The sequence below is a fragment of the Microtus oregoni genome, unplaced genomic scaffold (assembly GCF_018167655.1).
Source record: "Microtus oregoni isolate MIOR12 unplaced genomic scaffold, Mior012 000040F_ref0000088, whole genome shotgun sequence".
In the NCBI taxonomy this organism is placed as follows: Eukaryota; Metazoa; Chordata; class Mammalia; order Rodentia; family Cricetidae; genus Microtus; species Microtus oregoni.
This window is the reverse complement of record NW_024543207.1, coordinates 18,407,926-18,552,104: the sequence shown is the minus strand read 5'-3', so window position 1 is coordinate 18,552,104 and position 144,179 is coordinate 18,407,926.

Here is a 144,179-nt window from a genome sequence, read left to right as displayed (position 1 = left end):
GTGGTATTCTTCCATCCCTGGGGAGTAAAGATGGAGTCTTCTGGGAACAACTGAAGGACAAGCAGAAAACAAATCAAAACAAAAACCCTTGGATAGGAAGAGAAATTAACACTAGGAGTAATATTTAAAACAAACATGGCAGGAACGCTCAGAGATGAGACAGAGGTTGGCGACTCAAGCACAAGGTGCTCACAAGGAAGATGAAATGGGAATATTTTAAAAATGCAAGTAATGCAATCAAAATAAGACACACAGTGAGCTGGTTCCGTGGTCATGGTCAAAGGAAGTGGGGAGATTGGGCCGGGCGACGGGGAGTCAACTCGAGGGCCATGAGAGAGACACGAGTGGCCTGAGCAGAATAATTAATAATCATGGAAGGAAAGGAAAGGGAGGAGTGGAGTGGAAATGATAATATCCCAGTGATTCCAAGAAGCTGTGGGACAGCAACCAATACCCTCATGGAGAACCAAGGGTGAAGAAGGGACAGTAAGCCCAGCTCCTACACCCTTATACACAGTTCCGTGGAAACAGAGCATCCGGATGGGGAGATAACCGCAGAGCTGTTCAGAGTGGAAAAATCACATCTTCCGGTAAATTCAAAAAGCCAGGTTGTTCTCAAAGTGTCAGTAGTATAGATGGGTACATAAAGAAAATGGAATGAAGCGTTCACATGTTGAATGGAAAGAGCGAAGTCATCAGTTAAATTACTGTTATAATACAGTCCTAAATATTTTAGGCATATAAAAACTCACACAGTATCTCTCCATGAGTCATTTGTGAAAATTTTTTTAGAAGGTGCATCGTAGCAAGAATAAAAATAAATCAAGAAGGAAACAAGCAATGAAATGGAACTATAGACAAGAAGATACTCAGAAAATGGTACGATTGCCTAAGTAAGCACTGCCTTCCAGAACACAGGAATGCCCTTAACAGGTTTCAGCTACTTAGATATCAAAATAAAAAGAAGAAATACATTTTTAAAATGAGTAGAAGAGGGTTTTCTATGTCAAAAGGAAGATAAGAATAGAAAATAAGGGGGAAATTACAAGGGACCTCAACCCACCCCTAGCCAAAGAACTTGAGGAAGCTAAGAAATACCGAGAGTGGGAGACCACCCCCAATTGGTTAGCAAGTGGTCGCACCAAAAATCCTATGCACATAAGCATTGCTAAATGGGCAAAGCAGGTTATATATATATATATATATACATATATATATATATACATATATATATATGTATATATATATATATATAAACAAGCATGCACCCATGCACATGCATGCACATGTGCATACACGGGGCACGCACACACACACCAGTAGCAGATAAAAAGGCAATAATTTAGAGGGGGAACAAAAGAAAGAGATGGGAGGGGTTGAAGGGAGGAGAGATAATGGGAAAGATGTATATTTAATTATAAAAATATAATTAAAAATATAGAATAAACATGGGAAGTTGAAAACAAACTTTTTAAAATAAATCACAGTATGGGAAGATGGGTCACTGGGTAGAAGTGCTTGCCAGCAGGCCTGATAACCTCGCTTCAAATCGCCAGACCCTCAGAATCCATGTAAAAGCTGAGTACATAGTACACATCTGTAATGCCAGCTGCTCCTCTGGTGAGATGGGGTGGATACAGGAGGCTCTGGAGCTCATGACAGCTCACACTCTTATCCCCTACAGTGTGATCAGGAGGCAGTCTCACACCAGGTGCAGAGACAAGGGGAGGACTTAAACTTGAAGGCTGTTCTCTGACCTCTGCACATCCACTGAGATATGCACATACCTGTGCCCCATACATGGATAAGCATGCGTGCATACACCTGTACTCCACACACATACATGCAGAATAAGCCATTGAAAAATCATAATTATCGCAACTGTCTGTGAATTAAATACCAAACTCAGGAGATATACAGATTGAAGTTCGCAAAAGAGATATTGGAAACAATGAATTATTTTCATCTCTAGACAGAAGAGACTGAACGAAAAGCATAGAAAAGTTGAAGAAAAGGATGCAAAAGATGGGTGAGAAGCAGAAGAAAGGCAGCAAAGCAGTTCTTGCATCTGACAAAGGTGGGATCTAAAGAGAAAGACAGCACGGAGGGAAGATAAAGGCTAGACGGAGCTAGGAGAGTCTTCACAGCTGGTCTTCAGTTACGCTGCTGCAGAGAATCTCGAGAACAAAATCATAAGCCTGTCAAAGTCAGGTCTTAGGGCCTTAGATGCAGAAGAACTGGGAAGAATGGGTAAATAGCTGAACTAACCTCTATCTTAAAATGGTAGATCAATGTGATAGAACCAGAGCAGAATTGTCCCACTGCCAAAGTAAACAAAGTAGGTTTGAAAAATTGAACTGAGTAAAAATGCCCAAAACTGGTTCTTTACAAAGATTTAACATAGACTTCTGGCAAAATTGATGAAGTAATAAGACAAAATACATAAAAAAGAAGCAAAACCTGCGGACTGGAATGGAATATATAGGCATTGCATGCCATGTGACTCTCCTTTTCCAACCTTCAAGAAATCTGATCAGATTAGCAAGAACTTGTTCTCTGCAATAAAGAAGTGGGGGGGGGGGGGTCCAGGAACCCTGATAAAAGGGAATAGGTGTGTCTAGGGTAACGTGCAAGCCAGACATTTATTATACATATTTTTAAAAACATATATTTATTCTTTGAGAGCTATATACAGTGTATTTTGGTCCTATTTTCCCCCTCCTAACTCTTCCTAGATCCTTGCCCACTCAGCTTCATGTTTCTCTCTCTCCATTTTTAAACCCAGGGAGCCCAGCGACGTTGCCCATGTTTATAAAGTAAAATACACAGCCAACTATATGATGAGTGTATGGCTGGTTTGGAAGGATTTAGCAATGAGAATCACTCCCATGGATAGATGGTTATACAATGATATTGCAGATTCGTTTAAACAGGACAATAATGTGCTAAAATTAAAAATTAAGCCAGTGCTTGCCCATTTATCTTTTTTTTTGTTCTTGCCCATTTGTCTTAACTCAAGGATTGGGAGCAACTAAATTCTGTGCTCCTTGGGGGTCAACCTTAAAGAAGAGAAAAAAAATCCTAGATGTGTAATTGTTCTGCTTCATTGACACGCTTAGATTCAACCCCAACCATACACAATATTTGCCACTTATGTCTGAGATATCCTTTTTGAGTATTTGGTGATAACTCTCCCAGTAGGAATAGAAGTGAGCATTCATATATGATCTTTTTAGAATCCCCAGAATATGTTGACATTTGGTGTTTGAAATGACTGCAAAATGGCCAGGTAGAGCCATTGCTAAACTAACTTGTTAGTGACCCTGATGAGGAGGAACTGTGCTTTTCCAACCATGACTTGAAGCACCCCCTTTTCTTCCAGGGAGTGTGGTGAAACCAACAAACCCATCTTTTGTCCTCTGAACTTACCCAAGAGTCAAGAATTTCGCTTTTTGGTGTAGTTGTTTGAATTGCATGTGGGTTCAATATTCCTCAACCTCCACTTGTCTGCCTATACATTTGCACAAATAATGTTTGCGCTAAGTTTTATTTGAATAAGGTTTATCCAACAGCTACCTCCCTGTGTGACTTCTGCAAATGAGTGAGGTCCCCCTCCTGTGTTTTTCTCATTTGCAAAGCAAAGGTCTGGACCCAGATTCATTCTGTGAACCTAAGAAACATAGTCTTGGAAATACTAAAGTCAGACAATTCTTTTTTATTCTATCCTGTGGATTTTTTATAGCAGTTCAGTTCCCTGTTGGTTCTACAATTGTCATTTAATGTAGAAGCCGCATGCTTCTGTGAGGGCAAGAGGTCTGGCATGGTGGAAAGAGCCCTAGACTGTACTGCAGTGTTCTCTGACTTCATTGTGCTCCCTGACATACAGTTCCTTAAGTGGTTGAAGGGCTTTGGAAGTGTGTGCCTGGTCTCCTGGCCCTGGCCCTGGCCCTTCTTTAACAATGATGGCCTGTTCTCACTGACCTTCTAGACTCTTGCACGTGGAGACATGCCCCACTTGAGGCAACACTGCTGGCTGGAACTTGCCAGTGTGAGGCCTGTAACCAGTGAGAATGAAGTCAACTGTAGGAATTCTCTCACAACACCCAAGTCAAAACACTGATTGGTTGAGTGGATTTTGGACACAATGGCATATTTGTATGGAAGTGTGTGTGGAAGACTCTGATAGAAAACTAGCGTGTTTGAAACAAACAACTTTTACCCCCTCTCACTTTATCCTCTCTCTTTTCTTTCTTCCTCATTTCTTCCCCCTCCTTTGTTCATTCGTTCCTTACTTCTTTCTTCCCTTCTCCTTGTCCCCATTTTCTTACTCCTTTAACCATGTGTAAGGAACAAACTTGAATTCATGCGAACCAAGAGGCCACTCCAGTCCCATTAGCCTATGTTTTCTGGAGAATGTTTGTCTACCAAGAAAAGATTTAAAAATTAGGAGCAGGGTTGATTCCAGTGGAGTTCTGTTGCAACCGAGGGACACTTTTCAGAATAAAGGAAGCCTGGTCTATAAGCAGCTCCCAGCAGACTAGGGGCAGAGCTGGTGGCACTCACATCCACTTCTATATAATCTGCTTACTGGCCGTGTGATCTTGTCCAAGTCAATCGCTTTTCTAAATGGAAATTTTCTCATCTATTTAGGGCTCCCTTCCCAGAGGAGTCAGGAGGCTTGAAAGGCATTTAGGACAAGGCTTAGCATTCACCAAGCACTGAATTAACAAGAGCCTTCTTCGTTTCTCGTTATTGTGACTATGCTTTCTCAAGGGGTGTGTTCCCTGCTGTGACAGGGACAGGGAACCAGCATACAATGATGTAAGACCATACACCATCCCCAGTGACAGGCCTCGCTTCTGATTTATTGCTCTATTTCTGAGCAATATTTCATAGTATGAGTGTTCTGTGGCTTGTCTCTTCAGCAGCTGAAGGATATTCAAATTAAATTTTCTGACTTAAAAAAATTGTTTCTCTGAGACAAGATCTCATTCTTCAGCCCCTACTGGCTTAGAACTTAGTATGTAACCCAGTTGGCTCTGGTTTCATGGCAATTATTCTGCTTCAACTTCCCAAGTGTTGGGATTCCAGGCATGAGCTCCTGTGATAGGCTTCTACTTCTTATTTTAAATACAAGCACTCAGAAGTTACCGTGTGCGAAGGTGCAGACCTTCCCCCCTTTCCTCTAAGAATGGTGTCTTTGATTGTTCCTGCACAGTGTCAGGACCAATCATCTTCCATTGCGCTCTGCCATGGATAGCGCTTCTTCATTTCCTTACATGGAAAGGTTTGCGTGACTGCCACCCCAGAGAAGACTCTTCCATCACCCAAAGGTTCCGGGATTCATTGTCTCTCCACTCTGACACAATGCCTGACAGAAAGCAGTGTTGATATTAACTAACTCTTACATGTTAAATTAATCCATTTCTATTATTTTATGTTTTACCATGAGGCTTGTGGTTTGTTACCTCTTGCTTCTTGGGCAGTTACATGGTGTCTGCCTCCTTTGGAAGCTACATACTGGATGGTGGAGTTGGCAGCATCCACATCCTTGAGATGTTCCAAGAGGCGTGAAGAGGGCTATAGAAGCCTCCAGACATAGCTGGGTCTGTTTCTCTTCAGTTCTACAGCCCCATTTCCATCCTGAGCTTTGCTGTGTGAAGCAGGCACATTCCGAATTGTCCCACTGTCCATCCCACTGCTCCATGATGCTTGTCCCTTCCCTGGGAATTCTCTCTTCCTTGTCTCTGTTGTATAGTACAAGGTTCAGTAGTTCATTTGGCTTCCTCTGGTGGCATCCTGGTGAGGCTATCAGTGAAGGTTCCTCATGGACCAGCCCAGATTCCTGGGTAGTGTAGGGAGCAGCGATACCAACACTTAGGGACATAGTCCAGTTTCCCTTCAGAATATATTTCTAAAGGGCCTGGCATCTCAATTTGTTGAAATGTCAGACCATTAGTTATGGCAAATTCATGTGCCAAATCCTACCATCCTGACATTTCTTCATCAGGAAAAAGGGCCCTTCTGAAGTCCATTGGTCTGGTCTTGTTCTGCTATGCATGTATGGACTCCCATGGAGAACAGTGTGCCCATTTAATGTGGGACACTTTCCATTCAACCAGCTTTCCCACGAGTGTGGCTTCCAGGTCCAGAAAAGAACTGTTTGGTGGAGCTGCAGCACATAGCTATTCATCATGTACAGTATCCACAGCATCCTGTGCACCCTCCACAGTAGGGTACCATAGCTTCGGAGGAGCATGAACAGGGTTGCCTGCACAGCAAACCAGAATGTCCATGGTATATCCCTGCCCAGGGCATGGTGAAGGCCACAGCTACTTCCAGTACTTGCTGAGTCACAGGTTTGGTGCCCATTTTTTTCTCATTGTGTTTAAATCCATTTAATTAACATACTGACTAATGCTGACCATGGATAATAAAATTTCTCTGAAAAACACACACACACACACACACACACACGCAAACACACACACACACACACACACACACACACACACACACACACACCCCAGAGGCTGGATTTGGACTTGACCTTGACATGGTTCCATCCCATGTTCTCCACTCTGGTATAATTTGCTATCAGTAATATCACCCTTGTTCCCCATGACCTTCAGCTGTGCCCTGATATTCAGATAAGGCAGTAAGTATCTTATGGGTAATTTAAGATGTGACTGAGTTAGATAGTCCTTCACAGTTTCTTCATGACCTGCTAAGTAGAAATAAGGACACAGCAGAATGAATAAGACCATATTCTTATAAAGTTGCAAGTTTCCAGTTAATTATTAATACTGTGAGCATTTCTGCCCCGTCTCATGTCTTCCTTTGCAAAAACAAATAGGTACAATGTAGGATATGAAATGACTTTCATATTTTCCTTTATATAGTGGATTTAAATTTTTTGAAACATTTGGCTTTTGTAAAGAACAGTCTTGTGAGCTTTATAGTAGGAAGTTCCTTTCAACTTCACATGGGAATGCTTTATGCTCTCATTAGCATTAACAGACGTTTAGTGGCAAGGGCCGTCTATCAAATGCAGCATTGTTAGTTTCCGTGGATGGATTGAGAGTTTAGTTCACCATGAAATGTTAAAGGCTTTTCACTGTTCATTTATAATCGTATCATATCAGTCTTTCTGTTTCCAAGGTTCAGTGCTCAGATCTTCAGTACAGCTCTAGAGGGAGCATGTGCTTGCTTGGGGATGCATTTTTGAATACAAATTATTTTTAGCACTGGTTTATCCTCATAGTAAAGTGGAAAAAAGTGTACAGAGATCATTCACGAGCTCTCTGCCCACTCCATGAACATATCCCACCTAATATCAACATCACCTTATCAGTGTACGGATCCCATCCATTACCGACATCACCTTATCCATGTACATCCCATCCACTACCAACATCACCTCATCCATGTACATCCCATCCACTACCAACATCACCTCATCCATGTACATCCCATCCACTACCAACATCACCTTATCCATGTACATCCCATCCACTACCGATATCACCTTATCCATGTACATCCCATCCACTACCAACATCACCTTATCCATGTACATCCCATCCACTACTGACATCACCTCATCCATGTACATCCCAACCACTACTGACATCACCTTATCCATGTACAACCCATCCACTACCAACATCACCTTATCCATGTACATCCCATCCACTACTGACATCACCTCATCCATGTACATCCCAACCACTACTGACATCACCTTATCCATGTACATCCCATCCACTACCAACATCACCTTATCCATGTACATCCCATCCACTACCAACATCACCTTATCCATGTACATCCCATCCACAACTGACATCACCTCATCCATGTACATCCCAACCACTACTGACATCACCTCATCCATGTACATCCCATCCACTACCAACATCACCTTATCCATGTACATCCCATCCACTACCGATATCACCTTATCCATGTACATCCAATCCACTACCAACATCACCTCATCCATGTACATCCCATCCACTACTGACATCACCTCATTCATGTACATCCCATCCACTACCAACGTCACCTCATCCATGTACATCCCATCCACTACCGACATCACCTCATCCATGTACATCCCATCCACTACTGACATCACCTCATCCATGTACATCCCATCCACTACTGACATCACCTCATCCATGTACATCCCATCCACTACCAACATCACCATATCCATGTACATCCCATCCACTACCGACATCAACTCATCCATGTACATCCCATCCACTACCAACATCACCTCATCCATGTACATCCCATCCACTACCAACATCACCTTATCCATGTACATCCCATCCAGTACCGACATCACCTCATCCATGTACATCCCATCCACTACTGACATCACCTCATCCATGTACATCCCATCCACTACTGACATCACCTCATCCATGTACATCCCATCCACTACCAACATCACCTCATCCATGTACATCCCACCCACTACCAACATCACCTCATCCATGTACATCCCATCCACTACCAACATCACCTTATCTATGTACATCCCATCCACTACCAACATCACCTCATTCATGTACATCCCATCCAGTACGACATCACCTTATCCATGTACATCCCATCCACTACGGACATCACCTCATCCATGTACATCCCATCCACTACCAACATCACCTTATCCATGTACATCCCATCCAGTACCGACATCACCTCATCCATGTACATCCCATCCACTACTGACATCACCTCATCCATGTACATCCCATCCACTACCAACATCACCTCATTCATGTACATCCCATCCAGTACCGACATCACCTTATCCATGTACATCCCATCCACTACGGACATCACCTCATCCATGTACATCCCATCCACTACCAACATCACCATATCCATGTACATCCCATCCAGTACCGACATCACCTCATCCATGTACATCCCATCCACTACTGACATCACCTTATCCATGTACATCCCATCCACTACCAACATCACCTCATCCATGTACATCCCATCCACTACCAACATCACCTCATTCATGTACATCCCATCCACTACTGACATCACCTCAACCATGTACATCCCATCCACTACTGACATCACCTCATCCATGTACATCCCATCCACTACCGACATCACCTCATTCATGTATATCCCATCCACTACTGACATCACCTCATCCATGTACATCCCATCCACTACTGACATCACCTCATCCATGTACATCCCATCCACTACCAACATCACCTCATCCATGTACATCCTATCCACTACCAACATCACCTCATTCATGTACATCCCATCCACTACTGACATCACCTCATCCATGTACATCCCATCCACTACCAACATCACCTCATCCATGTACATCCCATCCACTACCAACATCACCTCATTCATGTACATCCCATCCACTACCAACATCACCTTATCCATGTACATCCCATCCACTGCCAACATCACCTTATCCATGTACATCCCATCACCTCATCTATGTACATCCCATCCACTACCAACATCACCTCATCCATGTACATCCCATCCACTACCAACATCACCTTTTCCATGTACATCCCATCCACTACCGACATCACCTCATCCATGTACATCCCATCCACTACCAACATCCCCTCTTCCATGTACATCCCATCCACTACCAACATCACCTCATCCATGTACATCCCATCCACTACCGACATCACCTCATCCATGTACATCCCATCCACTACCAACATCACCTCATCCATGTACATCCCATCCACTACCGACATCACCTCATCCATGTACATCCCATCCACTACCGACATCACCTCATCCATGTACATCCCATCCACTACCGACATCACCTTATCCATTTACATCCCATCCACTACCAACATCACCTCATTCATGTACATCCCATCCACTACCAACATCACCTTATCCATGTACATCCCATCCACTACCGACATCACCTCATCCATGTACATCCCATCCACTACCAACATCACCTTATCCATGTACATCCCATCCACTACCAACATCACCTCATTCATGTACATCCCATCCACTACCAACGACAACTGACTGATATACTCTGGAGCAGTGACAAAGCCACATACATTGGGATGTCATTCTCAGGCAGAATCCACAAAGGACATTGGGGTTTTATTATTTGGACATTCTATGGTTTTGGACACATGCATTAAAGCAACAACATTACTATGTCACATAGGATCATTCCACTCCAAAATCTCCTCTGTATCTGTTCATCCCTCTGACCCGTCTTCTCATGCCTGGCACCACAGATGTCTTGATGATGTCACATGATTAGAATAGTTATTTTCATTTTCTTCTGGTCAATTTTTCACTCAGTATTATGCATTAAGTTTTCCCTTCACATTTGTATCTTTTTTATTCTTGTCTTATTGCTATGGCTAGGATTTTAAGCACCATATTGAATAACAGTGGAGAGAGTAAATATTCTTGTGCCCAAGTTTCCAGGAAATGTTCTTTACTTTTCTGTGTGATTCTTTGAGACAGAGTTTCTTTGTGTCACAGCTCTGAGTATCCATGCAGTCATTATGTAGACCAGGCTGGTCTTGTACTCACAGAGATCCACCTGCCTCTGACTCATGAGTACTGGGATTAAAGGCATGTGCCACCACCATCCAGCTGAGTTTTTGCTTTTTATCTGTGTAATGTATACTGAAATTCTTCATATGATTTTTGTATTCACAAGACATTTTCTAGGAGCTGGTGACTCAGCGAGAAAGAGTGCTTGCTTTGCAAGTCTAAGGAACTGAGTTTAGATTCCAGCAGCCACATAAAATGCTGAGCATGGCTGTACACACCTGTAGCCCCAGCATTGTAAGAGGGAGATGAGTGTATCCTGAGAGTTTGATGACTGTTTAGCCTGTGTACCCAAAAGCATGACCACTGCCAACAAAAACAGAGAAACTCCATGTTCAGTGAGAGACCCTGTGTCTAAACAGTAAGGTAAGGACAGCGGGTCCTGCTCTGGCTTCTGGGTATATTGACTCATGTACCTACATACTCGTGTGCCTGTCTCATACATGTGCGCACGCGCACACACACACACACACACACACACACACACACACACTTCTGCTAATCAACAAACTCAAACAATATCTAACTTTTTAAGCTACTAGGGATGGAGCCTAAGGCTTTATGCATTCACTGTGTTTCCGAATGATTAATTTTTATAAATGTGAATATTTATTGAATAAATGAGCAACATAAAGTGCTCCATTTGAAAAGCACTTTCCTTGTTTTTAAATTATATCTCTTTACCTGAATCCACCTTCTTCCTGCTGGCTGTGACATGAGGCGTCAGTCTGAGCATCTGCGATCCTTGCTCTTACTTGTGGGCGGTGTGGTCATTTCTTACAAGCCCCCTCCCTTCTGAGCCAGCCCATCTGGGCACATCCTGCTCTCTGCCATCAGATTGCCACAACACGCAATCAAGACCTTGGAGGTTTCTCTAGCGTACCCTGAATTTTCCTGTGCTGCCGTGAAGCAGCATTGGTCACCAGGCCCAGATTCCACCTGCAGGAGATTGCTCCCTTTGGCCTTCTTGCATCACATCTGAGAAGTGAGGGCTGAGCCGGGTGAGCTTTGACTGAAGACTTTGGTTTCAGTCTCTAAAATCCCTCCTTGCACAACTCTGCCCACAGCCAAGCTCAGCCAGTAACCAGCACAGGGTCAGCCCTTCTCCTTGGATTTCTTTTCTGTTCCACAAAGATGTTTTCCCTCATTTGTGCCCCTAATCTCCTCAGTAACTTATTCCTGGTCATCCTTTCCTGCCTGGTGGTGATGGGGACTTGAAGTCTGAACGCAGCACACCGTGGCCTGTGCCGCAGGTCCACGTGTCTCTCACAGAGCTGCACAGCAAACTGTTCCCCATGGCAGTGCATTACAAGGGAGGGGACTCAGAACGAATGAGAAAATTCAGGGTCCCACTGCCACACTAACGCCTGATTTTAGAAGATGTTTTGAAGACAGAAGATCCTTCATGATCCATCACAGGAGGAGGGAAGTCTGTGGGGATTACTACGGGAGGAACATTAGAAATTCATGGGTCTGGCTTGCTTAAGGAGACATCACAGCCTCAGGGAAAGCCACGCTCTGATTAGTCTATGGCTGTAGAGGGGCACTCAGCAATGTCTGCCGAGGAGTGGCAGAGTTCACGCTGGACATCCAGCACAGTTTTATTTATCCTCTTTGTTCCAACTGCAGCCACTGGCATCGGTGCCCGGAAAGGATGAAGATGAAGTAGCTACAAGGACGTTGGAAGGACTTCTGAGAGTCGTCTGCCTCTCTCTTTGAGAGAATTTATTTAAGGTCACGCCACTGTAGAGTGTTCACTCACGTAACAGACACTGACGTGTCTAATGAGTGCAAAGTTGGAGACAAGAGGGAGGCTCAGCACTTTCTCCAGGGCCTGGAGTTCTTGTCCAGGCACCATCTTGTTTTTTCTAAATCTGACCACTGTCTTTACATGTCCAAGACTAAATAGAAGCCTTGCCCTGGAGTCACCTAAGGCTTTCTTTTTCATTCTTCCCTTTCCTATTCCTCCTTTTCTTCATTTCTCTTTATCTTTTTTGTCTTCTCATTTCCCTTTCCTTTTTCCCTTTCTCTTCCTTCTTTTCTCTCTTTCCCTATTTTTCCTTCCCTTCACCTTTTCTTCCTCCCTCCCTTGCTCCCTCACTCCTTCCCTCCCTCCCTCCCTCCCTCCCTCCCTCCCTCCCTCCTTCCTTCCTTCTCTTGATTTTCTATTTTCTTTCGCTTACTTTCCATCCACACCTTCCCGATACTACCCCATCTCCATTCCTTTTTCTGATATAGGATTCCTTCCTATTTATGGTGGATTCTTTGATGAAAAAGTCTACGGAATGGCTGCCTGTCTAAATACAGGCTCCTTGGGTCTAGAGGACCAGAAGAAACAGCTCAGCTTTTCCCATCCACCCCATGCTCTTAGTTAATGAGGCTGGTGAGACTCTCACTCTGTTTGAAGAGATCCCCTAGATGCAGAGATGAGGAGGCAGAGACAGAAGGAGCCACACCTGGCACTCTTCCCCTAACAACCCTTTCCTTAATTGGTTCCTTGAGACCCAATGCCTGGCTTCACATCCTCTTTCGCAGTCTGTTCCACGTTAGCTTCAGTTGCATGGACGAAGAGTGATTGGCTGGAGAAAGAGCAGGATGAAGCAGTGAGATGCTCTGAGGCTGTCACAGTGTGTGGAAAGCTACCAGCAGCCCTACCAAGCAGCCTGCAGATGTGGAGCTGGGGTGCTGCCATTCCGAGCATTTGAATCCCCCCAGCCCCATCAGTGTCTTGAGCTGTTGGCATGTGCCAGCTTCTTTGTCAGCACAGTGATAGAGGGCTGCCAGCTCAGCCCCTTGTTCACATGGAGACATCAAGTACCCAGAGTGAAGCCAGCGTGGCCATAGGGTCAGAACTGCGGTGGGGTGTCAGTTACATGGGACGGTTCCATTCATTCCCACTCAGTGATGCTTTGTTCTGTAGAAAGTAAGTGGTTTTGGCATTTTTCTTGTAAGAAGCTTGGGATGGCTGATATTGATTGCCAACTTCACAGGCTCTACTGTCACCATGGAAACAAAGCTCTGGCCATGCCTGTGATGGAATCCCTAGGCTGAGTCCATCGAAGCAGGAAGATCCACCCTGTGTGCAGATGGCACTCTTTCTTGCTCAGGAGTCCGGGGCTGAGTATATGGAGAAAATGAGATGGGAACCATCATCCATTTTCCCCCAGTTTCCTGACTGTGGTACACAGCTCTGGTCTATGTGTCCACGACCCAGGCATACTCCCTGCCCGTGTGTGCTGATGGCTCAGCTGCCTGTGCCTGTCACCCACAGTGGTGCCCTTATAAGTTAGGTGGATCACCCACTTTTCCTGTGAGCATGGACACACGAGGGAAGACCTCCTGGCTTTTATTTTTTGATAACTCCGTATTTATGTATGCTCTGCACTGCCTGGTTGCATTTCCTGAGTTGACACAGCCGCTGGCCTCAGCTAACCCCCTTCCCGATGGCAATATAGCACATTTGTTTTCTCTGTGAATAAATGAGATCTAAAATTACCCAGCATCTGCAATGCTTGAGTTAACACCGCATTGCTTCCCTTCCCTTGTCTTTCCCAGAACAAAATTACTTTGCCATTTATGCTATTGATTCTGCCTTTTGAAATATCTATAGACATGCTTTCTCCTAGAGAGTAAATCCCCTGCTTTGTGGCATTATATCCAGAAAGTATTTTATGGTTTTGATACGTGTGACCGCACTCAATCCAGTTTTGCTGGGTCCTGTGGAGTGATTGGCTTCAAGGCTGGGGCATCAACAGGATGTATAGTCATGGGCTATGTTTGAGCTTCTAAGACCCCGATTTAGCCACCTTCCTTCACAAACCCGATCTGCCATCTCTAGCCATAGCATAGATAAATTCCCAAGTCTCTTGGGCTCCCAGGAAGTCACAAGGTAAATGCTGTTGAGGAACTCTCACTATCAGGGTCTCGCTTAAAAATTTCTGTTGGATTTCTAGGAAACCGATAAAAATTTTCCCACCCCTAAAATTGATTGACTCGATGGTGCTATCTATATGTATATATATCGAATAGCTGTTTAAATGACATTAAGAAAAGCTGCTGGACAGTGGTGGCGCAGACCTTTAATCCCAGCACTTGAAAGGCAGAGGCAGGCAGATCTCTCTGAGTTCAAGGCCAGCCTGGTCTACAAGAGTTAGTTCTAGGACAGGCTCCAAAACTACAGGGAACTCCTCTCTCAAAAAATTAAAAAAAAAAAAGATAAAAAGAAAAGCTGACATTTTGTTAAAATGTCATCTGATAAAATTGGCCAAGGGCACAGTGGTGGCTTCTGCACTGAGGCCTAGGAATGTTCCTTCCTGGATGTTTTGGCTGTCAAGGCAGATATACACATGGCGTATTTCTGTATGTATGCAAATGTGTGTGCGTAAATAATTTCAGCCAGCTTTCCTCATCCTTCAGATTTTTATGTTTTGATTAGTATTTATGGTGCGTACACACTTAGTGGTTTTCAGAGCTGTATTTCGGCTTCCTCTCTCCCTTTCCTCTTCTACAATTTGGAGCCTGAGAGCTCCTCTGAGCTCTCTCTCTCAGGTCTCCACTAGACTGTGACAGGCCATTGCGATAGAGTCCATGGAATGCCAGAACTTGTTATTCTAAAGCTGTTCCTTCCACCTATTCTAGGCTCTAATAAATCTTTCCTAATCATCCCTTTGAGAGGTGGAACAATTTTTTATTTCCCTCCTTTATAAATTGGATGTGTTTATTGTTCTTGACTGACAGAATGCAATGTCTTGGGCCATTGATCACAGCAGGATGAGGATTTGTTTTCCATTCTCCCAAGATGTGCGTTCTTGGGACCTTTTCTTTGAGACTGTCTCTTCCGTGTTCTGAGGAAGCCCAGAAACTTGTATGGAGAGGCTCACGTAGAGAAACATTGAGGTTTCTGGTTCATTGAGGTGGTCACCTGATGAGCCCTTATCACCCAGGCAGGGCACTTCAGTCATCCCGTGGGTACAAGCTAAGAGATCATTCGAACTGTTTTGACTCCGAGTGTGGGCAGCCTGGTAGAAGACTTTCTAAATCCATTGACCCCAAGACTGAGGTCTCGCAGAGAGTGAATAGCTAGGATCCCAAGCAGAGAACTCTGATTTGAAACTGAGGTCTACCCACCAAACTGCACAGCTCATCAGCTTGAGGAGAGGGAAGGTTGGTTTTCGGTTAAACAGGCCTTGAGTTGCTGTGTAGAGCTGTGGGAGATTACACCATGGTGCTAGGAACGAAACACGATCCAGAGGAAGATATACAGAGTAGGATTTGGGCCTGCAGTAGTCAGAGTTCCAGAGGTGAACCTGAGGACAGAACCACGTGCTGGCTCTCGGAGGGTTGTCCCTGTGAGCCCTCAGCTCTGGCCCTCAGCTGCTTTTCTGGGTGACTCATACCTTTTGACACCAAAAGGAGTTCAAAAACAGTAAGGGACTTTTGGTACAGCTTAAGGACAGGAACACATCGAGTCCTTGGGCTCAGGTTTACTGTGATTGATTGGGGATGATGGTTGATGGGTTGCAGACTGTGGTTCAGATGGTCACTGTGATGTCTGGTTTGTGTTAGTTATGGAAACCATTAGGATTCTGGGCTTTATTTATCTCATGGTCCTCTTCTTCCAGCTAACAAGTATAGAAAGAGGTAGGAGTCAGGTATCCACTGTTCTTCACCTTGGGCAGAAAGTGGTACCCTTTTTGGTACTTTGAATTGGTAAATGTCATTGACTTGGCTGTCTTGATGTCTTCTAGTCCATTATCCTCTAGTGCTGGGATTAAAGGTGTGTGACTCTCTAATGCTGGAATTAAAGGTGTGTGACTCCCTAGCACTGGGATTAAAGGTGCAGGCTACAACTACTTGGATTTGTTGCTGCATTGATTTTGTGTATCCCAGGGTGGCCTTGAACTCACAGAGATCCATCTGCCTCTGTCTTCCAGATCATGGGATTAAAGGTGATTGCCTGACCTCTAGTGACTTTAGCTTTGCCTCTGGTCTTCAGGCAAGATTCATTTATCGAAATGCAATATATCACTACAGTTTCTACATTTTTACTAGTTGTAGATTTCAGAGATGCTATCTATGTTCTATAGAAAAAATACGAGAGGCTAGAGATGCAGAATGGACTTGGGAATTGTACTGGTTTAGGAAGAGGCAGTGGGAGAGTCTTCTCTGGGTCCCATGGTCTCACCAGCCATGGTCTCACCAGTTGGCTAGGTTTGCAGTGCCCAATGTGAATTTCCTACTCTTAAGTGGGCCTTGAGTCCAGTATTGTGGTTCTTGAGCTTCCCGGAGATATAATTGTCACTGTTTTATTCTTGGGTACACACTGCTGTGCTGGTCATTGTTGTGGTTTATAGGATTTACGACTGAGATGGCTATTGGCTACTTTTCTCCTTTGACAACTGGTACAGCATCCCTGTTGTATGTGGAGCAGCGAGCTGCGTCCTGCTACCCGGCTAGCTTAACCCCTGAAATAACCACACAGACATTGTATTAATTAAACACTGCCTGGCCCATTAGTTCTAGCCTCTTACTGGCTAACTCTCACATCTTGTTCCAACCCATTTCTAATAATCTGTATATCACCACATGACTGTGGCTTACCAGGAGGGATTTAGCATGTCTGACCTGGCAGCTTGCTCCATGGTGGCTCTCCCTTTCTGCTGCTTTCTTCCTCCCAGAATTCAGTTCTGTCTTCCCACCTATCTAAGTACTAAGTAGCCTTATCAAAGGCCAAGGCAGTTTTCTTTATTCAACCAATCAAAGCAACATATAGTCAGAAGGACCTCCTACACCACATCCCCAAATGCTAGGAGAGTGTAGGGAGGAGGCTTCCAGGTCAGTTCCAGATTGATCCCATGCCATGCTGATTTTTAATTGTGGCTCTTGGAGCTTCCTTAATGGCTGCTTTAAAAGTTTATTTAAGTTTATTAAGTGCATTGCATGTGTGTCTGTGCACCTCATGCATGCAGTGCCTACAGAGGCCACAAGAGGGCATCAGGTCCTCTGGGTTAGAGTTACAGATGGTTGTGGACCACCATGTGGGTGCAGGGAGTAGAAATCCAGTCCCTTGGAAGAGCCATGTGTTCTTAACCACTGAGCCATCTTTCCAGCAAGACTCAGGAAGACTTTGTTCTGAGTTCCAGTCATGTGAGTGACTTTGGGGAGGCAGATTCTCTTCTGTATGGGTTACTAAAGAGGTTGCCTTCTGAATAAAAGTGGAGAAAGGAGACAACTGAGTGCCAGTATTCTCCGTTTGTGTGTTTCCTGGTTCTTCATAATAAGAACTGCTTTTATTCTACCACACACTCTGCACCATGGTAACTTGACACCTCTGAAACCATGAGCCTATGTAAACCTTTTTTTTTTTTTCTGAAGTTGCCTATGTGAGGGCTTTGCCACAGCAACGGAAATGTCATTCATCAGTTTCTGATGCAGCAGTCTGTGGAACAAAGGTTAAAAGTCTTGAGAACAAGTTGTCTTCATGTTGATTATATTTCAAAATCTCACCTCCAGCTCTCTCCATCTCCAATCCTTTCTAATTGTTTTCAGTCAAGGGGTTTGCAATCTGGTGTTAAAATCAAGATAATCTCACTGTGTTTTCAGTCACAATAGAACACCTCAAGATGTACAGCTTGTTCAAGGTTGATTCCAGAAGTCACCAAGTGAAGGGATCTGGTTATAGATCCTCTAGGAGCCACTTTTGGGTTAGTGTAAAAGCCCCTCCAACCTTTAGTATAAACTCATTATCTCAGGGCATCAATTAGATGACTTTATCTTCAGGATGGAGGCCATAACAACTACCATAGGTCCCCAGAGCTTAGCTGATTGTCATACCTGGAATACAGACTCAGCAACCTCTGGTTGTTGAACTTTAGGGATGGTACTCAGTACTGTTATTTCTTTGTTTCAAAATGTATTTGTGAGCAATGTATCTGAGTCCCCCAGGAATGTCTGAAGAACCTTATGATTTTAAAATAAAGAGACATTTGAACCTGGAGAAAATCAAAGCGAAACCTCCAGTTTTTGAAACATAGGGAGACAAATCACTCTAAGTCCCCACAGTATTGAGCAAGCAACCTTGGTATTACCAGCCTTCTGCACAGAGGAGATTAAAGTTCATAACCCTCTGAGTTCTATGAAATAAAATTTCAATGTTTAGAGACTGAACTTCTGTAACCGAGAGAGCAATATTTTCCTCCCTGCTGTGATGGAATGAAGGTCAACAGAACTCTCCAGATAACTAATGTCTTAGCAGAACTGATCCCTGGAGCATGGTTCAGAGCTAGAGCCATTGTCCCTGAAAAGATATTTCAGCATGAAAACTGGTAATTGACAGAGAAATGCTATTATTTCCCATGTCTAGTGTTACCTTTCCAAGCTAGTTAGTTCGTTTGGATGCTCAAGGGACACCAGTCCATATAGATGGATTTTAGTGAGGCTGTCATGACAACGCTGGCTCTCAGGACCCATACAGACCACAATGTCCCCACTGTGCCCAGGCCACCAGTGTTCTCGAGATAGGATACTCAGTTGTCCTTTGGCATCCACGGGGGACAAGTCCAAATTCAGTTGCTAAATTAAGTTGCCTTTTTATAAAATAATTCATATTTATCTAAACAACACAGTTTTAGTTATCTAAAAGCCCACACATGAGGTGAGTCACACTGCCTCCCAGAATGTGATAAATGGGTCCTTTGAGGTACAAGAAACAAAACAACATTAAAAAAACAAACCCTTTCACTTCAGGCTTCAAAATCGAGTACAGTTAGGTTTTTAAAATTGTATGAACATAAAAGCAATGAATTAAGAGATATGGAATATTAGTGCTCTGCTTGAGCTAACAGGAGATAAAGACATCAATTAATTATACATTTTTTTTAAACTGTGAGAATGGCCTTCACTTGATTTTGAACCTAGCAGGAAATGATGCCTATTTTGCACCATAAACAATGGTGGTCCTGTGGTCTGGTTGCTGTCATGGTCTTCAGAGAAGAGGGCTGGAGAAATTTGGGTTCCAACACAGCACCCATTTCTTCTGCTCTGATCTAGTTCAGCAATTGATAGATCCACTGGGTGATAGCACTTTGACAATCATTAAACCACAGATGCCCAGTTGTATGCCTACACCTCTGCTTGACACCATGGAAGTCATGGTGACCCTTTGTCAACAATAGAAGTTTCCAGAGAAAGAGACCAGAGATGGGAAGAACACAAGACTCACTCTTCATAGTGATCCTTTGTCAACAATAGAAGGTTCCATGGAAAGATAAAGAGACCAGAGATGTGAAGAACACAAGACTCATTCTTCATGGTGATCCTTTGTCAACAATAGAAGGTTCTAGAGAAAGAGACCAGAGATGGGAAGAAGACAAGACTCACTCTTCTCTGTCACCTTCAGCCCTGTCATGTTCAAGCCAGCATAGCATGTTAGGACTGGAGTCTTCCCACAGAAAGAGCACGTCATATCACAGCGTTATGTTTCCTTACAATGGTTGGGTGTAGCATGCCCTTTGCAGAGACCCCAGCATCGTGGAGGTCTAGACTCTGGTTCACTAATGGCCCCTCTGTGTGCCTAGACCCCATCATCTGGAGCCACAGCTGTACTCTTGTGAGGCATTTTCCCCAAGCTTCCTGGTATGTGAACACAATGTACTGTATTATTCAGACATAAGGAAGAAAAAATTCCTATTTTCAGGAAAATAGATGAAAATTGAGATTATTACCTTAAGTGAAATAAAGCCACAGACTAAAAGTAAAATAACCACATACCTCCCTCATGTGATCTTAATATAAAAGACACAAAGATAAAAGTGTAGGGCTGTGGAAAGAAGATGCAGAAGGGGGTAGAGGAGGTGAAGTGAGTTCTCAGGGTGTAGGATACGCGTGGAGGACAATGCCCTAATGGAACATCACTTTGTAGAGCCAACACACAGTACAACCAATGCACAGTGCTTTATGAACACAGTGGGCTGTCATGCAGCCTATGGGCAGAAGGAGCTCTGTTAACTGCAGTGAGACGGGGATGGGACAGTGCCATGCCAGGCTCCCATGCTGTAATAGTTCCAGCCTGTATCTGTGTTCCCCTCAATTCTGGGGGTAGATGGCTGCTTTCTTTTAGGAAACCTTGGTGCTCTCTTTTTATTTCTCTATATACCTAGATAATTCTGTATTTTGATCTTCTATGATATTATCTCATATAGTTCTTGCCCTTGAGTGATATGGGAACCATAATACTGATTCTGAGTCAAATTCAGTTATCATTATTTTTTTATTTTTATTTTATTTTATTTTTTGAGACAGGGTTTCTCTGTAGCTTTGGAGCCTGTCCTGGAACTAACTCTTGTAGACCAGGCTGGCCTCAGACTCACAGAGATCCGCCTACTTCTGCCTCCAGTATGCTAGAATTAAAGGCATGCACCACCACCCAGCCAGTTATCATAAATTTTAAGGATAATGAAAATGTAACTTAAAAAAACTGCCCCAAGCTCTATTGTGTATTCACTGCAAAAGAACCCAAGTGTGGCTCAAAGCTGTTGGAGAAAGTCTATCACAGAAAATTCAGGTCATTGAGTGACAGAAACTCTAACTTCAACAGAAAAGGAATGTGCTGGATCATTAAGCAAGTGGCCGAGCAAACGCTGGGCCCTTGAGCTGTAGGGGATGAGCTGGGGCCGGAGCCCATGGTCAGGGCACGAAGAATAGTCAGTGGCAGAAAAGCTGTTGCTTCAAAGAATCTGACCCTGTTTTTATTTCCACCAATCTAAGGCACATGAACCCACTGGGAGCAGGGATAAAAGGTGCCTTTAAGACGGCTGGACCAAGGGGTTCTGCATCTATTACTGTATCTTCATCTTGTCTTCTCCATGACATTTCTGCTCTATCCCCAGGCAGCTCTTCCTGGTGACATCCAGCTTGCTACCAGCACTCTCAGCTTATTCCTTTATTTTCAGCAACCCAGCTGGGAGATACTGCGTGTGATGCCAACATCCCAACCCTGACCCTGGGAAACCTACACCAAACCTTCTGCTAATCCCGTGTGGTGGGACGGATTATATTCTGATGGTCTAGGGTCATGCCAACACATCTGTGTGGAGTGAGGGGCACAGAATCATTTCCACCAAAAATAAATTGTCCAGTTGTGGTGTGGGTTTCCCAGGCATAGCCTGGGTTCTGTGAAGGGATGAGAGGGAAACCAATGTTGACCTTTAAAGCCAACAGATGCCCCTTATAGCACAGGTTATACATAAGGAAGGCCATGGAGCCTGTCCTATCTCCCTCAGGACCTGAGTTAGAGATGTGGGAATTCAGTGTCTAGCTGATGTGTCTTTGGACACACCTCATGCACCCATTCATGACAGATGGTGAATAACTAGAACCAGCCATTTCAGCTTGCTTGATGGCCCTGGGAGGCCTATTCTCTTCTGAGAGGAGGTGGATCTGGGGGAAGAGGGAGGTGGGGGAGGGGAGGGAAGAAAAATTGTAGTAGGGATGTAATATATGTGGGAAGAATAAAAAATACATAAAAATGAAAGAATAAATCTTTAAAAATCAAAGCTAAAAGATTTTGGGCAGTAAACTGGACTCTGATAATTAAAACTGACCCAAATGAAAAGATGAAATAGACCTGAAGGTGCCAATGAGGTCACCGCTCCCATCTTTTTACTGATGGATGCTTTCCTAACTCCATCTAATAAGTCTCAGTAGGGAAGTCAGTGGAAAGAGCTGGAAACGCCCCCCCCCCACATTTCCTCAGGCTTGGCAACACCCACAAGTGTGCCTCATAGGGAGTCTCAGAACCCTTTGAGTTCCCTGTGGGGATTCACGATTGGTTTCCAGAGAAAAGAAGGGGAAAAAAGGAACAAGCAACTGGGAATGCAGATTTGCAGCCCTTAAACCTAGCTCTGGATACATAATAAAACCACCTGAATAGTCTTTGGCAGAATGTGGAGTCTGTGCCCTGACTCTAGCTATTGTGGAGAACAATTGTCATTGTCTTCCAAGGTCAGAGATTGTACTTTATGTAGTGTATTTGTTACTTTTCTCACTACTGTGACAAAGTCCTCCATCAAGAGTAACTACCTGTCATCCATCTATCTATCTATCTATCTATCTATCTATCTATCTATCTGTCTATCTATCTGTCTTTTTCATACAAATTACATTTTTTCTCCCTCATCTCCTCCCGCTTCTCCCACCTTGCCCCCACCCTCCACACCCGCTCCTCAGAGAGGTTAAGGCTTCCCCTGGGAAGTCAACTAAGTCTGTCCCATCACCTCTTGAGGCAGGACCAAGCCCCCACCCCCACTCCTGTGTCTAGGTTGAGCTAGAAATGTACATTTTTAACATTAAGAAGGAAAAATCCACTTTTTAGGCTGAAAAGACCCAGAATATTTCTCTGCTATGGCCGTGAGTTTCTGTAGCCTGATGCTACCTAGAAATTTGTTAGTGAAAAGTCGATGGTCAGTTCAGTGAGACTTCCAACTGCCACGCCCCACGTCTGCCATGCCCCATGTCTGCCACGCCAACGTTTCCACTTTGCTCCCTGCTGCCAGGATGCCTAGAGATTATTCAGTCCGACATCCTGCTGTCACCAGCGGAGGGTGAATGAAGGTGTTCTGTAGTTAGTCTGTAATATTACGTGCCATGTGTCATTTGTCTTTATGAACGAGTTGTCAAACTTCAATGGAGTGTGGCAGTTATACTGGGTGCATTTGTTTAAGTCCAGTTAAAGGGAAAGTGTTTGCCTGTCTTTTTCTCTTGTTTCATTAAAAAATCTTTACGTTAAAAAACATTTTATGTAATGTATATGGATGTTTTACCTGCATGGACACCTGGCATCACAAGTGTATAGTGCCCATGGAGGCCAGAAGTGGGTGTCTGGTGCCCTGGAACTTGGGTTACAGATAGCTACAAGCTGCTATGTGGATGCTGGGAATCAAAGCTGGTTCCTCTAGAAGAGCAGTCGGGGCTTTTAATCTTATTTTTTTTAAATAAAAATATTGCATTTATTTAGTTTGTGGGGATGCATGTGCACCTGTGTATGGTGAAGGAGTTTGTGTTCTTGCCAGTGAGTCCCAGGGATATGGCTAGATCATCAGATTTGGTCGCAAGTACCTTTATCACTGAGCCATCTTGCCAGCCCCAGACTTTGTATTTGAAACTAAGGTGGGTCCAATGTTAGTGCTGCAACTTTTATCTCTTCCAATGCACAGGATCTTTATAAGTAATGGCATTGTTGTGTGTGTGTGTGTGTGTGTGTGTGTGTGTGTGTGTGTGTGCGCACGCGCATGTACGTGTGCGGTATTTCTCCTCATTTTTTTCTTTTTAGTTCTTTGAGAATTTGCTACAGTATATTTTGGTCAGATTCACTCCGTCCTTCCAGCTCCTCCTGAATTCACATCGCTTGTCTACCAGCACTAACTACTTCGTGTACTTTTTTAACCACCAAGTTCAGTTTCTACTGCTCATGTATTCTTGAGTGTATGGCCATTTGCTAGACTTGATTGATCTTCCAGGGGCTATATTCTTAAAACTGTCCCTCCCCAGTAGACATCAATGGCCAATAGCTCCTCACTTAGGGGTGGGACTTCGTGCCTACATTCCCTCTCTATACTTTGAGTTTCTACAGCTTTTGTGAATGCTATCATTCCTATTGCAAGCTTTTATGTGCAATTGTCATCCTGGGTAAAGTAGGAGTCCGTTTAATATTTAATATTCTGTCTGTTTCATAGAGTGATAGCAGTGGGTTTTCCCGTAGGGCCTAACATGTCTAGCCTCAGATTCTTGGTTTGGCTATGGTGCCAGGTGTAAGTTTCACCTGTGGAGTGGGACTTAGATCTAACCAGAAAGTGATGTGTTACTCCCGTGACCCTCACTGCTATACTGGTGGACGTGTTTTTCCAGTCTGGTCATTGTTGTAGCTTGCAGTGCTCACAGCTGGTTAAGATGGACGCTTGCCCCATCCCCGTGTGGTAGAGCATGTTTCAGCACTGTGAAAGCTGGCCATTAGGGTTGAAGCTTCTGGGTGGATACATCAACACAATGATAAACATTTTTTTTATGGCTATGAGCTGGAACTCCTTCAACACACATAGGTACAATGTAGGGCAAAGACACTGCTTTTGTCTTTTGCTTGTCTTATTGAACTCTGGGCACAGGCTTTGAACTGCTCAGTGACATCATTCATAATGGTGATTTGTTCATTGAGTTGATATATCTTAAAAAATGTATGATGTTTAATAGTTGATTCCTTACCGACAGCAAGACCAGGTTGGGCACTTGTCTACCACCAGGCGTCAGGTGCCTCACAGCTCTGCTGTAAGTGAGTTGAGTACTGTTGGCACACACAGGTGGGTTTCTGTGATGGCTCACACAGCTGAGAAAGGGGTCCTTTGGGTCACATGGATTACGAGCCAGAATATTTCTCACCAAATGTCTCCACGGTTCTCATCATAACATACAGAGCTCACGAGCTTTTCGACAACTCTTTAACGATTCATCAGTTGGTATTTAACATGGTTTTATTGCCATATTGCTGCTGTAAGAAGAGCTAGTCCAGGCTGTCCTTGTCATGCATTTTATTCTTAAGACATGTGCCTGTTAAAGAAGTTTCTGAATACTTTAAAGAAGCATTTCAGCTGGGTGGTGGTGGTGCACGCCTTTAATCCCAGCACTCAGGAGGCAGAGGCAGGCGGATCTCTGTGAGTTCGAGACCAGCCTGGTCTACAAGAGCTAGTTCCAGGACAGGAACCAAAAAGCTATGGAGAAACCCTGTCTCAAAAATCAAAAAAAATTAAGCATTTCAATAAGCTAACATATGGTTCAATCAGCAGTTATATGACATGTGAATTACATAACACATTTCTATCGGTGGAAATGGTGTGGGCTCATTACTGTAGGCTTGGCTCTCCTCAGATCAGAGGGTAGATGAGAGGAAGGGGAACGGGGTGGAAGGCTTTTCAGTTTCATTTTTTGTCAGCTGTTACTAGGCTTACTTACAGAGAACTAGTAACCTGGATGTTCACTTAACTCCAAACAATCTTCAGTGATAATTTGGACAATATGTCATTTTTTCCTGTGTGTACTTTTAATTTTGCATTATTTATATAATTCTTATCCCATCCATGTACTTTAATTATATATATTGCAAAAGTGAAGTTGTTGATACTTTGCTCTGAATTTTATAGGCAGGCTTAGAATCATTCCTTTATTCGTTATTATGAATTCTTATTCCCCAGAAGACATTCCTTAGCTGGTCATGACTGCAGGAAGTTGCTTATGTAGGAGTAAAGAAGCTGGTCTCCCCTTTCCTCTGTACTCATTGTTTTCTAGGGTAACATAAACATAGATTTTTTGTTTGAGTTTGTGTTTGCATGTGCAAAGAGTCTTCCAATCTCTCTTGGAGCTCATACTTCATAGAATGCTCTTCTCCCCAAAGATGCAGAATCTCTGTTCTTAGCTAGAACATCAAGACACAATGAACACAAAGTGAGGCGTGTGTTGAATTGTAACCTGTAACATAGTGAAATGCAGTGCCTGGTCCAAAGACTGCAAAGGGAACCAGATGGCAGCAATGATCCCTTGTACCCAGCAAGCGTCCTTCAAGACAGAGATCAAAGGAATGCTGTTGACAAATGAATTATGAATTCTGTATGATGAGCTCAGTAGAGCCAACAAAATTAAATAGTTCTATGGGGTGCGTAGTATCCCTTCCATCCCAGATCTCTAGTATTTTATTGTAATTTATGTAGTGTGTACGTGTCTGTCTGTAAGTATGTCTGTCTGTCTGTTTCTCTGTGTGTCTGTCTCTCTGTCTTCCTGTCTCTGTGTGTGAATGTATCTCTGTCTCTCACAATGTATATGTGTGTGTCTCTCTCTGAGTGTGTCTGTCTGTCTCTCTTTCTCTGTTTCTTAATCACTTTCCACCTTCTTCTTTTTTTTTTTTTTTTTTTTTTTTTTTTTTGGTTTTTCGAGACAGGGTTTCTCTGTAGCTTTGGAGCCTGTCCTGGAACTCCCTTTGTAGACCAGGCTGGCCCCGAACTCACAGAGATCCGCTTGCCTCTGCCTCCCGAGTGCTGGGATTACAGGCGTGCGCCACCACCGTCCGGCTCCACCTCTCTTGTTTGAGACAAGTTCTCCCTCCCTGATCCCAGAGCTTGCTGATTCTGCTATGCTGAGTGTCCAGAGAACTGACAGGACCATCCCGTCTCTGCTGCTTCCGTGCTGGGATTGCAGGCCACACCTCTGAACTCAGATTTTTACAGGGGTGCTGGGAATTAAAACTCAGACCCTCGTGCATGCCATGGCAAGCCCGTTGCTGGCTGAACCATCTTACCAGCCCCTAGAACAGATGTTTTAGCTGGAGTGCGTAATCTTCCTGACATCTTAGACCTTGGTAGTGTGCCATGGAGCACTTACTCAGTAAACACGTGATTTGTTTTAATGTGGTCTTCTATCTACTGTATTGATCAGTGTCATCTGTATACTGTCTTCCCATCACCTGAATGCCACCGTAAGACCCATGCCAGATGTATAATACACAGAATACTGATTTGCTGTGATATCTTAATCATCATAAAGATGGCCACATATGATTGACTTGTCGTCTGTTCTAGAACTCACTGGATCAAGGAAAGGCTGCCCAAAGAAGGGAAACTTGTGTAATGAGATACAGAGTCCATGGAAGAGTAAAGTAAGGGTCTGTGGAAAGGTGAATGGGTCAGCTGTAGGAAGTTCTGTCGAGAGAGGTGTGACAGGTGGCCCGTGTGACATGAGGGTCATTGCGACCTTTCCTGTTGCATGTCAGTGCAGTATAGCCAAGTCATGGCAGAGAAGAGCCACAGAACTGGGGGCAGAAATGACAGGGAGGTGAAGAGGATCAGATGCTCTAAGTGCACAGTGAGAGAGAGAGAGAAGGCTCGGGGTGGGGCAGGCTCAGAAAAATGTATATTTGATATAGACGGATGCACACAGACAAACAGAAAACAAGAGAGGAAAGGAATTGATGCTATGAAAATTGAGTGGTGAAGCAGGCATTAAACAATGAAATGAGCATGAGTGAGGGGAGGGATGCTTCTTAACATGTCAGATGTCTGGAACAGACACGCATGGCTGTTACAGAAATCACAGAAGAAAAAAACAGAAAATAATAAATCCCGATAGCAGGAATTAATCACTCATGAAATTTTTATTTTAATGATTTACTGATTCCATTCTGCTTTCTATTTATTTATTTATTTATTTATTTAAGATTTCTGTCTCTTCCCTGCCACCGCCTCCCATCTCCCTCCCCCTCCCCCGGTCAAGTCCCCCTCCCTCATCAGCTTGAAGAGCAATCAGGATTCCCTGCCCTGTGGGAAGTCCAAGGATCACCCACCTCCATCCAGGTCTAGTAAGGTGAGCATCCAAACTGCCTAGGCTCCCACAAAGCCAGTACGTGCAGTAGGATCAAAAACCCATTGCCATTGTTCTTTAGAACAGTTCCACATTCGGTTTTAATATGGAGTAGGGAGAATATTCTTCATTAATCTTGTATTGTCTTCTTAATTATTTACGTTGATGTATTTCTCAGAAAAATTCGAAGCCCATTCTACAGTGTCATAAAACATACCGTTGAGATTTTGAATGGGTCTGAAGACATCTATCAATAACTTCACAGCCATCCTTTGTCTACCACCAGCCCTCATACTTCGCTATTTTTAGTTTTCCTTTCCCCTACAGAGATTTTCCACATCACTTGCTAAGTTAGTTTTGGAGACTTTTGTTATTGAGGAATGTTCTCACTTCGCTCTCAGGATGGAGCTGTTTACCACTAACAGTGGCTCAGGAGATGTCAGGGGAGTTCCCCCGATGATCACTCCCTCTTAAAAGCGGCTTGAACTAAGCATCTGTTTATGTAATTCCCCGAATATTTGCCTAAGATGAATGTTGCCTTGCTGATGTTTGACGCCATGCGCCATGCTTTGGTCTGCATCTGCACTTCATATAACCTGGGCAACTGCATTTGCATAGCTTCAGTGTTCTCTCCTCACTTGCATTTCATGGAGACCCATGGTCCACAGCTTCCTTGGCTCCTCAAATTAATTTCTTGGCATTTTTGTTGAATTTACTACTCAGTGTATTACAATCGCCCTTACTTCCTTTGTTGCCGAGAGCATGCATGCTTTTGGCATGTAGTCATTTCAACAGCTTGTTTCTGAAGAGCGTATCCTGACATGGACAAAAGCGAATGATGCTGGCTGTGGTTTTCCAGTGTGAGAGTAGATAGTTTAACACTGGAAAGGATAAGCCATAACAAATGCAGCGCACCTCTGGGAGGGGTTTGTTATAAACATATCTTTAGCTCTTTTCAACTCCTATCCAGGTCCTTGCTTTTCTGCCACTGTGCTGGCACCAACCTTGCTGTTGCTGCCTTCGTGGGTGTGTGGTTTATGCAGGTGAGCATGGTGCGGAGGTAGTCAGCCTTGTCAGTGTCTTCCCACAGCCACTTTCAAAGAATGAAATCCCTGACAGAGATTCCCTCAAAACTAACAAAACAAATCACAAGGATTTTGCAAAAGCATTGACTTTCTTATTTCCTAGTGAATAATTCAAGACCTCTCACGTCCCAAAGCACCACCAGACATTAAACTGTAAAGCCAGAGAATTGGGGAATCAACTGTGGTGGCGTTGCTGTGTGTGTTCCAGAATGTTGAGGTCTGATCTGAGGCCAATACTTGAGAAACATTTCTGGCCACAGAGCTAGATGGAGCAGTGGGGCCTGGGACCTGGGGCTGGACTAGGGATTAGACTCAACCATGGTGTAACCTTGGATAGCTGCAAACCTCCACCCTCACTTATGGGGCAGTAGTGAGAGATGGGCTTTGCAGGAAGCTTGACACCTATGCTGACATTGCCTTCTCCCTCAGGAATCAGAGAGAGATGCATGCTGGGACGCTGACTGCTCTTCCTTTTGCTTCAGTCCAGGACCCAGCCCATGAAATGGTTCAGTCTGTATTTAGCGTGGATCTTCCCATCTCAATTAGCATAGTGTAGGAACTCCCTCCCCGACGGTTCCAGTTCCCAGAGGTTTGTGCCCTGGCGCCCTCTAGATCCTATGCTGACAGTTAGCCATCACAGACAGAATTGTGTCAGGGTTTGTGTTAGCCAGGTGGCCATGGTGGAATTCCACAGTGACCATCCTCAGTGCTTGGGTAATGCGTGCTCTTTCGGCCCTGGCTGTTCTGTGAGACCCTCACGCTCCATTACCAGGTTAACGTTCCTCTTTGTTTGACCTAACTGTCGCAGTTTTAAACGATGAAAGCAGGAGATAATTTTACAGATGGTTGGATGGCAAATAGTTCCATTTTGGTGTTTTCTTAACATTCATCCTTGTTCTCTTTTGTGTAAAATATTTCATAAGGCAGAGACCTGGCTGGGAGCCCGAGGCAAGCCTGAGGGTGGGAGGGGAGGAGTGGGAGGACAGTGCAGATGGGCAGAGCTGGCCTGGAGGCTGAGCCATGGCCCTTGGCATAGAACTCCTTGTGACTTTAGATGTCCACCCTCTCCTGTGAGTCAGCGTTGCTTATACTTACAGAAAGAGGCTGACACTCACAAGGAAAATCGTATTATATTGTTAGTTTGTCGGTTCATCCACAAACCTGCTGATACCAAGATGAAATCGCTCATCAGAACCAGAGTAATTGTGCCGAGGAAGCTAGAGGAATTTCTGCTCTGCTTGTCCGAGACACAGCCTCTCAAGGACTTCACAGGTCCCCACCACACCTCATTGTTTTCCTTGCCTCATAGCGGGCACACTCCTGGGAGGACATCAAGACTGTGGCAAGTTGGAGGAGATTCTCCTGAGGGAACAGTTGCTCTACCTCTACCAACAAACTGAGGCCAACTCCTGCTAACACGCACGCACACATGCTTTCGTTTCTACGCAGTTTGCTTGAACTTCTTTTCTGAGGTGAAAATCTTCCGCACTCCACCCTCCGTGTCCCTCTCTGTGCTCACCACAGCTGGGTGTGACCGTGATTCCTGTTTACTGAGTAGACTTCCTGTATTGGAAGAGCTGATCACCCCTTCTCTTTAAACTGATACTATCTATTCATCCATCCTTCAGCAAGCTCGTACCACCTGGAAATTACCATAAGTTAAGTCAGCATCCATTTTTCTATTTTCCTTTACTGAGACTTTTACCCAGGACTCTTAATAACAGCACCATTCTTGGGCTTTGGCTACTTGTGGTAAATACCATCTCTGCTACGTCAGTTTGAGACCATCAGAGGACTGGTTGGAAATGAAGGTCCTGGGTTCTCTCAAACCATGACTTTTCAGAGCAGTGCTAACTGTGCTGTGGCAAATGTGGAATTAATGGATTAAACAGGAAACTCACATGGATTTATCTTCAGGCTGTTCATTCTTGATTAATAGTTACAGACACGCTCTGTCAAAAGACGCAATTTTCCGAGTGTCAGCCTTATCTTAACAACCAGTGACTTTATGGTTATGATCTTCATTTTGTTTAGAGCACAATATTTATACAGTTGATGAAGCCAAAGCTCACACAGGGTGGGTGGCTCACCCAAGATGGCGGAGCTCACATCTGTTAGGCCTGACATCTGAGTGAAATCTTCAGCGACTCCTCTGAATTTTGGCTCTGCTGATAGACCAGGGAATTCTGGAATGCAGGTGATGTCATGTTTTGAAAGTTTTAAAATGTGTTTTACTCAACTTGAGACACATTTTACAAAAAGTAAACCCTGGGGGAAAAATCAATGAAAAGCATTCCATTGATTTTCGGGGTGGATGAAAGGGCTGTGGTTACTGAGCCAGCATGTACATGCAGAGTCTGGTGAGCGTCCCTCCTCCCTCAACATTTTCCCATGAATGCTCCAATAGACGTCTGAACCAAGCTATGAAGTCCTTCTGTTCTGCTCAAATGAACCCCTGAGAATTTTCAAAAGTGGGTTCACAGACATGAAATGATATCGCTCCTGTTTGACATAGGCTAATGAACATCCATCCCAGAAATGACAATAATCGCTCTTGTGTTTGTTCTAAATCAATATTTGTTCAGGGCTGCTCTGAATTAAGCAGTTTTCCTAGTCAGACGTCTGCTTCCTGAAGCAGTGTGTATAACACATCCCTGGAGTCCTCTGTGCTGTCTTCTGTCATCCTGAGGACTGCCTCCGTGGCCACTGCAGTGACCAGCTCCTAAACTAACCTGCTGCACATCCTAGTGAGACTCCTGAGTCATCCACAGGTCTTACCCTAGAGTCAGCCTTGACTCTTCTGATCTGCCTGCCATACCAAACAGTTACGCAGTACCTAGCAGGCCTGGCTGTCCATGAGATTCTTGGGAACTTCCAGGAAACCTAACGGGTTGTGGTTTTCCTGATCTCATGGATTGACTTCCTTCTACAAAGCAAGGCCTTAATATTGAAAGCGCAACGCCATATGGGTGGTTTACCTATCCTCCGTGCCTTCCTTCTGCCCACAGTTTGTAGTTTCTCCCAACCTTTGTGATTCCTAACCCTTGTCTTCTAGAGGCAGTGTGCTCCTTTCTCTGGGCGAGCATCTCTGCAGTTTTAGGTTACCTGTTCCTTTTGTTTAGTTAGCTTCTGAGTTCCTGTTGTTCATATTTTTCTCTCTTTCTCCACCACCCCCCCCATTTGATATTGTTATAAAGTGCTGGAGGCTTTTCCCCAAAGTCTTGTGAAGGTTGCTGCACATTCCGTGTGGAAGGCTGTGCTGTTGTGCTTTAAGGGACTGCACTGTTTGCTCCGAGAATCCACACCTGTGTCTCTCACTCTTGCAGCCTTCCTAGGATGCATTTGCTTGTCTGACCCTAAGGTGGTGGTGTTGCTCTGGCATCTGGGTGTGGTCAAGGCCCAGGATACAGGTTTGCAGTTTGTGGACCTGTGTGTTCCAGCACTGGAGCCCCCAGCCACAGGCAGTGATGTGCAGCTCAAGTGATTAAAATGGACCGAGATGCAAACCGGTTTCTCAGCTGCATCAGCAGCATCTCAAGCATCCGCAGGTCGCAGTAGTCTCTAGGATAGTCTGCCAAGTTACAGCCGCCCGTCCATCGCCTCAGAAGCTCCATTAGAAAGCACTGGTCTAGGCTCTTGTGTCATTTTCAGGAAGGCAGCGTGGCATTGGCTGAGACTAGAGCCTTGTGAGTCAAATATGCCTTGTCCATGCTCTCCAGAAAGACAACGGCAGCCATGCTGAGGGGAGGGTGCAAGTGAGTCTCTGCTCCTCCACGGGACTCCTGGTATCCCCAGTTTGTGTATTACTTTCCCCAGGGGGTGAAGGGGGCTCCTTGGTAGTGCCTTAACGTCACCATATCTTGCTTAGATTGCCCATTCAGTGCCGTTAGAACTCAGGTGCTCTAGAGGCCCACCACCCTGATTAGCTGGGCCTCCTACCTTCGCTCTGCTTTGCCTTTCTTTCAGCTGTTGCCACCTAAGTTTGGGGAGTGTACCCTAAGGACTGGTCTGTCCTGTTCTGGACATTTATCGAGCTGCCTGCTCAGCCAATGAGCATTTATTTAGCAACTGTATGTTTCAGGCCCATATGTCGTAAAATAACCAAAGTAGCGCTGAAAGCACATGAAATTGTCTTAGTCCAGGAGCAGAAAGTTTCCTTACAACAATCTATTTACTTACACGTTTGCACAATTCTCTGCACTCCCTTTAGACACCAAGTAAACATCGCTAAAGCAGGGCGTGAACAAGGAGTGTGGATGAGCCTCTCTGAAATGACTCAGACCTCACAGAGGCGTTTGTTTCCTGTAGGACTCCCACGTCTGCCCTCAGTCACTTCCTTCTTGGATCTTACTTCTGCACTCAGCACCGTCTAGTGGGGAGTTCTCCAAGGCATCCATATTCTTTCCCTCCCTTTCCCTCTACCTTTCCTTCCATCCTCTTCTTGCTCCCTCTCGGCCTGGCTTCTGGAAGGTGGGAACTTACACAGTCTTGTGTTTGGCATCTACAGAGGAATATTGGCTGCAGGGAATTTACTCTGTATTTGGCCTCTACAGGGGAATATTGGCTGCAGGGAATTTACTCTGCCACTGTCCACCGCTCTCACCTGCATCTCCAGATGGAAACACTGAAAGTCAGAGGGAAGCAGGGAATCTTGTCCTGGGGCTTCCTGCTCTGGGACCCCACCCAACGACCCTCCAGTCTCTTTATTGCCCACACTTCCCTCTGTCTGTTTCCTTGAGAAGGATGCTGTGCCTTGCATCCCTTTCAGCTTCATTCGCTAGCCTGCAAGCTCACCCCTGCCTCCCTCCATCCACTGAGACTCAACCCTCCCCTGTGATTACCATAGCGTTCTTACCATGGTTCTAGATCCTAGATTTCCCTGTAACTCATTTCTTCTCTTCCTTCCACCTCTGCTTCTGTCTCTAACACTATCTCCTTCCCGTGATCCTTCGCCAGGAGCAGCTGATGCTGCATAAGTGACCTTTGTGTGTCCTTCCAACTGACCTCCATCCTTAGCTCTAGTCCACCCAGGGGACTTGCAGCAATTCTGCTGACTTCAGCCTTACATGACACTGCTCTCTGCGTGCAGGTCATTTTCAAAGGCCCCTCTGCTGCTGACACCTTGCTGATCTTTTCCAGGTTAAAAGTTTGTTACCTTCGACTCTCCTGCCTCCTTGTTTCCTGCCATCAAGTCTTGTTACTGCCTTCTGCCTTTCTCTGCCTTTTCTTCCTTTTCAGCACAGGTCACAGTGACTCCACCTCCTACAGCATATGTCAATAATCCTCTTACATTGATGCTTTATGAAGATGCTTTATGATGCTTTATCTAAGCCTAAAATGTTTAGCAATTCCCTCTTGTCCATATAAGGAGCAATGCCCTGTAATGTGGTGCTTCAGGCTCCCCACAGATCACCCTAGCCTCACCCTGAGCCCTCCATCCTTCCATGACTGTAATATCCCATGTACCACCCTCTAACGATGCCCCAGGTTTTCCTAAGCCTCTGAACTGTTGATTCTCTTTTCCCAGTCTAATATGATTTTCCTCTCACAAAAAATTTCCTATTTTCACTGACTCCTATGCCGAGGATCCTGCCCAGCTTCTGAAGCCCTCCATGGTCCTTCTTCCCTCATCTCAGGACCCAGATTCCCTTCCTTCCCATGTCATGGGATAGTTTTTCATTTCTTCTCTATATTCCTTTTCAGCATGAACTATTTGGTTCTAAAATTCTTTCTGCCAAGGAAACTGGGACTAGATTTTTAAATCCTTAGACTCAGAGTGAAGATTTATGTTTCTGTGCTTGTCCTCGGGCAAATCAAATATATGAGCCAGCGAGAATTTACTGACAGTTTTGAGTGGAACCAAACAAATCAAATGTACCAGACAGTAAAACAACCAATAAATTTTCACTTTATCTAAAATATAGCTCTGAAATCACTAATAGGATCAGGTGGAGAAGGTTTAATACTGCTAGTTCTAAATTTGATTTATTCCTTAAGACACACATCTCTTTGGAATGTGAACAAACGTATGAATAACAGATGAACAAAGTGAGCAAGACTCTTGTAGGTTGGCTTCGTTCCATAAACTTATTTCCACATAATTTTGTTTTCCTCAAGAAACTAACAATTGAATTAAAAAAATTCTGGCATGGGAGGTCCTTCTGCCTATGTGTTATTTTTATTGGTTAATGAATAAAGGAACTGCTTTGGTCCTATAGCAGAGCTGTAGGGGAACAGAGTTAGGTGGGGAAATCTAAGTTGAATGCTGGGAGAAAGGAGGTAGAGTCAGGGAGAAGTCATGTAGCCCTGCTGGAGCCAAATAGAACTTTACCCGGTAAGCCACTGACTGCCACGTGGCGATACACAGATTAGTAGAATCTTTACTTTAAATTAAGATGTAAGAGTTATCCAATTAGAAGCCAGAGCTAACGGGCCAAGCAGTATTTTACATAATACAGTTTCTGTGTGATTATTTCAGGAGTCTGAGCAGCCGGGAAACAAAGAAGCAGCCTGCTGCTACAAAATTCCTTTACTAGTTCTGAACAAATGTAGTTAAGTGACCAAGGTCCTATTTCCTTTATTCTGCACAAAGCTCTTTCCTCTTCATGATGCCAACGGAAGAGGTGACTGGACTCTGTCACCAAGTTCTGTTTCTTCCTTGCAGTTCTCACTTGATTGGGCTTGAAGTGGTGTTCACGTGACCATTGTAAGAATTTCCATTGTATCATGGGTAGGAATACTGGCTTCTCTCTGGGTAAGCCATCACCTTGAGCTGCCTGACTTCCTTGGCAAAAGTTTCACATTTCTCTAAATTGATGCTGTCAATAAACCAGCAATTCCTATGTGTTAGATAGTGCAGGACACTCTACTCAACATCACAAGAGACTTCTCTCTGGAAACTTAAGTATGAAAGAGGGAAAAAATCCAACCAGAATAGTGCAGAAGTATTTTTATTTTTAAAAACCCATTCTTTCCTTGCCTACAACCAGCTGACTTGCATTGTGGCCAGATTTTAGTTTGGCTCAGGTGCTGTTCCCATTACAGAAATCTAGAGGTGGGAAGGTACAGAAGACCCAGCCTAACACAGGGACTTTCATCTGAAAGCCAGAGACACTGCCAGCAGGGAGAAGACACATTTTATCTTCTCTTGTTGGATATCTTATGATGTTATGATGCCAGGGGTCACATTACCATGGCCCCAGTTGAGAACCACTTTTAGCACAATGAAGCCCACCAAGCTTAGCCTTGTTCTAAATTTTTGTTTATCTGCTTCAGATATGTCTATCTGACTGGCTCGTCAACATGATGATGTGTTTCATGAAGATGTTTTCTTTTGTACAGGATCATGTACTTTGCCCATATTTACCCTCTCCTTTCTGCCCCTTTCCCCTTCCTCCTTTCCTTTGCCTTTCCCTCCTGCCCCCTACTCTTTTCCTAGCTCTCCCCTCTCCCTCCTCCGCTAATCCTCCTCATTACTCAAGTCTTGGTTCTACTTTCTTTTTGCATATGTAAGGGATTTTATCTATGTACATACTTACTTTCCCGAGTTTCTGCAAAGCTGTGCATACTTACTCTGATGGAATTCATTAGGCCTTTTTCTTAAGAAATGATTCCTCTAAAATTTAGCTTTTATTCAGGAGGTGTAATCCATGATAATAATCAAACCCATACTGTGCAAACCTGTTCCTGTTACCCAACTCTGAACTTTTCCATGCTGTGATTAATATCTCTAGCATGGTCTAAGAGTGCTGTTCAAAAATGAATATTTACATTTTGTGTTTCTATTCCTAGACATGTTTTTACTTTCATGACTCAGTGTGTTTGTGAAGAGCCTTAAAAGAATCCCACCAAAAGGGTTCTACAGATTCAATGCAATCCACACCAACATTCCAACTGAAATCTTCACAGAAACTGAAAAGAAAACCTTAAACTTCATATGGAAACACACACACACACACAAAACAGGGTAGTTAAGTTGTTCTGAACTTGGGGTATCACCATCCCATATTTCAAGTTGTACTATAGTAATAAAACACTTCATGATGCTGGCATAAAAAAAGGACACATTGATCAAGGAAATTGAATTGGAGACCAAGACATAAGCTCACAAATCCAGGAACACCCAAGTGTTTCCAAAGAAGTCATAAACTGAACAATGGATTAAAGACAACATCTTCAACAAATGATTCTGGTCAAACTGGATGGCTGTCTGTAGAAGAATAAAAATAGATATATCTACCACCCTGCCTACCTCTCAACTCCAGATGCCCAAAATCTGATAAAAAAGAAGGTATGAAGCAAACTTGAACTCGTTGGCACAGGAAAGACTTTCTGAAAAGAATCCTGATGGTGCAGGCTCTAAGGGCAAAAATTAATAAATGGGACTTTAAGAAGCTAAAGAGCTTTTATTCAATAAAGGACACCATTATTTGAGCAAACAGGCAGCCTATGTAATTAGAAAAACTCTTTACCAATATGAATGACAAGTTAATATCAGCAATATACAAAGGGCTCAAAAAGCCCAACTTTAAGAAAACAAACAACCCGATTAAACACAAAGGATAGAACTAGATCGAGTTCCCAGAAGACAAAAAAAAAAAAAAAAAAAAAAAACAAATGTTCAAGGAACACGAAAAGAAATCCTTAGCCATCAGGAAAATGTAAATTAAAGCTACTTTGAGATTTTTCCCCAGTCAGAGTGGCCAAGATCAATAAAATGAACGAGTTTCCTCAGGAACCTGGGAACTGATTTACCCCAAGATCCAGCTATGCCATGCTTGGGCATATACCTGAAGAACTCTACATCTGTGGAGACATTTGTTTATCTGTGTTCATTTCTGTTCTGTTCATAGTTATCAGAAACTAGAATCAGCTAGGATGCTCATCAACCAATGAATGGATAATGAGAACATGGTACATTTATTTAATGGGATACCATTCAACTGCCAGATAAATGGATGGGGTTAGAAACAATCATCCTGAGTTAGATAACCCAGACTGAGAAAGATAAATGCTACTCTCTTATACATGGATGCTAGCATTTAAGATTGAGATGTGCGTTCCATTTAGAATAGCTACAGGGCAGAGGCAGTATGATGGCCAGTTTTATGTCAACTTGACACAAGCTGGAGTCATTAGAGAGGAGGAAGTCTTAGTTGAGTGTTGCAAGGAGGCTACTAGTTTGTTCCCAGCTGCTTGGCAGCTCAGACCTGAAATAACCACACAGAAACTATATTATTTATATTACTACTTGGCCCATTAGCTCTAGCTTCTGATTGGCTAACTCTTACATCTTAATTTAACCCATCTCCATTCATCTGTGTATCTCCACATGGCAGTGACTTATTGGCAAAGTTTCTGCATGTCTGTCTCTGGCGGCTGTTCCATGGCTTCTCCCTGACGCTACCTTCTTCCTCTCAGCATTCAGTTTAGTTTTCCCTGCCTACCTAAGTTCTGCCCAACTCTGCTATAGACTCAAGGCAGTTTCTTTATTCACCAATGGTATTCACAGCATACAGAGGGTGATCACACATCAGTTGAGAAAACCTTTCGTAAGAGCTGACTGTAGGCAAGCATGTAGGGCATTTTCTTAATTAGTGATTGATTGGGAGGGTCCTACTCATTCCTGGGCTGATGGTCCTGGGTTATATACCAAAGCAGATGGGTAAGCCAATAAGCAGCACCCCTCCATGGCCTCTGGGTTAGTCCTGCCTCCAGGTTCCTGCCCTGCCTGAGTTCCTCTTCTGACTTCATTTGATGATGCACAGTGATGTGGAAGTGTAAGCTGAACGAACCCTTTCCTCTCCAAGTTGCTTTGGTTATGGTGTTTCATCATAGCAATAGTAATCCTAACCAAGCTAGAAGGGACCAAAGGGGAGGAGGGAATCTCTCAAGGAGGAGAATGTGGTGTTATAAAGGGAGACAGAGGTTAAAGGGGGTTGTGAGAGGTTGACCGAATTCTCTTTCCTGACAAATGCTGGAAAACAAAGTGGGAAATCAGGAGACCCGAGGCAGCTGAACACTTGAGTGCAATTTACACAAGGCTCGTTTTGATTATTACAGCTCTTTTGATAACAGAGTTATGAGTTTATGGTTCAATAGAGAAGCCTGACTCACAGAAAAGTATGTTCAAAATTATATAAAGCACAAAAATGTTATTTTTCTCCAGAAAAATGTCTGAGGTATGGGAACACTATCAACCTCAACTATTCTCCAGAAATTGAAGAAGTCACAGGCATTCCTGTGTTCCTTCTCACATTTGTTGGGATTCCAAACTCTCTTAAGAAATACCAACATCCGATATTCCCATGCCAAGTTGAAAATTCATTGCATCCTCACATAACCTGATTTCAAGCCCACAGGGGTGGAGAATAGAGAGGTAGATTAGAGAAGGAAGATGGGGAGAGGTGGCTAGTGCCGATGGACTTTGGAAAGACATATAAGAACTCAATACTGTAGATACTCCCTAAATATATATAGATAGCTGAGTGGCGCCACCATATAATGGAGGAGACAATAACTCAGCCATACATCTTATGCTACCAAATAAAACCTCCAGTAGTAGCCATCAAATGGGTTCTATAGATGCCTCCCCCCCCCCCCCCCCGAACACTATAGACTATTGCGAACCCTCCCAACCTGATGGTAAGATCCTGTTGCTGAAGACAACACATCTTATGGGCATAGAACATGTGGAAGTATAACTAGTAACCTAGACAGGGTCCTCTATGTAGCTCTGGCTGGCCTGGAACTTATTATGTAGACCAGGCTGCCCTCAAACTTGCAAAGACCCATTTGCCTCTGCCTCTTGACTGTTGGAATTAAAGGTGTATGCCACCATTCTTAGCCTGATATTGTTTATGAGTCCAACAATCTGAGATGACAAAGCTCATGGGACTGGTAAAAACTCACTACTACTTTTCTATAAGTGCACATAGAAATGAAACAACTCCTAATGACATAATACTATACCCGGAGACCAGTATATCACTCAATAGTCAACAGAGAAGTTCCATTTTCCAGTAGATGGCAATTATCAGCTAGATCCACAGCCGGGACATGTGGAGTGAGTGGGTAAGGGGATTTGCAGTGATCAGTCCTAAATGGGGTGTCTTTATCCTACCCCTTTCTTCAAGGCTCAAGGACCTATATGGGGAAGGGATAGGAAGACTGTGAAGGTCAAAGGTGGTGAACAGTTTTAAGGAAACAGCGTGTTCCAGACACATGAGGGCAGATCCACTCATGAACTCACAGATTCCAATGGTGTGCATTGGATCAGATCAACACCATGAACTCACAGATTCCAATGGTGTGCATTGGATCAGACCAACACCATGAACTCACAGATTCCAATGGTGTGCATTGGATCAGACCAACACCATGAACTCACAGATTCCAATGGTGTGCATTGGATCAGACCAACACCATGAACTCACAGATTCCAATGGTGTGCATTGGATCAGATCAATGCCATGAACTCACAGATTCCAATGGTGTGCATTGGATCAGATCAATGCCATGAACTCACAGATTCCAATGGTGTGCATTGGATCAGATCAACACCATGAACTCACAGATTCCAATGGTGTGCATTGGATCAGACCAACACCATGAACTCACAGATTCCAATGGTGTGCATTGGATCAGATCAACACCATGAGGGAAGGGGAGAGAGTGCAGAGTCTGACCCCTAACCGAGAATGTATTTGCACATGATCACTCTGGGACTCATGAAAAATATCAAGCTAAGTCAGTTTCCTTCAGTGGGGTGGCACCAGGTACACCAGCCACACTTCAGGGCAGGCCCTGCTCTCAGGAGTAGACGGATGATACAAATCAGACACCATGTGCTTTATTAAATGACATTTTTATTTTTATTTTTAAAGAGAACATGAATATGGGTAAGTCTGGATGGGGAGGATCTTGGAGGATTTGGGGGATGGGAAAGAATATGATAAAAACATGCTGTGTGAAATTCTCAGAGAGTCCATGTATGTGGTATACGGTCCATGACCTAATAAGGAAGGAGGACAGGGCTTTGGGCATTCTATACCCCTCGCAAGTGCCATCCATTGTCATAGTGAAGGTTTCATGAAGTCCTCTCCCAAGGCTTTGCTACCACACAGAGCTCATTTCCATTTACCATACTGAGCCACGTGGTCAGCTCCAGCTCGGTAGCCAGAGGCGAAACTTCTAGAGGAATAGTTGTGATCATGGTGTTTAGCTCTCCAGCCCAAGGAAAGCTTGGTTTCCAGATTCCCAGGGCCCATGAAGTGGGTATCTAGAAGAAGCACATGGATGACATACTGGGTTGTGTTTCCTTACACAGAGAGAATTCAGGTGGGACAACACATCTCACAGTGTTTCACAGAGCAGTTGAGGTTAAATCCATTCCCTTAGAACACTGAGCAAGATTGGGTTGCTTTTGAAAATGGTTTTGAGAACCCAGAAAGGAGGAATAGTACAGGGTCAGACCACAGTGGAACAAGAGCTAGAAGGAACCAGATCTGAGACGGGTTGGCCCAGAAGAGATGACCACAGGTTCCTCCAGTTCCATAATAAAGAAAGATTGGAAGCCAGTGTGGTGTTTGATGCGTTTCAGGATACTGAGGGCCAACTGTAGGTCATGGCTCACCGTGAAGCCTCTCAAGGTCGCCTGCTAAAGGACTTAGGTATACAGCTACCTATATGTGCAGGTTTTCTTTAGGACAGCCTTGCTTCTGATTTCAGAGAACTTGGTCTCCCGTTCCACACTCCTCCTCCTTCCAGTTCACTTGCTCTGAACCCAGAAACTCCATCATCTTTCTGGTGACAGGAATTGAATTCTTGTCCTAGCAAAGTCTGGACCCTAAATACCCGTATGTGTACTGGATGGCCCTTTTTCTACCCATGCATGCACTGGATGGCCCTCTTTATACTCTCTTCTGGAACTTCTCTGCTGAACTTACTCCTCTGAGGACTTACATAAGCAAATGTTAAATTTCTCTAGGTCCATTTGCATCAGTGTATGAGTGCTGTATCTGCTCTCACTTAAACATCCCTCCGAAACGGAACCACTCCCCAGCTGCTACCCATTCCACAGCTCCCTTTAAAGTCCATTTCCTGAAAAGGAGGTCTATTTCTGCCTCCACATTCTCACCTCTATTTCTCTCCTGGGTACAAATCAAGCACCACTTTGACCAGCAATCTCATTGGCACCGGCTCTAGCGAGGCTACCCATAACTTTCATTCCCCAGGTCCCATGGTCCAATCTGTTTCTCAGCAGCATTTGAGAGACTGCTGATTTCTCCCTGTCTGTGCTGGCTAATTTTTGTGAACTCCAGCTGAGGAATTTCCTCCTCCAGACTGGCCTATGAGTATGTCTGTGGGCATTTTCTTGGTCGATGATTAATGTGGAAGACCCCAGCCTACTGTGGGTGGTGCCACTCCTGGACAAATAGTCCCGGGTGCTGTGTGGAAGCAAGCTGAGCAAGCCGTGAGGAGCAAGGCAGTAAACAGCATTCCCCTATGGTCTCTGCTGCAGTTCCTGCCTCAGGGTTCTTGGTTTCCTCTCTTGATGAACTAGATAGCCTCTAGGCCAAAAAAGCCCTTTCTTCTCCAAGTTTCTATCCAACATGGTCCTTACCACAGTAACAGAAGCCAATGAAGACACTCGCCAATGCCCTTTTCCTGTGTTTTTTGCTGGATTCTCGCCATCCCTGCAGGCCTTTCGTTCTAGTGCTTTTTCAGCGGATTCTCTAAAGGTCTGCATGGATCGAGAGTTGGTCAACCCTGACCTTCTACCTGCAGCTTCACTCAGATGCAGGACCACACATTCCAGTCCCACAGGAAGCTCTTTCAACGTCCGCCTACCACTGATGCGTCGATGTCTTCCTGCGGTTGTACTTCTGTTCTTCGCTTGTTTATCTTCTCACACTAAAACAGAACCCTACAAATACAAGACGCCCATTCTGTTCACTGTTGTGTTTTCAGAGCTGAAACAATGACTTGTTCACAAGACGAGTTCAATAAATATGTATTGAGTAACAGAACGAAGGCATAAATAAATGAGTAAACCTTGAGCAAGTTGGCTCCTCCTAATCTCTTAGTTCAGAGTCATATAACTGGAGTGGACACAGGAAGCAAGTAGAAATAATTAAAGTTTGCTTATGTGTCTAGTTGCTGTTGTTGAAACACCACGATACAAATATAAATATAAAATAATTGCAGACAAACTTGATATGGACTCACAAGGCACATTTTAAGATATCAGTGAATACCTTCGTTCCAGTAATTCCTGCTATGACATGAACCGCACCTCCTCCTTTATTTCTCAAGCCCCCTACCATTGTGACTGGATTTGGAGGTAGGGGCTTTTCAGATGTTGTTGAGGTGAAGTGAGATCATAAAGCCAGGGCCCTGAGCCGACGAGTCTCAGAGAACTGTCCCTCTGATCACTCTGTGTGGACCTAATGACAAAGTGACCATCCACAGGTCAGACGGAGCCCTCTCACCAGAGCCTCACCTTGCTGGCTTCCCAGTCTCCTGCTTCCAGCCTGCACACTGTGAGGTGTTAACCTGTGATAGTCCCTTAGGGCAGCTGGAGCAGGCAGTTACAGTTCCCAGCGCTTCCCTCTTTCTTCCCGACTTACCGGTTTCCCAGAGTGAACCCCAGAAATGCAAGCCCATCTCCATCACTCTTGTTAATCATCTGCCTCAACTGATCTTTTGTTAGTGTTAACATTAATGTGGCAGACATGAATCTTTTCTGCTAAAGTTCTCCCAGTGAGTTCTAACGATTTGAGTTGCCTGCGTGCCAGCTCCACGCTGATGGTCCTTGCCTCCTCCAAAGCTGAGGAGAGTCTGCAGAAGACCTGCCTTTCCTCGACTGATCACCACGCGTCTTACGTTCAGTAAACACCACATTTAATGGACTCGTCAAAGCCGGTTGAGTATTTGTAAAGCAAACTATTTGAGTCTCAGTTACGGCCATGCACCTCACAGCTCTGTGTAAGCTGGTCCTTCACGATTGCCTCCATAGCGGCATTCGCTGAGGACGAGAGCAGGGGCTAAAGGAATGTGTTAGTGTGTCAAACTGTAGGCCTGCTTTTGTCTTCTTGGTTGATGCTTAGGTCTGTTATGTGTCACAGGTGACTAGCTAATAAAAGGCTGATAAAGGGCACATATGCCACTTAACATACTAAATAGTATCCAGGTCCCAACTCGCTCTCTCTCTCTTTTAAACAGACATAATAAAGAAATAGACATCTAAGATTAAAAAAGATTTTTTTTCTGGCCCATGTCACAATCTCCATAGGTTAAGGGCCTGTGTATAGGCCACTTCTAGACAGGATGGTGCATGGCTAGAAATATTCTGGGCCTTGAAGCTCTCCGTCACCCCTGGATCCTGAGTGAGAATGGCCCTGCAGGCAAAGCTTTGGAGCCGAGCTTGTAAGTGCTCCTGCAGCAAGTCTATATGCAGCCAGATCTGAACATTTGCACTTGTGCTGGTTTGTTTTCTCAACTCTACCCAAGCTCGAGCCATCTGAGATGAGAGAACGTCAGCTGAGAAAAACGCCTCCATCTGATTGGCCAGCGGGCAAGTCTGTGTGGCATTTGATTGATGAAAGATTGTTGCAGGAAGGCCCGGCCTTCTGTGGGGAGTACCAGCCTCAGCAGGTGCTCCTGGGTGGCATAAGAAAGCAGGCTGAGCAAGCTGTAGAGACCAGACGCGTACCCAGCGTTCCTCCGTGACGTCTGCTCCAGTTTCCTGCCTTAAGTTACTTCCTCGACTTCCTTGCATAAAGGACTGTCTGCTTTAAGAGGAAATAAAACCTTTCTTCCACGAGTTGCTTGTGCTTGTGATGTTTATCACAGCAACAGAAGGCAACCAGGATGGCATTTTTACTAAACTTTACCGTTTGCTGGTTGTTTCTTGCCCCTTCCCTTCCTTCCTCCCACTCTCTTTCCTCCTCTTTCCCTCCTCTCCAGTCCTTGACTTCCTCATCTCCTCCCCTCCGTCTCCCTTCGGTCACACTGTCCTGTGATGGTTGAATGTCAGTGTCAGCTTGGCTGTGCTATCACACCTGTTTTCAGTCAAATATTAATTTGCACATAGGCAGGAAGATTTTTATAAATGTAGGTAACACAATTATTGGAGATTCGAGTGCCAGCTTCAGCGTCCCCCTCAGGGTTCAGAAGAAGACCTACAGCAAACACAGGACTTAGATCTGAGGGTGGAATGAACTCTGCACTCTGTACTTTTCTGTATCAATTTCTTTATTCTTCTCCTCCTGCTCCTCTCTTATTCTGTAAAGTTTCCAGTTTATATACACACACAAAACAAAGACTGTTCTCCGAGCTGGGACGTCCCTTACCTTTGGAGGTCCCAAGTGTGATCTATATGAGAGACTCCTTTCCTGACTGTAAGTCCTGCCAAGTAGAAGATAGTTGCAGGGAGGTGGCTTCTAATGTATCTCAGGGAACGGAGCAGAGATTAGACTGATATTAAAGGTGCATATTACTATAATCTGGTCTGCGCGGCTGACCGGTGGGACTGTTTCTCTCTCAGATCTTCAGGCGGTCTTTATTTATTGACATACAGTTGAAATGACACTACAGACTAGTTTATTACACAGTTTGGCTGTTCATTGGAAGTTGCTTTGGTTAAAGATTAGACCAATGGAAATGTAAAGCAATTTTCTTTAAATGAGTCAAAGGACTCAGTTATACACGGAAAGCATGGCTAAGTAGGCTTCTCATTGGTTAAAGGGGAATTAAGTAGACCAGAGAGGCCAAGGTGTGTCAACAGAGGTTAGAGGAAGAGCTGCCAGTTCTCTCACTGCCTGAGTGGCAATGAACAGGTGAGGTTTAATCATTGGGCATAAACACTACATTGTGAATGTTCACTTTGATTTCTGCTGGGCACTAAACTCAAGTTAATTCCATAACATCCAAACAATGAGCCAAGCGCATTTAAAACACAAGGTCCAATTTCATCATTTGTAAAATACCTTTTCATAGCAAAATCCCTTATATTTTAGTGACTCACAGATCTATCCAGGAAATTAATGCGTGCATTCGCTTTTATTTTATTTGTCACTTTTGAAAGATCAGTTTATAAAGTGCATTCTCCTTTAGGAGAAAGAGACCTTTCCTAGTGTCTAGTCACTTTGTATTGTGATGTCTGACAGTTTGTTGGACTTTGATTTGGTGATACTGCAGGATGCAGTTGAAGTTGGGTACCCATCTGACTGAAGAGCTCACCACAGTGGGGAATGAGCAGTGGAAAGAGGAATAATTCATGCTCATTTATCACATTTACACCAGTATCGATCAAACATGGATGAATCTAGAAAGCTTATTTCAGTAGACAGTTTTGTTTTTGGTGCAGTTTGAATCCTGTGGGGGCCCCTGTGCTGGAGTAACCTACAAGTAGGCATTTCATCTGGCAATGATGGTCCTTCCCTGCTGGCCCATGGGAGCGTCCTGAGGTTTTGTCTCTTCAAATGGTGTGCGAGGGAGGAAAAGAGCAGCAGATGCTTCCCCGGATTTAGACTGCAGAGAAAGCTGGCATTCAAGCAGCGTTAAATGGTGGTCTGCAGCCAGGTGTGTGAGTCTCCTCCCGCTTCAGCCGCTGCCGAGATGCTCTCTGCAGCAAAACTGCACGTGGTGCTGGGATTGTATCCCACATGGCCAGGGGGCAAGGAGATCACCTGACTTCTTCTGCAGTTTCTCCTGAGTGTATGTATGTGTATCTGTGCAGTGTGTGTGTTGTGTGCGTGTTTATGGGTGTGTGCATGTGTTAGTGTGTACATATGTGTGTGTATTAATTTGTAGTATGCTTGTGCATGCATTTGTGGCATATATGTATATATGTGCATATGTGTTCATGTATGGGTCTGTGGTGTGTTTGTGTCTGTGTATATATGTGTGTGGTGTGTACGTGTGTATGTTTGTACTTGTGGTATGTTTGTGTGTAGATTTGTGCAGTGTGTATATGTCTATGTATATGTATGTGAGTGTGTGGATGTTTCCGTGTCTCTATGTGCCTATGTAGTATAATGTATGCATGTGTATTTGTGTGAGTGCATGCATGTGTGTGTGGTGCGTGTGACTCAGATAATCTTGTGCAGGTGTTTGTTCATTCCTTTAAGATGCCAAGTGAAGAAAAGTGCTTTTTTTTTATCGTTTTAGTGACTAATCATCCTGGCAGCATTTATATTAAAAAGGCAGAAGTGTTCATGGCATTAGCTGATTACATATATGAGAGCAACCATGAATCCCAAGTCATGAAAATAAGCATTCTACAGAACAGACCTCTGTCACCTGTCCCCGGAGACAGAAATGAACACACAGCCGAAGCCATGACCACACTGACATGAGTCTACACATGGAGGGTGTGTCACACAGCCGAAGCCATGACCACACTGACATGAGTCTACACATGGAGGGTGTGTCCGTTGATTCCAGTGTTGGGACTCAGGAGACTTTAAAGTCAGTCGTTCTCACTACTGTGTCAGAGGTTGTAGTTATTTAGTAGTAATTAGATAGATAGAATTATGGATTTTATGTATGACTATATATGTTCTTGCATATATAGTATCTGTAAACATAGGGTTGTATAGAAATATGTGTACCTCTTTATAATTAATGTCCAAACATATATAGAGCTATGTGGATGTCTCTCTATCATAGCCATACTTAGAGATTTAGTCTTCATGTCCCATTAATATTGCCTTATGTTCCCAGTCTGTGAATAACAGTTCTTGAGTGAAATCTACCCTGATGTCTGAATTGTAAATGAGAATTTGCAAGACCTCAACCTGGCCTAATATTTTATATGGTCTGTCTCCTTTTGCACCACTGTGGGAACAGAACATCTGTGGCAGAGGCCACGCTACCTGGAAGCCTAGAGTATTTACTGTCTGGTCCTTTGCAGAGAAGTTTCCCAACCTTTGTTTTATTTTAACCTGGATTTACCTCTACATGACTGTGTGCTGTTTCGTCTCGCTGTCCTTTCGGTGTACATGTCTAGACGACTCCCTCTTGACAAAACTCTCCTCTCTTTCTTTCGGTGTGGAAGAAGGATCAGAGTTGGATCCCCAGCCACCATGTGAGGAAGTAAGATATGGTGGGGCATGTTTATAATCCCAGCTCTGGGGAGGCAGAGGCAGCAACTCCCTGGAACTATTTGGTCAGCTGGTCAGCCTAACCTGCTTGGAGATCTCCAGACCAGTAAGACACCATGCTTTAGTACAAAAATGGGTAGCTCCAGAAGGCTGTCATAAACACATATACACACATTCTCTCTCTCTCTCTCTCTCTCTCTCTCTCTCTCTCTCTCTCTCCACCTCCTTCCCCTTCTTTTCTCTCTCTTGGATGTGATTTTAAGTTCACTGGGCTTAGAGTCTGAGTCCAGCATCTGTCCTTTAAAGTGCCCCTCAATGTCTTCTGTCTTCTACTTAACTCACTTAAAAGCCAGTATCCGACTTCTTGTTGCTCATTTGAAAGTGATGAGGGGAGGGGTGTCACTCCACCCCCAGGCCAGCTGCTCCAAGATCTCTGATTTCTTCCTTTTCAAATGGCTGTTTGGCTATGGTCTGTCGGGGTGTAGTTTTCTCTGTATTTCCTCTGCTTGGTGTGGGCAAGAGAGCACATGACGTCGTCCTCAGCTTGTAAGCAGACAAGATCATGCCCTAGGGAGTGCTTCCTCAAAAGTCATTGGCTAAATGGGTCAAAATCCCACCACACTTCTTCCCCCTTTTTTCTAAATAAGAAGGTTCTAGTCCTAACATAAAACTGTCTACAATAAGAACAACTATCAAGTATTGTGTAGAAGAAGGAAAAGGTGATAGTACAAACAAAAATGAAACTATAACCAATAGGAATAGTTTTAAGTCATACTAAAATAAAACTAAAATAAAACTAAAATAGTTTTAACACATACTAAATGTTCAGGCCGTGGGTAACTGGCAAATAACAGATATTATTCCAATAGCTGTCCTGTCCTGGAAAGGCAAAGTCTTGTACCTGATATGCTCTGGCTAAGATAATGAGAAGATTGTAACTGTAATCTAATCTTAATCCTATCAAAGACCTGCGAAAGAAAATAATATCACCTGAGTAAGCAGGAAGTGCAAGCAAACGACTTGCAAAAAAATGCAAGCAGTGACAGAAACTGGCTGCCTGGACAGTCGCGCAATGTTTCTCTGTAACGTTGGGGTTAGCAACTTTGGCTGTAGGCCTAGACTATCTGACAGACCATTTTCAGAAGCAGGAACATTTGCAAGTCTGTCCTACACAGCAGTCATATTTCCTTGTATCCCACTTGTCTGGATCGGACAGCGTACTTACTGTCAGTAATCAAGGCAAGGGCAGTTCTTTGCTCAATAAGCCAGTTTTGCCAAGAAGAAAATAAGCTTCACGTGGATTACTTTCATTTTTAAAAAAATAAGCCAATAGAACTTCATGTATGAGCTGTCTCTGTGTCGCTCCCACTTCCTCTTCCTGTCAAACTCTTCCTGTGTGCCCCTTCCCAAATCTACGATCTCTTTTTTGTTATTGTTAGATACAAGCACACACATATGCACACATGTATATACAGCCTACTGAATCTATTTAATGTTTCTCTTATGCATATGTGTCTTGGTCTTGCCTCTTGACAACTTACTCGAGAGCTTGTCCTGGGGAAAGCGACCCCTCTCTCTCAACAGTCATGAACCCCTTATAGCTCCCATCTGGAGCACTGCCACGTAAAGTTTCCTCTCTTTGTGCTGATATGTCAACTGATGCTTTACCCAGGCTTTTAGTGATGCTTTCTGGCACATTGATCGATGCATTCCTTTTTAATATCTTTGAATAGGAGTCCAATTGCTCCTTGAAATTTATATTACTTAGTACTTGAAATATATTGATTGAAAAGCTTTCTCCCTTGATTAGTGCTAAGCATGACTTAACAGTTTTAATTGATTTGAAGAAATTTCCCCTGGATGAGGCATCTGATTGGTTGCAGTAGAATGACTGCTAAGGGTTGCTTTATTTTTACTTTTTAATTTAACCGTGTGCCAAAACATGAAAAAAATTGCCTTGTCCTTAAATTCTACAAATGGGATGATTTTAATCTAGAAAATATATATTGTAGAGTATAGAATTCATGTGTAAAGAAGGTAAATATTTAGATCAATTAAAATATTCCAGTCAATTTGATGAGTTACATTTTATACTCATTATCAAGACAGACACACAGAAATTGACATCAGGGTTAGCACTTAAGATGTCTCAAATTCGGAAACTACTCTCAGTGAGTGGGGGGCTTTCCTAACTAGAGTGAGCTGATGCAGTTGAACTACTCAGGTGAGCAGCCTTCCTTCCTGCAAGGTGAAGGGCGCTAAGGAGAAAAGGTCAGGAGAAAAGGTCAGGCGGCACGAAGGGGTGATTGGCAGCTCAGAGACAGCACTAGTTAAATTGCCAGTCTACTGTCCAGCCTGACATAGCCCTGTGACAGCAAGTCATCACATAGCAATTGTTCTATGTGTCGTTCTGTGCTCGTAAGCAAGCCTCTGATTTAAAATGTCACACCTGCAGACCTTCATCCCTCTAGAAGCAAAGAGAACAGGTACATGACTCTTGGTTTTTAAAACTCATTTGACCTCCTCGTATCTTGTTTTTGATAAGCCAGTGTCAGAAGTGAGTTCATACACTAAATTCTTACCATAGGAATGAGTTTAAATTTGAATTCTGAGAGCTCACAGGAAGTGTTTGCGTTGGCACTTGCCCTAGTAGGATGGAAAGATGCAGGAGTGGCCAGTATCAGAGGAGTTTAACCTTAGGTTAGGGACCTAGAAAACAAAGTAGTAATACACAGAAACGACAGAAAGAGGTTACCTTAATCACTTAGTAACAGTAGGCAGATGCGGTGAGCTCCTAGTCCCAGTGATGTGCCCCTCCAGTGGAGGAGGGAGCCAAGGAGAAAGAACTAGTAGCTGTCTCTGTCTCCGATGGATGCCATTAGAAAGACAGGAAGCAGTTACAAGAATAATTAGAAGCTGACAAAAGAGCATCTGGTAGCAGCATTTTATGACTCCCTCCCACTAAGAATGCTACTTGCAAACCATAGACATTGTAAGAAAGCTCTGTTTGTGCTAATCCCCCAGTGTTTACCTCCAGCTCCTGATCTGCAGTGCAGCCCTGAATAGCGGGGCCCAGTAAATGGCATTTCTGTTTCCAAGGACACAATCATCTTTCTTGTCGAGCATGCCAGCAAAGTCTCATTTCCATCCCACTTCCTGTCTTAGTCTTGAGCAACTGAGCTCCACCACCGCATTTAATTACTTAGCCAGGTCAGATGAAAACAGAAAAGGATGGCAGGTAACTCCCCGGAGGAGGTGTGCACAGTGGCGTGGGATGGGTGTGCTAGAAAGGAATGTGTTTATAGAAAATCACAGAGGAAGAACAACACCGTGGGAAGAAAAGGCTTAAACAAGAACAAAGGCTTGCTGGCTGCCTCACAGCTAAAGAAGCAACAAACTAAAAGGGGAGCCTGGGGAAGAAGGGGCTGCCTGGGCAGATAGTCTTCCAAATGTCCTCTCTGCGAGTACACCAGGCTTACATCCAGTGTTTGTGCTTCTGTCCTCATTACGTCCTGGGGGACTTTGGCTAAGGAATGTATGGACAGGTGGCTTCAGGTTTGAAATGTACATATTTTGGGCTTTTCTAAAACAGTTTCATGAGAGAAGAGAGCAAAGACCTGAACAGCACAGGTCATTGTGAAGACCAACAGGGCTCCGGTTCTGTGTTCTCACATGCAGGGCTGTCCCTCTGGTGAGGCACGGTGATAGCAACGGGTATGGCCGGTAGTCTGCAGGACTGACCTGTGGAGAGATGTCAGCGTATAAAGTGTGAGGTAGTTCTGGGAGTGTGAGGTTCCAGGGTTTTAGTCCGACGGCTGTTCGAAGGCCCTGGGTTAGTTCTGACGGTCACATTCATCCATAGGAAGTGACAATCACCAGACAAGAGGGATCTGAGGTTTAATGTTGGCACAGCACAGGCCTGAGAGGAACAGAAACATGAGCTATAGATGCCTGAAGAGCGGACCCCAGATGCCAGGTGCTGTGGCTCAGATGTAAAATGTCACCCACATCCTCATGTATCCTAACACGTGTTTCCCAGATGGTGGTTCTGTTTTGGGAGATGTGGAAGCTTTGGGAAGCAAAGCCTAGCTGGAAGAAGTCCATCTCTGGGGGTGTGAGCCTGACCCCGTTTCCTATCTGTCTTTGCTTCCTGATCTGTGTAATGTAACAAGCCGTGCAATCTGCTTCCTCCAGAACAGCCAGAGTCCCAGCTGCTGCACCTTCCCCACCATGAATCTCAGAGCTAGAACAACGTTCCTCCTGCCCCAATTGCTTCCTGTCAGGGTATCCTGAAAGCGATAATGTTCAGCACAGTGGTTATGTGTCAAATGCAGCTCCAGGTGTCTGCCCAAAATAGAGGTGCTTCTTAAGAAGAGCAGAGACTGGTCCTAGGGAGGATGAGACCCTGTCTGATCCAGCATACTAAAATAAAAATAGAGAAGCTTCCTATATGGGAGCTTGGCACAGCCAGAGACACGAAGAACAGAGAAGAGGACTGAGTTAAAAGTGTATACAAGGATCCTGGGTTAGCCTGCTAAAGCTGCTGGGACAAAATGCTGTCGTCTGTTGGACTAACCAGAGTGGACTTTACTCTCTCAGCTCTGAGGCTGCAGGGTGAGAGCCAGGAGGAGCAGCGGTGTTTCTTCCCAGGCCTTGCTTCGTGTGTGGCTGACAGCCTTTGGCTCTGTCTTCTACAGGCCCTTCTCTGCCTTTTGTGTCCTGCTCTAATTTCTTAAGAGTTCACCAACCACACTGGATTCATGCTCAGACTAAAGGTCAGCTTTTGACAGGATTACTTTTGCAAAGACCTTCTCCATTACAGTCGTATTCTGAGATTCCAAAGCTGCAGGGGTTCAGGCCACAACTCAACACATAACTGGCCTAGTGACCCTCATGGAAGGAATCAAGAAGGGGAGCTGGGTTCGAATCTGCATGTAAGTTCCAGGGGTTGACTCCTCCACCGCTCTTGGGGATCCTCATGAGAAGTGTTTTGTCTCTGAATGTTCGTCGATTCCTTAAACATTTGATAACCACAGAGTGTTGAAGCAGAGGAGTTTCAATCTGGGCTCTTCTTGATATGGTAGTGTTGAGAGTGAGAATTGATGCTGCGAAGGCTCCTGGCCCAGCCTGCCAGCATGAGGCTGCATTTTGCTGGTCAGACTGTCTCGTGTAGGCTCAGCTTACAGGATGGAGAGTGACATTTGCCCCTTAAACAACACTCACGTACACAGGACAGTCTTGGGAAAGAAGTGGAGAGAGAATTTGTGGTCAGCCCTGAAACTAAAAGATGTACACCATAGGATTTGAACCTATTGGCTGGAAAATGCAATAGGAAAGAATTTGGAGTATATTAATTTTTTCTTTTGAATTTACTCTACTAAGAACATGAATTAATCCTAGGTCTCACCATGAACATCACAGTTGTGACTGGTCCTCATAATTATAAGTAAGTAAGAAATACTGAGCAAAGTTAGAAAATACAGAATTTAAAACCAGTTTGAAAGGAAGAGTGAATCTCTTTCCTCTTCCAAGAGCCTCTTCTCTTTCTTCCTTATTTTATTTTAGATTGACATGTGAATATATAAATGTACGGGACACAACATGGTGTGTTTGTGTGTGTATGTGTGTGTGTGTGTTTGTACATACCTACATGTGTGTGTGTGCAGGTATCCGTGTACATGTGGTGTGAATACCTGCAGCTACATAAGCGTGTAGAAGGCAGAGGACAAACTCAGTTGTCTTTCAGGTACTTCACTCTTTGTTCTCAAAACAAGGTCTCTCACTGGCCTAGAACCTTCGAACAGACGAGGCTGGCAGCCAGCAAGCCCCAGAGATTGGCATGTTTCCAATCGTACACCATCCATATCTGTCATTTTTAAAATAATACCTGGATTCTAGAGATCAAAGTCAGGTCCTCATTGATTGAGTCTACTCCTCAGCTTCACAGAAAGATGTCTTGCTACATGCGTGACTGCATCATGATCAGATACACAAGCATTTGTTCCAGCAGCTTCAGCGAGCTGATCCAGAGTCCTTGATACAATCAGGGCATGGCAATACTATGTCCTAATTTAATTGAACAAAGCTGTTCTTAGCTTCTTAAAATTTGCCCAGATGTCCCCAAAGTAGAAAACCTGCTCCTGGTGCTTGCTCAGGTCTCTTCATGGTCTCAGTGCTTGTCTACCATCAGAACATACAAAGGCCCTCTTGCTCACGCTCTTCAGTACTAACATCTGCAGTGCCACCATAATAAGTGGCCTTGTCTGCAGTCCCTGCATTCTCAAGTGTTGGTTTTTCATGACTGCAGATAGTGTGATAAGGGATACACTTGGGCCAAATACCTTTGCCAGACTTTGGTTGATAGATCATTGTGTTACAGATCCAACCCAGGGCTGACAACACAGGCCAACTCTCTATCAGTGAGCTGCATCTCCAGCCTTTTTGTAACATAAAAACCCCATATGTATGAGTATTGGATCTGCAGGAGGTCAGAACTGGGAGCAGTCATGTTGGTGCTGGGAGTTAAACCTGGGTCCTCTGCAAAAGCAGCCAGTACTCTTAACTGCTGAGCCATTTCTCAAGCCCATCTTTGCAATGTTTTTAAAAGCAAAAACCATAATATTACCTTGACAGTAGATTGTCAAAACAGAGTTTAATTGGGCTTAATAATTTTGATTTGCCATTTCAAATTCAACCTTAGACATGTATACGTATAAATTCTCAAGAGCACACTGTGAAGGTGCTGCTTCCCTCAGCCCACACCAGTGCTCTTAGACAATCTGTTCAATAGATTAGAAAGTAGTACCATTGTTACTTTAAAAAATGCTTTCTATATTTTCATGTTCATGAGTCTAAATGCACACATGTCACAGTATGCATGGGACACATAGGTGCATGCATGCTACAGTATGCATGGGAAGTTTAGGTGCATGCATGCCACAGTATGCATGGGAAATTCTGTGTATGCATGTTACAGTATGCATGGGACACTTAGGTGCATGCATGCCATGGTATGCATGGGAGGTCCGGGAAGACTTCAGATGTTGGACCTCACCTCCTCCCTTGTTTGAGAATGGTCTCTTACTGTCCATCAGTGTGTATCCTGTGCTACCTGGATCATGGGACTTGGGGCTCTCCTATCTCTGCATAGAATACTGGTACTTGAGATGTGTGCTGCGGTGCCGAGCTCTACATGCGTGCTGGGAATTCAAACTCAAATCCTTACGCATGCACAGAAAGCACTTTACCCATTGAACCATCTCCCCAGCCACAGCCCTGTGTTTCATTTGCATTTCTTTAATTTTGAACGACTAAAAGTTCTATATCATATTTTATCAACCCTTAGAGAACTTCATACAATGTATCTTGATCATATTGTCTCCCCACTCCTCCCCAGATCCACCAGACTCCCCGTGTTTTTTTTTAATAAGAGATTATCTTGAAGTAGATGACCTGATTTTATGACTTTCACCCTTTTCCCTGCATTCCTTGAACCATGGGCATAGAGGTTGTAAGTTTGTTTATTTGTGGGTGGGCACCCCAGTTTCTGTGTTTTTTAAAATGATCTCTATCTGCTTCCAAAGCTTCTTTGATGAGAACTGAGAGCAATGCTTATCTCTGGGTAAAAGATTAGCCTTTAGAATGCAGTTGGAGATTGTCCTGATTTAGGATGGTGGAAGCAGCAGGCTCTCATATAGGTTTAGTGACCCCATTATACATAGGTAGTTGGCTAAGTTTACTGTGTCAGGCATGGGCATGGTCTAGTCAAGCGTCCCTTACATCCAAGTAGGTGACGATTGGTTACCCCAGAACGAAAGTACTACTATTGCACCTTTTGAAATAGATTTCCATACTGGCCACTGCTGTACTTTGTAGGCATTACAACCAGATAGGACTATAGATTACTATCTCCCCGGGCAGCTTATGTAACTCCTGAACCTAGGAGAGTCAGTCCTTGGGGAGGAGGAGGCTCCCATTGCAGAACCAGATCAATTCCTTCGAACACTGTGTCTGAAGTGTGTGGAGTCTTCAACGATAGGATTTCACCACCTTTTCCTGGGATGTCCTAAGGGCCATGGTAATAGCCTATATTGCTTTGGGGGTTTCACTGGGGTCCCCTGGGTTTAGAGTTTTTGCTGGCCATGTGCATTAGTCTTTGTGTTGCTGTGACAGATGCTGGAGAGGCTAAGAGAGGGTGTGAAGGGCACCCCCCTCGTGATCTCAGCTCATGTTTTCATTTCATGGTTGACTCACTGCACTGCTGTGGGCCCTGCATGGACCTGCATCATGTGGACCCTTGCATCATGGCTGCAAGTGGCTGTGGTAGGGCAACACTGCCCATATCATGGCATGCAGGAAGCAGAGACAGGCAAACGGGAAGGGGCTACAGCAAGCTACCACCCTCAGGGATACACCCCGAGTGATCTGTCCCTGGATACTGACACATGGGTTACCTATACTTCAGCTCTTTCTTGACCTACCAGTCAATTGTGTCTGCTGTCTTCTCTGGCCTATATTTATTTACCTACCCTTCCGTATCTGAGAATTCACTTCTGTTTCCCCTTTATTTATTGTTTGTAAAATTTTAGGCTGTGAAATGTTAAATCATGAAAGAAGATGGTGATTTATTGACTAGAAATTTTGTATATAGTTTCAATATAGACATTTAAATTATTTTTATTTATTTTTTTAAATTCTTTTTTAAACATCGAATTTGTGTTTGCTTAGTGTGTGTGTGTGTACACGTGTGTACCTGTGTACGTGCACACACATGCCATGGCATGCGCATGAAGGTCAGATGACATACATGACTCAGTCCCATTCTTCTACTGTATGGGTCTGGGGAGTAAACTTAAATCATTAGGATTTGTGGCAAATGACTATACCTGCTGAGCCATCTTGCTGGTCCTAAAAATTTTGCAATATCAAATTTATTAGTGGGACTTATGGATTGTGTGTGCTAATTTTAAAAGCATTTTTGAAATTACTATTATAAATAATTTATCTATGAATTTCCTTCTAGAACTTTTGTGATGTGAGTTTAATCTCAAATGATCTTTGGTGGGATGAGGACAGGTTATATTTTCCTTCTAGTCAAACAGAAACCTAGCCATACTAATACTACCTTCTGAATAATCCATCAGCTCATATTGATTTAAAGACTTCTTTATCCTAAGCCAAATTCTTATATATCCAGGGTCAGTTTTGTACTCAGTTTAGCTTTAATGATTCAATTTATTTTCCAGCAGTATCAAATTAATTTTAGTTAGTTTATCTCAAAAGTAGGGCTTCCTACTTAAAGAGGGCACATATATGGGGGTGGTGTGAGAAAAAGTTGGTGAGGTGAAGGGAATGTTGTCAAAATTAGATAAAAGTGTAAAAATATGAAGTGCAAACATTGCAGTTTTAGACTCTGGGCACTCCCAACAAAGATGCATTGTAAACATTCTGATAAAATATTCCCTTAAGGAAGGTTTGTTCTCTCTGACTCTGTCTCTCTGTCTCTTGCTCTCTCTCTCTCTCTGATACACACACATGCACACACACACACACATTCTCACACACACATGCACACATGCATGCACACATGCATACACAACGCACACAAGCACACACGCACACATGCACACACATGCACACACTTGCATACATGTGCATGCACACACGTGCCACACACTGATTTTCCTTCAGCAAATGATCACATATTTAGAGACAAGGAAAGCAGTGTTTCAGCCCACATGTTTGAGAATTATCTTTGACTTTTCTTTCTATCACATCAAGTTGGAAATATGAGGTTAAGAGTGTCCCCCGTGTGCCACTTGACAATGTTTCAGAGAGAACTACATGGGGACACAGGACGACAGCTTTCCCAGCTTCCCCTGGGCCTGCACATACAGCTGCTGAACTTCCTTTACATTTTTGTCAACTTTGATGCCAACCCAGAGGGACGTAAGACGGAGCCATCCCGAGCTGGCACATGCATTCCTGGAGAGCAAGCCTTTAAAACTCTATTGGCTAGTGAAGTGGGAGGGAAATTGACAAATGATGTCAACACCCAAGACCTGGAGGACATTTGTGCTAATTAAAGCATCAGGCATCTTAGGGAGCGAAGTCTTTGGAAAATCTGTGTGTATGGCCAAGTTTATGTGAAGAATTTTGGGGAGGAACCAGAAGTTGTGTAAGAACTGGACTGATTGGGGGAGACTCAGCGGTAGTGAGTTCACAGAGTGTCCCGTGGTAAGTATGAGGGAATACTTTATCGTTAAAAGAGAGGTTGGCTGCCTACTGTAGCCTCCTGGGATCTTCCTGTGCTGCCCCGAGAGTCTTTGGGCAGAAGGAGCAAAGGAAATGATAAACACCAGTCAGAACAAGGTTTCTGGAATCAAAAGGCAAACAACTCTATGTGTGGCCTTTTCTCTACTCTCTCTCATCAGTCTTGGAGGCTACCTTTGTTGTTCATCAGTTGCAACAATGAACCTGTGCCCATTGTGTAAATGCGTACCTTAGGATGCTCATATTCTTATTAGACGACCTAGAGTATGCTACCCTTAACAGAAGATCCTGGGGCACATAGTGATAGAAATCTATAATTACACAGAGACAGAAAGATAGAGAGCAAGAAAAAGAGATACACAGAGAGGAAGAGAGAGAGGGGGGAAGAGAGGGAGACAGAGAGACCTTCGTTTGCAGAGGAACCACACTGATTTATATTTGCAGAACTGCAGACCCTTTGGGGTCATTCCAGCCCAAGAAATAGAAATAAATACAGATTTAACTAGATGTGTGGCCCGCATAAATGATACAATGGGGTCATATCACATTGTCAGAAAATAAGGAGTTGTTTGGGGAGAATATTATTTGATGTTGTGTTTTAGCATTTGTAGCGCAAAGAACAGTGAAAGTGGTTATTTTTAGCAAGTTCTCACCAGAAAGTCAGGGATGTTACAATGAGAAAGGGCACTCGGGGCTGGGGAAGAGACTCATGGGTAAAGCACTTGCCATGCAAGTTTACTGGACCCAAGTTCAGACTGTCACAACACACGATAGGCATCTGTGGTCCCAGCACTCTGGAGGCAGAGACCTTGGTGCCCCGTGGGAAGTTGACTAGCTAGACACGGTAGAATTGTCAGGCTCTGAGTCTAGCTAGAGCTCCTGCTTCAGTAAACGAAGAGTGAAGGAAGTGAAGGAAGACACCTGATGTCAACTGTGGGGCTCTAATGCTTGCACACACCTTGCATGTCCACTTGTCTCCCCTTCCAGGGCTTTGGGGGTGTCTGCTCTGCAGCTGCTCAAACAGAGGGGCCTTTGGGCTAGGTGCTGTGAAAAGCACCAGGCTTACCCCACAGAGGAAAGTCCTAGGACAAGCAGGAAGTGATTTCTCCATGAACCCCGAATGACAAAATGAGACCCAGGACTTTTTACGGAAGACTGCGGGATTCTGAGCACACAGGCCCCTTTTGCGTCAGTAGGATGAGAGCCTGTGTTGGCGAGCCTACCCATTCTGATGTGTTTCCTTCTTCTGTGACACACAACGCTCACATCAAGGTTATCTGTGCAGCCTGGTGTCCTGTCCCTAGCCTTTCTTCTTGTTTTGACTTTGACTTCTTCACAATGCTCTAATGCTACCTTCCGGCACTGCGGTCCCATCCTAATGAAAATGGCCGCCCTTTTCTCTGCCCCTGGGTGATTCCTCTAGCTGTTGAGGCTTACCATCCAAGCCTCACTTGCAAACCCTTCTTTTTCTAACGTCTCCTTCCAGCTGAGTTTCCAAGAAGAGCAATCTACGCAGGATCTGTCATTCCAGCTCCTGTTCAGTTGCTTTCTGTCCACCCCTTGTGACTATATCCGCATTGCTCTGAGCTCAGATGTTGGCACGATTAGCCTTAAGGTCCCCACAGATTGCTTACAGCTGAATTCACTGTCACACTGGGCCCTGTTTTTCTTCAGTCTTATAATGTTAGGCGTGCATGCTCGGTCACTTACCTCTGAGTCCCTTCCAAACGGTCTTGACTGGACTTTCTCCTGCCTCTTTGATTTATTTTTTTCTGCTTTATTCTTTGCATTCTAAAGTTATTTGTTTTTCTTGCTGATCTCAAGTGTTCCTCTGAATTCAATTTCCTTTTCCATATAGCTTTATAATTATGGTTGTTTTAAGTAGGTGTGCTTTTGACAGTAATTCCTTCCTCCTGGATGTCCTCATGACCTTGTCTCACCCAAGTAAACACCTAACCCATAGCCTCAAGCCCAGAGATGTCTGCTTCTCCTCTGAGGTTTTCAGACCACAGAGCTGGGATTCTTCGTACACAGCCAAAACACAGACAGAATCTACTGACCCTAGCTCCTGTGTGTTTCTCTGAGGAGTCAGACATCTATGGTGATGATGGACGGAACCTTTTTTAATTTTCCTTTTATTTCTCTGCAGTACTGTGCACTGTGGGTTTGCTCTGTCTTGATTATATCTGACTCCTTATTGCCCTAGTATTTGGCCTGCCCTGAGAGTGAAGGAAATGTCTTTTAAAAATACGTATTGTGCTTCTGTGGTTTCCTATATACCCTGATACCAACTCTCTCCAAAGAAAACAGGCAAAAGAAAGCAGAGAGGTGGACTCTTCAAGGGCATGGCTGGCTCTGAAATCGCCTATCATTCTACCACCTAGGAAAGCGATTTAGCTTCCGCTCATGCTGAGTTATGAATTGGGGCTTGTTGCAGTTGGCTGCTCATTAGAGGTGTTACTTTCTTTATCCACTCCCTCCCCCAGGGTGGTGCTGAGCCAAGCTAGCGGGATCCTGAGGGAAGGCAGACTGGACCCCTGGACATCACAAGTCTGAGGCTAGATGGTTAATTAGGACACATGTTCTTGACAAAGCCATGGATTTCTGTCAATAACACCTTCAGTGTAGTTGTCTTTACACTGAAGTCACTGTGACAGTGGACAGGTAATGTCCACCAGTCCTGTAGCAGCAGCCTGTTGTAGGGAAGGCGTGGCTCTAGCTGACCAGGATCCAGCAAGTGGAAAAGCACTATGCCAGGGCATAGGAACTGTGGGGAGGAGGGGTACGTGTGAACTGTACTCAAGGATGTGACAGCCTTGCACGGGAAGTGGGTGTACACACACACACACACACACACACACACACACACACACACACCCCATTGTGCTGTATCTGTCAACTCTCAAGCAATATTCACACAGTGTTCCAGCCATGCAATAGAGCATCAGGCCGAGAGAGTTCCCATAACAAGGAAGCTATTTTGAGGTCCTTCAGTGACTCTGGCCCGGTGGGGAGGGAGTGATGCGCACAGGTGGTGGTAACAGAATCACGGATTAAGGGGATATGAAATGGTTTCTTGTTGGGAGCAGCGAGACCCCAGATCCTGAATTTATTGTAATCCCCCGATCTGAGTGCCTACAGCTGCTCTGAGCACGAAACCTTCAGGAGTTCCTGATGGCAGGAGAGTGGTTTCTGGTGGGTTTGGCTGGGGCGTGGCTATCTCTATATAATCTGCCCCTCAACACAATAAAGGGGGCATTCTTGGGGAATTCAAGGATGACCCGTGTCTCTGTCTCTCTGTCTGTGTGTGTCTGTGTATTTTAACCTCCAGCCCCCTTACCCAAAGCTCGTGAACTGGGTGCCAGTGCAGAGAGCATAGACACGAGGGCGCAGTACATGGCAGTTCCAGGAAAGAGAAAGCGGGGTTGAATGTGGATTATTATGGTGAAGGCGTGGAAGACAGTGAACTGAAATGAATGTCAGCCAATCACCCAAGGTGCCAGCTGCGAAGACTGAATTCTGGGAAAGCTTACATTTTACCTCGTGTCTTCTCCAAGATGCATCTACCTTTATTTTAAAACTTATTTCTATTGTTTTCCCAAGTAAAATAACAGAAACCTTGAGCAGATGTTTGGCATTCATCATGGTACGGGTGTTCATCTTAGCATGTTGTCATGCACACCTGGACAGTATCTCCCTGACCCTGATTTGAGAAACAATATGTTTGTGTGTGTGTGTATACAACATATATATGCACATAAAATATATAACTTGTCTGAAAAAGTATATTACAAATAAAAATATACTGAACTTACAAATATATCAACCCATTTTAATCTCAAAATAAATATTAAGTGGGCGGTTTTGTCATCCCCATGGTCCTGAGATGACAAAGTCTTTGCCTGAGATTGTACATGTAGAAGGAATAACCTGGAAGCTGAACAGCATACTGGGTATCTCCATGGCACACACTCTGCTGCCTGCTATTATTCCTCTATTAAGATAATAGAGAGCTTGGAAATTTATTTTGGAAACTTAAAATGAGTCATGCAGTTATATTAGTGCATATTTAATGAGTTTAAATTTGTTATTGCTATGCAAAAGTATTTTCTGCAGCTGTTTGTGTATATCTGAGTATGCAGGTGCACAAATTGCGGGCTTAAATGGTTTGCCTTCACACTAATTCTGACTTACATTACAGTGTGCTCGGCTTCTTCAGTGATTATTTTATTTTTTTTACTACACATGTAATGGTAATTCAAAGGTGAATGCCATCTAACAGGCATCACGGGACATGCAGCTGGCTACAATGCAGGACGTGTATAGCAGAGCCTGTCTCTAAAAATGCAGAAGAGAGGTGCATTAAACCCGCAGTCATGGCCTGGAAGGCCAGTCCTGGAGGCCACAGCCCTTGGTTACATGCTGTTTTCTGACATGATTCTTGGGGAGATGTAAAGAAACATGTACTCACCTCAAAGAGGGACCTGAGGAGACATCAAAGGAAGAATACTCCCATAGTCTAATTGGAGAACCAATGTGTTTATTGGTTCTAGTTGCAGGAGTGTGGATGAGGGGCGACTTGCAGGAGCAGGAACAGACACAAAGTCAGCTGCATTGCCCAAAGCCTGCCCCAGCATCAGTGCCAGCTCATGAAATCTGTAACCCTAGAGATCTCTGTGCACCTTGCGGGCAGCACGGAGGGTGAGAGCATCTTCTACCCTCGGCAGATCTGACTCTAGTTATAAAGGCTCTGTCTTAGTTATGGTTTCTGTTGATGCATGAGACACCATGACACAAAGAAGCTGAGGAGGAAAGGGGCTATTTTCATCGAGTGCTTCCAGGGACCAGTCCATCCTCCAGGAAAGTCAGGACAGGAGTCTAGAGTCAGGGAGAGGAAGAGGCTTTGGATGAGTCTACTTACTGGCTTGCTTACTCAGATTTCTGATAGCACCCAGGACCCTGATAGCATCTGAGCACTGGCCCTGAGATGTCATCAACCAAGAAAATACATCACAGGTCGATCTGCTGGATGCATTTTCCCATTTGAGGTTCCCTCTTCCAAAACGACCCTAGTTTGTGTCAAGTTGGCATCAAGCTAGTTAGCACAGCCTCTGACTTCCTCATGACACTGACCTTGTCACTTTCCTTGGAGAGTGATGACCTCTTGCCTCCTCCATGCAGCCTAGAAGGAAGCAGAAAGTGTTCACGTTAAGCAATGATGACTTGCAAATCTTCTGTTTAAAATCCCACATCACACGGAAGTCCCAGACATGTTATATGTGTTTGCCATCGAGGACAGCTGATAAGAGGTATCCTTCCTCCCATCTGCAGACACTTTATTTAGTGTAACTCAGGAGCTCTTCTAGGTGCTGAACATGGGAGAGGGATAAGGAAGCCATAATAGCTACAGTTAAACATAAGCCATAAGACATTAGCCACTGGGATGTAAGGATGTGAAGACTGTCCAAGAGGGGTGATTGAGACTTGACGGTGGACCAAGGGCTCATTGAGTAGAGCAGACACGAGGCTTTGATTTACACCTGATGTTTCAGAGACACATATGGGAAGAGTCAGAGCAAAGAACATGATGCATACTCAAAGGTCCAGGATTGAGAAAGGGTTTGGATTATTCAAATAGAAGAAAGAATCAGGACATTTGAAAGAAGCCAGAATAGTAGACTGGAGGGTCTGGAAGATGTCTAGGTCCTGTAGAGGTACAGATTTCTGTTGAAGATTTTTCCATATCTCTTAATAGAAGATTTTGAAAACTATTGTCTTTAGGAGTCTTTGCTATTATATTTATAAATTTGTAGATTATTTTTTAGATGCTCTTTTTGAAAGAGCTAACAACCTACTGTCACTTTTCTATTTTTTATAGTCAATAACAAGACTTTGCATCTGAGTGTTTGACTGAATGGCTGCATCTGTTTTGTTTCCTTCTTGAAAATTAAAAATTAATGCTTCCCAACGAGTGACAGTAGATTGTTAATGTCACCTTAGACAGTGCCACGGATTTGAGAGATGTGACAAGAACAATCCAATTCTCATTAATAGAGACCGAGAGAGGGAAAAGGAGCAGTCCAGTGTTAATTCTCACCTTGGGGTGGTGAGTGCACAAGAGCTATGCCTCAGTCTGCAGACTGCAGCGCACAGCATGAGCAAATGGACCCCATGGGCAATGCATGGTCAGACACAATCACAAAGCCCAGGAATCAGGCTCCTCTTTGTAGATAATTCTGGAGAAAATGTAACTTCAGGATTGGGTAATTGAGAGCCACGGGCAGTGAGACTCTCTTCCCTCATCAGTCACTTTGAGTTTTTATGATACGGGGCACTGAGGGGCTTAAAAGTGTCAAATATGTTCATGAGAGGCCATTAATTTGGACTGGTTTTATACTCTAGACCCTAGAAGACCAGACAAAATGAGGATACAGTTAACTTGTGATAAGCACCACATAATCAAACTGACATTTGAGACAGGACAGCTGCCCCAAAGTGAGAGTCATAGCCAGCAGTCCTCAGGGAACAATTTTATCTAGCTATGGAAAGAAATATTTTTTCTGTTTCACTTTTCAAGAAAAGCAACTATTAGGTTATCAATAGCTTCATATTCCTTATTTCTATTTTCTTCAGTCCATTTTTATTTTCTATAAAGACAATCTTATCTACCAGCTCATTGGAACACACCTTTATTTACAGTTGTCGTCTTGGTGGATCATGCCTGTCCTGAGTGGTTGACAGTAGAACAGGGGTGTCCTGCCTGTCTATTTTCTTGTGAGTGTGAGAACACTGCACTTCCATTCTAGCATCCTAGCATTTCTAACTGCACAGTGCAGGACTAAGCATAATCCCAACTTGCTCACCCTGTTTCACAGTGATGTTTTTCCACTGCAGAACAAATTACGGTTACTCTATTTCCCAGTCTCTGGCAGCAGGCATTCCACCCACGTTTCTGTGACTCCTACAGTTCTAGTCACCTCTACAAGATGGGTCACTCAGTAACTGGCTTATTTCTCTCAGCACAATGCCTTTTGGGTTCATCCATGTTAACGCGTTAAGCAGAATTTACCTCTTTTAAAGGCTAATAGCATTCTGCTGACTTTGCCTGCCATATTTTATTTGTTTAGTTATCAGGAGACCTTTAAGGTTGTTTCTAGTTTTGACTATTTGGGAAGAGTGTGGCCATGCACATGGTTTGTGTTCTCTATTTAGTATTCTGATTTAATTCTTTTGGGTATTCATCCAGAAGTGAGATTGTGGGATTAAATGGTAAATATGCCTTCAAATTTTAAAGAAAAAACTCCACGGTAAATGCATCAAATCACAGTCCTCTCGGTGGTATGCAAAGGCTTATATTTTAATGCATTCTTGACAAGACTTTTATTTTATTTTACTACTATTTTATGTGAGTTTAGCTTTTGCTACCTTTTGTAATATGCCCATCTTAAGAGGTATGATAGACCTATTCTCTCTCTCTCTCTCTCTCTCTCTCTATATATATATATATATATATATCATATATATATGTTTGTTCTTTAGTAAAGAGTCTATTCAAATCACTTGTTCATTTGTAAGTTATTTTTTGTTTTTGCTGTTAGGTTGTATCCATGCAGAACGTAGTTTGGATCTTAATCCCATCTCAGGAAGTGGTTTGTCAATATATCCCCCAGTCTTCAGGTTGCCTTGGCAACCCTGTTGCTGATGATAGCCTTTGTTAAGTAGACACTCTTAAGATTGATGCAGCCATGTTTAACTTCGATGTGTGACTTGAGTGCTGGGTGTCATATGCGAGAATTCATTATTCATATCAATGTTTTGAAGCTTTTGTGTTTTCTGCTACAACTCCTTACAGTTTCAGGCCTTAGATTGAAATCTTTGATTCGTCTTGTGTTAAAGACAGATAAGGACCCAATTTCCCCTCTGGGTCTAGTTTCTTCATTCCTTTTGTAGAACAAGCTTTCTTTTCTCCATGGCATGTTTTTTGACACCCTATTTGTGGGTTGGTTGTCTTTGTGTGTGCTTCTGAGATTCCTATTCTTTTTTTCTGGTCTTTATGTCTATTTTTAAATTGAAAAATGTAATAGTGGTATGCCAATCATGATACTGTATTTCAAAATGGACACATACCAATTCATATATATATATATATATTACTCTCCCCTCATCCTGATATATATATATATTACAGTATATAAATATGTATATATATATATACTGTAAAATATTGCAAAGAAGAAAACAAAAGTTAAAATTACAGGTGACATCACTTGGATTCCACCAATGCTATTCGCTCTGGTAAGAGCCTTTTATCTGCCAAGTATAAAATGTCAGGGACAGGAGTTCACCTTTTCTAAGTGACTTATTCTGCCTTCAACAGTGCTGCACAGACACCAGACAAAACAAAGCCCATGCACCCATTGTTCCATAGTATCCTTGATGTATTAGAGTAAAGGCTACCTTAACTAGCTTTACTCTACACATGACTTCTCATTTTAAAAAATACAGTTGTGGCTCCAGCAGGCATTCACAGGAAACCTGCAGGCCACTGTGGTCAATGAGGCAAGTTGTCAAACTGTGAATCTTCACCTCTCCCTCCTGTGTTCTAAATCCAATCCTCCTGTCTCACCTCATCTCTGCAGCTGACTGCCTGCTGTGGCTTCCCCTTCCTTTCTGTTGCCATTTCCAAAGGATCACACAGATCTTCTCCTCAAACATTACTCTCCCCTCATCCTGTTATCCTAGCCCCTGAACTCCAGGTATTGCCTGGGAACTGGCCAAGGCTGACCGAGAAGCCAATAGGCCAGTGAAGCAGGGAGGTGAGTTACAGAACTTCACTTTCCCTCCTTCCCCCCAAATCAAGTTTTGTGTCTCATCCCAGGTCTGTAACAGACTACCTGTTGGGGACTGTCCTTGCTCTCTGTCCCCATTCCCAGGGGACTAAGCGGATCCTGGTGGAAACCTTGTTTTATTCTCCCTGTGAATCTTCTTAGCCCTCTCCAGAGCCCATTCCTATTCCTAAGTGTCAGCTCCCCAAACCTAGAAATACACTTTACCAGGAACCTCCAGTGCTCACACCTAGAAGAATCCCAGAAATTTCCTACCAGGCTACACATAGCCACCACACTGTTTTAAGAACCAGAGAGAGCAACAGAATTCCAGGAACAGAACACCCACCCAACAAAGACAAGACCAGATACTAATATTTAAAGTTAAAGTCTTCCCAAACCTAGATGCCTAGGTCCCAGCATAAAAACACAATCAATAATAACCAGGACAGTTTGTCTCCACTAGAGTCCAGCAACCCTACCTGGTAATTGCACCACAGCTGAAGCCTAAGGCAAAGATTTTAAAATATTCCTTATGAATATTATACTTGTCCTTAAAGAGGAAATGAATAAATCCTGTAAGGAAATTTATGAAACACAAATAGTGGATGGAACTCAATAAACAATTCAAGACCTTAAAGTGGAAATAGGATCAAAAAAGAAAAATCAAGCTGAGAGAAACTGGAAATGAAAAATTTAAGATTTTGAACAGGAACCTCAAAGCTAAGTCTCACCAACAGAATACAAGAGATCTAAGAGATACTCTCAGGCCTTGAAGATATGGTCGAAGAAATAGATACCTCAGTCAAAGAAAATGTTAAAATTAAAAAAGAATTCTGGCACAAAATATCCAGGCAATCTATGGTACTATGAAAAGACCAAACCTAAGAATAAGAGGAAGGAGAAGAATCCCAGGTCAAAGGCCCAGGAAATATTTTCAACAAAGTCATAGAAGAAAACTTTCCTAACCTAAAGAAGGACATGCCTATCAAGGTACAAGAACCATACAGAACACTAGATAGACTGGACCAGAAAAGAAATTCCCCTAAGCACATAGCACCCTAAACACTAAATGTACAGAACAAGAAAACATCCTCAAAAGCTGTAAGGGAAAAAGACCAAGTAGCATATAAGGGTAGACCTATTAGAATTGCACCTTACTTCTCAATGGAGACTTTAGACTCTGGAAGGGTTTGGACAGATATTGGCAGAGGCTGCTTGTGCATTTCCTGGCCACCCAGACCCAAAATAAGCACATAGAAACTGTATTAATTAAAACACTGCTTGGCCTCTTAGCTCATGCTTCTTATTGGCTAGCTTTTGTATTTTAAATTAGCCTGTTTCTATTAATCTGTGTATTGCCATGTGGTTGTGTCCTACTGGTAAGGTTCCATCTGGCATCTGTCTCCTGCAGTGGCTACATGGTTTCTCACTGACTCCACCTACTTTCCCCTCTATCTCTGCCTGGAATTCCCACCTTGTTCTATTCTGCCCTGCCATAATAGGTCAAAGCAATTTTATTCATTAACCAATAAAAGTAACACATATACAGAAGGACTTTCCACACCAGACAGATGTTTTCCAGACCCGAAGAGACCACACATGGTAGCCCAGATTACTATACAAGCAAAAAATCAACTAATATGTGATTTAACTTAAGGCCTGTTCCACAAGATGAAACCCATAGCCAACATTGCTTGGGTGGCCAAGAACCTTAGACTAAATAACTCAGGGAATTAGGGTAAAACCAAAACTACTGTTCTAACAAGTAAAAAAGTAGCAATAAAATGACTCTTAATGACATTCTGCTGTACTCATAGATCGGTGTCTTGCTCAGCTATTATCAAAGAAGCTTCATCATACAGCAAATGGCAACAGATAACAGAGACCCAATGGGATGTCTCCAACAGATCCCTTCCCTCAGGGATCAGGTAACCCCCTGAGAAGGAGGCAGAAAGAGTAAAGAGCCAGAGGGGATGGAGGAAACCAAGAAAACAAGGTCCTCTACGTCAACAGGATCAATGCATGTGTGAACTCAGAGACTGTGGTAGCATGGATAGCGCCTGCATGAGTCTGCACAGATGGGGTCCTAGAAATGTAAGAAGTGGACACATGCCCCCTTCCTAACCCAGAAGCTATCTCTAATGGATCACAACCTGCAAATGAAGATTTAGCTTTCTCCAAGGGAATCTTACTGGGGAAACACACTACTCCTAAGGGTAGGCTGCATGCCCAACAGTATGGCCAACAGAAAATGAACTCCACAGCATCACTGGAGGTTCCTTTTCAGGGTTCAAAAAATATATCTTATTTATATTTTATTGTCTATAAGTTATATCAACCATGTATACATATGATTGATATAATTTATATATATAATTTGCCCTACAAGTCCTTTGGGTATATTTGGCTTCAAACATAGTGTTTTTATGGGATTCTTGAGTGTGTGAACAAGTGGATCTCTGCATCTATACTGTTTCTTGTACTTTTCCTTGGGCTCTTTTCCTTCCCTTTGTTTTGCCCTAGTCTAATGTGTTAGTTTTATTATCTTTCCTTAGTTTTATTATTTTTCCTTAGAGGCCTGTTTTGTTTTGTTCTTTTCAGGATCTTTTTTAAAATTATTTTTTTCATTTATTTTACATTCTAGTCAGTTTCCCTCCCTCCTGTCTTCCCATTCCCTCTCCCCACTTCCTATCTAACCCCACCCCCACCCATTCACTCCTCCTGTATTCAGAAAGGGGCAGGCTCCCATGGGTATCAACAAAGCACATCAAGTTGAGGTAGGATCAAGCTTGCATGAAGGTGGGGCAAGGCAACCCAGCACGGGGAATAGGTTCTAAAAAGCCAGTCCAAGTACACCAGGGACAGGTCCTGATCCCATTGCTAGGGCCTCACAAACAGACCGTGTTACACAACTGTCACCCACATGTAGAGCTCCCTAGCTGTTGGTCCAGAGACTGTGAGCTCCCAGTCAGCTGTGTCTGTGCATCCAAGCTACGCCCCCATGACCTTGACCCTCCTGGCTCACACAATCCTTCCTCCTTTTTTTTTTTTTTTATCAGAAATTGGCTGTGGTCTCCGCATCTGCTTCTATCAGTTACTGGATAAAGGCTCTATGATGACAATTAGGGTAGTCACCAATCTGATTACAGGAGAAGGGCAGTTCAGGCACCCTCTCTACCATTGCTAGGAGTCTTATCTGGGGTCATCCTTGTGGATTCCTGGGAAGTTCCCTCGCACCAGGTTTTTCTGAATTGGATAATGGCTCTCTCTATCAGGTTGTCTCTTTCATTGCTCCCCTTCTCTATCCCGCCCTCATCCCAATTCCTCACGTTCTCATCCTCTGTCCCCTCCCCTCTACTGCTCCCTGACCTCAGTTTACCCAGGAGATCTCACCTAATTCCCTTTCCCAGGGAAATCCATGTGTCTAGAGGACACATGTTAAAGTTTAGAGGCCTCTCTCATGAGAGACAGAAAGGGTGTGGATTCAGATGGGAGGAGAGGTCGGGGTGGTGGACTGGGAGGAATAGAGGGAGGAAAACCACATCAGGGTATGTACCATCCTGCCTGGACACCACAGGATGGTTCGCGAGTCAGGCAAGGGGCTAGAGATTGAAACACACGCACACACACACACACACACACACACACACACACACACACACACACAGAGAGAGAGAGAGAGAGAGAGAGAGAGAGAGAGAGAGAGGAGAGAGAGGAGAGAGAGGTCATCCTTGAAACAAGAATGCCCCTTTATTGTGTTTCAGGGTAGCTTATATAGGGCTCTCTTTAACTAATGGCCATGCCCCAGCACCTGGGATTTTCAGCTGCAAACCCACCAGAAACCACTCCCCTGCCATCAGGAACTCATGAGGGTCTTGTGTTCAGAGCAGCTGCAAGCACAGGAAAACAAGTTGTTTATTCCAGCAGGCAAGGGGTCACAGAAAATTCAGCGTCTGAGGGTCTGCAATCACCAACAAGTGTATATTATGTGAGAAAAAATTTCTCTTTGTTAAAAAATAAAAGGAAAAAAACCTAAAAGTAAATAAATAAAGAAGAAATGCAATCACCTAAGGAAAACTGATTTTCTCCATTGATAAAGAAAATTAGGAATACTTAGTCATTAAAATAATTAATATATATTTAATCTAAAAGTTATCTTTATTCCTTTTACTTTTAACATGATCCACGCACTTATTAGGAGTACATATTTAAATTTGTAGTCAAACAAGAATTTGAAGGTTTTTATTTCCACAAACTGGTTCTGTTATATTGTGAATTCCACAACCAAGAACTCATTGTATTTCCATGAGTTTCTTTCATTTTTTTTTTTTTTTAGCCAGAGTGATTATTGTTAATGTTCTCATTGCGGACAATATCCTTTTGACAACATGATTAGAGAAAATAATCTGGTTAGGATATACACTCAACAAGACTTCTGTTAAAGTCATTCTAAATTTAAAATGTAACGACTCTCAAAAAGAAGAACCTGTTTGCCAGCAGCACACGCTGAACACACACTCAATACCTCCACCAGGGTTTCCACTAATGAGTTCCTATATCCTCATGGCTTCGAGTAAGAAGCTTTTCATTAGGGAGTGACATTGACGAATATGGGCAATTATACATTTTGTATATGAATAGTGTAATTTATGTTTTGAGAGCAGTCTAACACACACATTTATACCAAATATTATGTGGTTAAAAAAGCTGGGAGGCAAATGAGTCATTTCATAGGAAACAAGAGTTTGAAGGTGGCACCCTGGGGGGCTGGGAGAATGCCAAGGACAACAGTTGCTTGACTAGGTTCGCTGTTGAGTGATAATCCAGGATGTGAGACCTGCCCAGCCCACATCTGAAATCAAAGCTTGCCACACACACAATGTCTTACAACAGCAGGGTTTACGTTGTTGTCAATTAAAATGTCAGGTGGTATATGTGCAAACTTCAGAAGTCAAGTCATTCTGCTCTTGACTTTCTGTAGGGCAGGGCTGTCCTTTCTGTTGGGAAACATTCTTGGAGGAGCATTTACTATCTATCTGGGTTTAAATATATGGATGGAAAATTGACAAGTTCTCCTTTTCTGATTGAATCATTCTCCCTTTCATGAGAAGACAACAGTATATACAGGCTGGTCATTGAGAACCACGGGCTTTATTTTTAGTATTTTATTTTTTAAATATTTATTTATTATGCATACAATATTCTGTCTGTCTGCAGGCCAGAAGAGAGCACCAGACCTCATTACAGATGGTTGTGAGCCACCATGTGGTTGCCGAGAATTGAACTCAGGACCTTTGGAAGAGCAGGCAATGCTCTTAAACACTGAGCCATCTTTCCAGCCCCTATGGGCTGAAGGGATGGCTCAGCCGTTAAAGGCTCACAACCAAAAATATTTTTAGTATTTTAAAGGCCAATTTAACATTGGAAACTCTTTTAAGTCATTGGAGAACTTATAATTACTTCTAGTGAACAGCCGCAAACAATAAAAAGTTTAAGTGTGTTTCATATAGGTGTTTTTGGTGGCGTTGTATGGAACTCAGGACCTTGGTGATGATAAGAAAGCATTCTTTCATTGAGCCGTACCCCAAGGTCATATTTTTTTTTCAGAGTTTAGATGAGTTTATTGAGAGAAGAGAAAAGGGGAGGGAAGAGACCAGCCTCTGGGGACAGGAGTAGTGGAAAAGAAGAGAGGAGACAGAGACAGAGACAGAGAGAGATGCAGAGAGAGAAATGGAAAGAGAAAAGAGGGAAGTCCCAAGGTCATATTTTATATTTTTAGTATAAGCAAGTCTATATAGTTCTCCTTTTTCTTAATGGTGTGACTTTGTGTGTCCTTACATCAATTCTTTTGTCATACTAAATTAATTTCTGTAATAAAGGAAATCATGCAATCATAGGGATAAAGGATGCGAGCCCTGTCTTAAGAGACAAGGTGTTAACTGCAATGACTTTCTGGAGAATGTATTTGCGGTTTTGCAAGTGGAGTCCAGACTCCTAAACTTAAATGATGGTCTTCCAAAGGATGGCGGTATGGGAGTTCAAATGTGCACATCTCTCACACACACAGTGGGTTTCTGTCAGGACAGCAGGGGCCATAGTCAACATGTAACTGCTTCATAATCTGGACCCCACAGCTGTTGACCATGATGTGGCATTAGGAAAGGAATTCGAGGCAGACAAGAAGACAGTTGACAGCCCTACAACTTGTTTGCGAGTACAAGCAACTGTCTGCTGCCTGATAGTGATGCTCACATCCTCCTTCCTCATCAGCATGGCCTGGCTTGGCTCAATCCCTTCAGCACTCAGCTCAGGGAGTTATGACTTTGTTTCAGCTTCTTTTGATGGTAGGAGGACCGTGTCATGAGAAGACTTGGAGGACAGGAACATGATTGCCTCTCTGATTTTCATGGGTTGGGTCTTCACACAACCCAGGAGGTAGAGCAAATCTCTTCTAGGGCATAAAAATACCCCAGGAATTATGACACTCCTCAGTCCTTTCGGGGACACAGTGAAGGAAGAATGCTACCTGTCTGTCACTGGAAGAATATAGAGGGCTGTGAACTGTGTTCTTGAATTAGGCTTGCAAGGGATAGTTACCTTAAAATTTTGTAGGTGTAAAGTCCTGTTCATTCTGCAGTTTTACAGTGTGTGAGAGTGAGATAAGGTAACTCTATAATTTATTAGACAGAAATTAAAATTATTAATATTATCAATTCTAACAGCTTACCTTTAGCTCTTGGACTCCAGAAAGGCTGTGCTTTGGAACAAACACCGTGTTCAAAGCTGCACGTGAGGAGATTCTCTCTTCACATTTTCCTTCTCCTTCCCTCGTCCACTACAATCTTCACATTCTCAAGCCGAAATAGGTTTTGTTTTTCCCTCAGCTGAATCTAGGCCATTTGGAAGAGACAATATAGAGAGTATTCTGGTTTACATATATGGATTTTTTCTCTGAAGAAGAATTATGTGTGTGTCAGTATTTTCCAATTTGTCCTTCCTTAAGTGAATACATCCTTGTCTACCAATGATGTTCTTTCTCCAGTTTTCTACAGTCTGACTGGTTCAGTGTCTGTGCTGTGCTGTTAACTGAGCTCAGCATTTTTTTTTTTTACAAATTTATTCTGTTTCAAAGTATGTGTGTAAGTACACATGAATGCATGTGCCTGCCGAGACCAGAAGAGGACATCATATTCCCTAGATCTGTAGGCATAGGTGGTTATAGGTTTCCAGACACGGATGCTGGGAATTGAACTCCTGTCTTCTGCAAGAGCCCCAAGTGTTAACTACCTAGCCATCTCTTCCGTCTGTGAGCTCAGTTTTTATTGCATGAAAGCACAAGGAAGCTGCCTTTCTGACTTTCACAGTCAATCTCTCTACATAAGTAAAATTACACAGCTATGGGCAGGTCCAAACATCATCATGGAGCCAACCCCATATAACTGCTACTCAAGTCATGGTGTAGAATCTTCCCATCCTCCTGACAGCTGCTTAGACTTCTTGATATTCCTCCATGTTAGTCACTAATTGAGTATTATCCAAAGTGCTTGGGATGGGAAGTGCTTTGTGTCTATTCTTTTTTTTTTTTTTTTTTTTGAATTTATTTTTTTTTATTTTTTTTTTTTTTTAAGACTGTTGAGGACTTTTATTCCTTGGTTGCATGAATAGAACCTTCCAGCACCATGTAAACTATTAAGTAGTATGCCCACTTCTTTTTTTTTTTTTTTTTTTTTAAATTTATTTATTTATTAAGGATTTCTGCCTCGTCCCCACAACCGCTTCCCATTTCCCTCCCCCTCCCCCGATCAATTCCCCCTCCCTCATCTGCTCGAAGAGCAATCAGGGTTCCCTGACCTGTGGGAAGCCCAAGGACTGCCCACCTCTATCCAGGTCTCGTAAGGTGAGCATCCAAACTGCCTAGGCTCCCACAAAGCCAGTACGTGCAGTAGGATCAAAAACCCACTGCAATTGTTCTTGAATTCTCAGTATTCCTCATTGTCCGCTATGTTCCGCTAGTCCGGATTTATCCCATGTTTTTTCAGACCTAGGCCAGCTGGCCTTGGTGAGATCCCAATAGAACATCCCCATTGTCTTAGTGTGTGGGTGCACCCCTCGTGGTCCTGAGTTCCTTGCTCGTGCTCCGTCTCCTTCTGCTCCTGATTTGGACCTTGAGATTTCTGTCCGGTGCTCCCGTGTGGGTCTCTGTCTCTGTCTCCTTTCATCGCCTGATGAAGGTTAATATTCCTGAGGATGCCTATGTGTTTGTCTTTGGATTCACCTTCTTATTTAGCTTCTCTAGGAACATGAATTATAAGCTCAATGTCCTTTATTTATGGCTAGAAACCAAATATGAGTGAGTACATCCCATGTTCCTCTTTTTGGGTCTGGCTTACCTCACTCATGATAGTGTTTTCTATTTCCATCCATTTGTATGCAAAATTCAAGAAGTCCTTGTTTTTTACTGCTGAGTAATACTCTAATATGTATATATTCCATACTTTCTTCATCCATTCTTCCGTTGAAGGGCATCTAGGTTGTTTCCAGGTTCTGGCTATTACAAACAATGCTGCCATGAACATAGTTGAGCATATACTTTTGTTGTATGATAGGGCCTCTCTTGGGTATATTCCCAAGAGTGGTATTGCTGGATCCAGGGGTAGGTTGATCCCGAATTTCCTGAGAAACCGAAACACTGCTTTCCAGAGTGGTTGCACAAGTTTGCATTCCCACCAGCAATGGGTGAGTGTACCCCTTTCTCCACAACCTCTCCAGCAAAGGCTATCATTGGTGTTTTTTATTTTCGCCATTCTGACAGGTGTAAGGTGGTATCTTAAAGTTGTCTTGATTTGCATTTCCCTGATCGCTAAGGAAGTTGAGCATGACCTTAAGTGTCTTTTGGCCATTTGAAGTTCTTCTGTTGAGAATTCTCTGTTCAGATCAGTGCCCCACTTTATAATTGGGTTGATTAGCCTTTTACGGTCTAGTTTCTTGAGTTCTTTATATATTTTGGAGATCAAACCTTTGTCAGTAGCAGGGTTGGTGAAGATCTTCTCCCAGTCAGTGGGTTGTCTTTTTGTCTTAGTGACAGTGTCCTTTGCTTTACAGAAGCTTCTCAGCCTCAGGGAGTCCCATTTATTCAATGATGCCCTTAGTGTCTGTGCTGCTGGGGTTATACATAGGAAGTGGTCTCCTGTGCCCATGTGCTGTAGAGTACTTCCCACTTTCTCTTCTATCAGGTTCAGTGTGTTCGGACTGATATTGAGGTCTTTAATCCATTTGGATTTGAGTTTTGTGCATGGTGATAGATATGGATCTATTTTCATTCTTCTACAGATTGACATCCAGTTTTGCCAGCACCATTTGTTGAAGATGCTCTCTTTTTTCCATTGTATACTTTTAGCTCCTTTATCGAAGATCAGGTGTTCATAGGTTTGTGGGTTAATGTCAGGGTCTTCTATTCGATTCCATTGGTCGACTTCTCTGTTTTTATGCCAATACCAAGCTGTTTTCAATACTGTAGCTCTGTAATAGAGTTTGAAGTCAGGGATGGTAATGCCTCCAGACAATCCTTTATTGTATAAGATTGTTTTGGCTATCCTGGGTTTTTTGTTTTTCCATATAAAGTTGATTATTGTCTTCTCCAGATCTGTGAAGAATTTTGATGGGATTTTGATGGGGATTGCATTGAATCTATAGATTGCTTTTGGTAGAATTGCCATTTTTACTATGTTGATCCTCCCAATCCAAGAGCAAGGGAGGTCTTTCCATTTTCTGGTGTCTTCTTCAATTTCTTTCTTCAAAGACTTATAGTTCTTGTCAAGTAGATCTTTCACTTCCTTGGTCAGGGTTACCCCAAGGTATTTTATGCTATTTGTGGCTATCGTGAAAGGTGATGCTTCTCTGATTTCCCTCTCTGCTTCCTTATCCTTAGTGTATAGGAAGGCAACTGATTTTTTGGAGTTGATCTTGTATCCTGCCACATTACTAAAGCTGTTTATCAGCTGTAGGAGTTCTTTGGTAGAATTTTTGGGGTCGCTTATGTACACTATCATATCATCTGCAAATAACGAAAGCTTAACTTCTTCCTTTCCAATACGAATCCCCTTGATCTCCTTATGTTGTCTTATTGCTATTGCTAGAATTTCAAGCACTATATTGAAGAGGTATGGAGAGAGTGGACATCCTTGTCGTGTTCCTGATTTAAGTGGGATGGCTTTGAGTTTTTCTCCGTTTAATTTAATGTTAGCTGTTGGCTTGCTGTACATAGCTTTTATTATATTTAGGTAGGACCCTTGTATCCCTATTCTCTCCAAGACCTTTATCATAAAGGGGTGTTGAATTTTGTCGAATGCTTTTTCAGCATCTAGTGAAATGATCATATGGTTTTTTTCTTTCAGTTTATTTATATGGTGGATTACATTGATAGATTTGCGTATGTTGAACCAGCCCTGCATCTCTGGGATGAAGCCTACTTGATCATAATGGATAATTTTTCTTATGTGTTCTTGGATTCGGTTTGCCAGTATTTTATTGAAAATTTTTGCGTCGATGTTCATGAGTGAGATCGGTCTGTAATTCTCTTTCTTGGTTGGGTCTTTTTGTGGTTTTGGTATCAGGGTAACTGTAGCTTCATAAAAGGAATTTGGCAATGACTCTTCTGATTCTATATTGTGAAATACATTAAGGAGTATAGGTATTAGTTCTTCTTGGAAGTTCTGGTAGAATTCTGCATTGAAACCATCTGGTCCTGGGCTTTTTTTCGAAGGGAGATTTTTGATAACCATTTCTAATTCTTCGCGAGAAACCGGTCTATTTAGATCATTCACCTGGTCTTGGTTTAGCTTTGGTATGTGGTACTTATTTAAAAAAATGTCCATTTCTTTTGTATTTTCCAGTTTTGTGGCATACAGGCTTTTGTAGTAAGATCTAATGATTCTCTGAATTTCCTCTGTGTCTGTGGTTATGTCCCCCTTTTCATTTCTGATCTTATTTATTTGCGTGTTCTCTCTCTGTCGTTTAATTAGTTTGGATAGGGGTTTGTCGATCTTGTTGATTTTCTCCAAGAACCAGCTTTTTGTTTCATTGATTCTTTGGACTGTTTTCTGTGTTTCTATTTTGTTGATTTCAGCCCTCAGTTTTATTATTTCCAGTCTTCTACTTCTCCTGGGCGCGTCTGCTTCTTTTTTTTCTAGAGCTTTCAGGTGTGTTGTTAAGTCCCCAATGTATGCATTCTCCGTTTTCTTTAAGTGGGCACTTAGTGCTATGAACTTTCCTCTTAGCACTGCTTTCATTGTGTCCCATAGGTTTGAGTATGTTGTCCCTTTATTTTCATTAAATTCAAGGAAGACTTTAATTTCTTTCTTGATTTCTTCCTTGACCCAGGTGTGGTTCAGTAGTTGACTGTTCAGTTTCCATGAGTTTGTCGGTTTTTTGGGGGCAGCGTGGTTGTTGCCTTCTAATTTTCTAATTTTAATCCGTGATGATCTGATAAGACACAGGTGGACACTGATATTTTTTTGTATCTGTGGAGGTTTCCTTTGTTTCCGAGTATGTGGTCAATTTTTGAGAAGGTTCCATGAGCTGCAGAGAAGAAGGTATATTCTTTCCTATTTGGGTGGAATGTTCTATAGATGTCTGTTAAGTCCATTTGCTTCATTACCTCCAATAATTCTCTTAATTCTCTATTAGGTTTCTGTCTGATTGACCTGTCCCTTGGAGAGAGAGGTGTGTTGAAGTCTCCTACTACTAGTGTGTGTGGTTTGATGTCTGCCTTGAGTTCTAGTAATATTTCTTTTACATAAGTAGGTGCTTTTATATTGGGGGCGTATATATTCAGGATTGAGACCTCCTCCTGATGAATTGTTCCTGTTATGAGTATAAAGTGACCGTCTCGGTCTCTTCTGATTGATTTTAGTTTGAAGTCAGTTTTGTTAGAAATTAGTATGGCCACACCTGCTTTTTTCTTAGGACCATTTGCTTGAAAGACCTTTTCCCAACCCTTTACTCTGAGTAGGTGCCTGTCTTTGTGGTTGAGATGTGTTTCTTGCAAACAGCAGAATGTTGGATCCTGTTTTCGTATCCAATCTTTTAGCCTGTGCCTTTTTATAGGTGAATTGAGCCCATTAACATTAAGTGATATTAATGACCAGTGGTTGTTTACTCCGGTTATTCTTATTGCTTTTGGTAGTAGAGATTGTCTCCCTTCTTTGAGATGTGCTCGTGAAGGGTCATTAGATGCCTGGGTTATTGTAGGCAGTGTTGGCAGTGTTGGATTCCTTGGGTTGCGATTTTCCTTCTATTACTTTTTGTAGGGCTGGATTTGTGGCTACGTATTGTTTAAATTTGTTCTTATCCTGGAATGTTTTGTTTTCTCCATTGATAATGAATGATAGCTTGGCTGGGTATAGTAGTTTGGGTTTGCATCCATGGTCTCTTAGCTTCTGCAGAACCTCTATCCAGGACCTTCTGGCTTTCATAGTTTCCATCGAGAAGTCAGGTGTAAGTCTGATCGGTTTACCTTTATAAGTTACTTGCCCTTTTTCTTTTGCAGCTCTTAATATTTTTTCTTTAACCTGTATATTTTGTGTTTTGATTATTATATGGCGAGGAGATGTTTTTCTTTGATCCAGTCTGTTTGGTGTTCTGTATGCTTCTTGAATATTTAAGTGAATATCTTTCTTTAAGTTGGGAAAGTTTTCTTCCATAATTTTGTTGAAAATATTTTCTGGGCCTTTGAGCTGTGACTCTTCTCCTTCTTCTATTCCTATTATTCTTAGGTTTGGTTTTTTTGTTGTGTCCCATAGTTCCTGAATGTTTTGTGTTGAGAATTTGTTGGCTTTGCTGTTTTCTTTGATCTGTTCGTTTATTTTCTCTATGGTGTCCTCAGCATCTGAGAGTCTTTCTTCTAGCTCTTGTATTCTATTGATTATGCTTGTTTCTGTAGACTCTGCTCGTTGGCCTAGATTTTCCATATCCAGCTGGTCCTCAGTTTGTATTTTCTTATTTGCCTTCATTTCAGTTTTCAATTCTTGAACTGTTCCCATTACCTGTTTGATGGTTTTTTCTTGGTTTCCCAGGGTATCATGTACGTATTTACTCATTTCTTCAAACTTTTTGTTATACTTCTCATCCATTTCTATAAGGGCATTTTTTACATGTTGTTTAAGGGACTCTATTATCTTCATAAAGTCGATTTTTTCCATTTCTTCTGTGTTAGGTTGTTCAAATACTTCTGTTGTAAGATCATTGGGTTCTGATGTTTTCATGTTGTTTTTCGGATTATTGGGAGAATTCTTGCCTTGGCGCCTGCCCATCTCCTCCTATTGATCCTATCCAATGGGTCCTTTAAAAACCGGATCAGGTTTCCCTGCTGGCCAAGGGCTCCGCTTACAAAATGCCCTCACTCTCTTTCGTGGTTCCTGCTGCAGGCCAAGAACCCTCTCACCCCTCTGAAGGATCTTCAGGACAGGACCAGGCTCCCCTTGTGCCAGTGACCTGGCCAACCAAAGGCCTACCTCTTTGATTCGATTGTAGTAGGGCGATCTGCTCTCCTTATTGCACGCCTGTTCCCGCCGCTTGGGTCTGCCTCTGCGCCGGTCCCCGAAAGCCTCTTCCTGTATGCGGTGTTGCTCTGCCGCGTCTGGCCACCGCCGCTCCGCCTCTGTGCGTCTGGCCACCGCCGCTCCGCCTCTGTGCGTCTGGCCGCCGCCGCCGCTCCGCCTCTGTGCGTCTGGCCGCCGCCGCTCCGCCTCTGTGCGTCTGGCCGCCGCCGCTCCGCCTCTGTGCGTCTGGCCGCCGCCGCTCCGCCTCTGTGCGTCTGGCCGCCGCCGCTCCGCCTCTGTGCGTCTGGCCGCCGCCGCTCCGCCTCTGTGTGTCTATTCTTTTGCATGTGTTGGAGTATGCCAAATGGTGTAACTTGGATATAAGGCTCAATTCTAAACAGGAAATTTACATTTTTCTCATGCACACTTTAATCACATGCCCTGAGGATATGTTTATATTCTATATTAAATAATTCTGTATCTCAAGCAAGGTTGGTGTGCGTTGAGCCACTGGACAGTATTACCATGGCATTATGCCAATACTCAGAATGTTCCAGGACTTTGAAGAGAGGTGGTCAATCTAGACCACGCTGACTTCTGGAGCTCTAAGTTGATGCTGTGTGATTTTGGACTTCCTATAAGCAGAATGGCACAGCACAGTTCTCCTGCACCTTTTCATGGTGGCTGCTTCCACTTCACTTACAATGCTGAGAGATTTGTTTTCATTCTTGTGCTATGTGGAACTCAATAATATTAAAATTTAATTTGAAAACATCATTTCTGGGGGATGGAGAGATGGTTCAGAGGTTAAGAGCACTGGCTGCACTTCCAGAGGTCCTGAATTCAATTCTCAGCAACCACATGGTGGCTCAAAACCATCCATAATGAGATCCTGGTGCCCTCTTCTTGCATACAGGCAGAATATTGTATACATAATAAATAAATAAGTCTTAAAAAGAAAACATGAATTCTAAAGTTTGAATCATTTCCATCTTAGGGTCAGATACTGTTCCAGCATCATGAGTTTGCATGTATCTCTTAGACACACGGTCCCATCTCACAAGGCTGAAGATGTTGAATGATGGAAAATACACATGAGCTCTCGGCTTTCCAGGGATGTCCAACGCTAGCGCCCTTTGCGCTCCCTAGCACTTCACACCAAGTTCAGATGCTCCAACTCTCCTCATCAAAACATGGCATCCTGTCTACTTTTAGCTTTGACTTTGTGGATACGGTGGTACTTTCCTGTGGTTTGTATTTGTATCTTTATGCTCATGGTTTTGTAGATGATTATTTCTTAATGCTAACTGAGAATTTTAAGCTTTTCTTTGCAAAGTCAAATTGATTTGTGAATGCAACATGAATCTCACCCAAATTCTAAGTTGCTCTTTGCAAAACGTGGCAATGTCACCAAATGCTCGTGAAAATTCAAGAAACTTTGAGTAGCCTAAATGATCCTGAACCATGGGAATACGCCAGACCCTCACATGTCTTGACTTCCATATTTATCAGAGTTACAGTAACCAAGACTGTTATGGACTAAGCGTAAGTTTGACACAGTGGCACACGCAGAACAATAGAACAGAATGGTGAATCCACCCTTAAGATTTCATGTTGATGACCGAGTAAATTTTGAGAAAGGGATTAAGATCCTTAGATTGTCTTTTACATAAATGGTGCTGTTGCAACTGAATATTCACATGAGAGAGAAGGGAGCTGGCACCTGCTTCTTCCATGTAGAAGTGTTAGGTTTAAATAGGTCATGGACCAAAATAAAACAGCTAAGACTGGAAAACAGTTCAAAGGGAAAACGGTAAAAAAAAAAAAATCCCCATTCTGAGTCCAAGACACATAGAGAGCCATTTCAATACCCAATACTAACACATAACCAATTAATTTCTAAAATGGGCAAAATGAATTTCATACTTCTGCAAAGGAAATGCCCAAAGGGTCAGTAGGGCCTGGAAAAAAAAACCTCACTGTTGGTAGCTATTTCTAGACTGCATATCTCTGTATCATTGCATGGTCTCTATCATGAAAAAGAGAAAGATAGTATTGCATGAGCAGGCGTGGGGAAGCTGAACTCAGTAGCTGCTGGTGGAATGGAAACCTGACACATGAGCTTTGAGAACTTGTTAGCATTCCGCCAGCCTTCAAATACGACTGCACATCACCTGAGCTTTTTTTTTTTTTTTTTTTTTAAATGTTAACTGTCTATATTTTTTTGACCTGGATAAAAATAACCAGACTGATTCCCTTCTGTCCTTCAACCAAGACAAATTTTTCTTTTTTTTTTTTAATTTATTTATTTATTAAGGATTTCTGCCTCGTCCCCACAACTGCTTCCCATTTCCCTCCCCCTCCCCCGATCAAGTCCCCCTCCCTCATCTGCTCGAAGAGCAATCAGGGTTCCCTGACCTGTGGGAAGCCCAAGGACTGCCCACCTCTATCCAGGTCTCGTAAGGTGTGCATTCAAACTGCCTAGGCTCCCTGAGCTTTTAAGGTCAAGGAAAATTTCCTTAGGGTTTAAGAAAGAAAACAGTAGAAGTTGGACGAATACCGTGGCAGCTGTCGGTAAGAGAGACGGAGAAAGGTCATGCATTTAAATTTAGCTTTAGAATAGAAAATAGAGACAGCAAAACCGGAAAAACATCCCAGAGAATGGAAGTGGGACAGTGTACAGAGGAAAGTCCCCCAAGCCTCCCGCCACGGGGCGTGTGGTCTTTTATAGACCCTGCCCATTTGTATTATAAGAACTTTTCTTTTTCACACAATCTGTTCATTAGATGATACCAGAGTAATGCTTCCTTAAGAAAGCATTCCTTTCTCTGTGGCCTGGATCAGGTGCCTCTGTTAAAGACCTTGCCTATCCTGGTAACCATCCATGGTGGTTCCTTCACAGTGTAAAGATCCATGAGGACATGCTATGCCTGCTTTGTTCCCACCTCTGTCTGCCATGACAAGCTCAGAACCTGGTCCTTGTGAGGATTTTATAGAATGTTCATTGATTAACAAAAGGTTGTGGGTGGCCCAAGGAAACTTCACACATCACCAAATATATTTGCTAAACTTAATACTTGTTATTAGATTTCCATTAGATTGAATAAGTAGCACTTTGATCATGGCACTTTTTACTGCTTTTGACAATGTAAGAAAAAAAATCTTGATTTTCATATCCCTGGAACCCTATGTTGATGGATAACGTCTTTGAAAATTTACATTGATTGCTAAGTTCATGCATGGTTTGAGTACATTCCTCTGAAATTCATGGGTCAGAACTTGGTCTCTAGCATGACACTAAGAGATGGTGGACTTTTAAAAGGCGGCACCTAGTGGGAGGCCCTCATTGCCTCCTTTCTTCTTTCTGTCTCCTTCACTCACCATATGACTTTCCCTTTTATCTGCTACAGTTTTTTTTTCAGTCCATCGCCCCAAGGGAATGCTACCAATGGGTTTCTTATTAAAGCCAGTCTACTGCTGTTGGTACTTTCAGCCTCTAAAGCTGTAAGCAAAACTGCTGTTCTTTGTAACTAGCTAACTTCAGGCATTTCATTAAAGTAACAAAAAGGCTTAATACATTCATGTATAGTGAGGAGAGAATGTGTTTCTTAATCCACAATTGTGAGGCTTAAGATCAGTGTACCCCAGTGTGGCTACTGGACACTAGGTATTTACTTCTAAGAATAGCTACTGATGGGTGTAAGATGGAATCTCAGAGTTGTTTTGATTTGTATTTCTCTGATGACTAAGGATGTTGAACACTTCTTTAAGTGTCTTTCAGCCATTTGAGAGGCCCCTGTTGAGAATTCTCTGCTTAAATCTGCATCCCATTTTTCAATTGTATTATTTGGTATTTTGATGTCTAGTTTCTTGAGTTCTTTCTATATTTTGGAACTCGGTCCCCTGTTCAGTGTGGGGTTGGTGAAGATCTTTTCCCATTCTGTAGGCTGCTGTTTTGTCTTGTTGGTCATGTCCTTTCCCCTATAGAAGCTTCTCAGTTTCAGGAGGTCTCATTTATTAATCATTGCTCTCAGTGTCTATGCTATTGGGGTTATAATAAGAAAGTGGTCTCCTGTGCCAATGTGTTTAAGGCTACTTCCTACTTTCTCTTCTGTCAGGTTTACTGTAGCTGGGTTTATGTTAAGGTCTTTGGTCCATTTGAACTTGAGATATCGTCTTACACCTGTCAGAATGGCTAAGATAAAAAGGCTGATGACAGCTTATGTTGGAGGGGATGTGGAGTAAGGGGAACATTCCATTGCTAGTGAAAGTGCTAACTAGTACAGCCACTTTGGAAATGAGTATGGCGATTTCTCAGAAAATTGAGAATCAGTCTACCTCAAAACCCAGCAATACAACTTTTGGGCACATACCCAAAGGATGCACAATCATATTACAAGGGCATTTGCTCAGCTATGCTGAGCAACATTATTCATAATAGCCAGGACCTGGAAACAACCTAGATGCCCCTCAACCAAAGAATGGCTGAAGAAAATGTGGGACATTTACACAATGCAGTATTACTCAGTGGGAAAAAACCAAAAAAACCAAACAAAACAACAAAAAAACCAATGACATCTTAAAATCTGCAGGCAAATGGATGGAACTAGAAAAAAAAAACCATTCTGAGTGAAGTAACCCAGACCCAGAAAGACAAACACAGTATGTACTTACTCATAGGTGGATATTAGATGTAAAGCAAAGGATAAGCATCCTACAGTCCACAACCCCAGAGAACATAAACAACAAAGAGGACCCATAAGAGAGACATGCATGCATCCCCCTGGGAAGGGAAATATATAAGATCTCCTGAGTAAATTGGAAGCATAGGGGAAGGGAGGAGAGGGGAAGAGAACATGAGAGAAAGGGATGGTCAAGTTTAGGAAGGGGAGAGGGACAGAGAGAGAGAGAGAGAGAGAGAGAGAGAGAGAGAGAGAGAGAGAGAGAAGAGATATCTTGATAAAGGGATCCACTATGGGATTAGGGAGAAATCTGGCAATTCCCAGGATTGGATGACCCCAACTAAGAATCTAAGCAATAGTGTGGATGGTGCCTGAATTGCCTTTCTCTGTAATCAGATCGATGACTGCCCTAACAGAATGACTCCTCTAATAGAAGGTTCCTCACAGAACCTCATCCAGTAACTGATGGAAATAGATGTGGAGATCCATAGCGGAGCACTGGGCCAAGCCTCTGGAATCCAGTCATAGAGAGGAAGGAGCGATAATATGAGCAAAGGGGTCAGGACCATGATGGGAAAATGCACAGAAACTGCTGGCCCGAACTAGTGGGAGCTCACTGACTCTGGACTGACAGCTGGGGAACCAGAATAGAACTGAACTAGGTCCTCTGAATGTAGGTGACAGTTGTATGCTTTGGGAAGTTTGTGGGTCCACTGGCAGTGGGACCAGGATTAATCCCTAGTGCATGAACTGACCTTTTGGTGCCCATTCCCAATGGAGGCCTACATGGGAGAGACCTTGGTACTGCCTCAAAATGATGTGCCAGACTTTGTTGACTTCTCATGGGAGGCCTCACCCTCTCTGAGGAGTAGACGGGGGTAGGGAGAAAGCAGGAGGAGGGGGGGGAGGGGGAACTGGGATTGGTGTGCAAAATGATAAAAAATTGTTTTTAAGTGAAAGGAAATGAATAAAAAAGAGACTAGCTCCTAAATCAGCGTAATTTCTAACTGCGCTCTCCAGATAAGTGCAGCCCCCACCCTCTCATCAAAGAATCTTCTTTTGGCTGCAGATGGACACTATTGTAAAGACCCACAGCAAGTCAAAATGTAGCGAGTGGGTGACTGTGGGTGCCAAAAGCCAACTGGTACAGCTATAATGCAGCTCCTATCTCAAGGAGCATCGCAGAGGACGGATGGAGTGCTTGTGAGAATCAGAACACAAGGACGCCTGTGGCCAAATGTCTTCTAGACACAACAGGAAGTTACACCCATGAAATCTCAATAACATGGCTGCCCAAACCACACTTATGTAACAACAGCAGCAGTTGACATTTTTAACATAATGAGGGAAGTTTCACAAGGCCACACTTCTACATGAAGAGCTATTGAAGAGCTGTGGGCAACCAATGGCTGCTGAGAGAAGGAGAAATTGGTTTTCTCCAGGAATGAGCCCCTGATAGATTATCCATTCCCAATTGGTTAGCTTTAAACCCATGCATATGTGCATACTGATAAACACACTCAACAGGGGTGTGTGTGTGTGTGTGTGTGTGTGTGTGTGTGTGCGTGTGCGTGTGGTTACATTTATTTTTAAAAGAAAAGTAATGCAAAGACATGTTTTCCAGGAGTCAGTCTCCCTGTCTTCATTTTCTATTCTTTGTTTCATTTACTCCTCTCAGTTTCATTTACTCCTCATGCTCATCATGGTCTCCATGCTGACCTCCGATGTTCTCATTCAAGACACTGCCATAGCCCTCATCCCCAGTCTTCCCTAATTGGTGTGGGAGGTCCTTCTGTCTATGTGTTTCTTTTGTTGCTTAATGAATAAAGAACTGTGTTGAGCCTATGGCAGGGAAGAACAGAACTAGGTGGGGGAAAGGTAGGCTATATGCTGGGAGGAAATTAGGTGGAGTCAGAGAGATGCCATGGATCTGCCACCAGAGACAGACATGCTGAAACTTTGCTGGTAGGCCACAACCTTGTGGTGATATACAGATTAGTGGAGATGGGTTAAATTAATATGAGTTAGCCAATAAGAAGTTAGAGCTAATGGGCCAAGCAGTGATTTAATTAATATAGTTTCTGTGTGATTATTTTGGTTCTGGGCAGCCGGGATGAACAAGCAACTGCCCCCTGCAACACCTAATTACCATGATGGGATGCTGCTGCCCTTGCCAGTCTAAGTCTGGAAGCACAGGGATTAACTGGTAACCCTTTTTCCTGGTCTTCTGCTGCCATTTCTACTCACCAGCTGGAAGGGTGGGCTCTGCCATTTTCTTTCCTACATATTAAGCCTGACATTTTTTTAAACACTGTGTCATTACCAACCCTCATGTTATAGTTCTATTCTTTGTCTCTGTGGCTACTCACAGAGGCAGTATTGGCTAGGTACTGTCATTGTGTTTTGCGATTACTATCACACATAGTTTGGGTCCTATGTATCTTATGGCCCAAGTGTTATTTTTGATTTATTTCAAATGTAAATGAAGGTAGCTTCCTTGTGTCTATTTTTCTGGGAGGATGAAATGACTTTTTATGAAAATGCCCAGCCTAAGTCATAATAGGCTGCATATTTTCTATTAGGTTCTGACTTCTGTAATTGCTTTGATATTTATTATATCACTGCACACTAAGTTATATTGGATGACTTTGCTTCATTACGGTTGGCTTACATGTTCACTGGTTCATGACACAGCTAATTACAGAAGACTTGGCTTTATTCAGAGACAACACTTTATGTGAAGACGGTTTAAGGAAAAGTTCCATGTAATTACTGATATGTATGAGCCATTCTGAAACAGCAAACACCAGTAAGGCTGTTAACACACACTATAAATAATATGATATAATTATTATATATTAAATAAAAAACTAATATTATCTAATGTTCATTGAGTCTAGGCTTGAATTCAAGTATTAACCTACTTAAGAAAAATTGGAAATACAAGTAATTTAAATCACATGACTATATTATGATGCTACTATGCTAAGCTCCTCACTTTTCAGGATCAGAAAAGGGCATGGATAGAAAATTCACTTGCACTTACAGGAGTAGTAGGAAAGAGGTGACTGGGATGAGATGCTCTTCAGTCATATGTAATTGGCTTAGTTTATAGTACCTAGAATGGGTTCCATTGTTTTGTGCAGGACTTAAGTCCAGTTATATAGCAGTTGGTTACCCTTAAGATAAAAGTCCCACTATTGTACCATGGTGGACGTTTTGTTGGTCCCATCATTGCCTTTTATCACTGGGTAGGACTGCTGGTTGCTCTTCTCCTTTGGCAACTTGGGTATGGCCTTCAAACTCTGAAACCCAGTCCTCTGAGAGGATGCTTCCAGGTCAGTTCCCATTGGATTCCTCCAAGTTCTGTGTTTAAATTACATGATATCTTTAACAGTAGGGCCTTATTTTCAAATTCTAAGGGACAACAAAAGGCAATGGAAGTGGCCTATACTGTTTTGGGGAGTCTCTTGGAGTTCTATAATCAACAAATTGAGAGGGGAAGAGAGGGGGTTTTGTTGAAGAGTCTGTATATCTTGGAGGAAAGGTAATCATTGCAATTACCATAACTTCATCAAAACTGTATATCTATATACACACAGGTACATGAATATTGTGTATAACTTTAGATAAACAAAATAATATGATACCCTTTGTCTTTTTCACATATCCTTAGAATTATTTGTCTCTCCTTCCTCTCTGTCTCTCTTCGTTGACTTTCCTCCCACTACCTAGTCAAAGCCTCCACTTCTTCCCATTTTCTACTTCATATCATGTCAATCCCGTTGTTCCTCTTTCTAGAGCTCCCCCTCCATATGGACCCTTTATTCTTTCCTGGTTTCTGTAGGCTCTCCTTGTCATTTATTCACATATGAAGTTTGGAGCCAGGAACCACAAATAAGACAGAAATTTGTCTTTCTAGGTATGGATTACCTCATTCAGTATATGTTCTATTTACCCACAAACTTCATGGTTTTATTTTTCTTCATAGTGAATAATATTATGTTGTATATATGTTTTACATTTTTATTGTTCATGAATCTGTTAAAGGACATTCAGATTGTTCCCATTTCCTAGATATTATAAATATAGTAGCAATGAACATGGCCGAGCAAGTATCTGAGGAGTAGGATGTGGAATTTCTTGGGCATATGCTAAGGAACGGTGTAGTTGAGTCATATGGTAGATTTACTTTCAGCTTTTTGAGAATTCTCTTAGCGATTTCTAGAGTGGCTGTACCAGCATTTAATCTCACCAACAGAGCTTGAGGGTTTTTCTTCTCATAATTCTAGCCAGTAATTTTTGTTAGTTATTTTTTTAATCTTAGCTAAGACAAATTCTCAGAGCAGTTTTAATGTACATTTCCCTATTTGCTAAAGATATTAAAAAGTCTCAGAAATGATCAACAATTTCATCAAAGTGGTAGAGCAGAAAATCAACTTACAAAAGCCAATAGCTTTTCTACACACTACCAAAAAACACGCTGAAAAAGAAACCCCAGAAACACCCCCATAAGACAGCTTTTAAAAAAATCTAGGGATAAATCTAAGAAGGGAAAAGATCCTACAATTAAAAATTAAAAGCTTTGAAGAGATTTTAGAAATTGAGAAAGAAATCCCATGCTCACAGATTTGTAGAGTCAATATTATAACAAATGACCATTCTATCAAATGCCATTTATTGATTTGATGCAAGTTCAATGAAAACTCCTACATTATTCTCAGAAATAGAAAAAAATCCTAAAATTTATATGGAAACCCAAAGGCTCTGGATATCCAAAGGAAATCTTCAGCAAAAAGAACAATGCTTCAGGAATTACCATTCCAGATTTCAAGACATATTACAGATCTATAGCAATAAAAACAACATGGTGCTAGCACAAAACAGATATGTAGACCCATGTAACAAAATAGAAGACCTAAACATGAGTAAATGGAGCTACAACCATCTGTTACATGACACAGTTGCCAAAAGAGACGAACTAGAAAAAAGACACCATATCCAACAAATGGTGCCGGGCAAACTAGATGCCCACACATAGAAGAATGAAATTAGATCAGTATCTACTATCTTGTTCTAAAACCACTCAAGAAAGATTAAAAAAAAACTCATCATGAGATGCACAACCTTGAAACTTCTAGGAGAAAACATAAGCAATGTTTTACAAGATATAAATAATTGTAGGAAAAGAATTTCTGAATAGGATTCTTTTTGCTCAGAATGTAATGACAACAGTTGACAAATCAGACCTCACCAAACTGAAAAGCTTCTATACAGCAATGAAGAAAATAAACCGCGAGAATAGGAAGCCCACAGAATAGGAGAGAATCCTATTCTATATATCTGACAAGATTAATATCCAAAATATACAAAGAACTAAACAAGAATGAAAAAAGTGACTCAATTAAAAATGGATTATGGATCAGAGTTCTCAAAAGTAAAATTATCTAAGAAATGTTTTAGAAAGTGTTGCTCAACTTTGACTTTTTAAGAAGGACTTCAAGATGTGCTGGTCCAGGTCTGCAATTTTCCAGTCAGCATGCTGAGGTAGCTCAATCATAAATCTTAGGTCTGTCTGGGATTCAGAAGGAGTTCAAGGCTAGCCTAGGTAAGTTAGAATCACCCAGTATCAAAATAAACAAAAGGAGTGAAAATCTAGGCTGGGGATAGAGCTCATTGATAATCACCTTGTGTTGGTGCATAAAGTCCCACGTTCAAATTTTAGAATAGAGATAGAAATATAGATAGTTAGATAGGATGGAAGGATGGGTGGATGGATGGATGGATGGACAGACAGACTAGATTTACTAAGTGGAAGAAATTTGATTCTTCTTTGCTTTTCACTGAGATGTACTAGTTGTCTCGCAGATGGAATGCTACTCCCAGTTTGCTGCACACGTGGGCTCAGTGAGCTGAGACACATTTGTGCCAGTATTTATCTCACTATAGGAAAGACCTTGTCAGGGAGGAGGAGAAACATCTGGAAACTGTAAAACTTACTAGATGTAATTATTAGTTAAATAAAGATAGCCTTTCTTGCTGCTGGAACATTAATATGTTGTCCCTGAACATTGTTTGTGAAGGACGAACAATTAGACAATTATCTTACAGTCACCATGCACATTGGATGCTTGCCATTTCCTGGGACTCAAAGCTTAAGTGAGAGGCCATAAAAAGTATGACTCTGCTTGGTCATATGATACTTTGGCAGAGAAAACCCTCTTCATGCTTGAGTGTGGATGTGTACACTTCATAGTGGAGCTCACCCTTTGGGAGTTCATTCTCTTGTTTCCAAGTGGAAGAGGGCATGGAATAAAAAAATGACAAGCTATCAGAGCAGAAATGCTCAAGAAATCAGTGGGTATGAGGCCCTTCCAGGTGTCATGCATGTGTCTGGCATCCCAAAATCAACAAGATGACAGGTTCTACAGGAACCTATTGTGCCTTTAACCAATGGGAGAAACAGGTTGATGTCGCCTGGATGAGTCTTGTTGTGTCATTGGTTCCTCAGTACAATGGTGATCCATGTTCTTGTGGGTCGTAGTGCCCTCACTTGCATCCTGTCTTTTACTGTACACATGCCCACAGTCCAACAACTTGCTATTGTGGGCTATTTGTACACTGTGAGGAAATATATTGCTGTGGTTGGTTAGAGCTGAATTGCCTGTAGCTAGGCAGGAATAGGTTAGGTGGAATTTCTGGGCACAGAGAGGCCTCTGGGAAGAAGAGAGGCAGAAAAGCCAGTCATATGTGAAATGAGTCAGACACACAGAAGGGGACAGAGGCAAAATCCATGTGGCAGAACAAAGATTCATAAAAATATGAGTTAATCTAAGGATAAGCTAGTTAGGAACAAGCCTAAACTACAAACAAAGCTTTCATAATTGATAAGTCTCTGTGTCATTGTTTGTGAGCTGGCTGGCCAGGCAGAAAAACACTCACTACAGGCTACTTTCTAGTTTTCTGGGTGGGTGTTCAGAACATTGACCTCTGCTGCTAATCCTCAGATATGCTACCCTGTGATAATGTCTCTGTCTACACAGTGATTAGAGAACACTGCCTCAAATTGTCACCTCCTCATGTGCTTTTCACCTCCTTTGATTTCCTGCTGGGCTGCCGGATCAACTCATTGGTCTGAGGATGCAGTCAGGACAGGAATTACTCTGGCTTCTCCTCACTGGGTCAATTGTTTTGTTTGACTGTTTTTTATTTTTATGTTTGCATTGTCAGAACAATTTACCCAAAACAGGTAGCTTAAAGTAAAATGGATTTATTCTGAGCTCAGAGTTTTATGTATATCTTTCTGGACTAACCAATGAGTTCCCCAGATGCATTCTCTCCTGTGGGTTCTATAGGACACAGTGTTTCTATAGATGGAAGTTTATGTCTTACCCAATCCCACAGTAGTTCAGACCCAAAGAAGCACACAGAGGTTTATATTAATTATAAGCTGTTTGGCTTATTAGCTCAGGATTATTATTAACTAGCTCTTACCACCAAAAATAACCAATAATTATTGTCTTTGTTTACCATGTGGTAAGGTACCTTTTCTCAGTGGGGCATTCTCATCTTGCTTCCTCTGTGTTTGGCTAGTGACTATGTCTCTGCCTTTCTTCTTCCCAGAATTCTCCTAGTCTGGTTGCCCCACTTGTACTTCTTGCCTGACTATGGGCCAATTAACATTTTATTAAACTAATACGATTGACAAATCTTTACAGGGTACAATTAGAGCATTCTCTCACAGCATGAGTCCTTGCTTTTCCTGCTTCCAGGGCTGTCTGTACCTCAAGTGTGAGCTGCTTTCCTTGACTCCATCTTCAAAGCCATGACTGTCACACATGTCTTTCTCTGATCAGACTGGGACATGTTCTCTGTTTTATGAGCCACATAGTCAATCAGGCCTGTCTGGGCATTCAAGGAGATTGTCTGTCTCATGGCCCCTCAACGTGATACAAGCATGGGTGCTGGGATTGAGACAGAGCATCTTTGCAGACCTGATGGTCATAACCAGTTCCAACAGCACTTTGTGGAGGCCTCCATCACACCCTGCTCTCGACCTACAATTATATTCCTTTCTTCTAGGCTTTTATTTCTATTCCGTTTATATTTCCAAATCCCGTGCCCCAGACACAGCTGACTCAACAGCACAACCGTCCATCAAAGCTGATGGCTCGTCTGCTGGTGTCTGGGCCAGCATCGTGCTCTTCATCCTCGGGAAGCACATCAAGTCCTCTTAGAGGCCAGCACGGCGAGGCAGGATAGATCACACTTAACCAGAAAGGGTTACATGCACCATGGAGAAGGCCAAGTCAAGAAAGGCAAGACAGAAGCTATTTTCTCGGAAGCACTATTTAATCATTAGCATGAGCTCACAGACAGCACTCCGCTTGCTTGACAGAAGAACAAAGATCAGTTTGAGCCTTCACCCTCATCTCTAAGAGCCTCTTGACAGCAATTTTTTTCTTTTTGTTTCTAATGATTTATTCCAAATGACCCCAAGCTATAAAACAGATTGAAGTCAAAGCTCACTGCCAAGTCTTGCCTGTCCCCCCTTGTTCTTTGAACATGTCATGAGCTTGTATCTTCTGTCTCTGCATCTATTACTGTCCTCTCTTCAGAGGGAGACCTTGGCCAGGCCTCTGTTCTCCTCTTCCAGGGATCTGCTTCTCCACAGCTATGCTCTCTTCTTCCTTTGTGCAGAATTACCTGCTCTGTAATATTGGTAGCCATAGAGTGCTTTCACTGGGGAGGGCCATAGTTAAAATCTGCATGCAGCTCTGTCTCACATGTGTGCCTTGAGTTACAGTCCACGTAACAAGGCATTAAATGAGGCATGTTCCACCATCCTTTCTGGCATTATAGAGCATTATGATGACCATTCACTCTGTAAACCTTCTATCAAATAGCTATCTCTTTATATATCCATCTACATATCATCTGTTATTTTTCTGGTTGTTGTGACCAAATATCCTTGTTCACTACTCTTTTGCTAAAACACTAACTAAAACCACTTTTGCGGGGGTGGGGGGACGTGTCTGTTTCAGCTCATGGGGTAGTCCATCACTAAGGGAAGCCATAGCAGAACCTTAAGGTAGGAAACTAAAGACAGGAACTGAGGCAGAGGCCATGGACAACTGCTGATTACTGTCTGGTTCAGCTGTAGCTTTCTTATATCCCCAAGAACACTTATCTTGGGGTGGCGCCATCCACAGTGGGCCGACTTCTCTTGTCTTGATCATTAATCAAGAAAATGAACCACACACTTACCTGTAGTCCTACCTAGCAGAGAAAACTTCTCAACTGAGGTTCTTCTTCCCAGATCACTCTAATGTGTGTAAAGGTGACAAAACTAACCAGGATACACCAAATATCTGACAAACAGAAACTTTTGGCTTAATGTTTAACAGATACAGTCCACCATGGCAAGGGATGTAGCGACGGGCAATGAGGCATCCAGGCACTTTATGTCCCCAGCCAGAAAGCAAAGATGGCAGATGATTGTCCTCAACTCACTTTGTCATGTAGTTCACACTTCAAGTTGTACAATGCTGCCCTCATTAAGGATGGGTCTTCCCCGACCAGTCAGACTAATCACCATAATCCCTCACAGATTCACAGAGAAACTTGTATCATTGACGATTTTAGATTCTCCAAAGTTGATAAATAATATCTACATAGATCTATTATCTATATGCCATTGACTATCTACCTACCTATTACCTATCTATCTTCAGTGTCACCTTTGTGTATCTTTACAACATCTCTCTCTAAGCAAATGTATTATTGTTTGTACCTGAACTGTCCCTGTGCCCCACCACCCCAAGGCTCTTGCACTGGAAGTTTGGTTCCCAGTTGGTGGCACTATTTGAGGATGTTTGAGAAATAGTGGGAGGAAAATGATCACCAGGGGAAAATTGTTGGGATGGGGACATACAGTTCCAGGCCCTCCCTCTGTCTATTTCCAATGTCTCAATAGTTGAACACAAGTTCCATTACAAACACCATCAATATGATGTTCTGCCCGGTCACACGAGGATAAGCAACCATAGATTGGTCCCTCTAAAACCATCAAACAAAATAAAAAATAAAAAAACCCTTCCTCCTTTAAGTGATGTACTGTTTCACAACAGTACACCTCATAAATAGCTCACCTACATTTTGTCCTTGTCCTGAAGCTTTGTGGGAGGCTGAAGTTAGAAGCCACAAAATTATTAATTTGGCTGAAGAAAGTCTGAAACAATAACATTCAGACTACAAAATACATCCTCCCACTGCTTTTTAGTCTGGTTGACATCAAGAACCAGTTGCAAAGAGTGGAGCAGTGATGATTCAAGAAAAAAAGACCTATTCCAATTCATTAGAATTTGTTTTATCTTATGTTTTATTTTGTATTACCCCTTAGAAGTCTGTTTTCTAGTGAGAGACAGAAAGGACGTGGATACGGATGGGAGGGCAGGTGGGAAAAAGGAACTAGGAGGAGTTGAGGAAGGGAAACCATAATCAGGATATGCTGTAGGGAAAGACAGCATTTTCAGTAAAAGGAAGAAGAAAGAATTGAGATGAAGAAGTTGTGTTGTTAGTATACTAGCATCATTAAGAAGAATGCACACTCTTTGTACTGGGATATCATGAATGCATCTCAGGAATTGACAGCACTGTACCTATCACGGCTACAGGGTGTGGAAATGTGAAGCCACTGCATAGACTTGAGAAGACAGAGTGGCTAGATCTGTTGATATCTCATTGGGGTTATCCTGAAGACCCATGAGAAGTTCTGGATCTTGTCCTCCCTCTGAAAGTACTCCTAGGTATGTGCAAGTCATCAGTCAAAGCAGAGGTTCTGGCAAGGAATGTTCTAGAATTGAGTGAAAGACAGGAAGTATAGCTAGCTCTCTCAAGCATTGTGGATATGTGACCCACTGGGCACGGAGTGGGATTGTTTCTCTGATGTCTTCCTGGCTTAGAGTAGATGTTCACCCCTTTGCATACCAGCCCCAAGCGAACAGCTTTAGCTTCTCAAGAAATGGGCCCTTTATGTAGAGGCCAGCTTGCCTCTATCTTGAGCTTTTAAGGAGTATTTTGAGAGAAGGAGGCACTGGACATTATATGGTAGAGTTGCTGTTAAATCCTTCATGCAGTTAAATGAAGGTCATCTTAATATTGTGACAGCTAATGTTATAGGTCACCTTGATTGTAAAATACTTTCTGGATGTGTCTGGCAGAACACAGGGGATCCACTCTCACCACTGTGGGTGGGCAGTATCACCTCTATGAAGTCCTAAGCAGAACAAAGAGATTCATTCGGAAAGGGGACTTTGCTCTTTCATTTGTATGTTGGGATACTCGTCTCTCCTGTCATCAGACAGGCACAGGGGCTCCTAACTCTGGGGGGACATATTAATAACCCCATTTCCTGCCCATTTGTTCTCAGGCTTTGTTTCTGATGACATATTGTATTTTGAGGCATCCCTACAAATATGAAATATGCCCTAGAAAACTTGAACTTAAAAAAAGCTTTTGCAATACACACACACACACACACACATTAGAATGCACCCTCTGTGCGCAGGTAAAGGCTAGACAGTTGCTATCAACAGGTAGATGAATAGAAATGTGCCCTGCTTTTCTGGTTATTTTATGAGCATATGTGATTAAATATTGTGACAAACCCCACTGAAGAAAAGTCTAAGACATTCCAAGAGAAGAAAATGATAGGTGGGATGAAATAAGGATGAGTCAGAGGAGGCTTTGCCAAGGACAGGAACTTCAGTCTCTGATTTGAAACATGATTATTAAGTAGTTCACCAAAGGGTAGGCTGTAAGAGGCCAGGATGGAGGAGGGAAGAGTTGAGGAGGAGAGAGCTGTGGCTTGATGAAATGCTGGCATCCAGGGGAGGCCAGGGAGTGAAAGTGCTGTTCCCAAGGGTAGCTTTGATCCCTGCAGGGTTGTCCACAGACATGATTTGCCAGGTATGATGCCTTCAGGTGGGATATTAGCTGCTGTCTGGGGAAGAAAAATGAGACCATAGATTGGGGAGAAGTGTCCAGGCTGGAGGTCACAGCAGTCATAACAGCGCATGGTACCGAAAGCTGTTTCACAGACCCTGCGCAATCAGGTTGTGCACCAGTGAGGGACATATATCTGGGCTGCATGAAGCAGCTGCTCTTTAAATTATGAGTTGCTGTGTTGCGTAAAATTGGGAAATGGTTGTTTGGGTTCATATGCTCTTGTTTACTTAAGAAAGCATCGTCCTCAGGGGTATAGTTGCATTAAATTATTCAGAGGTAGAGACCTGAATCTGTTTAATTAAAAGCACTCAAATCATCACTTGGATCAGGGCTCGTTTGAAGGCAGTCAGGGACCCACAAAGCGAAAGGAATTTGTAGAGTGAATGGCAGCAATGTTGCACAGGGAGTGTTTGCCTGCTTGCTCCTTCCGCAGCTGGAACAAAGCATCCCATGCTGCAGTGTTAGACCCACGACATAACCCGGAGAAGGTTAGAGGTGTTCCACCTCAGCGATGCTGGGCAGATGCAAGGAAGCATGTAAAGGCCCTCTGTGCAGTGGCTGCTGCTTTACACTGTAGTAGAGATCTCTGGGTAGAGATTCATGTGCTCCTACACATGGATCCAGCTTATTTTCTCCTGTGTGGTTCTCAGTCTCCCTAAGATTAAAACAAGCTCTGAAGATGTAGAAATGAGATATCTGTGGACCAGTATTGACTTGTCATAGGCATCCTCCTTTCAGACGCTGCTCATTGGTTTACACAGAACATGCATCCTTACCCAGGGAAGCCGATGTGCTTCAAGGAAGAAAGACTCATTTCAAGTCCCTGCCTAAAACAGCTTTGGAGTGGACATGAAACTGTGCTTCTTATTGGCTATCTCTAACATATTAATTTAACCCGTCTCCATTAATCTGTGCGTCACCACATAGCAGTGGCTTACTGGCAAAGTTTCAGCATGTCTGTTTCTGGCAAAGGCTTCATGGCTTCTTTCTGACTCCACCCTTCTTTCTCCCAGCATTCACTTTAGTTTTCCCCGCCTACCTATATTCTACCCTATCAGGCCAAGGCAGTTTCTTTATTAACCAATGGTATTCACAGCATACAGAGAGGGAATCCCACTTCAGGAGTGCTGCTTACTGGCTTGCTCATCATGGTTTTCTCAGCTTGCTAACTTTTATATGACTCAGGACCATCTGCCTAGGGGTGACATTGCCCACAGAGAGTCAGGTCCATCCACTTCAAATATCAATCAAAAAATGCTCTGTAGACTTGGCTATGGGCTGATCTTATGGAGGTGTTTTCTTAAACGAGTTCTGTTCTTACCAGAGGCTATTAGCTTGTTCAAGTTCAAACACACACAAAACCCTTATCAGACCAATGGTGCATGCTTACCCCTTATGGAAATCTTTATAAACTATATTAAATGTTTGTTGATGTCTCACATGACCATTCTCAGATCTTACCTTCTTATACCAGGCTCCTTGCAACCTAGCCCTTCATGGTCTGTCTCCTAATCGTGTTTCCAATCAGAGCTTATTCTGAATTTATGATGAAACATCTCTATGGGTATTGATCGCTGGCTTGTGGTCAACATGGAGAGTACAGAACATTTGGCTAGATTTGCTGAGCGTGGGCAGCGTTCCCTGAATGTGACTTTACTGACGGTCACTTTCATTCTTGCACCAGTCCTTTCTGAGTGTTTCCAAGGAAGTGTTTGCAATGATCTATGGGCTGTCTGGCCTGGTTGTCCTCAACAACTACTCTGGAATATAAAATTTCCAACCCCCCTTTAAGTCCCTTTCTCTTTAATAAGCCCAAGAGCGAGGAGCTCTAGAAATTTGATTGACAGGTTAGAAGCAATAACCACCATTCTTCCAGAAGTTGCTCTGTTTCTCTTCGACCCTGCAGGCTTTGTTTCTCTCTGACATCGTATCTCACTGGTGGGGATAGATGTCACAAAGCAAGCACATCCCTCAGCGGTACAGCACTTCCTGGACGTCTTATCTACATCTGTACCCAAAGTTGCCATCATCAATTAAAGACCCGTCTATGGACGACAGCGTAGGCTGTCCTTTCTTTCGTCATGTGGTTTTCTTTTTTCCAACTGTGAAGTCAAAATGGATTTAAAACAGAATTTCCACTAAGCAGCTGGAATAAGAGACTTATTCATCCGAAGTATCTTTCAAGTTTTTGGTAAATGCCATTTTGATCTACTACTCATTGCTTCTCATACGCGCCCAGTTTGTTGGGGTTCAGCCTCGATGGGGCTCACACATTTCAGGGTAGAGGCTTAAAAAATTAGGTAGGAGAAACAGAGGTACAAAAGAAAAACAGAGACATAGGCTGGAACCGGGAGGGCTGTCCAATGAATACTGACTATACCTGTGTTTATTTTCTATATACTTATATACCCCAATGCAAAAAGGGGGAGAGATGGCAAAAGACTGTTTTAAACACGACACAAAAGGCAAACAGAACAATTACTTGTATTAATACTTGAAACGTGAAGCCACTGTATCCTGAGTTAAGTATTCTGTTGTTTAGGCAGGACATGCAGCTACTACACCTGAGACCAAGTATCCTGTAGGCAGCCACTCCCTGAGTCAAACCTCCTGTCTTAAAAATAAAGGAGCAAAAATAGGCTTAAATTCTCTGACCTTTGGTCATAGTGGCATGGATCCACCTCTATGGGCCATTTTAATATCCAAAACAATCGAGTAGCCACACCCTAGGTCAGGATATCGTTTTGTAGCTACTCCTTAAGTCAGACTTCTTGTCAAAACCTGGCAGCACACGCCTTTAATCCCAGCACTCGGGGTAGAGGCAGCAGATCTCTGTGATTTTGAGGATAGTCAGGGCTGTTACACAGAGAAATCCTGTCTTGAAAAATCAAATGGAGAAGGAGGAGGGGGAGAAGGAGGAGGAGGAGGAGGAGGAGGAGGAGGAGGAGGAGGAGGAGGAGGAGGAGAAGAAGAAGAAGAAGAGGAAGAAGAAGAAGAAGAAGAAGAAGAAGAAGAAGAAGAAGAAGAAGAAGAAGAAGAATGGGATTCAGCTCTCTGACCTTCAGTCAAGGTGGAATGGGTCACTTCTGTGGCCCCCACAAAGTTTGCATCACTGAGACCCGGTGAGACATAGGAAGGAGATGGGTATCTTTGGCTGTCTGGCTGCTTCTTGAAACCACTCTGTAGGATGAATTCACAACAGAATGCTTCACCGTTTGAAGAGGAGTCATCAGAGCTGTGCACAAAGGCATGCACCTGGATTCTCAGCCCTCAGGAGTCTGAGACAGAAGAATTGCTTGTGAATTTGAGGCAAGATTGACCTGCCAGAGTCTGAGCTGCAGGGAAAGACCTGTCTCACAAAACCAAACAAAGGAATCTATGACGATACCATTGTTTGAATATGAAATACCACTTATAGGATCATGTGTTTGCACACTTAGTTCCCAGTTGGTAGAGATGCTTGGAAAGGCTCTTGAACCTTAAGATGGAGCCTCGGAAAGAAATATGTCATGGGGGTGTGCCTCGAGGCACTATAACCTGGCCGTACCTCCTCTTTTCTTCTTTCCTAAATCTGGATGCAATGTGACCAGCCAGCTCCTGGTCCTGCTGACAAGCCTCCCCTGCCCCTTCCCATGCCTTCTTCACTGTGGTGGACTCTATCCCCCGGGAACTTTAAACAAAATAAACCCTTTCTCCCTTAAGTTATATTTATCAGGGTATTGTATCAGAGCACAACACAACAACCTACCCTAAAGGGAGACACTTCCTTCTGGACTGCAGACTACGTCTTTGTCTCAAAGAAGCCTCTTCACTGCAGAAGAGTGTATAAGGCAAGCATGACCTTCTGAGAACACGGCAGTGGGAGGTGCCAGTCACTAATGTTGTGAATGGTGCCCATTTCTGTCCTGGAAGTTTGATAGCTCATTAACAGAATAAAACACATCTGACTTATGCTTGGGTGGTGTAAGGAAGTTTATGAACTCTGCCAATATGCTCAAAGTTCTCCTCAAATATCCCACAAGGAGATTAAAAACCCCTCTGCTATGTAAGGGCCATGTTACACAGTTTTACCGAGCTATATACTAATGTAAGTGTGCTGAGCAGGCTTGGGGGTCCATGCCAGTGGTGGGCAGGTTGAGGGGGGCTGTGCCAGTGACGAGCAGGGTGAAGGCAGGCTGTTATAGGCCAAGATGCTGGCTGACTTGGGATAGGAACTGAATCTTGGCCTTCTGTAATGAGTTTCTCCAGATGAGGCTGAGAACCTGAAGAACATCTGCACACGTGTCCTGGTGCAGTAGTTCATCACCAGACGGGGTGACCTGCAGCAGCAGCATCCTTCCCATTCTCTCTTGCTCTGTTCTAGGCCATTTCTTACATCAACACCTTCGCTTTCTCCAGGACTCATCAACAGGACTGGTATCCTCATAATCATCACTTTACTTGCCTGAAGCCGATTGGCTCAGGAAGGTCTGCTCAAACACCCTGCTCAGTGCTCGTCCCTGCTTTCTGTTCTCCTTCCTTAGAGCAAGGATTTTGTCTCTTTGTTCACTGAAGTGTCCCAAGTATTTGGAAGTCATCTAGGCAGAGAGCACACCTCTGTATTATTGCTTTAACCGATGCAAAGTGCTGAATACTTCTATTCAGGAAGGGTCATCTGAAAATTGGAACTTAATCCCAATATGTGAACTCTGGGGTGGGGGTGTTTAGACAATAAAATCTTCTTGAGGTAGGGCAGGGGAGGGAGCTAGGCATGGAAAGGGATCATGTAGGTGTACTACAGAGCCCACCACACACCATTGCATGAGCACCCACAAAACATGAGATTACAAAAATGACTGATTTCCCACAATTTTCTCTTCCCTAGCCCTTAAGGACTATTTTGCCTTTGATATTCGCCTTTGCTATCTTCATGAGAGAGGAAATATCTAAAATTTTATGAAAGTTATTAATGAAAATTTACCAAAGAAAATTTGAGAAATCCTGACTTGGTGAGTGAGAGCTGAGAATATCCCTTTTAAAGATTATGACTGTTTAAAGTTTTATTTAACCTTTTTTCCCATTTGCTTTACATACTGACCACAGTTTCCCCTCCCTCCTCTCTTCCTGACAACCCCCCGCCCCTCATCTACCCCGTTCCCACCCACTCCTCCTCCGTCCTGGAAGCGCGATTGATAGATAGCTCACTAACAGAATAACACACACCTAGCATATGTTCATCACCCCACGTCCAGTCTGCCTCCACTCAGAAAGGGCAGGCCTCCCGGGGTTCGAACAAAACAGAACACATCAAGTTGAGGCAGGGCCAAGCTCCTCCTCCGGCGTCAAGGCTGGGCTAGGTAAGCCAGCATGGGGAACAGAATCCCAAAAGCCAACTGCTCACCAACACCTGGTCTTAGAGGCCCAGGCTCTGAGAAAATAGGGTCTCCAATAACTATGTATTTCTAGCACAAGGTTCTCCCACCTTCTTTGATCTACCACTTTGAATATTCACTTACTATGTGCTTGACTAGCTAGGAATACTTCTTGTGAAATAGCTCTCATAAATAATCTCCAATAATTATGGATACTTGATACAGTGAACAATAGGCCTTAGCAATTTGTCGATCAAATTTGCTCCAAGAATACAGATGCGGCTGTCCTAATGGGACTTGATTTTCCTCTCTGTGGCAAGCCAGCAGTGGAGTCTTCAGTATGTGGATTTATGTCATTGCCTACACTTCCTGTGAGTCAGTGGCCTCTGGAGAGATGCCCTACATTGCTCTAATTATTGTTTACATTCTAAGGGGAAAATCGACAATAGCAATGTAAATGTCTCTTTCCATGCTGGTCATTTCAGAAATCAAGTTAACTATTTATTGACTTGCCAATATCAATCTTTGGAATGGAAGATCTTGAGGAAGGCATTTCATCAATTGAGTTAGAGGCTGGGGTGGTAATATCGGTACGGCAAGGACAGTCATTACACCTTCAGGCAAAAGGACAAGCTGAAAATAAAAGCTGAGAAGAGAATATTGATCTTGGGTGAAGATGTGTGTTGTGGGAGGGTCACAGAGAGGTCATTGGGTCTGGTTTTCCTTCCCATGCCCTCCATCTTCCTAATTCTGTCTGAGCAGGAAGGGCAATTTGGGTTCCTCTTAATAGAGGTGGTTTGGATAGAGCACACATCCAGGAGCAGAAGAAGCTCACTACATAGCAAGGCATGGACGTAGACCTGTGGCCTGTGCTCATCTAAGCTGCATTTTTTAAAAAAGACTTGGAAGAGGAATTTCTGGAAGAGAATTGAAACCACTTGGGGCGAATGCCTGAGTTCTCAGTAACAGAACAAGGAAGACACAGCGCACCTGAGCTCCAATGAAGAAGGGAGCCATGGTCAAAGCAAGCAAGTCAAATCTGTGCCTCCTGAGACCTGCCTTCATAAACACCCGTCCTGGTGTTTTAGTTAAAATGTGCAAAGCACTTAGGATGTGAAATCGTGTCTCTCAAACTGTCATCAACTATACCCTGCCTGGAGTAAGCTGGGTGCCCCTGCTGAAGGGATGCTATCCGAGAGCAAGCTGGGCATCCCTGCTGAAGGGCTGCAGGCCCGGAGCAAGCTGGGCGCCCCTGAGGAAGCACTGCTGGGCCCCTCTCCTCCAGCCTGGATTGGAGAACAAAGTGCTCATCTGCATTCATCTCAGTCACAAAAATGCTGTCCATTTGGCTTAATGAGGAGAGAAAATGACCTTTCTGGGCATAGGAAAAGCACAAGGACATTGCTGCGTGCCATGGTCATTGAGGACACATCACCTGCACTGCTCAGCGATTGGAACTGCTCATCTCTCTGCCATCTGCTGCCCTACAGTTTCAGACCACTTTAATGCTAACCGATACCAGTCCTTTTCCACGGGAGATGACGTTCCCTTCAGTCCAAAGCTGATTTTCCCTTCCAGGAATCCCTTCTTAATGAATACTTTTTTTTGTTTGTTTGTTTTTTGTTTGTTTGTTTGTTTTTATTTTTGTTTTTCGAGACAGGGTTTCTCTGTAATTTTGGAGCCTGTCCTGGAACTAGCTCTTGTAGACCAGGCTGGCCTCGAACTCACAAAGAGCCACCTGTCTCTGCCTCCTGAGTGCTGGGATTAAAGGCGTGCGCCACCACCGCCCGGCTTAATGAATACTTTTTAGAGGGAAGGGCAGAGTCCCCCCTCCCCATTCTTTTTTCCATTACCACGCTGTCATCTTTAACTCAGTTTATTCTCCTAACCATAAATAGGAAAACATATTGTTAGGCTTTCAGAAGGAGCAATGTTTATTTGAGACATGTGGGTGTGAAGAATTCACTTTCTGGGTCGTGAGCAAGGATGAAGCTGCACCACTCAGAGAGGTGGGAACAGGAGCAGGGGCGAGCGCAGTGCAGGTGGCAATGCCTTGGCTCAGGCAGAACTTTGGCTGTGGAGAGAGAGAGCAGCTTGCTCTGAAGGAACATCCCCAGGAAGCTGCTTTGGTGGAGCTGTGGAGGAAACCAGAGGCCAGGATGTCTGGGGAAGATATGTAGGCTGTTAAGCAGCATGCTTTGGGCTGAGATACGAAGACAGGAGAAGAAAGCCTCAAGCAGAGGTTGCAGACACTTTGAGCATCTGGCATAGTGCCCTGGTAATAGCTGCAGATGGGATAGAGGAATGGGCAGCTCTGTTCTGAACTCTGTTGTACTTTGACAACAATTATGCTTTCTTCTGGATTCAAGAAAATGAAGCACTAGAAACTGAAACGTTTCAAGCCACAGAAGCATGCCGATTCACTATTCCATGGTATAACAACCGAGCAGAGCCTGGATGGGCTGCGCGGGGGGCATGTGGAGAGGCAGCAGATTTCTGCAGAGCAGCCAGTGGGAGTCGAGCCCCGAAGGACACCATGCTGAGCTGCAGGCATCTGGTATCATGATCAATTCTGGAGTTGATGTGTTTCTTCTGAATCCATATCAGAGTTAGAAAACTGTATCCATTATGGACATGTGGCGCTCTGCAACCTACCATACAGCTGCAAAATGTGTAGCAACAAATGGAGAAATGCTCCCATCAGCTCTAAGGCAGGTTGGACATAAGGCTGAGCCGTCAAACAGGAAGAGAATGCTGGTTTTGAAAGTATGCAGCTCTTGGTTTTCCTTTTTTTTTTTTTTTTGTAGAACTAAGAATAGTGTGATCTTTGTTTCATTGTTTGACCTTTTGGCGAATCAGCTTCCTCATAGGCAAAGGGAGGCTAGAAGTGATACTGTGTGAGCATTCTGAAGCTAGCTTGTGTGGTACCCAATGGAGCCCTGACACCAATCCTGCTCTGGACACGACCTGATGAAAGCAGCTCGAGGAAGGAATAGCCTGGGCTCACGGTGTTGGGGTCATCATGTCAGGGACCAGTGACAGCAGGAACACAAACAGCTTCCACAGTCATCAGAGATGACCCCCGTGTCCAGTTTGCTTTCTCGGTTTATTCAGGGGACTGGTGCTGCCAACAGTTAGGGTGGGTCTCCCCACTTCAGTGTTCTCCATCTGCTTGGATTAGGTGTGTGCACTATCACACTCCACATTTTTCTGTTTTTTATTTTTTATGGTTTATTTTTATTTTGTGTTTATTTGTATCTTGGCTGCATGGATGTCTGTGTGAGGGTATCAGAAACCTTGGAATTGGAGCTACAGGCAGGTGTGAGTTGCATGCAGGTGCTGGAAATTTAACCCAACTCCTCTGGAAGAGCTATTGGGGCTCTTAACCCCTGAGTCATCTCCCCATCCAAACTAATGCTCTTCTTGTTCTTGCACGAGAAACACTTGACTCATAATCATTCTCTAGTCCCTCAGCTTGCACATCTATCAGAAATGTATATGAGTTTCTGTTTTCATTGTTTATTTTTGCTTAAGGGTTTTAAGTACCCAAACTGCTTATTTCTAAGAAAATGCCGGTTGGTTTTTTTTTTTTTTTCTGGGCCAGTGTAGAGAAACAGAATCCTACATTTTATTTAAAATACCTAGTTCTTTCTACCTGAGTGTGAATGATTCGAACAGCTGCTTCCTGGTGAGGTTTGGCCCCAGTCACACGTAGAGTTGGTCTCTGTCAAACGAAAATAGATGTGAAAGTCGGGAGAGTTATTGCATCATGGGAAAAATCCAATAGCGCTGTTTATTACAAACCTGCCAGGGAAACCCCCTAGGACATCATGCCCACTCTTGACGCCCTTGGCAATGGGAGCAGAGCAAAACCATCCCACGCTGCTTTCCCACAGCACCCTGGGCCACCGACACCAGGCTTGTTTCCAGGATGGGCCCCATCATTTATGTCTGGCACAAGTGACAAAGGCAGCTTGATGGATTTGCTATTCGTATCCAAGCTTCTGTCGCTGGGCAGCCTACGCTGAGATAGCCATCAAGCCTTCCAATGTATGCCGACAAACCCCGCCATCCTGCCAAGACTAATATTGGAAAACGTTGAAATGGGATACGTGGATAAAGTAAGGCTAGCTCCCAGAATGCCCCGTAAATCTCAGGCTCTTCAGCCTGTGGGATCCACTTTACTGCCCAGAGAAGTCAGCGGGATAAACAGGCTTTGAAGGACAACCAGGCACTTCTTTAAATGACAAATAGGAACCTAACTCAGGAGAAAGGAGCTGCACTCTCCTGCCTCCTCTTTGTCTAGATGTTTAGGCTACATTATAGAATTTGCAACAAAACTTAACCTCTATAACACATATTTTTTTGCTCATTGGAAAAGCCATGATTAGCTATCACTGTTTATGATTTTCTCCAGATGTATAAGGAAAAAAATACTGTGTTATAAAAATATGAAATAAAAAAAATCACATTTCCAAAAGGAATATCTGTAGTATAATTATGTGAATAGTCTCTAAAGATGAAAGAGTTGAACTACTTTTGGAACTAGATTTTAGTGCATTGGTTTTAAGATTTAAAGTCACCCGAGAAAACAAGAGGTTAAAGGTACGGGTAAAGCCAACTACGAATCTGGCCGCCATTGCTGTGTATAAAAGCAAGGGTAACTGTTAGGGAAAATAGGGGTGGTGTAATATTTTCGTTGTTGATGGTAATGATGAAATGTCGAGAAGCCAAAGGACTTGGCATGTGAGAGGAGCCAAAGCTGGGTGGGCCCTGTGAAGACAGCGTGACTTTGTGCAATCCTCTATCAATAATGTGATGTAGATTCCTGCTGGCCTGGGGCTCAGTGAACGAACAGAAGGGAGGGACCAACAAATATTCCCTGGTAGGAGTAGTGAAAGCAAGGGACGTTAGCAAACAATGACAGTGCCAGGCCCGATGGCAGAGGCCTGGAACCTCAGATGCTCTGGAGGCTGAAACAGGAGGATTGAAAGTTCCGGGTACATCTGGGCTATTAAGGGAGCTCAAGACAGCATGAGTGTAACTTAGTAGAACTCTCCTGAAAAGAAAGGAGAAAAATGGTATTTAAGGGACATTGTCTGATGTGGGAAGTCCTTCTGCATAAGTGTTGCTTTTATTGGTTAATGAATAAAGAAGCTGCTTTGGCCTACGGAAGAGCAGAATAGAATAAGGCGGGAATTCCAAGCAGATAGAGGAGGAAAGGAGGAGGAGTCAGAAAGATGCCTGTAGCCACAGAAGGAGAAAGACACCCGCCTGCCAGATCCTTACCACGAGCCTTGTTGTAAATATAAAGTAGTAGAAATGGGTTAATTTAAGATGTAAGAGTTAGTTAATAAGAAACCTAAGCTAATAGGCCAAGCAGTATGGTAATTAATACAGTTTCTTTGTGATTGTTTTGGGTCTGGGCAGTCGGGAAACAAATGAGCAGCCTCTGCATCCAATTGTCAGCCAGAGGTGGGTTGCACGTTTAATCGTTCATGAGATATGCCTCTGCTCAGAAATAGTTACATCTTAGAGAACACTGTACATAGAACATGTGTGTAAAAATGTACGGATTATGTTAAGTATATAATGTTCACATCCATTGGCATTGAAACCAAATGCTAAGTGTTTAAATATATGGAAACTTTTCCAAGGTGTGTGTTAGTGAAGTACTGTGCACGGACACCTCACACGTGAGTAGGTGCTCCTTTTTCATTCTCTTAGTAATTGTGGGGTGATTATAGATATACACTACTTTCCATATGAGTGAAATACTGACCTGCAGAAGCAATTGCTCTTCTTAGTTATGTGACAGACACAATATTTGTGGCTAACTCCCTGTCTGGGTTTCACTTTGGAATTCCAGTCGCTCAGACACCGCCTTAAGTATCTCGCTTGTATTTGATGCCATGTGATTCACTTCAGGCCTCTCCTGGACCCTGTAGTTCTGTTTATCTTTGGAGACTAGAGGCCAGTGGGAGAAACCTCTGGAGTCAGACACTCACTTCCGGACAAAGGTCAAAAGAGACACAGACACCTGCCCTCTTCTTCTCAAGGTCACAATGTCTTATGTAACAAAAGAGACTCGCCTGTCATTTTGAAGGAGTCCACCCTACTCCTTTGGGCCTTCAGTTACCATCATTGCCTTCAAAAGACATCACCAAGCTTCTGTGACTGTCTCCCAGTAAATCTACCTCTAACTTGAATTTTCTGCTTGGATATCGGGCTTGTACACCTGTTCCCGTTTCTTCTGCCAGCATGCACATCTGCCTGTCCACATCCGGAGTCCATTGCATAAATTTCATCACAAATCCTGTATGTCAGAAAGTTCAAATTATCTTCTCCAGAAATTCAAGTGTTAAGGTCTGTAGTAGGGTTTTTAGAATTTTACTTAGAGTGTGGCCTTTGACTATTTCCTTGGGGATTGCTTAAAGACATAACACTGTATGCATTTCAGTCCTTAGGAAAACCTTTACACCCGCTGGGAATAGTCTCGAAGCACAGTACAAACTGCATAGCCAGGGTAAGCCATTCTCCAACAGTGCCTCATTCTTGTAGTGTCTTTGTAGAACCTGGCCCAACCCAATGCCAGTGACCTTTTGGGAGTTTTGATGGGACCCTACAGTAAGGCTAGGCCCACAAGGGTCGGTTCTGCTTTCAAATGAAAGGGAGAAGTGGGGTTTCAGAGAGAAGAGTGACTTTCCCTTAAGCACAGATGGCTAACTTTCCACATCTTGCTAATCAGAATTGATAGCTGAGTCCCAGCTGCGTCGAGGCAGGAAAGCACTCGAACGGCAAGGAGGCTGGGTTCAAAGCGGACCTTCTTTCAAGTTCACGGAGCTGAAGAAGCCAGACGCCCTGGATGTTAATATTTCAGGTTACGGTAGACTGGATGCAGCCTGTCTTCCGAGAAGAAAGCTGAGGACCATTGGGGTCACCCTTAAAGGTTCTGGAATGATCCACGTAGTTGCTTTTACCCAGCAGACTTTATGGCAGAGGCTGCGCCTGTTTCCTTAAGCATTAGATTTAGAGCAAGAATTGATTCAAGCTGAATCTCAAAAGTTCCCGATTTGGAACCTAGTCACAAAACTAACTGAGACATTTCCAAAATTCAGGAGGTGGGGTAAGTAATAAATATATTTCTGCTAGCTGGGCATTGAGGTGCATGCTTGAAGTCCTAGCATCTGGGAGGAAGATGAAGGATCCCAGCTTCAGGACCAACCTGGGTGCATAGAAAGCTCAGGTCTCAAAGGGTCAAGGATGTGGTAGAGCACCTGCTGAGCACGTGCAGAGCCCGGGGTCCAATATTTATGTCTGTGCACATAACTTCATGCAGTACTTGGGGACAGTGAAAATAAAATAGCAGAAAAGTAGTGTGAGCTTGGGAAGAAAATACTTCAGTGTTGTCACCCATAGATCCTCTTATAACCTCCCATATGGGAAAATATTAGCCCTCTGGCATCTATAAGTTAGAGTACAGAATTCCTATTTTAATTTTTAACAAATCTTCGTCCACACTTCTGTGCTGTTATGATGATGCTAAATTGGTCGGTCATCTGTGGCAGTCTGATGAGATACATAGCAGGCTCTGGTCTGATGCTAAGAGCCCTGTGGTCAGAGGAGACTGGTCCGCTCTTAGGTGTCACATGACCCCAGAAAGATGTTGAATACAGGGCTTCATCAGACTCCTGCATTCAGCTAACCTGTGGGCGGCCTAAGGAATGGAAGTGTCTTAAATTCTAAATTTTTAGTTGAACAAAGGGAGGTGTGTGTGTGTGTGTGTGTGTGTGTGTGTGTGTGTGTGTTTGGAAAGGACCTTTGGTAAGTATAAGTTCCATCATTTTCCCAAACAGCACCCCCTTCTAGATGACATTTCTCATTCAAGCCCCAAAACCCCAGGACCTCATGACCATGCTACGATTTGGTCAACTGAAGACCAAGCAGAAGAGGCATTTTAAGTATGGAACCAGTAATAAGGGACAAAGCATCACAGCAGTCCTGCTGCAGCAGGCATGTCTACTGCATACCAGCACGAGGAGTGCACAAGTCCCATCCCTGATACACAGCCTTGCACACACCACCAGCTCTGCCACCTCTGTGGGCAGTTCAGAGCTCACTATGGAGGCTGAAGAAGCCTGTAACTCACTGAGAGCCTCGGGCCTCTGCTTTCTGAGTGCTGGAATTAAAGGTGTATGCCACCACTCTTGCCAAGATTAAACCTTTATCCCCAAACAGAGGGTGAGAGAGAGGTCACAGCCGCTGAGAGTCAGTCTCCTCTCTCAGAAATTGTACTCAGATATTTTGAGACACATCCCTGGAACAAACAAGAAACTAATTCACGATTTAATCAGCTCTAAATTTTTGGTGAGACATTGTGGAATTGGCATGTAACAAAGACAGATGCCAGAAGAACCCTATAAAACACATCCAAAAATGAGAAAATGATAAAAAAAAAAACCCACACAGAATATCCCCACAGAGAGTATAAAGGTAGATAAATATGCAAACACAAACATAGAAACACTCCCCCAGGCCCTTGAAACAGTAGTTTCTGGAAAGAGAGTTATAGGTGTTCTTTTTCTTTTTCTTTTTAGTCTCCCAAAGATTATATATTGATTCTTTAACAGAAAAATGTGATGCTGACTTCTAAAACGAGCCCTCAAAGAAGATGGCGTGCAGCAAGTCTTGCAAATAATGTAGAGAAACTTCTCTGAGATAGGAGTGGAAGCTTTGGGGGTGGTGTTGAGGTTGCCCACCCTACTCCCCAAAGATCTGCTGTCAAGTGGTGTCTCAAATAAAGGTGAGGCATGAAGAGGAGCAGAGCTGGAACTCCCCCGTTATTTTAACTGTTTGATAGTCAGGTAGGACTCCCCAACATTTTTATAGCACAAGTAACTTATACACACAAAGGCAAGATAATCTAGAGTCGATAAAAACAAAACAGAAGATGCTTTAAGTCCGGGTACTGGAGATTTGGCTCAGTGGTTGAGAATATACTGTTCTTTCAGAGGACCTGAGATCAGTTCTCAGCGCATATACCAGGCAGGGTTTAACCACTGGCATCTCCAGCTCCAGGGCATCTTACACCCTCTTCTGGACTTCTCAAGCACCTGGACACATCTGCTCATGCTCACATTGTAGAAGAAAACACGCATGACCTGGCAGGCAGCTGGCACACTGGGCTTCTGAGTAAGAAACAGGGCCTGCCGTGCTCCTGGAGTCCAGACTCTGAATGCTGAAGGAGAAAGAGTCGTCGGCCTGTGGATGGGTCTGGATTCTGCACGGCTTCTTCTACATGGAGCCCCCAGTGGTACAAGCACTCACTAGGCAAGCTGAGGCAATATGCTAACCAAACACAACTAATGGGCTTCCACTGCATAAGAATGCCCTCGTGCCCCAGAGCAGACACTGTTCCCTGAAGCTGTCTCTGGACTCCTTACTCATGAGCATTGCTGTCTAGCTGGGGAAATCCTGCTAGTGATGGCAACACATACATACACAGTTAATGATAAAATAACTAGATTTCCAAAAGATTACATAAAGCTGAAAGTGAGGTATAACGCAAGGTGAAGGGAGTCTGGACTCAAGGTCATCTCTGAGAATTTTACGGCTGGAATTTCAGATACAATCAAATCAACAGAAGAGAAACCATAGCTAAAATGTACTTAGCAGAAAGAGGGAAACACTGTGAAGAGGTTATGTGTGCTTCCAACTTACAAAACCAGCAAAAGAAAGAGAGACTCCTGCTCCAGGCATTAAATTGAGGCCATGGGGTAAATTTTAAAGGTCTGAAGAAAAAAACAAGGTTTTTCTGACTTTTAGATGTAGTTGTGATTCTGGCTACAAGATTATTTGTTCTGCCAATCAAATAACATCAGGATCTTAATGGTTCATCACCAGGAAAATTTACATCTCAAACATAAAAATCAAGTAAAATAAAATGCTCTCAGCCTGCTAATCCCAGAGAAGAGACTCCTGACCAAATCCACTCAATGCCCTGTGTGCCCCAGCAGCCTTTCTATGCCAGCTATGCTGAGCCTGTGCTTGGAAGAATGCCAGCATCATTTTATTTCATGTTGGTTTTACTGTGCATTTTTTCTGATTATGAAACAGCTGCTGTCCCTTCTTGTCAGGAAGGTATCTGGAGCCCAAAGCACCCCCAGTTCTGCTTCACGGAGACAGCCACAGTCTCCTCTGTGGACTGTCATTCTGTAAATTCCGCATGCACAGTTTTCCTTCACACAAGACCTCATGGCACAGCTGGGAGATTTGAAAGTCTCCATTCCTTGCAGAATACCTCAAGAAATACACTGACAATAAGTTCCTGGGCCCCTGGCCAGGACTAATAAATCAGAGCCGCTGTGTGTGCGGCTCAAGAAATTGTCATTTTAACATTTCTATGAAGCCAACTTGGTCCAATTCCAAAACTAGGAACCTGGTGCCATCGACATACAGGGCTACTAATTTCTTACTGCTCACACGTAGTATTTAATCCAGACACAAGCTCTGTGGCTCTTACCACCACTGGATGACTGACATATGACTAGTAATTTCACCTACTTGCGCTGTCTCTGCCTTGAGCCAGGTAGGAGCATCTAAGGACGGAGACCAAAAGTCACCTCCTTGATGCACCAACAGATTCTCTCCTGCCTAAAAAGATGCCTTTGAAATGTAGACTGGGTGATGCCATTATACTGCCAAAAGTCCTGCTGCTGAGACAAGAAATCCATATAGGGCATCCCAGGAGCATGGTGTCCCAGGAAGATCCACCCAGGGGCACAGGCGGCAGGGGCAGCTGCGGACTCCTTACTTTGAGGAATGGAGTGGGACTGTGGCATCCAATGGGTAGAGCGTCGAGTACACCCTGCTCGGCGAGGCTGATCTGCCCAAAGACGCCAAGAGCGAGCAGGAAGCCTGGCAGCACGCACTCGCCTCTTAGGAAGCCTTGCCCCTTTGCACAGTATCCATCCTCCTCAGTTTTGCCCTCTGCAGAACCTGCCAAGCTCGCTGTCAATCCAGATGCTGTCTAATTGCTTGGAGGAGAGCCAGACTGGCTGGCTTCCACGCTGCATCCGATTTTACGGACCTGTGTGGAGTGTGCTGAGCTGCAGAGACCCCAGGGCTGTCCCTTCTCACACTCTGTGCTGATCTGGCTCCTACAGCGATCTCCCCAAGTCTGTGAGGAGCTTTACCAGCGTAGCTTCTTAGCTGTGGTGTCTTTGCTCACTCAAGGCTGTTCCACGACTTGTTTACCTAAGCCCAGGCCAGTTTGTTTGGGTGAAATGAAAACCTCAAAGGAAAACAAACATATTCACCTTCTATATAATCAATCTGGGGCAAAAACACTTCCTTTTCTTCGTATTTAAGAGAGAGCTGCCTAAAGTGAGTGTGTGTCAGTCAAGAAATAAACGTGACCATCCTCCCTGTAAACTCAACTCTTTTGCAGTGCTTGAATGTGAGACAGCAGTGGCCTTGATCTGCCGGGAGTAGCATTTCTTACCATCTCGGATCTGACTCTTTGAGTGGGCGGTTGGGATTGCAGGTTTCCCATGTGAAGTGGGTGCTCATGCTGCTCTGTGCCCGATCTCTGTGTGGTGGGTGCAAGTTAGCTTTCCTCGTGTCGAGCGCTCGATGGGAACCAGAGCGTGCAGGGGTCTTTTGCACTCATGATCTATTTATAGTGAATGAGAGAGAATGTGCTGTCCTTACACAGATCCGTGGGGAGAGGTTTGCAGTAAGTACTATATATTCCTTGATTACTCATGTGTGTGTGCGTGCATGCACACACGTGCATGTGGGTGGGAGGCGTGTGCCATGGCATGTGTGTGGAGGACAATTTCCAGGAGTCAGCTTTATCCTACGACCATTGGGTTCCTGAGACTGGACTCATGTTCTCAGTCTTGGAGGCACTCCTCTCCACATGCCGAGCCTCCGCCACAGCCCTGCCATTTCCCCTGGGGTTTTGAACTCGGGAGCCTTAGGCTGCTTTTTGGAATCCTCCAAGAGTACTAGCTCAGTTGCCCTGATCCGGGGCTGTGCACTTTGGGAATAGAATAACTGCTGCATCCCGTGTAGCCTATGACACGGCTTCTCCAGGGAGTGCTGTGCTGCTGTGCACAGGTGACACCTTTAGCGGAAGCTCCGGGGCATCGCGGCCTGCCAGTGCGGAGGGAAGTCACCTGTGGGCCCAGGAGTAGACAGCTTCAGGAAAGGGCAAGTTAAATACTCAGTGGAATCGACATTCGGAAACCTTTCGGTGGCTGGACAATAGGACTTGGCTTGTCTGGGAGGCTGTGGAAACTGCAGGAGAAGCAGCCAAGGCAAAGGGTCCAATGCTCTCAGGCAGAGCAGTGATTCTAGACATCAGTGCTGCCTGCAGAGGGAAAGGAGGAGAATTTGGGGCTTCAATCTTGTCAACCTGCAGTTTGGCAAAGATGGGAGTCTTTTCCATGTAGCTCCTTCAAGTGCTCACAGAAGTAGAATGTTGACAGATTTTCACGTTTCTCCCCAGCAGGATCAGACAAGTGACTGGGGCCTCTTGTTCTGTCGTGTGTATTGCCAAGGACAATAAATTTGGTAGTTAGGTTCAGTGACTGCAGGAAAGAAATAAGTCAGCAGTTTCATAGTTCTGTGCACATGACTGAGGTTTCTGTGGCTGTGGTCTGTAGTACAGAATCCTAACAAGAGAGATGGAATAAAGTCTGGGGACTCATGGATACCCCTCCTGGAGACACCAGAGCAATGTTGGCGAAAGGACACAGCATGGGCAAGCAGACAAACAGCAGACTTTTAAGACCTAGCATTTTAAAATATCTCTGGGTTCATCAAATGCGACTGCAGACCGTGGAAAACCTGACCTGGGCTAATAGAATGACGAGACAGGAGCTAAACACACAAGGAAAATTCACTTAAATCAAGGCTAATTTTATTTTGTTTGATAGTTTAAGAATATTTGGAAGGGAAAATATAACATTGGGTGATTTCAGAAGACATTTTGTGGCGGACCCTTTGATGTGTCGTCTCAGAAAGGCGAAGGAAGAGGACTGAAGGCCTTCATCCTTAACTGATGCTCACTTAGAGAGGATGCATAAAGTTTAAAGTATCTCAGATAAACAGGACACACTGTGTGTTAATCTCTGACCTTGTTTTTTCTCTGTGTGGAAGCTGTGTGCCCTGGACCCTGCTGTACATGGGACCTGTCAAAGGCTCTCGGGTCTTCTTATGATGCACACAGGTGTCCTCCCCTGCTCACATATCAAGCCACCTAGATAGAGATGCTGATGTGCATGCTGGGCCACTCTCCAGTCAGCGAGGCCACCACCCTCTCCGGAAGCTCTCTGCTTTGTTGAAAGATAGCCCGAGGAACTGGAGTCCCGGGTTCCTACTGATGGACAAGGTCTCTGAAGAGGTGTTACTGCCCTGGGATGGTTAACTTTTTTATTTTTTATTTTTTTTTGAGTCAGGGTCTCTGAGCACAGTCATGTACTATGTAGAGCTTTGAGGTTGGCCTGTCTCTGTCTCCTGAGTGCTGGGATTCAAGGTGTGCACCATCACCACCAACTAAATAATTCAGCTTGATTGACAACATGGCTGGATCTGCTCCCGGGAGGGCTAACTGAGGGAAGAAGACCTTCTGGTGGCAGTCCCTATATAAAGAGTTCTGAGGAAAAAGCAGGGCAGCATGCCTGCTCTCTCTTGCAAGTAAATGTGTCCATCTCTACTGCTACTGTCAGTCTTGAGCTTCTGTAGGTATGACATGGATGAAGATCAAAGGTTCTTTAGAAATCCCTCAGGCCTTTGAAGATTAAAAGGAAAGAGTTTTTTGGGATTATTGTATGTGTATGGGTGTTTTGCCTGCATATATGTCTGTCTCAAGTGCATGCAGTACCTACAGCAGCCAGAAGAGGGTGGTAAATGCCCTAGAATTGGACATGGGTGCTGGGAATTGAACCCCAATCCTCTGAAGAACAACTAGTGTTCTAAACAACTAAGCTGTCTTCCCTGTCTCTCCTCCAGGCTTTCAGCACCAGACTAGGATTGCAGAGGCATCCAGTCTGTGGACTGAGCTACTCCTGGGGTCTCAGCTTCTCTGGCATGCAGATAGAAGCCATTCAAGTCAGTGTGTGTGTGTGTGTGTGTGTGTGTGTGTGTGAGAGAGAGAGAGAGGGGGGGGAGGGAGAGAGAGAGAGAGAGCGCGCACACACACACACACACACACACACATCGGATTTTTTCCTATTCTTTCTAGTCCTTTATAAAATCTTGCCTGGTTTACACACATGCTTCTCTATCAGGAACAACAGTACAGAGGGCATTCTGATAGTCACAAAGAAACTGTCTTGGGATTCTCTAGAGGAACAGAATAGATACAATGGACACATATAGTATTATAAATATATCTGTAATTTATTAAGTCCACTTAAATCAATCAAGTAGAAATGAGATGCCTCACACGTGGGAGCTGAGAACACAGCAGTTGCCCAGGGCCTGAGACTGGGTCTACCTCACCGGTCTCAATCTGTTACTGAAGGCCTGGGAGGTTCCTGTAGACCTGCCGCTCCTCAGTCAACACTGGAAGCCTGGAAACATTGGTTTTGATATCAGCAAAGAGATCCCAATAGCAGCAACAGGATAGATTAACGTAGCAGCTTTGGGTCGGAGTGGGGCGGGGAGAGCAAGCAAAAAAGAATAATCTTTCACATCACTGATTTTTAATCAGGATGCTACCAGAAGGTTCCGCCCACATTTGGGGTAGGTTTTCCCGCATCTATTAATGCAATCAGTTGAGGCTCCCTGCTGAGGTGAGTCTAAGCTCTAGCAAACTGACATCACACTAAGGATCACAGCCTTGATCCCCAAACCCCTCCCCATTTCAACAGAGTTCTCCTCACCCTGTCTTCCAGGATGGCTGGCTCACAGTCAGGTTAGGTCTGCGGGATTCTTTGAATGTTTTCCTTATGACTTCATCCACTTGGACAGTTGCAGTAGCGTCTATAGATCAGGTGGGTTAGACATAGCGGAGCTGTATTTGCAAGTCCCGGAGTCTGGGAGCTCGAGAGTGTAAGATGGCTGCTGCATGCAGGGGGGGCTCACTTTCTGTTGCACCGGTGACAGATTCTTGCCATGTCATCACAGGCTGAGGGGGAGAGGAACCCTCTTTCAGTCCATGGCACCCAGCAAGTGATAAAGAATTGAAGTTAATGCATTCACGAGTTCCCTCAGTTAGCAAAGGTGACAGGCAGTCCCTGAGCCTTGCTGTGTTCAGGGGATGCTTTCATGAAGGAGGAGACGGGGACCACTGGCTTCTGTTGATGGGCAGGGTCCATGAAAAGCATCTAATATACCGCAATGGTTAATCCTGTCTGTCAACCTGATTGGTCCAGAGCCTGGCAATAGGGTCGGTGGATGTCACAGTCAACTCTTCTCATTGGGTCTTTCTTCTCTTGGTCTTTTGTACTTTTTCATCTTTGTTTATAAATAAGTTCATTTCTCTTGTTCCTCCCTCCATCCCTCCATTCTTTTATTTCTGTCTGTCTATATATCTAAGGTTAATCTCAGCTGCCAACTTGACCGGATCTAGAAATGGACCTTTTGGCAGGCCTGTGAAAGATTGTCTTTGTGAGGCTAACTAATGTGGGGAAAGCCCCCACTAGGGATGGCACTGTTCTTGGGACCGAAGAGAAAAGTGGCAGCTGGCAGAGCACGACCCTCATTGCTTTCTGCTTCCTGGTCTGTGGCGCAATGTGAGCAGCTGCCTCCTGCTGCCGCCGCTTCCCCACCGCCATGAACGTTACCTGGAAGGGTGGGACTGAAGAAACCCTTCATCCCTTCAGTTGCTTGATTTTTTTTATCACAGCAGCAGGGAAAGTCAGTGCAGCACTGGGTATCAGTTGATAAAAATGAAAAGCAAAGAGAATATAAATGCCGTGTGCTTCTGGCCGAAATGCTTGCTTTAATATTTGACGCAGATAAGTTGGTACCTGAAAGTGACAGCAAGTCTGTGAGGGTGACCTGTCGCTTCTGCCACAGCAAGCTGCTGCTAACTTTTGCCCTTTCTCAGCGCTACTCCGTGACCTTTTCAAATAAAAGGTAACCATATGGTTTCACTGGCATCGCGGGATGACAGTGAAGCACCCATAGCCCTATCGCTCACAGATAAGCCCCTCCCAGCAGTGAGACTGGAATAAGTAAGCAGGCTTCTTCCTGCTGCCTGGAGGAGACTTTGGGAATAGCCCCCCCCCCCGAATCCCAGTGGGGGGAACAAACTTCCCATAGTATGTGAAATGAAAGAGTCTTACGTTTTAGTCCTTGGAAAACTAACTTTGTGGGCTGCAGTTTCAGATAGGCATGCAAGCCTTCTGAGTCCCCGATTAGGCATAGCACAACCTGAGCTAAAGTCTCAAGCCCCTTAAAATACGCCTTTGAACAAATCAACACAAATCTGTATGACCTCCTGTAGTCAGTCTGAATTCACAGAAAATGCATTTTATAATTCCCCTTGGCCACTGAAAATGGCCTACCATTAACCTTACTTACCAATAAATCGCTAAAATTGCTGAAGGTAATTTTAGAGCCGCGGGGGTGGGCCCGAAGGAATAAAGGTGTGTGGAACTGCTCACGCCTGCCCAGGCGCTCCGGATGCAGATTCCAGAGAGACTCTGTTGTTTTGATATCGGGTTGTTCCCTACTTGACCTGTGAGGAGGATAATGCATTCAAAGGCAGATGGGCACTGTCCATCCCTGTGACACCAGATGTTTATTCTGCTGTGTGAACCTCGGGTTATTCCTACAGTACCCATGCTAATGGCCAAGGGGATGTGAGGAGCATGAAGTGCAGAGAGGAGTAATGACTCTGCCCTGAGTGGAAGAAACAGAGACAGAGGCCAGCGTCCTTCTGACCTAGCTTCCTCCTCCAGGATCAGGATGCTTTACAGGGAACCAACATCATCCATGTCTGAGAGAACAGGTAAAGAGAGAGGCGCTGCATCCTTATGACATTCAGGGGATGCTTTCTGGGGAACAGAAGCACAGCTGTCGGCAGGATGGAAACAAAGCAGTCCTTCCAGGTCAGCATCCTCTCCACATCGTCTTTGTAACCATGGAGCACAGCACTGCAGGTGCACCCCACCAAAGGCGTCAACCCTGGGCGAGGTGAACCTGAGCTCAGAAACTAGAACCTTCAGGGTTATTCCACTGCACACACCCTTTGTCCAGGATGGGTTTGAAAAGCTTCCTGAATCTTGACCCAGATAAGATCATGTGCACTGCTGGGTGGACTTGGATCTTGGCTTGTGAGGTCCAGTATGTTATGTTACTGTGTGCGAGAGACCTTGGCAGGATAAGGGGCCACATAGAAGGTGACAGACCCGCCGTGCAGACAACGCTCATATGGGAAGTTTAATTGAGCCAAAGGGAGTGGAAAAGGAGGACGAGGAAAAAAGAGACCAGCTTCTGGGGACAGCAGGAGAGAGAGAGAGAGAGAGAGAGAGAGAGAGAGAGAGAGAGAGAGAGTCATACAGAAAAAGAAAGAGGAAGAGAAAGAAGAGAGAGAAGTGGGTGGGGTTTCTCTTTTTAACGGAACAGGTTGCTGCCAGCCCTGCATGCAGACTTCGTGTGCAGTGGTGATTCGTTCTGGTCCTCAAGGGGTGGTGCCTAGTGTAACTGGATGCTAGCACAGTAGACCATCAAATGACTTTTGAACAGCCCAGCCTTGTATGAGGATCTTGTGTAGAGATAGTACAGTTTTCTGTTCAGATGCCTGCCACAGGGCGTGGCTCAGCAGGAGTTTTAAAACACGCCTCTGTGGACATGCTCTATGAGTTCTTAACGTCTCCTCAGTCAGTCTTCATGGGGAGAAATAGTTGTAGGCTTTCAAGGTAATTAGATGATGCAGGCACAGATCTCACAAGCAAGGCCTGAAACGACAGTAGAATAGCATCCCCCGCCTGTGCACACACAGGCGTATCTCACTCATACACACGGAAATGTGCACACGTGTACAGTGACTCCCCTCCTACATATATGTCCACTCATCCTGCAGTTACACCCATGCATAGACTCACACACATGTAAACTAATAAGCACATCATACAACATAGGTGTGGTCTCGTGTGTCCACTTAGCACACATACACAAATCGTATTGTTTCATGCCTACACAGAGGCGACCTTCCTATGAGCCAGCCTGACGCTCCTCCCTTGGCTCCTACAGTGTGGAGACGTTTCTTGAGTTGGAGACAGCAGGTATCGGGCAGGTGTTCTGGCAGCCATTCTGATGCCCTTGCCCAGCAGGGTCACAGCCGCTGGGAATCAGGCTTCCTGATGGTCAGGGTGTTTCATGCACACATTTGAGGCTTCGGCGGGCAGAACGCTCCACAGGGAATGCCTGCATTTCCCACTGTCACGGCAGGTGCACTGACCTGCATCAGCCCTGACTCTGCCCTCCTGGGATTTCTAATTCTTCCCCCTAACTACAGATTCCCAGTTCCTCATAGAGATGTGGGGTTTTGGCAGGGCTCTGTGAATTTTTCCTCAGACACTTGGATGAAGGAAAAAATACTTAAAATACAGATCTTCAGGTAGGACTAGGTATATGTTTGGCTGGAGTGAGTATTTCAAATATTTAATTCTGAAATGTAGTAGGACAGAATGACTGTGGTTATTAAGAAAAGAATTATTAAAAACTTGTCTTTATCCAAAGAATTGGTTATGTTACATGTCTGTCATACTTCCACATGTCCTTAAACATATGCTTAGTACTCTTTTCATCATATTTATTATTTTTGCTTTGAAGTTGATCTGAGTAGAAAGTATCATTTTTAAAATATAAGCCACAGCCATGTGGTGATACACATACACATAGAAATGGGTTAAATTAATATGTAAAAGCTAAAATTGATTTGTGTTCTTATTTGTTATGCACCCATGGGGGCAGACTGGTAGAGAGCCAGGGAGGTGAATAGGCCCTGGCCACCTTCTTGACCTTTAAGAACATGGGTCCTGGAGACAGTCTTAGATTCCATGCTAACTGATGGAAAAGCATACGCAAGTCTGTCAATCAAGCACAGCCTTCCAGACAGCAGGGGTCTGCTTTCCCCATAGCTAAGAACCCTGCCCCCTTTTGTTCTACACTTTTGAGCCATGGTTTTCTTCCATCTTCTCTGTTCCGTATGAATGTCCAGGCTCCACTTTCCTTTCATTGTCTGGGGCTTTCATTCTTGTTTGTTACATCTTTCCTCACTGGTGGACAAATTTACATTCAATGTATCCTGGTTATCCCCAACCCAGTGGCTAATGCGGCCAGCCATTCTTCGGATTTGTGTCCAGTGGGATTGTGTCTCTTCTTGCCAATAGCTACAGTCTCCATGGGCAGAGAGAGGCAGCGGGTCTGTGCTCTCGGTCTACATACAGCGTGGGCTGTCCAGTTGGAGACACAGCCAGGGTTAGCGCTCCATAGATTTCTGTTGATCAAAAGAATGTGACACAGGAAGGAATGCATAAAGGCCTGGCTCTCAGCTCTACAGGAAGGCTACCTTCCCTGGCTGGTTCCCAACTCTGTCCTGAAAACTGCCCCCTCTTGCGGATCAGAAAAGGAGAGTAGAAAAACTCCATGCTCTCTGTAAACTAGCAACCCCCCCCCTTGTGATGTCATAGACAAGGAGAGATCAAAACAGCACAGAAATGCCCTGCTCTCTGAGGGCCAGGGATATCAAAGATGCAGCCACCACAGCTGTGAGCGGCATTTCTCCTGTCTGTCTCCGCCCCCCTCCCTCTCATTCTGTTATTGTACTGTGTTCAGATTTCACGTCAACACAGACATATCAGCACACCCTTGTTTAAAGTGTGCTTGAGTTATTGAAGAAGTCTGAAAGTCACGGCTCTGCCCAACAGGTGGTGTCCACCGAGGGCTGCTCTGTCAGGTAACCATCATAGGAAGAGTGCCAGGGGAAACTGAGCAGACAAAAGGGTATGGAAGCAAACCTCACGGTCAGCTGGACTAGATTCAGAATCTGGACAGCATATGAGCAAACCTGGCCTCTTCACAGAGGGAATAGGGCTGTCTCTTCTCAGAAGGCAAGTGAGCAGCTAGACCAACATTAGACTCCATCTCCATTGCTTCTCTGGCTGCAATAAAGATAATGCATTTCCCCTTGACCTTCTCTGAGGATTAGACACAGGGAGAGTACATATCTGACCCAGCATTGAAGGCCTGGAGTCAGGCATGTAGGTCTGCAACCACACAGGAGGTAACAGGGACAAGACCTTCACAGGGTTCTCCCCTGTGTGTAGTTCATCTCTCTTCCTGTGGATTCTCAGAGTGTTCCTGTGCACAGCCCTCGCCTGAGTTGAAGACCCAGCATTGTCTTCTGTCTCGACGCCAGGCTGTATCCCAGCAGCAGCATTACAGCATCCTCCTGGCTGTCCTTGGTGCACTATCAGCAGATTTAGGGAAAGAGCGCAGGCCAAGTAATCTCATTTAGAGAAAGGGATTTCTTCCCCAGGCAATTATGATGTCAATAAAAATTGCTGACAAGTTTGACCTCCTTTTTTAAAATTTCTTTTTACAATCTTAAATTGAATAATCGATACTTTTCTTATATTGTTTGCCTCACTAAGTTACATTTTATAAAACTAAGAAGTCATTGCACAACCAAGGAAAATTATTGTAGGATAAGAATTCATTGCACACCATAGGGAAAACACTAAGAAAAAGTAGAGAAGGCAAAAGAGTGCGGTGGCTAACGTCACCATCAAAGGGACTGGATTCAGAATCTCTTGACAGAAGCACCTCTGTCTGTATCTATGAGGATTTATCCAGAAAAATTTCTGTTTTTAATTAAAATGTATTTTGTGCCTGTGTTTGTGTGTGTGTGTGCACGTGCCCCATGCATGCATGGGGGAGCTCAGGACAACTTGTAGGAGTTTGTTCTCTTCTTCCATCCTATGAGTTCTGGGTATGGAGTTCAGATCATGAAGAACAGCAGTATGCATGTGTATGGCCGGAATGAAGTCCTCAGCAAACATGTGGTTTTGACAAGAACATGTCCTTGTCAAGGACCCCAACGCCTCAGACTCACGGGGATGGCAAGGCCTTCTTCCCCTGGTCCAGCATGGATGTTGGCAGTGTGTACAGAAAGCATCAACCATAGCTTCTTTCTTCCTGAGCATGAGACTCCTCCCTCTAGAGAACTCCTATGGAGACCAGATAATACACCTCCTTATCCAAGTCTCCATAACACATGCTGAGTTTTCCAGGCTGCCAACACGATCCTTGAGAATGTACGGACCACCTGATCCCAGCTCTTCTATATATGTCATTTCTTCACTTCTCCTCAGCCCAGTCAGGTCAACCCCAAGCTAGGGAGGTTGTTGAAAATGCCATTACCTGCTGAGCTAACAGGAGGGGTGAGAACACTCTGGAGCTGACATGGGGGGTGAGAATACTCTGGGGCTGTCACAAGGGGTGAGAACACTCTGGGGCTCTTTGGGGGTGAGTGTGAAGAAATTTAAACAATACATAATTTTAAATAGCAGAAAATATGAAGGAAGGCAGCCAACAGGTAAAATGTGGACCAAGTCAGGATAGAGTTGTAGCCAGGCACACAAGAGGCTCTGCCTAATGTGGATTGCACTTCTGTATCCTGTGAATGCCATTGGTGAATAAAGTAACTACCTTGGCCTGTTGATAGGGTAGAATAGACATAGGCAGGGAAAACTAAACTGAATGCTGGGAGCTGGAGTTAGAGAGAAGCCATGTAGCCCATTGAAGACAGAGGCCAGAACTTTATCCAGTAAGCTACTGCCACGTGACAATGCACAGATTAACAGGTAACGGGTTAAATTAATATGTAAGGGTTAACCAACAAGAAGCTAGAGCTAATCGGCCAAGCAGTGATTTAATTAATATAGTTTCTTTGTGATTATTTTGGGGCTAAGCAGCCAGGAACCAAACAAGCGGACTTCCTTGCAACACTCTGCCCACAGACCAGGGCTGTTCTCTGCCAAGCACAGATTGGGTGATGGTTCCCATCTGACAATGGGGCCTTCAGCAGAAGCACTGCCCAGTGTGTGCATGCTCATGTGTCCACTCTAAGCCCTGCTACATCCCATTTGGTGCCTCCACTCTGTCCCACAAACAGACCCCCTGGGGAGGGCTCTCTAAGCATATGTGTAGTGGGGCCTTGGCCCCTCTTCTGAAAAAGACTGTTAAGTTTGTCATTTTATCAGAACTTGGTTCCTGTGATGAGGGATCAGTGAGAAGTTCACTATGGTCACATCTCTCAGAATATTGCCATTCTGTGATGGGCAGTGGCATGATTATGCCGTGTGCACGTTCCAGAATACTTTAGTTGTTACTGCATGAAGAAATGTGCCTGGGGAGTGACTCAGTCACATTGGTCAGTGGACAGAACGTGACTTGAGACACTTTCATTAGCCTTTCCTAGAGGGCTATAGCTGCTTCTGGGCCAAGATCTGGTCACACTATAGCTCTACCAGCCCTACCAGGGTTGCTGTTTTGCTCTGCTCTTCACCTGCACAGCCTGCTCTATTATACTGAGGCTCTCTCCTTCTGAAACACAACTCTTAACATTTGCCCATCTGCTCTGGAACTTTCCTTCTTCATCTAGCGCTGGACACTGAGTATTTTACGCCTCCCAGGCAGTACTATACAACTGGGCCAAGTCCTCAGTCCCTGCTGTAGAATTTTCAATAACTCCTGAAAATTTACAACATCAAATATCTACTTCCTGATCTAATTTACCATTTCAGCATCATCTCCCGTGATGCCATCTGAATGCGGAGGCACTCACTCAGCCGTCACTAAGCTGGGAGATAGTAGAAGGAGGAAGCAGGAGACGAACTGCGTGGGCAGGGATGGCTGGACCTCTGCAGTGCTGGAGGAGGCTGGCTAAAGCAGAAGTGTGTGGGCCAGAATGTTTGAACTTGGAATCAAGGAAGGGAATCTGCTTCTTCCATCCTCCATGCTTGGGGTAAGATTGGTTAGTGGTCACTGCATTGGTTAGTAGCACAGGATTATGCTGATGGAATTGGTTAGTGGGCACTGCATTGGTTAGTAGCACAGGATTATGCTGATGGAATTGGTTAGTGGGCACTGCATTGGTTAGTAGCAGACGGTTGTCCTGATGGAATTGGTTAGTGGGCACTGCATTGGTTAGTAGCACAGGGCTGTGCTGGTGTGGGAAAGATGCCCACATCATATAAAAGACGGTGATCATTTTGCTTCATTTCTTCATCTCTGGACTTTGATGGATTCATGGCACCTCTTGTCTCAGAGCCCATGAGCTCATTGATGGTGTGTGCTGTCGTCTCTGTGGTTGCTGTGGTCTCTTGGTTAAGGCTACACTTGCTTTCAGTTTTCTGTCATTCAGAAGCCCAAGCTCTGTGGTTGATGGTAATGAACAGGCAGTTCCAAGCTCATTTGGATGTGCAGATTGCTAGGAAAACAAATTATTTCTGGAAAGTGGTGTCCATTGTTGATTCAGGATAGCATGTAAGTGATTACAAAGGGAATTAGCAATAAACATTGTTTATCTCCAAAAATGCTTTGGAGAACCCATGAAATAGAAATAATAAGACAATTCCCCCTTATGTGTTAAAGAAGAAAGTCATTCATGGTGCGTATACATTATTTACAGCCTCTTGGACGGTCTACCAGTGAGAAAAGGTGAGACAGAAGAGGCAGGCAAGAAGAATTGACGTCTCGTGTTGAAGTGGTGGATTGGGGGTAGAGGATGGATTAGCAACTGGACATCTACTTCAACTGAGTGTAACTTCAGTGAGACAGTGTGGAGAGAACAGCTAAGGAGCAGAGGTTGTCTTCAAGGGCACTGTGAAGTACCATGCAGCACCCTGAGAATGGTTCTGGAATATTTCCTTCAGGGAAAACCCACTGTTTTGTGTTTATAAGGATTTTTTTGTAAGCCTAAAACCATTCAGAAACTGAAATGTATAGAGAAACTGAGACAAACAAACATGTAAGCTAAGCCCTGAATGCCAGGGCGTGACGGATGGGCTGGGGTTTTTGCCTGAAGGAGCAGAGTGCTCAGAGGTCTCTGTGCAGTGAAAGAATCACTCGAGTCAGAGCAGGACAATAACCCATCTTCCGTGCTGCACCCAGTTTCCCACTGAGAGCACAGGCCCAGTGGCTAGAGTGTAGGGCCGACATTACAGAAAGAAATACCCCATAAGGAAAACAACCCTGGGAGAATTCTCTGACATGACAGTGAACGGCCCCTCAGTCAGAAGAGAGCAATTCCATCATCTCTTGGGGTGATCAAAAGCAAGAGCCTTCGTGGTGACTTCAGATCCAAGTTTCATTTATTTAACACAATCTCAGGTTTCACAGTGTGATCAAATATCCCACAACACCAAGGAGCCCTTCACCAGTCTCAGGGGAGCTCAGAGGAGGACACCACACACACCACTCGCATGTAGTACCATGGCTGAGAAGGAATGGAGAAAAATGTCCTGTGAGTGAGAAGGGGTCAGATCTTGTCAACGATGACCTTAAATTCGCAAAGGAAAATTCCCTTATCTAGTTCTTCTGATGCAGAGACCCCTGGCATTGTGAACTCAGGGAAGACAGTGAACAAGGTCACCTAGTTCTTGTGTTACTTTGTTTTCTCGTTGCTGTGACCAATGACTGATGAGGAGCAATTTAAGGGTGGAAGGGGTCGTTTGGGCTTACAGTTCTCGGAGAATATGGTCCTCCGTGGCGAGGAAGGCACACCAGCAAGATCGGGGGTCTGCTGGTTGCATTGTATCCGTATCGGTCATCAGTCTACAGAAAATGTGACTGTGCTATAAAACAACACCCCTCCCACAAGTGACCCATTTCTTCCAGCAAGGCTCTATCTTCTTAAGGTTCTAGAAATTTCCAAAGCAGGGTGTCAAGCAAGGATCAAGTGTTCAAACACAGAAGCATATGTGGAACACTTTACATCAAAACCAAACCAATCCTTAAAAACTGCAGTTCTTCACACACACACCCGCACACTTACATGCACACTGGCACATGCATACACGTGCACGCGTGCGCGCGTGCACACACACACACACACACACACACACACACACACCATACTCGCAGCTCTTGTAGCGTGGACCTAAAATATCACACTTGGCCCTTATTGCTGTTGCACACTCAATAGCAGTCCCTCCAAGGCTGGTGAGGACAAGTAGAAAATGACCCACCCCCTTCTTTGCACTCAAGGGGCAGACCAAGACTACAGACACTGAGTTTGCGGCTAAGCTTCAGGAATGCCTGCAATTAAATAATCCAAGCAGGCTCCCAGACTCTTCTCTTACAGTAGGTTCTTGTACATGATACATGCGATTCTTGACACGTCTCAAATTTTCCACTTGACCCTAAATTATACCCTAGCAAGAGGACTTTCCTAGCAACATAATCCCTCTGCTCATTTTGTGACCCAGGTAACAAGTAACCAGATTTTGCCTATGCTTCATGCCCCACACTTTCGATGAAACGTTCCTGGGCATTTGGATGTCGTGTTACTTTGGAGTGGGAACTCGTAATTACTCCCAGACTCGGTTAATGATCGGCAGTCATCCTCATGCTCCCCAAGGCCGAGTCCTCAACATCACTGGTCGTGTGTGCTCCATTGCTCTGCAGTGCCCACACACTGCCTGCAGCGGAAGCCGATGCCATTCTACCCGCAATTGAGGCTCAATTAACATTGCCTCGAGTCCCTGAGCACCCTCTCCTCAGCACGAGTGCTGGCTGCAGCTGGCCATTACGTCCACGAAGATGCCTCAATGGAAATTAGGGATGAGTAATGTGGCCAAGAGTTTCAAATTCCACCGTTCCTGAAATGTGAGCTGCTCATCTCGTGGGAGCTGTGGCTTCGGAGCTCTAGCAGACATTCTCGCTTCCTCCCCCAGATGACGCTCAGCTCTCAAGCTCCCTACAGCTGCCTTTCTTTTTACACCCCTATTTACTTCCAGCTATGTTATGACTCTCGCTCTAATTTTCAAAATCCTGATCTCTCCTTCCCACCATTGCTAATGTGCTGTGAGACTGCAGACTTATGGTTGGTGCCAGATTCCCCTGTCCTTTCTTAGCAGCAGGACTTGGGCAGGGGCTGGTAACAGCTGCAATTGGCATTGTTTATTTTCCCTAGTTTGCCCAGACCTTCCTGTGGCTACCACTACTTTTTATCACCTTCCTGCAGACCTGTCTTTATGTCCATTTCAAAGCCGCATGGACTAAGAATGTCTACATGGCCAAGCAAAGGAGCAGGTAGAGAGAAGATATGGTTAGTGAAACCACCTGGGATTTGACAAATTCGCTGCACTGAACAGTTAAGGCAAGAGATAGTCCCTACACCAGCATGGGCACTTTAACTGCAGGCCCTTTAAATTGACGCGATCCAGATAGATTTCGGATTCAGATGGGTTGTTCAGGTCAGCCTTTGTTTTGTGTCATTTTCCTGAGACATTTTTGTTGTAATGGATGTCAGAACATTGTTCTGTCAAATAAATGCAAATCACCCATTTATTCATTCATCCCGTTCATTCATTCATAGAGTGTGCACCTGCTCTGTCCTAGGCGCTGGTCCAGGTTCTAGGGATACTGCAGCAAATGAAAACATCCACAGGCAAAAATAAAATAAAATAAAAAAACAAAACCAAACAAACAACCAAAAAAAAAAATCCACAGGCTCCACAGCTTCTCTACAAGAAGGAGAGGAATCCAGGAAACAAATAAATGTAAAACCCAGCCAAAGGAAACTGGGTAGCAACATGGCTAGGGGCTGCCTGTCATGGCCAGGGCTTGGGAGTCCTCTATGCGGGCCGTGTGTGGAGGCTGAGAGCTGAGTGACAGGAAGAGTTGGTAGTGCAAGCACAGCTCTAAAACAGCACCCGTGTAGAAGGCTGGCCTCTTGCTTAGTCTTATATTCTACTCCAGATCCTGAAATGCATCCAGAAAAACAAGGGAGAGCTATGTCATTGGCAAACAGACAGAGGATTGGCTCAGACCGTGATAAAACAAAGAGAGCAAAAAGTAAAGGCAGAGTCAGTGTGAGAAGTGGAATAATTTACTTCTCTGTGTTTGAAATGTTTTATGATTCACTATCTGGAAAATTGTCTACATAGGCCAGGACCTTATAAATGTTAAGCTAAAAATGTTAAGATAATCTGAATTCATGTATTATAAAACAAAGAATATTTATGACATATTCCTAAAATATTTTATAGTAATGCCTTAGATCAAGGGTGGGAAAACATTTTCTATATAACTATAAATCTAAAGTAAGCATTTGATGTTTTGTGGGAGATGTAACATCTGCCTCATCTATCCACATCTCCACTGCAACACAAAGTTAGCCACATGAGTGGATTTTCTGGTTTCCCAAGAAGACAGAAAGCAGACTATAAACCATTAATTTAATTTATAAATTTATGTTTTTTGGGGGACCAGGTGAAGTCCCAGGTGAATGTGTATTTGACATGAGCATGGCCACATAAAAGACCGCAGTGCCTCAGACCCATGCAACTAGGAAAGATGTCCCTGCGGCCAGCTCAGAGGAATGGCAAAATCTTCCTCTGGTCCTAGTTTGGATGTTTATAAATGGTTGACCTTTAGCAAAAACCATTGTGTGCAGACACTATTAATGGCAGTGTCCTTCCATTGTAACTGTAGTTCTAGCTTGATACCTGTTCTATTCTATGTAATTTTACTATGTTTAAGTTAAAACCTTCCTTTATAATTAGACAGAAAAGCAGAGATGATGTGGGATGTCCTTCTGTATATGTGTTGCTTTTATTGGTTGATGAATAAAGCTGTTTCAGCCGATGGACAGGTAAAATATAGCTAGGCAAGAAGTCCAAACAATGATGCAGGGAAAGAGAAGGAGGAGTCAGGGAGATGCCATATAGCTACCAAAGAAGAGAAATGCCAGCAGATGCCTAAGGAGAATGATACCAGAACAGAGGTAATGACATAGCCACACAGTAATACACAGATCAGTAGAAATGGGTTAATTTATAAGAGAGAGCTAGGCAGTAATAGCCTGAGTCATCGGCCAAAGAGTTGCAACTGATAATAAGCCTCAGAGTGGTTATTTCACAAGCCGCTGTCAGGCTGGATGGAGAAAAGCCTTCTGTCTACATCCTCCTTCTGGATGACAGAAGTTGGGGTTTTTGAAAAGGTTCATTCCCACTGCTTTTGGAAAAGGGATTTTGAGTGGGTGTGGTCACAGAACAAAGAGATATGTTTGTGCATCAGTGACTCTATTATGATATGGGGGAATGATGTTACACTTGCAATGCATAACGACAAAATGCTATAGTAAAGATGCTTCTTAACCATTGACTTGAGCCAGCAGGTAAGTGTTGCTCCTCCCAACAAGGTAAGAAACCTTAAAGAGTAGCATCTGTGGTGATGCCTGCTTGATGGAAACCGCTGAGAGCATGAAGGTAGCCTGGGCGGTTCTGCAGGCGGGTGGAATGAGGGCAGCTGTGTTTTATGATGTAGTCTAGGTTTCCATCTTTTGCTGCCCCCTAGCATCCTCTGGGAGTCATATTGTCCTGTGCATGGTTTCTGTAGCCAAGTATATCATTTGCACTTGTCTTGATTCAGCAACAAAAGCAACTTAAAGAAGGAACTAAGACAATGAAGGGTTAGTTTGGCTCACAGTTTGGAGGCACAGCTCATCATGATCGGGAGGTCATGATCGCAGGGGTTCAAGAAAGCTGGCTACCTTGTGTCTGTAGGCAGGAAACAAAATGACTGCTAGTGCTCAGACAGTTTTCTCCTTTCTGTGCCAGAGAGACCAAGTCATGGAAAGGTGCTGCCCCATATTTAGCATAGGTTTTCCTGCCTCCATTAATCTAACCTGGAATCCACAGAGACTGGTTTCTTTAGCGGTTCTTCATCTTGTCTAGCACACAGGACTAGCCATCACACCACAGGAAGGAGAACAGAGAGGCAAGTGCAGTGGTGCTTGGTTTACATCATCAGCGACACAAAAGCTACAGTGTAGGGTTTCCCTCTTTGGCTATTTCAATGATCTGTATCTCTTTACATCTTAATGTCAATATTAAGACAGTTTGTGTTAGTGGTCTACTCCACATGACTTCCTAGTGCTCGAGGCAAATGAAATTAATGAGATTACTGATGATTCAGGGACATCTTCTACAATTACTTTTTGCAAAAACCAGTTTAGGTGCCCTCCACTTAGAGGTTCACTAGCCTTTGAGCTTTGTTCTGCTCATATTTGGAGATGGGCACATGGGTTACGGTAAGCTCGACTGATTTATCAGGAGCCCACAGGGATACTGTGGCAGTCTGGAAATCAAAGTAGAAGAGACATCAGGGGTTGTATGGAGTCATGTGTAGAAATAATTCAGTCATAGAAGGCATTTTTCAGGAAATTATAATAAAAGGCTATTTTGGGAGATGAAACCTTTATGGTTTTTCCTTTGGTATACCTTAATTAATTCCTTTAAAAATAATTATAGAAGATAATAGGAAAAATAGAGACATGAAAATTATGTCAGTTCCAGAACTTTTGCATCTTTGGTAATGCTGCAGAGCTGAGGTCACCCCTCAAGCAGAATTTATTTTGGATATTAAGGTTAAAGCTACAGCATATGGCATGAGGTAACACTTCTTGTTCTCCTCGGGGACTTCTGGGCATGTCCAGGCATTTTCTTCAAGTCTGAGTTACCATGGGTGTGATGGTGATGTGTATGTACCAACTTGGCAGTGATAAGAAGGGCCTTATGAACTGGGGAAGTGTTGCTGAGCATGTCCTGACGTGTGGCCAGAGGAGGCTGGATGTGAGGTTGAGTGGGGGAAGAATGGCGTTGTCAGGCATCATCCTTCAACTGGGAGCTCGGGAGGGGAAAGGCAGAAGGCAAGACTTCTCTCCTTTACCTAGAGTAAGGATACCTTTTCTTCTCTGTCCTTGAACATCAGACTTCCAGCTCCTCCCTTGATGCTGAGATTACAGCAGAGACTTGTACAGGCTGCCACTCATTAGCCTCTGACTGAGAGTCACACCACTCGCATCCTTGATTCTCAAACCTTTACACCTTTAAACTTGTACTGAGCCACAGTGTCAGTGTCCTGGATTGCAGCTGCTTATGTGTACTTAGCAGCCTTCATAATAGCCAGTTCTCCAATAATCCCTTCCAGTTTATCATCTATTGTCTATCTATCTATCTATCTATCTATCTATCTATCTATCTTCTATCTATCTATCTATCTATCTATCTATCTATCTACCTATTTATACCATATTGATACTGGTAATTCTATATGCAGACTAAGAGCGAGACGGGCTATTTTAGTGGAAGCAGGGTTGAACTACATAAAAAGTCCCATGTGGGGGAATTTCAAAGCACCCCTCCAGTGTTAAAGAAGAAATCTTCATATGGGTATTCCTATTGGACTGTCTAGATGCTGGCCAAAACCTGAAAAGCCTTAGTGAGAATTCACCTGGCAAGCCAAACATTGAGCCAGACTTCAATTATAGCCAGTTGAAAAGGAACGAGTGGAGTATTCTGAAAACTTACCAAGTAGCCTACTCCATCCCAACTTACCTGACATTTTCATGTCAGGAAAGAAGTCTTCCATGGGACTTAGTTTCAGCGGCAGGGTTGCAGGTTGAGCCAACTGGAGTAGGACACTATTCAGCACCATCCTGGACACTTGCTGTCTGCCATCCTGCTACAGACAGTACTGTGGGTATCTTTGTCTCAGCTTCATCAGATGTGGATATAAAATATCCATGATATCCATGATAAGTGTACTGAGGCCTGATTAAAGTATTAGTTTCAGGCACTTAATGTTTGGTATGTTAGCCTTTAATGTCACTGGTAGTAAAGTGATATTTTTGTGAAAAGTAATATATTGATCTTATAAAATCTCTATAGTATTTTTAGATAGTTTGTAAACAGTAATGGTTCAAAGTCAGCATAAGGAAGAAATGGTCAAGAGCTTTTAAAATGTTTATTTTGTGTATGTATGGTGTGTGTGTATATATGTACACACATGTGCGTACATGTGTATATGTATATATCTGTGTGTGTGTGAGTATATCTCACACATGTGAGTACCTTGGAAAGCCAGACAAGAGCATTGGATTCCCTGGAATTCAAGTTAAAGGTACTTGTGAGCTGCCTGCAATGGGTGATGGGAACTAATTTCAGGTCCCCCTAAAGATCAGAACACACTATCTTTCTAATCCCAGTAGGCAAGAAGTTTATTAAATATGCATTGTATCCTATTTGAAATGTTAGAGAAAGACTCACAGACCTCAGTGGACCTACATATGAACTCTAGAAAGTTTGTGAAAATCCTTTCTGGGGACCTATGTGTCCTTATGGAGTGGACTCAGTCTGGTATCCAAAGAGAAACTCACTAGGAGACTCAGAGGAATTGCACACTTTGCATCCATACTGTGCAGTTTTTAGCAAAATACCCATTTTAATGAGTCCGATGGGGAGTCCACATAAATTAGTCATAGGGACCTTTCAAGTGTTACATGGCAGAGAGATGAGCAAGCAAAAATATATGTGAGAGCATGGTTTAAATACAGGGCTAAATGTACTTTTGTCTCCAGCCCTTTTTAGTAGGGGTAATGTATGTGAGGGCATGGTTTAAATACAGGGCTAAATGTACTTTTGTCTCCAGTCCTTTTTAGTAGGGGTAATGTATGTGAGGGCATGGTTTAAATACAGGGCTAAATGTACTTTTGTCTCCAGCCCTTTTTAGTAGGGGTAATGTATGTGAGGGCGTGGAATGGGTGTAGGGTTTCTCGAAAGGCACATGGACCATCAGCACTCCTCCTGCCACTCAGGGAGAGGGAACCATACTCCATGCAAGCCCAGGATGGCCTTACATTTCAGGCAATTGTGGCAAGCAAGTCTGGAGAAGGAGTATGGGCAGGATTTCCTCTTGGCAAGATAAGCACAGAGACCTCAGGCTAGCATGTCTGGCGTTACAATCAGTCTGCTCACTAACCACATTCAGTAGCCATGGTGGCAGCAGATAGACTTTACTGTCATAGTTCTCTCAAGACTTATGAGAAAAAGAGCTTCAGATTACAGTCGTCTAACACAAATACCTATAGAGAACTAAATATTAGTTGAGATGTAAGCTGAAGGTTTAAACGCAGCATGTATCAATGTCAAGGACTTGATTAGGAATGTACATGAACTATGATGCATGGACAGGCAGGCAGGAGAATGAACAGATGATTGACCAGTGGTATGACCAATATACCTAAAAATCGTCTTAAGGATGGAATTTAAGAATATAGCTCTGTGGACGTTTCCCATACTATCTCCTGGCCTGTCTTTCTGTTTGAATAGATTCAAGTCAAATAGAGTGGACAGACAGGGTCCTTGGTAAGCATTGATAGCCAAAAGGAGAGACAGCGTTCATGGTTTTACATCCAAAGCAGTTGTAAAGAGCAACCGCCGCCACAGGGAAGTTAATGTAAAGATTTTTTTTGCCAGGCTTTTGTCTTTGGATCAGAGGAGTGAGCTGTGGTCAGCACCAAGGACAGAGACAAACCACTTATATTGTTAGTCCCCGGTGACATATTTCAGGAAGAGCCTGGCTTTATATGTGAACACATATAACCCAATCTTTACACTGGGTTCACGTTAGTGGGGGCGAGTTAATAAATATTTGTTCAAGTTGCACATTTATTGCACACTTAATTCCTGCTGTAATTGGATGGTATCTGGATGCAAAGGATTATAAGACATTGTCCCAAAGACTGAAAGTCAGAGTAAATATTAACTAGAACATCCAGTTGTTCAAGAACCTGTGAGGAAGGCAGAGTCTGATCTCGTGGTGAGAGTGTACCTTGGGCCACGTAACAAAGCTGTCTTTCTGAACACCCCTCACCGCCTTCGAAGAAAAGAATGTGAATAGAGGGTGATGTTCTCATGTTCGCGTGTTTCCAGGTAGTTACTACAGTGTGAAGCTTAATAGCAATCAATAGTAAGTGTTGTAAATAACAATAAAATGTATGCTTATGCCAGTAAAGGACAGATCTGTACTATTATATTACAGAATGTATAACAGTGGGATATAATAATGTAGTGCAGTATACATTATACTAAAATAACTGTAATGTATAGTTATGCTGTTGTGGTATTATGTGCATCTGTAATAAATATAAATAGCTCAATTTCAGATATGTAGCCTTGCAAAACATGTAAGTAAAGATACTTTTTTAAATTAAGAACTTTTATTTATAAATACAGATTCTTCAGTTACATTGAAATATCTTAAAGACTTTCATAATTATTTGTCTTAAATATTTTTAAACATAGAAATTGTGCATGATGTTGGAAAGAAATGTGGAATGACTTCAAAGGTCATAATAAATATTGTTGATCCTCATCCTCCTTTTCACATTGCTTATACATTCTTCCATGCATGTTCATATTCATATAGACATATAATGAAACAAACAATGGAATCATGATAAACATATGTAAATATGAATATCTTTCATCCTCTATCTTAACAGTTATTATCTTCTACCTTATTATATGATTTTTATTAGATTATCATCTCATTATTTTAATATCAAATCATCTTCACTAAAGAAAAGAAAGATATATCCTGAAACCAGTCTTCCTTTGGAAGGGAGCATTATACAGGAGTCCATCTTGTAGAGAATAAAATCTCATGAGTTTTACTAATGGTATTTCAATAGCACAAAAATACTCTCCAGGATGTTCATTGTCCTTTCTTTTTTTTTCTTTTAATTCCATTTTACATTTTAACCACAGTTCTCACCCCCACTCCTCCTGCTCCCCCAACCTCACCCTACCAAGTTCACCCCATCTACTCCTCCCAACAGGTAAAGACTGTCATGGGGAGTCAAGAAAGTCTGGCACTTTAAGTAAGGGCAGGACCAAGCCCCTCCCCTATGCATTAAGGCTGAGCATAGCATCCCATTATGGAGAATGGGTTCTACCAAGCTAGCTCATGAACCTGGTCCTGCTACCAGGGTCCCCTCAGATAGTTCAAGCTTCACACTGTCTCCCACACATGAAGAGCCTAGTTCAGTCCCAAGGGGGCTCCACAGCTGTTGATTCAGCATTCATGAGTGAGGATACTTTTTTTTTTATTGCGAAAAGAAGAAAAAAAAACATAAACAAAAAACAAGTTTCCACCTCCTCCCAGCCTCCCATTTCCCTTCCCCTCCTCCCACCCTTCTCCCCCTCCTCCCACCCTTCTCCCCCTCCTCCCACCCTTCTCCCCCTCCCCCCACTCCTCTCCCCCTCCCTCTCCAGTCCACAGAGCAGTCCGGGTTCCCTGCCCTGTGTTAAGTCCTAGGTCCTCCCCCCTCCGTCCATATCTAGGAAGGTGAACATCCAAACTGGCTAGGCTCCCACAAAGCCAGCACATTAAGTGTGCCATTGTCCTTGGTGTCTCATCAGCCCTCATTGTTCGCCATGTTCAGAGAGTCCGGTTTTATCCCATGCTTTTTCGGTCACAGTCCAGCTGGCCTTGGTGAGCTCCCCATAGATCAGCTCCACTGTCTCAGTGGGTGGCTGCACGCCTCGTGGTCCCGAATTCTTTGCTCATGTTCTCCCTCCTTCTGCTCCTCCTTGGGACCTTGGGAGCTCAGTCCAGTGCTCCTGTGTGGGTCTCTGTCTCTATCTCAATCCATCACCAGATGAAGATTCTATGATGATATGCAAGATATTCGTCAGTATTGCTCTAGGATAGGGTCATTTCAGGTTCCCAATCCTCAGCTGCCCAAGGAACTAACTGGGAACCTCATCTTGGGCACTTGGGAGCCCCTCTAGGGTCAAGTCTCTTGCCCACCCTAAAGTGGCTCCTTTAACTAAGAATTGTGGTTCCGTGCTCCCCTATCCACCTTTCCTTTATCCCAATTCTCCTGTTTCCCCAGGTCCCCCCTCCTTCCCTTCTACCTTTTTTCTCCCCATCTCCCCTTACCCCCATTTGAAAATGTTAATATGTTGGATGATATCTTTTTCCTTTTATCTTTGAACAAATCTTTCCTTGACTTAGATGAAAGGACATGTGGGTCAGGATAGGACTAAGTCTCTAACAGGCATAAGACTTTATGAGGATTGTTTGGGAAGTGACTTGGCTGTCATCCTTGAGAGATATTTAGGTAAATTTTTTGGCAGAGGCTCCTCGTTCATTTTCTTGCTTCCCAGACCCAAAATAATCACACAGAAGCTATATTATTACAAAACTGCTTAGCCTATTTGCTCATGCTTCTTATTGGCTAGCTCTTATATCTTAAATTAATCCATTTCTTTTAATCTGTGTATTGTCACGTAGTTGTAGTCTACCGGTAAGGTTCCATCCAGATCCAGCATCTGTCTCCTGCAGTGGCTACATGGCCTCTCCCTGACTCTACCTACTCTCTCCTCCTCTGTCTGCTTGGAATTCTTGCCTTGCACTATTCTGTGATGCAATATGCCAAACGCAGATTCTTTATTAACCAATGGTATTCACAGCATACAGAGGGAAAGTCCACATCAGCAATTAAATGAAGTCATCGTGTGACTTTTTTCCTATAAACTGAGCTTTTCGTTCACACATTTTGAAGTGTTCCCATATACTGAACTTGCAGGAAGGCCAAATTTAGATTTATTACACGAGAAAGAGAGGCAGAGACAATGAGTTACCTTCTTCAGTCTGCTGGAAGGTCACCGTGCCCCTCTTCAATTTGTCCTTAATGCTTACTGTGTCTGGATGCCAAGCAAAATCTGACTGAAACTTTTTAGCAAGAAAATCCAAGCCAGGGTGGTGGGCCAGGCAGATACTAAAATTAAGTCTGAACAGAGCATCAACAGTGGCCAAGAGCAGATACTGGGTAGGTGCAGCTTGGAAGAGTTCCTTCTGATGACAGAATGGCACCATATACTTTGACTTTGGTGATGGCACACATGATCAGACTGAAGAGAACTGCACAGACAGCTGTAATGTAAATACATATGCACATATATTGTTGCAGATATGTATATGTGCATGTACTCATTGACACACATAAGAATACATGTGATGCCTATGTATAACAAGCACACTAACATATGCATGCATACACAAGCACATAAACACATTCAGATATACAGATTAACTCACAAACATTAGCAGATGCAAGCACATACTTATAGATATACATCTACAGAAGCATGTGTATTCATAAATATACAAATGTATTTGTTGTAGGGATAAGTCCCGCCCCTTAGGGGGCGTGTTCGCCTCGGGCTAATGTTTACCTATAAATCTGGTGAGCGTGCTCGCAGCGCTCGCTTCTGCTTCCCTGGTCTCCGCGGGAACGGTGGTTCTGTAAGTCTATTTCTCCATTAAAGCTGTATATATTTTTACAATCTGTCTGCATTCGTTTACGCTGTTACAATTTGTTTATACAATACCTATATGAATGAAAACAGTTACATTCAAAGACCTGCATATGCACATATTCATGCTCATGTATGCACATGGTAATTAGTGCATGTAAAAACTGATGAAATCAAGGATCTGTGTGTAATCCAGTCAGCAGAAGTACTCCAAGGTGAAGTTATGAGACTTGACATTGTCTTGCGTTCATGTATGTTCCCACTGCTGGGAGAAACAGGAAGAAGGATTCATGAAATGTTCGCTATTCGTTTTAAATCTATTCCTTTCATTTTTTGAGATTATAGTCTAAACTTATATCATCACTCCCTTCCATTTCTTAGCCACAAGCCCTCCCATATACACCTCATCTCTCTGCTTCAAATTCTTGACCTCTTTTTCATTAATTCTTGTTACATATGTATATATATATATATACATATAAACCTAAATGTATAAATACAAGCTTCTCAGTCTGTATGTTACTGTATGTGTATATTTTCAGGGTTGGCCATTTGGTATTTAACCAGTTAGTCTGCCGTTCCCTGGGGAAGACTGTTTTCCCCATTCTCAGCATTCCTCGGTTTCTGGAGTTCTCTGTGTAGGGTTGAGCCTCCTGGGCTTTCCCCATTTTGTATTAGCACATCTATGTTGCTGCTCTGTTCAGCTCATGTCCAGGCTTCTAAAAAAATTATTTAAAAATGTTTTATACAATATATTTAATTAGATCCTTTCCCCTCCCCAAGTTCCTCTCAGATCTTCTCCACTCCTTACCAATTCTTTACTATTCATGTAGCTTCCTCAAAAATTAAAGAGCATTGGAAATTCCTATTTCAAGAAGCTTATAGTGTCACATCAACTCATGTTTAACAAAAATTTAACAAGTCATCATCCAATGAAAAATAAACCTCAGTTGTACATGGAGGCACAGGGCTTTAACTCCAGCACTCAAGATCTTTATCATCCTCGGAATGGCTTGCCATCTAAAACTCAGGTTATTTTTGAAGCTCTCAATTTAAGGCTTGTACTGTGAATGACTGTGGAAAGACAGACTCTGGATGAGGGACTACTGTAGTGTGCACGAGAGTTTTCCTGCAGCACAGTGCCCAAGAAAACACCATAAAGAAAGGAAAGTCCTTCCTCGGTTTCAGAGTTCCGGTCAATCCTGGGGGAGGATGTGGTGAGACGACCTCCCATCATGGAGGACAGAGGATGTGTAGCTGAATGTGGGTGTTGCTGCCACCATGGCCACCAGGGGCCCTGTAGTTAAATACGGCATTGTGACACATTTGCCAACAGAAAAAGGATTCTGAAGGCACAGTGGCAGAACCCAATTTAAAACCAAACACAGTGACTATGCGGTGCTTCTGACAGCACTCGTCTGTATCACATGGTCAGCTTCACAGCAGCCATGGTTCTAAGCACATGCATGTACCCTTTACATTTGCGGCTGTTCACTGCAACACCTTTACAATCATACACTTCACATGGCTGTTCACTGGCGGTACCCAAACACCCTTTACATATGCGGCTGTTCACTGCAACACCTTTACAATCATACACTTCACATGGCTGTTCACTGGCGGTACCCAAACACCCTTTACATACGCGACTGTTCACTGGCGGTACCCAAACACCGTTTACAGACATGGCTGTTCACTGGCAGTACCCCAAACACCCTTTGCATACATGGCTGTTCACTGCAACACCTTCACATACATACACTTCACATGGCTGTTTACTGGCGGTACCCCAAACACCCTTTACAGACATGGCTGTTCACCCGCAACACCTTGTTTCAGATACAAGACCATTTTGTCTTCTGACCTCAGTGTCTTTAGAGAACATACAAAGTTGTCTGTTCTTATATAAACATAGAGGTTTCATTACAGAAAAGAGCGTTTTCTTTGCCGTTCTTCAGCATGTAGTGATCAAAGTATCTTTTGATTGTATTGCATTAGAACATCTGATAAAAAAAATAGGTATTTGAGTGGTTGCCTTGAAGGAATTTCATTTAAAAAATTGAATGAAGTTTGGTATGGGGGCAGGGGTGTTGGCTTAGCAGTCAGAGGAGCTCTTACGGTTCTTGCAGAGGACCCAGGTTAGATTCCCAGCACGTACATGGTAGCTCAAACCTTCTTCAACTCCTGTTCCAGAGAGAGTGACACCCTAGTCTGACCTCCGTGGGTACCAGGTATACAGCTGAGGTAACACATACCTGAAGGTAAAACACCCATACACCAAAATATTTTTTAAAATGGCATGGGATTTAGGACAGATTTTCCAATAATTTCTGAAATGGACCTCAACACAGTGATGCCATTTTGTACTGTGTGTTTATATGAAACAACATTCTGATATTTGATGATTATAAACTAAAAATTTAAGTCAATTCTGAACAATGTTAAAGAGACTATGTCCTGTATTATCAAATATTCTAAGACTTAATGATTTATGCAAAGATAAACACGTATCTCTTTAGCATAAAATTTACTTTTATTTTTAATAAGTGATAAAACTATAGCATACCAAAGAACTGAAGTAAAATAAGTTTCTCTGATTTGTCATCAGTAAGTATCTGGTTTGTAGACCTACATACCTGTGAATCAAGGAAAGTGTTTTCAGCAGAAAGGAACTGGGGACAGCTCTGTCCTAGGCCTCTCTCGATTTTCTTTATTCCTTCATTCCCAGCTTGTAGGATGGTGCTCCCACACTCCACAAAAGTCTGCTCTAGTCATTCTTCACGGACAGGCTTAGAAGTGCGTTATTGCCCTAGAAATCTCAATCCAAACAAGGAGGCATAGGTGGAAATCATACTCTTGGATGAATAGAATCATAGAGATTGTTATGAGGTGATTTTTGACATGATTTTGGGGTGCCCAAGAGGATCTTGGGCATGCTAGGCAGGTACTATGAAGCTGAGTTATATCCCTAACCCTTGGATTTATTAGTCTTATTTATTGTTTGTATGTATGGGCATGTGATGTGTAGAGGGCACTGTATCACTGTGTGTGTGTGTGTGTGTGTGTGTGTGTGTGTGTGTGTGTATGTAAGTCAGAAAAGAGCATGTGAAGTTAGTTCTCTCCTCCCATCTTTCCATAGGATCTAGGCCCCAGACCTGGGTCTTCAGGCTTTGGTTTACTCACTGAGCAAGCTCTCTGGCCCCGAGTTCTTGGATTTTTGAGTCAGGGTCTTGGTATACATCCCAAGCTGGTATCAAATTTGCATCCTTTTGCCTCTACCTTTGAGTGCCGAGATTACAGGCATGTGCCATCTACCTAGCTAAGTTAACTGCCTTCGACTAAATCTCTAATTTGTTTGTTTTTAGTTCAGCTGTTTAGATCTTGTTTGTTTACTTAACTTTTATATTGCCAAGGTTAACTGCAGCTAAAAGGTCATTTATTTATAATCACGAAACTAAACCTTTAGTTCTTTCCTAGGGAAGGACACGGCAATTTTTGTTTGGATGCCCAGTCTACTAACTAGAAGCAGGAGCATACCATCAACTCTGTGTTCTGGATCTGTGCCATGTCCCCTCCAAACCTCACATCACATTATCAATTCCCATAGTTCTGAGACCATGTCCTTGCCTGGACAACAGCTATAGAAAGGAGGCATTTCTGGTCATCAGATGGAGAAGCAGGTGCTACGCAGACCCACATTACAGCAGACATCAAAAACGCCTTCCTTCAGAACTGAGATTCATAAATAGAAGAGCAGAGGCTCCTGGTGCTCCGGGTACAGTTGAACAAGGACTCACGCCACGTTGTCTGTGCCTGATCTCACCCTTTCCACCGAAAGCCTCACTCTGAAGTTTACTTCCTGCTGGCAGGGAACACAGGTTGACAGATTCAGACAGATGGGCAGAGAAGGCTTTCTTCCAAGCTCTTGGCGACAAGCAGAGATGTGGGGCACTGGGGTGAAGTCAGCCAGCCCTCCAGGAAGAGATTTGCAGCTCAAATGGAGGAGAGGGAAGAAAGGAGGCTCCCGCCCTGCCCTGTTGGGATTGCTATTCAGGGACAAAATTTTCTCCCTTTCAGGTACTTCTCCACACTAGCTCCCTCTCTCTGTCATGGCAGTTAGTTCCCCCAGGCTGTCGAGATCTTCCCATCACCTCTGGAGTCTCTTTCTGAGGGAGGAAGGCCCATTTGGGGACCACAAAGGATGCAATTTCAGTACTCCACACACAGCAAGGAAGCCATCAGTGATGTTTTCTTTTTATATAGCAGCATAGTTCTGAAAAGAAATGGCTACAGGTAAAGGAAAAACATAACCTTCATTTTATTCACAGAGTTTTTGTTCTAAATCTGTTTGGAGACATTTAAAGATGATGGCTCGTTTGTGTTATACCTGATTTGGTAAGTCAGGATACATGCATGACATGGACTATAGGTAGTGCTAGACTATAGGTCAGAACATAGTGCCCTCCGTCTGCAGACCTTCAGTCACATCCAGAGCACCAGTTCACTCCAGAGTAATCAGAAATACCTTCTGGTGTGAGCTGAAATCTGTCCAGGAGCCACTCTGACCCTTATCAATCGCCAGTCACTGTCTTGTTAGGTTCAGAGTCCAGCATGACTTTATCTACAAGCTCTGTGGCTCTGGGGCAGGCAGGGATGGGAAGAGTTGGCAGATAACCAGCTCCATGTGAGTGGCTGTTAGAGTAGTTGTGGGGCCTGGGAGAAGCCCTTGGCAATTGAGAGGGTCCCTGGCAAGAGGTGAGAGTGCGGGAAGGTTAGGCAACTTGAATGAGAGGCAGGAAACTGAGGACGAAGAGCGATCTGCCACACATGAGTGATATCTCAGAAATTCACTTTAGGTCATGAAACATATTAGGTTAAAAATGTGACCAGGCAAGACTGGTCTCCAACCCCAGAGAGGTTAGCTATGTACAT